General features: G+C 36.5%; 2 protein-coding genes across 5 annotated transcripts; both read right to left on the reverse strand.

The window, feature by feature from the left end:
• Positions 1-3,162: 3,162 nt before the first annotated feature.
• On the reverse strand, positions 3,163-90,028 carry LOC121426308 (pericentrin-like). 4 transcript variants are annotated; one of them, XM_041622549.1, is made up of 48 exons: positions 89,508-90,028; positions 88,649-88,804; positions 86,852-87,052; positions 75,764-75,913; positions 74,644-74,787; positions 73,784-74,006; positions 60,427-60,506; positions 59,524-59,746; positions 56,514-58,252; positions 55,712-55,993; positions 54,924-55,299; positions 54,235-54,417; positions 53,054-53,133; positions 44,221-44,360; positions 43,463-43,683; positions 42,813-42,959; positions 37,195-37,443; positions 36,294-36,506; positions 35,340-35,593; positions 33,364-33,483; positions 29,882-30,007; positions 29,034-29,357; positions 28,505-28,678; positions 27,772-28,026; positions 26,337-26,507; positions 25,006-25,170; positions 23,641-23,901; positions 22,688-22,846; positions 22,226-22,364; positions 21,778-21,962; positions 21,063-21,275; positions 20,202-20,363; positions 18,744-18,939; positions 17,956-18,178; positions 16,040-16,060; positions 12,668-12,818; positions 11,755-11,976; positions 11,044-11,328; positions 10,314-10,523; positions 9,360-9,518; positions 8,843-9,006; positions 8,506-8,632; positions 8,070-8,252; positions 7,340-7,549; positions 6,022-6,263; positions 5,204-5,566; positions 4,406-4,569; positions 3,163-3,864 (listed from the first exon to the last, which is right to left on the reverse strand). In XM_041622549.1, the coding sequence occupies exons 1-48, from the start codon at positions 89,703-89,705 to the stop codon at positions 3,815-3,817; spliced, it is 10,683 nt and encodes a 3,560-aa protein (XP_041478483.1). In that variant the 5' UTR covers positions 89,706-90,028; the 3' UTR covers positions 3,163-3,814. The 4 variants fall into 4 exon arrangements, with proteins under 4 accessions (XP_041478483.1, XP_041478484.1, XP_041478486.1 ...); XM_041622550.1 differs by lacking the exon at positions 16,040-16,060; XM_041622552.1 differs by lacking the exons at positions 73,784-74,006; positions 74,644-74,787; positions 75,764-75,913; ... (1 more) ...; positions 88,649-88,804; positions 89,508-90,028 and adding an exon at positions 71,369-71,784.
• Positions 89,797-106,994, reverse strand: LOC121425998 (putative leucine-rich repeat-containing protein DDB_G0290503). Its single transcript, XM_041622126.1, has 8 exons — positions 106,947-106,994; positions 104,524-104,736; positions 102,049-102,084; positions 97,884-98,201; positions 96,407-96,472; positions 93,961-94,128; positions 89,883-93,607; positions 89,797-89,830 (listed from the first exon to the last, which is right to left on the reverse strand). Exons 1-8 carry the CDS (start codon positions 106,992-106,994, stop codon positions 89,797-89,799), a joined length of 4,608 nt encoding a protein of 1,535 aa, XP_041478060.1.
• Positions 106,995-117,718: the final 10,724 nt, after the last annotated feature.

Here is a 117,718-nt window from a genome sequence, read left to right on the forward strand (position 1 = left end):
ACCCAAATTCAAATGTAGGCATTTTAAACAGTACAGAACAAATTGCATTTTCACTTCTAAAAATATATTGATAATTTGATGTAAATAAATAAGTCTATTTTACAATGCTACACACAAGTCAAAAGTCTCTAATATTGATAAAGTATTGATATATCTAAGGAAAGCTATTCCTCATGCACATTTTTCTTTTCTTTTCATGTATAATAGGATACAGCAGTTAAGAGAATGTTTCTTTTAAATTCCCTCTGATATTGCATGAAAAGTTTTTGTTCAAACTGAAAATTTAAAAAAATGAGCAAAATTGTGCAGGAACATGCACTCATGCATGTGTTTGCAGTTAAAAGACAAGACCAATAAAAATGAATTGAATTAAAATCAAGAGTAAAATTAAAAACAAATTACCTGTCGGATATAGATAAAAAATCTTAAGTGTGAAATATACAAAAAAACAATCTTCCTATAATGTGCATAAGGAATTCTTTTCAAATTCATATCAAGTAGGGAATTCCATGCAGTTTAAGTAGAATTAGACCTTCTTTAAAACAGTTTTGGAGCAGAGAGTTAAAATATTTGCAATGTAAATATGAAAAGTAACATTTTGACATCTATTATAGCTCACTTCCTGCCATTGCTATCTTACAAAATGATGGGACAGTGCTTCATTATTTCTTATCTGATGTTGATAAATCTGTAGATATTAGTATTTTTACTATAGTCTACTGATTTAAACTTCATTCATTTTGTAGGGTGGACTTGGTCTGTAAACAAATTCAAGCCAAAGAATGGTACCCTGGTTAAAACAGCATCGATATCAAAATGACAAAATAGTCTGTGTTTGCCGGACTCCATGCCTAAGATTGCCCAATGCAAACAGCCTGTGACTTGGGCTAGAGCATTATCTCCAATACACAGAAAGATATGATGCAGTATTTGGTACCCCGGGGTACCAAATAATAATCCGCCATTTTGTTGAATATTTATTTTATTTTTTGCGCTGTACCCTGGGTTACCAAAAAATGTGTACAAGTATGTTTTAATGTTTTGTACAGATTTTTTCTTTTCTTTTTAGTGATCTTATGTAACAATTAATGCATGCAAATGATAACTTTATTCTAATTTTCATGTTCTGTTCTAATCTTCACTTAAGTATAACATAATTTATTTACTATTATTGGCATTAGATTGTATCAAAGAAAGGAAATAGGCGTTGTGATCATTGTCCCCATTCACTGTCATGATTGTCGCACCGATCGTACGACCGTGATCACCATGACAACAATGTAACTGTACACTATTACAACACGAGATGGCGCTGCACAACGCCGTACCCCGGGGTACGGCGTGGTGCATCATATGTAGAGAATACTTGATTGTATGGGGGTATGCTTTTAAGACATTTATTACTGCACATGCAGGTATCACGGTGCATGATCGACCATTAATTACGTAAAGCCTAGGCGATTCCTGTCTAATCTGAATATTAAACTTACGATTACAAAAATACCCAGAAGTGCAATATTTATTTTGAATCCGGGAAAAAATACAAACTGCTTTTAAAGTAAACGGTAAATATCCAATTTCAAGCAATCAATACCTGTATCATGAGAAGACAATACCCTCTTCCTTTTATGTCCAAGTAATCGAAACAGAACTTCAATGCAGTTTGGATTCAGTCTGAATTACATAAAGTTCAATCTGAATTTTGGCCTGTGCTTGAGAAAATGCCCACTACGGCGACTACAACCCAGTTCAGGATTTAAAAACAAATGAAGGAATGTTTCAAATTTATTCAATGCACATTTGCTCTTGCAACAATTGCTCTGATTCCTATTGGAAGTCAACATATTAGGCCACATATAAAACCTAATAACCTAAAATCAAATCCTAATCCTCATAATATTCTGATCCAAAGCCCTATCACAACCCTAACCCAATCATCAAAGAAAGTATAATAGGAGCAATGGTCGCAATATTGGGTTCTGTTACATAAAGACTTGTTATAACAAATGCACAAATTCTATAACAAATTTACCATCAGCCAATCAGAATGAAGGATTTCAGTAGCTTATAACGGCTATTCCGACTCTGTTATTATAACAAGTTGTATGAAACAGGCCCGGATGTTGGTTCATACTTTTGGGGAATGCCCCCATTTTATCTATCTACTTTAATAACGCGTCCCACTGGGAATGAACATTACGGTTATACTCACAATACATACTCTCATAAATTTCTCCCTGTGATGACCACATAAAATAATAATAAATCATTCTTGCTTACTTTCTTACTCCACCACAACATCAAGTTGATTTGAATAAAAATTTAAAAATGACACAGACATGACACCAACCAAATTCTTTACAAGAAAATCAGATGTGAAGTAGAAAAGTTGTGACACCAATTTTTTTTTTACAAGAAAATGAGATGTGAAATAGAAAAGTTGTGACATTCTAGATTTTTCTTTATTTCACATAACAGATAAATACATGTATGTACAGGACAGGTCATATACAAATGAGCTAGCCGATGACAGCAGAAACCCTAAAATTTCTTCTTTTTTATTGAATATGAATTATCAATAATCTTCCTACAATTAAAAATAAGGCTTGACTGATCCAAGAAGATATGAAATTGCCATTTTAGAAACTAATTATGATTCAATCAATTGTTTCATTTCCATCAAATATGCTAAAGCTAAAATATATTAATCTAATAAAATCCAAAAGAAATGACTCCTGTGACTCTCTCATTTGAATATCACCTGTCTTGTCCATAAATAACAAATAGTGTTTTGTTTTGTTTTTATCAAGTGAAACATTGATTTATATATAAAACTTCACATCTGATTTTCATGAAATTTGTCAGTGTACTATTATGCGGATTCAATTTTACTTTATTAATTCAGACTAACTTGATGCTCGGTGGAGTTTGGCCTACATATACAATAAATGAAATCTAAATGATAAAAACACAACACAAAGGGAACAATATTTTCTAACATAGGATATATGTTGATTACAAGCATGTAAGTTTTGATTGTCCTTGATTGTACTTGATTTTATTAAATCTACACTGTACACTTCATGTTGTTGTACACTTATTGTCACTTATTAACCTCTCATTCTTTTTGCAAGTAACTCGCAAGCCAAATGTTGATATTGATTCCCTTTTGAGTGGCATTACTATCAAAGGCATATTACAATCAATTGTAATTTTATGCAAACAGGCCTTGGAGTGACATTAATATCCAGGGGAGTGTTTCACAAACAGGTCAGTTTGATTTGGAATGGTGCTTTAGCGCCAACACACCAAAGAGACTGAAGTGTAACATTACCGACGACTAAACAGTGCCATGTCTCCATTGAGCAATATCCGACCAATGTGGTGATGCGAAATACACCTGACGCAACTAGGAATTCAAGGGCGCCTATAAACAACACTCAAATCTTTGTGAATCCCCAACTAGACTGGGAAGGCATGTTGTACTGGCTCAAGAAGAAGAAGCGACAACGTAAATAGGTGATCTAAGATTTGTAAACCCTATAAAGGTATGAACTGTGACATCACTGCGGATACCATCTATGATTGCCTGATGGGTCAATGATCATGTGACTTTCTCTGGTTATGATTGGATGAGTATAATGTCCTATAACACCAAAAGAATTCAATTTCATTGGAATCTCACATTTCCTTCCTTCTCACTTTTTTCTTCCTTCAACAAGATGAGGCAAAGTCCTGTTTCTAATTTCACAAAGTTTCTGTGAGTTTTTCCTGTGGATAGGCGAGCTGGAGAAGCCAAGCAGAAGATTTAATGTTACCTCTTGACGTAACTGTATCTTGATGTGGAAGAACTCTCCTCCCGCCCTGTAAAGTGAAAGAAGATAATGAGAATGAGATTGAGACAGGTATTGAGAACAAAAGTGAAATTGAGATTGAGAATGTTACCAAGGTCAATATTGAGAATGAAATTGAAATTGAAACATTGAAACACAGACTAAGATAGAGAATGTAATTGTCGAGGAGACAGATGAAGAAAGCGGACAAAACTGAGAGTGGAGCAAAGGCTGATATTGAAATTGAGACTGTGAACCAAGGCAGATTGAGAGTGAGACCGAGATTAAGAATGAAATTTAGATCAAGACTTAAAATGAGATTGATAGCAAATTTAAGATTGAAATTGAAACTGAGGCTGAGACCGAGATAAAACTTGAGAATGAAATTGAAAACGACATTGAGATGTCTCAACATGAGATGAAAAATTTACAGATCATCTCACTCAGATCATTTTAAAGAATATTGAGTACATTATTTTTTTTACCATCAAATAATAATGACATATTCACAACCAAGATCTGTAGCACAAGACAGATGGATTGTATACGTACACAGTGCAACTGATGCTTACCTATTGTTGTTTTCCTTAACCTCTCTTGCAATGCCTCGATCTTTCTGATATAGAACGACCCGTCCGACTCATTGAGATCCGAGGCATACGTGGCTCCTACTCCTAGTCTACCTGTACTTTGAGTGCCACCAGGAGTGGCGCCAAGATGTGATCCGCTACCAAGTCTGGTCAAATGAAAGAAAAATAAGTTCCATGACTACATGATGATCACATAATTTGTAATGAAATATATATGTGAAAATCTTTAGTCAGAGATGCCAACTTTTCAAAATCAAAATTTTGGAGGATTCCAAAATGATATCAAATTGAGCAAATGTAGAGCTCAAACCTTATAGGCTGGATTCAAGGTTGTTACATTTAGTATTTTTATTATAAGCAAGCAATTTTCATATTAAAGATCAGAATGTTTAAGTTAAAGGTTGATAGTAATAAATTATTCATACATTTTCAACATCTATGCAATAGAAAAACAATAGTGAGTGCATGACATCATCCATTCCCTCATTTGCATATTACCTGGGACTTTTTTGTCATGTAACTATATTGTGACAATAAGTGAAACTTTAAAATGCTATAACTCTCTACTTTACATCAATTGAAATTTCAGAGCTTGTTAAATTTGTTCTCTATTAATCTTAATTAACTTGTTGTCAGGGTGGACTTGGTCTTTGATAGAAATAGTTGACAAATATGAAAAGGGACTGTTTAAAAGTGCGTAAATTGTGTGCGAGCAATCAAAGAATACGTCGATAAGGGTAATAATATATCTAAGCACTAAAAACCAACTGAATACATTACCTGTGTGAGAGGGGCGAGGTGCTGGTTCTCGTCCTCCCTGGTTGATATCCCCCTGCAGCGCCCCCATGGGCCATGCCGTTAATCATACCATACGCCCCCCTGTCCCTGACTGGTGGGGAATCCCCCAAATATTCCCCTATCCTTGGGGAAGCCCTGAGAGGGGAGGTATAGCGCCCCTGATGAGCCCCAGTAGAGTGCGACTGTGATGGGTTGGTGGTGCTGGTCGTGGGCGAGGCAGTTGAAAGAGGTGCTGCACCGGTCCTGTGGGGTTGGGAAGCACTGGACGGGGCGTTTGCCGACCCCATGAGCTCTCGGGACCCTGACCGGGTTGCACGTCTCCATTTTCTCACCAGGAATTTTAACCTGAAAAAGGGTAGATTGATAGTGTAAAAGTATATCATTTAAAAATGAAAGCTTTAAATCAGGCAAAATGTCAATTTTTCAAATGGTTCTCAACTTAATTACGGAGATGTGATGAGGTGATAATACCAAGAAATTCCTCATTGTGTCCCTGAATGTGGCTATCATTATGAAATATGTAAACATCTAAGCTGTGTGTTGTGTCATGTAAGAGGGGGGAAGTCGCTCCTTCTACTCAATCCTTTCTTCTTTCCCCCTCCCCATTTCCCTCGCTCTTTTTCACTCTCTCTGACTCCATCATACTAATTTGCAGACTTTATATTTCCTCATTTAATCTGCATTCATGCATGTCATATATTTTCCAAGAAAGCTGAACTATTTTTCTTCATAAAAAGTATCTAGAAGGACCGCAAAACGGTTATAGTTACACTATATTGTATAGGATTAAAGAACTGTACCTTGACACTGCTATAACGACCCTAGCTGCACTCCTGAACCTGGTGAAACCCTTGCCATGCTTTGAAGGCTGGTCTCTGAGATCTTCAGGTGAAGGGTAAGCCCCCATCTTGGCGATCAGTGAGAGGGTTGCCTGTTCACAGTCCTGGAAGCCGCCCAGTAACAGGAGAAGGTACTTCTTCTGGTAGACCAGCGCCTTGCGAAAACTCTCCGCCCTGAGGTACTTTCCGTAGAGACGCTGGATCTGATGATTAAAAAAAAATTATTAAAATGTGTAATATACTTGAGGCAACCACCCCAGGGTCCTGTAACATCAAGGTTATGCGATGAAATCCAATTATGAAATAACCACTCTGATTGGTTCCTAGTCGGTGTTTTGAACAAAGTGCACATGCAACAATGATCTTGATTGGCCATTGGAATTTAGCGATTGCTTGCAAACGTTTGTGTTACTGAACCCTAGAACAAAATATCCAAGACTTGATGTGTAAGTCCCCATGCCAATTTTGAGAACCTTCGTGATATTATTTTTCTCTATTTACTAGTTCATGTTAAGTTATAATGCCCTCGTACTATCATGGCTTGCCCAGGGTCCCGTTGCGTAAAAGTTACCATTATGCCTTTATGGCAAGTTTGCCATTGAATGGTAACTTGCATGGAATCCTCGATTTTGATTTGATGATAATCACCATGGTAGTTACCATTGGATGGTCTGGCGTCCTTTGACAAGGTGTTAATCCACACTTTGCCACTCTCGACCCAGGTGCTAAATGGGTACCCAGTAGGATGTTAAAGTCATTGTAGCTTGTCCAGTACTGTGTGCGCCTCACCGGCGACTGACTGGAATACTCCCCAGGGAGTGGAGGATGTGCACACATTGTGTGCGGGAATGACTGTTTGAATCCGATGACTGGGATAATAATATAACTGTAAAACGCTTAGACACGTTGTTCCGATGTATTAAGCGCTATATAAAAGCGGATTATTATTATTATAATTTTTATGCTACGGGGCTCTGTTCATGAAGTACATGTAACAATCAAGAAAAATGGGTCAGATGATCCAAAAGTTTTATTCTTAATGCCCAATTATATTACCATCACCCTTCTCCATTTCTATTTAGTTAAGATGTCACTGACTGACAGTTTCTATTTGCCAAGCATTCAAAATGCATCATTGTATTGAAAAAAATTGAAAAATAACAGATCAGATATCTTAAACAGGGAAACCAACAAAAGTTTCTTAGCCTAATTCTAGTGGGGTCCATTTTCAAGATCCCCTCCTCACAATCCATAGACATCACTCAAATGTTTCCCTCACCTTCTGCTGTTGCTGCTGCTCCGAGGTTTCCCCATTGACGTGTTCCCTCCTCAGGTTACCCCTCTCAAGGTCAAGCTTGAGCTGGATGATCTGTCTCTCGGCTTCCTGTAGCGAGGTCTGGGTGGCCAAGCACTCCTGGGCCCATGTGGCCCTCTCTTTGGCCAGGAGAGCTTCCGTTTCCTTGTCAGTGGATGCTCCTCCCCTTGGAGACTGCATAAGGTTATAGTGACGAGAAGACATATTGATGAGGTACAGCCAGACAATTCAACAAAGGTCACCAAAGGGGAACAGAAAAAGTGGCCCCTGAAGACACGTGGTCTTTATAAACAGGTTCAAATGGGAGATGATTTTGGTGGCCACTATAGAAAGGTTTTCACTACTAATAGACAAGTGGCTGCTAAGACAGGCTTGACTATACTTAATTTGCTCAGCCAAGGGTTTCTTCTATCCTCTGCTTCTTATAGTATTTTTCAAAAGTTCCCTGGTGATCTAGCAGGTGTTTAGAATATATCTAGAGAGGAAAAATTTACCCAACCTATTCAAAACAAATCTAAAGCAAGAAGCAATCCACAAGTACTAACCAAACCAAATACTAGGCAATGCCTTTCTCTCCATAAAGATGATAAGCATACCTTACACGGCCCACTTAAACCCTTTTGGAGGAGTTGCACAGTATCCTTTCAGTAAGTAAGAAACTTTGAAAGAAAGACTAGGAGAGAGAGCAACCTACCTGCAGTCTCTGGGCCTCCCTCTGCCGGAACTGCCAAATCTCCTCTTCCAGCTTAGACAGCGCCCCCCTGAGTTCTGATTTCTCTGTGCTGAGCTGTGACACGTAGCTGCTCATCTCTGCATTCTGCTCCAGAAGTCGCTCGTTGATCCTGGATGCCGTTGATGTCACAAGTGGTGGCTGGGACTAGACAAATGAAAATCACAAAATCATTTTTGTTTTCTTAAAAAGAGGGAGGGGGGCTGAATACATAGTTTTTTTTACAGTATGTTTACATGAACTCCAATGATGTCTGAAGGTTCTAAGTTGGTTGATGAAGCACAATTAATTGCAACATAGATACCTTACAAGAGAGGGTTTTTATTTCACTGTATGATTAATTCTTAGAAAAAGTGTACAATATCAACTGAAAATGGGAAATAATCTAAATCAAACTTACCTCGGAGAGCAGAGCGAGGGCAGCATGTATTTGACGTAATTCGGTGATAAGTTCAACAAGAGCGCCATCAACTGATCTTAGCTCCTGAACTGTGGAAGATGGTACTCTATCAGCTGAAAGTGTGGCTCTGTGGAATGAATGAATAATATATTCCAATAACAATGTACTCTTTCAAATCATTGAAATTGCAATTACTGTTCTTTCCATTATTTCTTTTCAGTATTTTAGGAAGATTCAAACCACAAAGGATTGTGATCTATGGTCAAAACACTTGTCCACCAGATATCGTTTGTGACTGAGGTAAAGGATAAATACCTTTGACCCCCTAACCTCTTACCTTTCGATCTTGGAGAGTTCTTCTTGTTGCTTGACCGCCATGAGTTGTAACCTCTGTCTGACGGACTCCAGCTGACCTTTGTACAGGTCAAGACTAGCCCGTTCTGTCTTGGTGGCCCCACCTTCTTTCCTACGATAAGGGCTCCCTGAGTCATTATGTAGCTCCTGCACAGAATGAAATCATTGTCAAGTCTTGGTTATTTACTCTCAATACTTTTTCAGTTTGTTCTTGAAATGTATTCCTGGTGGCAGTTGTGACTTTATTTTCATTTCAGCCCACTGCAACTTCTTTATGAAAAAACTCAATCTCCACTTATCTTAGTACAGAAGACTCTGCAAGTTGAATTATAATGCACCTCTTACTGCAACAAGTATATTTTGTATGATATCTAGGCACTGCATCGAACATCAGACCACACCAGAAAAAGTGGTCACTTTCTCCGAAATGGGTGTACTTATTTATGTTTTATATTCATCATTTCTCGCACTTAAAACTATATAGTGCCCAATTACCCTACCTTCTCTATAGCTCTATGTAGATCATCATTGGCCTGCGTTTCCTGGATTCTCATGTTCTCTCTCTCCATTCTCTTGATAGTTCGTTGAGTCTCTATCAGCTTATCTTCCAGGGCGTCCATCTTCTGCTTGTCAAGCTGTCTCTCCAGCTCTCGATCTCTCTGCATTATCAATAGATAAGATTGTGATTAAGTCCCCAGTTCTCCATGACAGTGACAGGATATTTATGACCTGCACTGTTTATTCCACACATTGCTTCATGTGGTAAAGTCACTACCACACTTTCCATGTGGCCTTCATGTGTAAGACCCAAAACGAGGTTCGAAGAATACCTATGATTGCCATACTTTTTATTACAAGTTTTTACAGCATCCTTTCACATTTCTGTGGTCAACACTACTCATGTATACTGAAGATAATATGCCCATATTACCCATGGGAAGATGTTATTCTATAAAATATGTCTGTCAAACCCTTATATGGTGGAACGTCTTAAAATGATCAAAAACAGGTCATATGCAGTTTCAATGATCTTGAATTATCACATAGCTTGAACAATTTATGAGTGAAGTAAGGAAGAAGGAAAATGGGTTTTCGCCACACAAAAAGGGTTGATTTCATGATTTCATGATTTTTTCATGGAAGTGGAATATTTAGAGACATTTAGAGATATTATTCATAATTGTGATATGCGCTATACAAGAACTGTTTATTATCATTATTACTAACTTCATCATCATCATCATCACCATCATCGTCATCATCCTCATCCTCAACATCATCATCATCATCATCACCATCATCATCATCACCATCATCATCATTGTCATCATCATCATCATCATGATAATTATTATTATTATTATCATTATTATTATCACTATCACTGTTGTTGTCGTTTTTGTTGTGGTTGTTGTTGTTATTATTATTATTATTATTTTGAACAATATGCTTACCTGTCTCTGCTTCTCAGTCTCCCTTTCTTTCTCCCTCTCCTTCTGCCTCTGTTTCTCCGCCTCCCTCTCTGTCTCCCTGCTGGTCTCCTGGTCCAGCTGGAGCTCCTTCTGGCTGGTCAGCGTTGCCTGGAGCCGATCCCGGTCCGCCTGGGCTTTCGATGCCGTCTCCTGAGACATGGCCAGCTTGGCATTCAAATCTCTGCATTGAGCCTGAGAGAACAATTGTGTAATTAAACAAAAAGTCCGGTTCTGGTAAGAGTTCTAAAGTGATTTATTCCAAAACTTTGCTTTGAGCAACATGTTGTCAATAGACACACAGGCTAGATTGAAGATGTTTATCAATAATATACAAATAATATGCAAAAACATATAAGTAGCGTCTATACTGTTCCCTGCAAACTTCACCACACATGTAACCGATGATTGACATGTTAAACCAATAAAAAATCTCTTTGCCTATTAATAGCTACAAATTTTTATGGGACCCAACACAGAGAAAAGCAAGGGTCAATTACAATTTGTCTTATTTTCTATTGCTTACACATTGCAGGTCTACTCCAATTAAATTCTGTTACTTTTTATGTTTGATACCTCATGTAAGTGAAATTCTTCAAGGTCAATGTATTTGCCCTATTGAGTCAACTTTAATAAGCAGTGTTCATATCTAATACAATAAAAATTCAACTAAAAGAATTTTAAAAACATGTTTCATAAAGTTCTAGAAACTTACATCAAGGTTTTCAAGACTCTCTTTCAGTTTACGACTCACAGCCTTCTCCCTTTCCACCACGTCTGAACCCTGTGACCTCTGCGAGTGCAGCGCCCCCTCTAGTCGACCTATCTGGCTCTCTAGCTGCTGAATGGTGGAATGAAGTTCACTGGCTTTTCGCCGCTCCCCTTCTAGTAGATTCTGAAGGTCCGAGACAGTGGATTTATCCCTGAGAGAGTCATCAGCAAATGACCGCCTTTCTTGTTCTAGGGTTTCGTGGAGTTGGGCATTTAGTGTCCTTTCCCTCTGCAAATGTAAATATGGAGAAAGACAGTGTAGTTCCAAAACCAATAAACTGTCAGACATCTGCCAACACTTATTACATTGAATCACTCCAAAAATTATAACATCAAGGAACCACCACTGAGCATAGAAATTATGTCTCTTCATATGGTGAATCAGTAAGGTAAAGCTGATAATAGATAGAACAACTTCATATTTTCTTGAGGTTCTGCTGTTCATACATGTAGACTGATTAGGGCTGTGTCATATCAGAAAGTTTCTTCCAGGATTCTTCCTATCCTTGTCCAAGGTCACTTCTTTCAACGACTTTCTTTGCAAATACAGATTGATATCATTCTGAAAGATATTCACATCCTAGACCTCATAATCAATCAATGTATTTTACTTGCACTCGTGATATTGTCCAAAATGATGTGAGTACCACCATACCTGAAGCGCAGTGTGAGCTTCCTGGCATCTTGTCTTCTCCACGTCTAGCGCCCTCTTGAGGTCAAACATCTTCATCTGCTCCGAGCTGACCGTGTTGGCGCTCTCGTTTCTCTCCGCTTCCAGCTCCCTGCTCAGGCTCTCTGCACGTTCTCTGGCAGCTTCGAGGGATTTGCTTATCTCGTTGGCTTTCACACGCTCTACATCTAACTCTTTTCTCATTTCCTGTTTATACCATACAGAGAAAAAAAATGATTGAAATTAATGTCTTCAGAGAACAAAATATTATTTTCACAGAACATGGCAATTCCGTAAAGTAGAAATGTCCGTCCTCTACATGTGAGATCTTCTCAAAATGTCTGTTTTTTAGTTCATAAGAAAGTTTATGATGCTCTTTAATTATCATGGCTTGAGCAGTTAATTGGGTAAAGAAAGAATTAAGAAAATTAGGGGTAGATTGCGTAAATGGACCATAATTCAAATTGCCCACTTATATTTCAAGACTCTCATAAAATCATCACTCAATTTTTCATCCCAGTTGGAAAATAGCGATATGGATCCTAACCAAATGACAGGCTGAAATCAAATCATGTGACCAGTCACTTATTTTAGATAACAGGAAAAAATTCAAATGTCTAGAACTGATGATTGCTTCTATTGAGCACAAGTGGTTTTGAGATTAGGACAGTTTATCATATAACAACGATCTACATCACTACCTTATGTAGGACTGTAATTCTATATTTAAAAAAAAAAAAACTTGGTTTAGCTATTAAAGCTGTCATAATTTTTTTGTTTATTGTTGAGGTAATATATGAAGTTTCATATGACAATGGCACATCAGCAAACAGAAACATTACGGCTCTGTTACTGATACAAGACAAGAACTTAGTAAGATGGCAAGAAGTATGCATACCTTCAGTAATTTCTGATCCCTGTCCCTGGTCTGAGCTGACCGGTCACTCTCCTTAGATAAGGTGTCGTAGAGTTTGGACACGTTTCTCTTCTCCGACTCTAGACTCTCAAGCAGCGTCACCGTTCTTGCCTTCTCACCCTCCAAGGCAGCTCTTTAAGAAAAGGAAATCAGTTGATTTATTCAAGCAAGAAGAAGACAAAGGTTTGGAGCAAGAAATAAGACTCAAGTGATAATCAAATTGTATTGTAACACTGGATTATTTCAAGTTTGGTGTTGGTCTTGGTGTTGGAAGCACAATTTAGTATGCATTTCGTAGCTCTAAGACCTAATATAAGTTTACAAACAATTTTCCAAATCATGCTATTGGTAGCTTATCATGAGACTTGTCCCAAGACCAGAGTCCGGTAACACAAAGGTCAGCGATTAATCGTACGCTTGATTTTCACTATTGATTGTGTACTGTAGTCAATGAAATCAATCATAGAAAAGTGTTTCTATGATCATTGCTAAGCTTTGTGTTACGGGCAACAGAGGGTCCCGTAACACAAGGGTAAGGAATCAATCGTACAATTGATTTTTCATGATTAATTGTACACTGTAGTCAATGCTATCAATCGTTAGAAAATGCTTTACGATGTTTGCTAAGCTCTGTGTTATGGGTCCTAGGCATGTGTTACATAAAGCTGTTCATAAAGTTACGAGTGACTAGTGACTTTAAGAATGACTGGGAAATGTTCTCAACTAGTAAGTCATTGCCATAGAGATAAATGTATATCATCTTGCACAAGGGTCACCCTTTGTGCATAAAATCATTCATAACTGACAGCTTTATGAAATGCTAACCTGACTTACTTTTATTTTAGGGTGTGCTAATGTAAAAATCAGACCAAAACCAACACCAACTTCAAATCATTCATTGAAACCTGTCGACAGTGCCACCCTTATGACACTAAGAAAACTATTATAGGTTTACATTATGTGCTTCTGTGCGAATCAGTTTGAGTGATCACTAACAGCCAGTAGATTGGTGGATGCTGCAAAGATGTGATTGCATAGTGGGTGAATCAATCTTTACCGGATAATGGTTTGTGACCTGTTGATGATTTGAAATCTCTTCTAATTGCAGTAAAATTAAGCAAATTTCAATTTTTTCAGAAGAAAAAAATTCAGTCTCTATGTAGTCTCTGTCGGTTGCAGAGACTTTTATCTTTTAACTGCAGCATCATTCCATGAGAAATTCAATTGTTTCTTTTAAAAGAGCAGAAAACTAAAACAGTTGTATGGTACAGTGTGCACATGTATTTGAAATACTTCATTGACAATGTGAGAATATGACATAGTTAAACAAATAGTTTACGTAAAAATTTTAAAAAAAATAAACCTAGACCATGAAATTTTCACTTTCTTTTCTTTCTTTTCTTATTTTTGATGAACTAATACATTTTCTTTTTTATACTCAAAGGAAGTTCTAAATCTAATTTGTATTTAAGTTACACATTTTTTAAAAAAGCAAAAAAGCATCAAAATAGGTTAAAACAAAAATAAATTAAGCACATACAGTGTATGTGTGAATCTTGGGTATCAAAGGCTAACTATTCTATAGATTTTGCCATTCAAAATTTCATTTTATCAATAACAACGTTTAAAATTTGTGTATCATAGGTGTTATGAAAGCTGAAAAAAACACTATGCACTGGACATAGAATGCCATAAAAGATATATTCCAGATACAAACAAAACATGACAAAATCATAAAGATTGGAATAAAGAAACGATACTGCAATAAGTGCCTATGGCCATGACATGCAAAATATTATAAAATAAATATCAATACATGTGTGACGACCAGTTTCAAAAGTATTCAAACAATTCATAAGTGATCTGTATTAGGAGGGTGCAGTCTAACACTGTTTTTTTTAAAAGGAAATGAAAGTTTTCTTGAAATCTATAGTCAGAATAGAAGTATCATCACTTGATAATAGAAGCATTTAAAATAATTTTTTGTGAGCAACTTTTTTTGCATACAAATGTAGATAATTTTATTAAAAAGAATTTTCTGATTAAGGTAAGATGGCTCCCAAACCATTATACATGTTTACAGAATACATGTACATTATCTTTATAGGTCGGCCGAACTTTTGATTTTATATAAAATTTGAATTTTCTTCAAATAAATCAGCATCCTCTGCGAATCCTTTGCATACTGGCGAATACTGGCCTTCACCACCGTGAAGATTTTGCAAATCAAATAAATAATTACCAAATACATACACATTCTTAACATGTCACATACTATAAAATAATAAAAACAGAAGCATACGTTGACCAAATGAAAAAATATCAGAAATACAAATTATACTTTGCAAATAATCAAACTAAGATAGAACAAAATCATAAGAGCATTTAAAACAATAGCAGGCAAGATGGATCATTGAGTGATGTTGAATAAAGAATTCCATATACAAGCAACCTACAAAAAGTGTGGTCTAAGGTAACCTAGGACTAAAGTAATCTGTAGCTCTATGAGTACCACCTATTGTATTAAACTTAGATTAATATTTCTGTTTCAAATGTAATGTATATATCAACAGTGTTCGAATTTCAGCTTAAATATTTTTTTGTGCTCAATCAGAAAAGTGGGTATACAATGCTAGAAATGATTCTATTTTGCAGGAGGCCACTTGCAATGATATTTGTGTACTAGTATCTCCGGGCCCCATCTTACAAAGAGTTGCGATAAATTCAAATATATAAGATCAATCTCATGGGGAATTGCATTCAGTTGCAAATCAAGTCCGAATTCAAATGGAATGGTGAGTTGCAAGAAAGCAGAGTAGCAACTGAACGCAAATCAACAACATATTTGTGTTTATGTAAAGGTCCTTGATTTGCAATTGAACACGATGAGTTTAGATAGAATCTATCACAATTGATTGGAAGATGGGGACCCAGTTGTTCATACGTGACTGTGTGCATAGTCTTGTCTGAGGGTTCTATACAATGATACTGTACACAACTCCAAACATTAAACTGAGTTTACATAAAATCTGAAAAGTTCATTATGATTTCTGGGATTGTATTCCATAGCCCATGTTGAATTTAGGGCCAAATGAGGGCAAGATACGATAATTTGTTTCCAAAATATCTTTTTATGGAGAGGAATAACAGATGAGTACAATACGTTGTTAATGCATGCAATGTCCACTTTCGACATGCAATCACCAGAACAGGCTTACTTGAAGTAGGATAGGGTTAATAATTCTGTTGTTGGTTAGTAGGATTAATTCAGGCTGATGAATGATATACATGTCATTATAAAGGGGAGGAGCTTGGTTACTAGGGGTGTGGTTTATAGGTTGCTAGGTAACTTACAAAGCTTTTTCGGCCACACTCCTGTGTGTAGACGAAATAAAGGATGCCCAGGAGATGAAAGAATCGTAGACAGAGATGGTTAAATGTCAGAGATTAAACAGGATCATATTAATCATTCATTGTTCAGTCTTGTCAATAAATGTAGCCATTATTGTGCATTTCATAATGTGGACTTTGTTTAATATGTCACATAGTAATACGTACAGTAAAAAAGAGGATTCATCTGAATGTCTTCATGTAAATAATTTACTGTGAATCTCAATTTAAAATACAAAGATAAGAATCAGACTGTTAGTTATGCCCTGCCCCCACTTTTTTTTCCTGATTCAATATTCCATTCTTTTATAATGAAATCATAAACAAATTTTCAAGAGACAAAAATTTACTTTTGTGTATTGCAGAAAACAAGACAATAAGAATAGTGACTACAAACTGATAACTTGAATAGACAAAATATTTTTCTTTCACAAAATATGGGGGGGATTAAATTATGAACAAAAAGAAGATTTGAAAAATTATAAATTTCACAGAAATTTTAGTCAGGTGGAGAAAATTTCATAATGGGGGATTATATATGTACACAAGGACTTAAAACTAAATATATATAGGAGTGAAAATCAGAAATGACTAATAGCATTTGTGTGTATGTTTGTCTTATTCAATGATAAACAGAAATTGGAATTGTCTAATGAGTTGAATAATGAGAAGTAACGCTCTCGAGAATGTAGATTTCATTTATGTGCTCATTTGATCCAGTGTACATGTATTAACATTGTTTATGGAAAATATTAAGACTTTATATGTATCTTTCATGATTTTTTTCTGTACTTAAAGGTATTGTTTAACTTTGTGAGCAGCCGATTTAAAAAATTCTCAAACCAAGATGAAACATGTGTACAAGTGCATGTATTAGAACTAATAAACCCTGAAAACAACCATTATTGAGAATGAAAAGCTAAAACTACAAGGCAAACCATGATTTTGTAAATAGGCGTCTTATAGACGCCTAAATAGTACACATAAGTGTATAGAATGAAATTAAGATGGTGTTTCCGGTCACTTTATATTTCAATTTTTGAAGCACTAAATAATTATTTTCGAATGCAATTTTTTCTGGGCTTCATTTTTGTAACATATCACAGACACAGGTGACAAGTGTGACCTTCTAGCTCAGATTTTTTAAAAGTCAAACCAATGTTAACCAATCACTTTAATGTATGTATTGTCTTTTACAGGTGTTTTTCATAAACATATGAACAAATACATGTAAAAATGCATAAAATACATTTTTAAAAAGAATTTGGAGAGAAAAAAGAGAACAAAGCTGGCACACAAAGTACAATTGACATAAAGACAACATTAATGCAACGTACAAATGGGTGATGAATTAATTCAAAGCAAGAAAAGCAGATAGATAACAATAATTTGAGAGAAGAAAAAAATATTCCAGTCTCAAATAGAATATCCATGTTAGATTCATTAATTATACTGACAAAATAGACAGAAATATTTTGCACATCGAGTTCAGAGTTGAGAGATTTCGGAAGCAGGCTAGTGCACAACATACACACTTGTAGGTCTTTTCAATACGACAAGTGACAAAGGAAGTGTTAACATCACAAGTGCAAAGAATAATGAAAGAGAAGATTTCCAAGTTTCTAGGTGCTTGGTAATTTGTTCAACTGGGGTTTCATTTCATTGTTAGTTGAAAGCTTGACTTCCATTCTCCTCATTATGATAGATTTTTTTTTTAACCAATTAAAAGCAAATATACTCTAAAAATGCATATTTTCTTCATCTTAAAAAACATGTAAGCAGCACTCTATCACAGATTGTTGAATGCAGATTTTAAATTTGAACACTAAATGTGACTAATTTTCAGGAAGAAATTGTAAACAAGATGAGAGGCTGCTTACCCGACATCCGTCATGCGACTCTCAAAATCATCTTTCGCAGCATGCAGCCTATCGACGAGAGACTGAAGCTCTGCGATTTCATCCCGCAGGTCCGAGACCAGCTTTTTCTCATTGCCGAGCGAGGCGCCAAGCTGGGAAATCTTCTGCCGCTCAACGGTGAGTGAGGTTCGGAGATCATCAGCAAGGATCCTTTCCTGCCTGAACTTGTGCTCCATGGTCTCCACTGGGTGAAGTGGACATTGATATGAAAACAAAAAGAGATCCTCTAGAATGGTTGTGTTTTGAAAAACAGAAGTGTGACAGCACAGCCAAAGGGAAGATAATACTTTATGAATGTAAAATAACAAACATAATTGTGGGATTTATTACATCAAATAATTGTGCGGGTTATTGTTCATCAGTTTCAACAAGTTATGTATCATTTGAAAGCTCAAGATTTTTTTAAATTAATAACCATTTGAATAGACCAACATACATTTCCTATTAATTCTTCTACATCGATTCACATACTTATGTGGGTTTATGTTGATTAATTTAGACAAGTTATATGTCATTCTAAGGCATATAATCTGCTTTAAAGCCAGGGCTGTCAACTTTCATATGCACCTTTCTAAGAAAATTTACAAGAAAGGAGGGAAATCTTTATCAATGTCACACAATCCAATTAAAGAAATCAATGAATGAATCTGGGAGATGTTGAAAATCAGTCATAATTTCAGGGAGTCTCCGTGGCAATCAGGGACACTTGGCAGTCCTGTTCAAGGTATTATCATAATAGACCAACTTACATTGCCTTTTGAGCTGTTTCTCCCTGTTGGAGCTTTGTTCCTCCAAGGCACTCAGCTGCTGGGTAGATCTCTGTCGTACCTCCTGGAGCTCGATGCGAGAGGCGTTGTGATTGACCCGCAGGTCGTGAACTTCAGAGAGAAGTGAGGCGCGGTCTGCCCCGTAGATCTGCTCCATAGCTGCTTTGTGATGGCTCTCCTATGGAGATTACAGGGGGGAGTTGTAATATAGATAATCATGATTTATATTTACGATTGGTTAAAATTTTTGTACATAGCAATTACTTTCAGAAAGAGATGTTACATTGTAAAGATTATGCAAAATTTCACCTTTAATGAAATATAATCACTCCAAGGAAATGTTATTACATAACAGTAGTTTCTGGGCCCCCATTGTGCAAAAAGCTGTCAATGTCAGAATTCTACACACAAGTCATGTAAGAATGTACCTTTGAAAATGAGATTTATTTGTAAAGATAGCAATGCAGTATACATGAGTACACATCACATTTAGAAAACACCTTAGAGGGGCATTTCATAAAGCTGTTCGTAAGGTATAAATGGCTTGCTTAACCCCAAAAAGACTGGGGGGGCTGATTCAGCCCCCCTCGACATTTTTCGCGATAAATCCGCCGCGCGAAATTTTTTGACCGCGTCGCTCGCTGACTTTTTACTTTCAAGTCTCGCGCAACTTTTGAGACCAAAATTGTGACCCCCGGGTACGCGGTTCCAAAATTACGCAACATTTCGTAAGTGCATGCAGACCCAAAATTACTCAAAAACGTGAATTTGTGTACAAATCCAATGCAAATAGTGTTCTTAGCCAAAATTCATAAATGTATCATTATTTTTCCTTTTACTGCTTAAAATCAATTAATTTTATCTTTTTTATGGTAGAAATAAAGTCCCCGACAATTTCCATTGAAAAAACAATAAAAAACAAAAAGTCGAAAAACAAAGAAATACATAAGAAATTTAGAAAACAATAGAATACATAAGAAAATAAATGTGATTTTGAAATTTTTTTAAAATCAATTCGATCAGATGCCTATCTAGAGTATGTGAAACAAAAATTAGCATTTCAGGGGCATTATTTTATTAATTAGAGCAAACTTATGATTTTACGCATAAATTAGCATAATTAATGAGACATGAGATTTTTTGCAGAATTTGATGTTATAGTTTTGTAGATAATGCCATGGGTAACGCATGTGCCAATTTTCGTCGCGATCGACGGCCGAGATCATAAGGGGGGGCTGAATCAGCCCCCCCCCCCCCCCCCGTCTTCTTAGGCGTCGAAATAGCTCAGTCTATTTAGGGTTAACACATGACTGGAGACCCTTTCTTGTGCTAAATGATATAACCCCAAGCAGCTGACATAGCATCTCAGAACACATTTGAGACATAATTTTACGAACAGCTTACAAGTAGTTGAGCTTGATCGAATCAAGTGTAACTTACCTGTTCTCTTATCCTCCTTTCAAGGAGCTGAACTTGAGAGAGATCTTGGTCTCCGCTGGCTACAACATGTGTCCTGAGCTCAGCCAGCAAGGACTCCCTCTCTTGATCAAAGACACCTTGGATGGCCCTAAGTAGGTCTCCCCTCCAGTCATGTTCATCATTCTGATAGGATACAATCGGATGAATTCAAATCAAACTCAATACAACATAATAGGTTTATTGATAAAAATATGGCATTGCATGCAGCCGAAGCTTGTATTGCCAGTTTTGGCAGATTAACAATCAGCATGATAAAATTACAAACCGCTTTGAAATAAGAAGTCACTAAGAAATTATGAAAAGGGACTGCACATTCTTTGACACGCATATTTCATATCAGAAATATAATTCTATTTTGAACAAGAGGATGTCTTAGTGTCTTTACTTTTGGGGAAGCATTTCATGACATACTTCATCAATTATTTACACTGACAAATTTTTGAGCTAATCAGATGGCATTATTTCAGTACCTTAGAACAATAGCTTGTAACTAGCCATTGATAGCCCATTTCAAATAAACAGGGGAGTGTTTCATGAAAGGATTTGTCAGACGTTTTATCTGACAAGTACCGTTTTATCCGACAGTTACTATTGCAACAGCACCTCTCAGCCAATCACATTCCGGAATCGGAATCATCGGATGAAAATGTTGATGAAACACACCCCAGTGCTCAGGGAGCATCAAATAAAGTATCTCATCCATGTTTTGGACCAACAAATGTGCTCTCAACCAATAACATAATACCATTTCAGTAGCTTATAACATTTTTCTGTGAAAATCACTAGGTAAGATGCTTGTGGAGACAGGGTCCAGACACTCACCCTGAGACCAGCAGTGGTTTGTGTGATTAAATCTTTCAATGCCTGGATGGCATCTAGGAGAGCTTGCTTCTCATTCTGCCAGGCATTCTGCAATGAGGCAATGTCCGTGCCCCTTCGGACAGAGGGGCGAGGTGAGGTAGCTTGGCGTAGGTAGCGAAGGTCGGAGAGGGATAGGACCTGGAGACCCTCGCTGTGAAGTCTGGCTAAGACACTCTGTGGAATAAAAAGTAAAATTGTGCTGTCATTTTTGTGTTTTTTTTTTCAGAAGAGAGTCTCCTTCATCAAAATCCTAGATATGTAATGCATCAATGTCTCTACATACTTCACAGATGCATTAAACCACAATGATCAGTAGCGCATATAATGTGATAAACACCATCATCCACCTCATGATCATCGATTACCATCATTATCACCATCTATCATCAACACCACCATCATCATCATCCCCATTGCCATCTCTATTACTATCATCATCATCATCCTAATCATCATCATTACCATCATCACCATTGCCATCACTATTACCATCATCATTACCATCATCATCACCACCATCATCATTATCCCCATCATCATGATCATCATGATCATCGTCGCCATCATCATCACCATCATCACCACCACCACCACCACCATCATCAACATCATTATCGTCATCATCAATACCACCACCACCACCACCATCATCATCATCACATCAACCCCTCCATACCTGTAACCTTGGTGGTATCTCCCCATTGGTCATATCAAGGTCAGATGTATCCCCGTTTGTCATGGACCCCTCCCCTGGGGGCTGCTCTCTCCCTACTCCGCCCTGACGACGCCTCAGATGACCAAGAAGGTTGGAGTCCAATCTTGCTGTGTTTTCAACCTCCTTGTGTAAAAGGTCTCCAACATCTATATCAAAGAATAACAAAACAAAGACTTAAATATTTATGCATCTGATTAATCATATAAAGTTGCTGCATTCATTGCCGAGAAGAAACAAATTAATATTTTTCTCAATGCCTCCGACAAAATTGGGGCAAAAATCAGTATTTCCAAAACTATCAGCTTAACTAGTGATTGGGGAGATAAATGGTCCAGAATGGACAACACCACAGGATTCATAATTTTCACCACCATTTTCATGAGAAGTCAACATTGGTATACTAGCTTACCTCCGAGTGAGCTGATATTGATGGGCGTGGCTGCAGCAAGCCTATCCATCTGCTTCCTATGCTCCTCCTCAATCCTAGCCTTCTCCTCCCCGTGAGCAACCAGTAGATCTTGATTGGTCTTCAGCACTGCCTCCTGCACCTTTATTGAAGAAACAAAAACCAAATATCATCACGTCAAACCAATAATTATAATCAATGAAAGGGAGATTGAGAGATGATATTGGGGGAAAAAAGTTCTGTCACATTCACAGAAGTTTCAAAAGTCTACATTCAATTCCAATACGGTTCCTGAAATTTGGTACAGGTCTGACAATCAAGTGATGCTACCCTTTACCTTGAACATCATAATGACAGAACTGTGATCTTGAACCCTAAAATAATCTATGTGGCCCTTTTCCAATTAAATTTAACAATTCTGACAATTTGGGGAAAACTGCCCTATGCCCTTGATTTACTACAAACCTGTGATCTTGTGCGCTCCTCAAGGAGCTGTATCTGGTGGGCGTGCTCCTTCTTGATCTGCTCGATACGAAGCTCCGCCTCCTTGTTCATGGTGCGTTGGATGTCAGCCACATGCTCCTGGTGCTGGCTGGTGAGCTCCTCACGGATCTCATTCAGTTTCTGTCAAATTTAAGACATAAAAATATTGAATCAAATTCCAAACAAGTATATTTGTTAGTCAGCTGAAATGTACCTGCATGCTTTGAAACACCAGAATAAAAAACTATTTAAATTTCATTAGTATGAAGATTATTTTATTGAATAGAGAAAAAAATCCAAATTGCTTGTGAAACAAGACAGTTTCACAAAACCGTGACAAACACAATTTACTTTTTCTATTCAATTTTGAGGTTATTACAAAATATGAGTTTTTCCTATAATAATGTAAGCATGGTTTGACAACTCCCTGAAAGTAAAAAAAAATCATCATTATTGTAATTCATTTTGAATAAATGGAGACCTTATGGAGGTACATGGACACTTCAGAAGGGTTCCAGAGCTGAGAACAAATCAATGTAAAGGTTTAAAGTTGCACTAGATGTATCGTGTTTGGCAAGTACAGTCTTCCTGTCTTCAGGATAAAACTATGAAACAAAGAGAAATGTGTAACCTGCCTGGAGACAGCAAGAAATACCTGCCGAAATGTCAATTATGGGTGGTCCTTTTCAGGACATGAATATAACCTGTAGTGATTGTGAGTAGACTTTTAACACTACATATCTTTATGTAATGGGGCCCAGGGTCCTGTAACACAAACAATTAGAAATTAATTGTATGCTTGATTTTCATGATTGTACATTGTATTTAATGCAATCAATCATAGAATAATATTCTACAATCATTGCTAAGCTTTATGTTACGAACCCAAGGATATAGAATCTACACAAATTTGTCAAAGCATTAACAACCCTTACCTGAGCCAGAGTCTTTCCAGGAGAAAGACCCTTGAGACCGGCCAACCGTCTCTGGTAGTCGGCCTCCATCTCGGACGCTCGACTCCTCTCTTGACTGAGCTCCTCCTCTAGATTCTTGACCGCCTCCTCCAGGGCAGAGCTTGCTGGGATGGGTGTGGCCTCCGGAATCCTTGTCTGCTGCTCTTGCTGCTGGGTTTGGAAGGCCGCTTCCTCAAGCCTGTCCATCTCCACCTTGAGGCTCATGATCTCAAGCTCTTTATCCTAGGAGATGATTCACAAAGTGTAGGGTCAATGTTATTCCTAACATCAATTTTAATTATGGTCAGTTCCCCCATGTCTGCGCGGTCTCCCAAGTCTGCGCACCCGCGTATCAGCGCGATTCTAGTAAAAGAAGATACGCAACGAGCACAAACTTTACACATTCAATGCATAGACAGGTATTCATAAAAAATCTGACTCAAAATTGTGGAAAAATAATGAATTCAGGGCATTTCATGTGACGGTCTCAAAATGCAGCCTTTTGTCATCAAAATCCCTGAATCGTGTGCAATGTGAATGAGTGCGCAGACATTGGGTACCATTTTTTTTTTCAATCTGAAAATGACTGCCCGAGGTTTTTTCCAAGAAAATCATATATTTCTTTCAAATTTTTATGAGATATTTGGCACACTAACTCATTATGATGTAAGAAACATTATCAACTGAAAGATTTTGTGAAATAAGAAGAAATTCATGTTAAATCTTAACTCAAATTGTTAGGTGCGCAGACTTGGGGCCCACCATCATACCAAAATACATGATGATTATGCTGCATTATTGTATCACTTCTGATAAAGTAATAGATTAGCGTCACATGCATATAAGCAAGTAGAATTCTTTCTATTTAACCCCTAGGCCTTGCATTTTTCTCATAATGGTTTTAATTTTTACAAATTACTGAAACCATTCCATGTAATCAACTGATATGCGTTTTACCATAAAAAAAACTTTGCTCTTCATAATTAACAGCAGTGTTAGTGTACAATCGATTGTGACAGTAAATTTGATTTCATTGCATTTATAATTGCTTTTACCTATAAATAGTGAACCCCCTCCAGTATTATATCATAGATATATAGGTAGAGTACAATTATATTATTAGAATAATGAAATATTTGAAATAATGCTTAACATAAACAAGGAAAAATGGTAATGAAAGAAATTAAGAAAGAGGGAAGAAAACAAAGGACCCCCTCCCCCTTAAAAAAAAGGAAACAGAAAGGAAGATATGAACAGGAAGGATTTTGTTTCAGGAAAAAAAATCAGTAAATGCAAGAACGGTTGACACAAAATAGTCAACAAAGAGAAAAAGATACTACAGTGCACCTGTATTGTTTTGTGGAGAGCCTCATTGTCCAGTTGTGAAGCATCCTCCCCCTGGGATAAGGCCTGCTCCTGGGTTCTAACGAGCTGTGCCTCTAAGTCTGTTACCTCCCTCTCACGAATACCCATGATCTTTCTCAGCGAGCTTACTTCTTGCTCAAGTTGCTTCTAACAAAGAAAAAAAGAAATATAAATGGAGTGATTACAATAATGGATTAATCCTGTAGATGCAAGTGTGGAAATACAAACAGCACTCTCTCCCTCCCTCAAAATGAAATTGGTCAAGTAAATCCCCTATTTTGAAATTGATCCAGTGTTCCAATAATACTACAAAACTTGCACATAAGCAAAAAATAATACAAAAAGGGGCGGAGGGTGTTTTAGACCCTGAACTGTCATGGAGAGTCCCGCAATTACATCCGAGTTCAATGCAGAAAGTAATCTAGAAAAACAAGTTGGAAAATAGCCCCAGTGCACTAACTTCAGTTTGTGCTGGTTTCCTAAAAACAAATAGACACACAAAATAAAGCATGCTCCCTCCATCATTATAGAACTACAGAGTTTGGACCAAATCCTACCTTTCGCAAACAAATAATTAAATATGGAACGTTTCTTAAGATGGATTGCGATATACCATGATGCAGATTGTAACGCGACACCTATGCATCTTCTTACACAATGTTTATAAACAAGTCTGATGGGTTATAATCAAGGACTGTATATATATATCAAGAGTAACACAGAGAGGGACATGCTCCAACATGTATGGCATGCAGGGACATCAGATGCTCCAGGGTAGATAAAACTGCAGGAAGTGAAGTGGTTCCTAAATTTTCATCAAGGGGGCTGGAAAGTACTACAAATATCAATGCTCCCCTCCCTCCCCCATTTCTGGCTCTAATCTGAACCAAAGATGATCATCACCTTTGACCTTGATAAAGTAAAACTGAGAATGCTACAGATATTTCTATATGTATGTCATTTCGACCCAAATTATCCAAGACCAGTCTATCATTACTTTTTTCATAATCATATCATCAAAATTGCCAATCATCTTTTCTTGACGTAATGTCTATAAGATTTATATATTTCCTTGTGCATTCATAAGTCATTATTTTTTTTATTTATCCTATTCCCTTTTCTATATTTTTCTTTGGGGAGGGGTAGGGGAGGAATAGTTATCAAGAAGTAAAAACCTTCCCACTCTCTTGCTCCCCTACCACCCCTCACCTCCATCTACTTACTTCCTTCCTTCTTCCTGCCCTCCTTCCTCCCTCTTCCCTTCTTTTCATCTCTCTAGTTCTCTCTTCCTCTCTTTAACTACTTTTCCTTACCCTCTGTTGCTCCTCATCCTGTGTGTGTTGTCTCATCCTATCGATGACCTCTTGAACTGCAGGGTTGGACAGCGCGTTGCTCTCGTCTCGATCACTGATTTGCTGCCTAAGCATGGAGATCTCTTGGTCCTTGGCCGCCACCTGGGTCTCCAGCTCCAGGCGGAGCCGATTCTGCATAGAAGGGAGAAGGAAAATTGCTGATAAGTGTGAATGATGATGACAATGATGATGATGGTGGGGAGGGGAGGAGAATGATAAATCAGTGGTGATGATAATGTTGATCATTAGAATGACGTTAAAGATGAAGTTGAATATGAAAAGAATGATAAAGAAAAGTAGAAAAAATGATATTGATGACAATGATGATGATAATGGTGGAGGTGGTTGAAATGATGATGACAAAGATGATGATGGTGATGATGAAGACGACGATGATGACGCTGATGATGATGACGAAAATGAAGATGATGATGATGACTACGATGATGATGACGAAAATGAAGATGATGATGAAGATAATGATGATGATGATGATGATGATGATGATGATGATGATGATGATGATGACAACAATGATGATGAAGACAGGAAGAGTAGCAATTGGGATTGTGTTTAAGCTTATAATTATACTGACAAAGTTATGCCAATGACGTTGAGATAAAAGATCATTCTTAAAACTGGAAATGGAGTCTTTGTCAGGTTGCTGTTCTGTTATTGTTGTTTCGTCTGTTCCCCTCTCTTTAAAATGATATGACATATAAAACAGATAAGGAGAGAATTGTCAGATTGCCAAATTTCTATACATGTGCGTACACGCACTCCGAAACCGGGTTTATTTTCTTTTGGAAATAAGAGGAAATTGTGGTTTCCTGAAACATGGACCTTTACTATGATTACAAATTTCAATATCTCTTTCCCTATCTCTTTCCCTGTCTCTCCCTCACTCTCCAGCTCTCTCTTTATATCTCTCCCTCAGTAAAAAATATACATATATGCATTTTGTTTTAATCTCTCCAAAGCTCTCGTGTTTTTTTTCACATGAACTTAACACTTGAGACCCACGGAAAGATTATGTATACAGAAAACTAAATGCAGCTTATAAATTTGTTCTACCATGACATTTTCTCTACTATAACACTATTCTTCTCCCTTAGTTGCCTTGCTTGTTAAATAGTCCCCACCAAGACTTGTTTTCACAACACAATACTTAAAAAAGAATTATTTTTCCCCCTTTAAATGTTTTCATTCTATTTACTCACTTCCTGCCAAAGGGTGTATGGCCGTTTCAGTAAGGCCGTTTCAGTAAAGCTGATTTTCAAAGAGGTCCACATACACAATACTACATTTACAAACAAAGCAAGTGTAACATAAAATGAAGCAAGACTTTTAACACATAGTAAAATTTCTCTGTGCTTAACAACAAACATTCACATACCAGTTCTTCTGCTTTGGCATCCCCTACCGGAGAACCTTCCGCTGACTGCCTCTCCACCCGGATCACCTCCTCCACCACCAGCTCCTTCTCCTGGTATCGACCCAGGCTCCTGGTCTCCTGGACCAGTCTGGACTGGAGCTGCTGGATCTGCTGCTCCAGCTGGTCTATCTCCAGGTTCTTCTCCTCCAAGAGCTCCTGGGCCAGCCTGGGTAAGGAGGCCTCCTCCTGGTCCAGAGGAGGAGCCTGGAGCTCATCCTGGGTAGGAATGGAAGAAATGGATTTGAAATGAAGATTGATTAGGAGGATTCAAGGGAAACTGGGAAAGTACAGTTTGATATCTATTTTCAGTTATAAGGGGAGGGTAAAGAAAGAAACCTATGAACTGCACTAAGGAATTAATGCCTGATGATGATGATTAACTTGAAGATGATGGTGGTGGTGATGGTGGTGAGAATGATGATGACAACAACAATGATTATATTGATGATAATGGTGATAATGAAGATAATGGTGATGTTGATATTGTCGATTGTGATGCTAATCATGATGATGATAATAATGGGATTAGCATGTTAATAAATTTCAAATGCCACTGATATAGAATTTGGGGTGTTCATCGGAAATGTTGGCAACTGCGACCACATTACACTCAACAAACTTTTGCAATACAATCTTAGCTTGGTCATTATTCCTTATATACCCCACATATCCAGTCAATAAAGTTCATATTCACCTTCAATCTCTCATTCTCTGCTTTGACCTGGTTGATCTCCTCCTCCATGTCTTCTCTCCCAGATCCTTGCTCCCTGGAGGCAACCTCAAGCTGGAGCTGAAGCTGGGCAATTTCCTCATCCTTGTTGGTGAGGTCTTCTCTAAATTGCTCTAGTTGCTCCACTAAGTCAGCAATCTATTAACAAAATGAGATAGAAAGAAGAATATACTACATCTCGATATCATTGTTACAGATTAGAGTAGCGATCCAAGTACGCTCATGACATCTTTCAACTAGGCAGTCATGGGTACAAATCCCGGCCAAAGCAACTTTTCCTTCAGCAAGAATGTTACCTTCTTTGTGCTGCACTTGACCCAGGTTAGATGAATGGGTCCCAAGAAGGATCGATCCCTTGAAAGCACTGAGCACTGAAAACAGCAGCTTGAGCTGAAGCTGGGGTAATAGTAATTATAATGGTATGCCTTGGAATAGATCATACCTACATGAAATGCACTATACAACAGTGTGAGGAAATGGAAAGTTTTCTTACTTCTTTGTCTTTCCTGTCCAAAGCTTCCTTGTCCTGTTCCCACTGCTGAGCCAGGGACATTGGACCTTCGTTGGTATCATCCAAAGACTTTGTAGAACTAGATGAGGGTGCTACGCGACTGTCCAGGCCGTGTTTGTGGGCATCCAGTTTGGACTGGAGCGCCGAGATCTGGAGGAGTTGGTCGTAGCATTGTTTCTGGAGAGCATCTTTCTCATGTCTCATCTCTTCTTGGAGATGGAGGGCGCCCCGTAGCTCAGCCTCAAGTTCTGAGACCTTGGCCGGTAGTTTCTTCTGGTCGTCAACCTGCCGTTCTAGCTCCTTGATCTGGAAAAGGGGCAGAAAAGTGATTTGGGGTAACTGCTTATGGAATGATTGCACAAGATGTTACTTGAAGAGCAATGGGTAGGGGTAGAAAAGGTAGTGAGTGGAACCACTTTAGCCTTACAGCATCACCAAACAGACAGCTTTTACTTGTGGGGAGATTAGAACATGCATTGATGACCAAAGTCCTTGAAGGAACATTTACAATCACAAAAGGACATGTGATGAACTCATCCCCAATAGGGGCAAGGATTGGACCTAAACCAATGCAACAAGAATTTGTCAAAATCTTCAGTGGCTTGACTGGTGTTTCATAAATCTGTTTGTAGGTTACAAACAACTTTACTAATGACTGGTGACCATCTCTTTGTAGATTGAAATTCTCATCTTTACAAAGTATCTGAATGACAAATTCAATGTAAAGTATCTGAATGACAAATTCAATATCTTAGACCACTTAGACCACAAAACATAGAGTTCTGCATAACTAACAAACAGCTTTATGAAATGTTCCTCAAGATTCCTACCTGTCTAGCAAGTTCTGTCACTGTATCCTGCTTCCATGAGACCTCTTTCTCTAGCTGTTGTATACGGGAGACTGAATCGGTTGCAGCACTCTGGGATAGACTGATCTCATCCTTCAGGTCTTGGTTCTGAAAGAAAAAAAATATTAACAGGTTCAATAATAAAACCATCCCAGGTTTATGGTGCTTATTAAGTTAACTTTGCCATCCACAAAAGAAACTCACAGGTAATCTTTAATTTTGACTGGATGTTGAGCAACTTTACCGTGGTAGTTACCAAAATGTATATGGCAAAGGTGCTATTATAGTAACTTTGATGCAACAGGACATGTATAGAAAAACAACCAGTTTATTCCACAGTACAAGTGGTTGACTGATTTTCCTAACTGAAACGTGTGTTGTAGTATCCTGTCCATAACAACCTCCTTTTTATAAAGATTGTTTGTCTCCCGTGGGTGATCTTTATATTCAGGTACACTGTTGGTACTTGAACAAGGACAAGGGATTCCTCCCTACTGGTAACCATTTACACCTGGTGGGTGTTTCATAAAGCTGTTCTTGTGGTAAATGGTATATACATTGGCGATGGTTTAGCCCGTAAGAAAGGATCACCAGTCATTCTTAAAGTCCCTCTTAACTTACAAACAGCTTTATGAAACAGCCCCCTGGTTGGAGAGCAGCAAATGTGGATTAGTGTCTAATATGTACCAAAGGGGGGTAGTGGAATAGTTTTTTCAATGCCAATTGATCATGGTGGTTTGTTAGGGAGTGTAAGCAATCATGGAAAACTACTTGGTAAAGTAGGTCATCACAGAGGGACCTGATCATAAGGATTATACATACGGTACATCACTCCAGATATATTAATATTTTTAATTTCTCCTATATTTTGCACATTTACAGATACATGTACCAAATATTACAATGGCAGACTAGAGACTTACCTATATTTACAGACACAATGTACTGTATGCTACACTATCCCAGACTTTTTATATCTAATTTTAAACGGAATGTCAGAATCTGTAATCAGTCCAAGTCCTAGATTTTGCACCAGTAAACAATGTTTGAGAATCCTTCTCAAAATATGCACATACACGTTTTGAATGAGCTCAATCACAAAATGAACCACATTGCCATATTCAGGTTAATGTTTCTTAAAATGGGAATGACAGAACCAGTAATCAGTCCAAGTCCTGGATTTCACACCCATAAACAACAATGTTTTAGAATCCTGCTAATAAGATGCATGAACACGTTTTGAATGAGCTCAATCACAAAATCAACTACATGTAGAACTGTACATTACATGTATACCCTGCACATAAGTGTTTACAAATTGTGTTCAAAAGATTTAAGCATGGTTCCAAGTAAGCTAGCAAGATCATCAATCATTCCAGACACCCAGATTTCACTGATAATATTCCTTAAAACCATGGCCAATGAATACAAGGGTCAATGTTGTCAAGAATCAGTCACAGAATCAGCAATCACTGTATGTTCCAGAGTGAACAACAATCACAAACAATTTTTGAAAATCCTGTTCAAATAATGCAAATGGCAAGTTCACAGTTAGCTGAGTGGAAGAATACACAACCTTTGCATGCTTGAGTGTGCAATGTAAACATTGGGGTACAAGGTTCAAGGTACATGGATACACACACGTAAAGATAACTGTTCAAAGATAAACAATAAAGTGAACTGATGTCTTTGATCAACTTCTTGGTTTTAACTATTCAAAGATAAACAAAGGGGTGAACAGTTGTCTTTCAATCAATGTCTTGGTTTTGTTTACTCTAGACAAGGTACAGCTCCATTGATCTGATTGGAAGGTACATGTATGAAGAGAGAACTTTATGAATGGGTTGAAGATTTGACACTCTATTGTGTGACTTCAGACAGGAACTGGGAATCATTAGAAAGCACTACATGGATATGGGGGAGTGGGACTGTAGTTCTTCACATGTAAACAATGTAGTATCCTGTTATCGTTGATAAGCTCCATGTACCCAGATTTGTAATCCTTACTGAGAACAATGTACTTGTTAATTGCTTTACTCAAAGAACAGGTTATCCATGGTGGGTGGGAAGAGGGGGATTTATGAATGGGTAAGACTTGACAGTCTATTGTGTTTTGGTCTATTGAATGCTGGGGGGGGCAGTCAAATATATTGGTGTACACACGTGTGACCTAAAAAACATGTTTATAGTGGGGTTTTTTTCAGTTTTGGACGCAGTCCGCACATGGACTCGTTAAGGGTATCAAAAAAAGCAAATTTTCAAGAAAAAGGGTGGTTTTGAAATACTGGTCAATGGTCAATCATGGGGTCAAACATATTTAGGTTATGTTTTTTCCCCCAAAAGCTTTTTTTTTTAAGACTAGCCAAACGTGTTTAGGGTATGTTTTTCCCCCAAGCTTTTTCCCCTGAGGTCATATTTTGGCGACAACTTGTTTAGGGGCCAAAATGTGTAAAGCCCAAGAAACACTTGTTTAGGGGGTTATTTTGCGCACCGAGAAAAACTTGTTTAAACTCAAACCCCCCCCCCCTCCCCGGATTGAGTGACACCAGTAAGAGGGACACATGATTTCAAGATTGAATTAACTAAATATTAGTGGTGAAACCCACCAGAACATGAACATACCCCGGTATTTAAAGTGTTCAAGTGTTGCCATGCTTTAGATATTTAATTGTGAAATAAGGGGATAAAATATTACATTTCTCTGGGCTCGGCGAACATTATAGTGTTGTTGTCTACATTCAACCCTCAGCATGAAGGAGTGCATTTTGTGGTGAGACTAACTAACTTTCGAGCACAACTGTGCAAGAATTGGATGATGGACTCGATATCAAAATAAATCTATTTCATGGTTTTGCACTCAAACTTTACATTTTATCAGTTGCTTTGGGAGTGAAATGAACATATAAACTACCTGTCAAGTTAAGACTGACAATGAATGAAGGGGTTGAAACAGATGCAGATCATATACGAGCATTGAAAATGACTTTTGTTAATATTTTTACATGAAATAGCATTGGAAACCAAGGAAGAACAAATACATTAGAACACAATTTTTTTATGCAAGATCCATACAAATGGGTTCATCATGTACATGTATGTTAAACATCCCCTTAAAGAAAAAAAACATGTTCACATGCATGCAACAAATGAAAAAAAAACTTCCATTCATTTGAGTGTCCACAGGTCATTTTTCTAGTCTTTTGTTTATGACATAAATTTAAATTTTGTAGTATAAGAAAGCTTTAACAAGTATGTGCACGATGGTAGCCAGGGACCCTGTGATGACCTTTCATGATAATATACACAAAAAAAATGAGCAGCTCCACAAATTGTTTTGTCACGAGAGTTTACATCATGAAGCAAAGATGTGCATACAAGCATTCCTTTAGGTAGCTCTAATGCTAGTATGTAATGTAGTATAGAGCTAATATGAATGAAGAAAGAATTGATGAAAAACGACCTACTTCTTTCTTTAGCTGCTCCAAATCCTGCCCAGGTTTCTCTTTCTGTTTCAACTCTTCCTCCAGCCGTGCAATCTCCCTCTGGAACTCTTCCCTCTCCTGTTCCCTGTCTGCAGATTGTTGCTGTTCATGTGAGGGAGGGAATATTCTAAATTAGACAGCTCCATTTAAAATTGAACTAAATCCCTGTGTCATAAAATCTTGCTATCAATAACAAATGATAAATGTCCATGGCAAATGTGCTATCAATCGATAACATGCCACAATTTAAAAAGTACATAACAGTATTAAACAGCAACTTTTTTGGTGAAACAGGTTTTTCATTTATATGGTGCTCTACATTTACTTGTAGCCTTTATATGATAAAAGTGTTCCATTTTTTTTCAATCTCATCTTCATTATTAAACATGATCACTCAAGCAATTATTAAATTGAAAAGCAGAATAATATCAAGTTCCTACATGTACATGTAAATCATAAAGGATTAATTGTATATATTGAATTGAATCACTTGTATCTGGACAAATTATTAATTTGTTAGTCTATGAATCTGTAATTGATGTATTTCAAGTAATATTAATAAAATCTACAGATCATTACCACTCTGGACAGTGGCATAATCTGAGTTAAGGGGAAAAATGCAGATTTATTTTACTATATTTGAAAGCAAGGCAAAAGCAAGGCAAAAAAAAAAGAAAAAAAAATCTCAGGACATGCTTTGTTAGAAAATCTTCTTAAATCAGAATATTTCTTCAAATTCCTCCCAGTGAATTCTTGTAAAATTATTACCTACTATGCATTACAAGATGATCTAAATTATATAAATGAAATTTGAAAAAAAAAACTGCACTAAAATTCTAACATGCACCAAAAACATTGTGACATTAAATGGTTAAAACATTTGAGGACATTAAATGAGTAGCTTGCAAGGTTATAAACAATATTGAGGACAACATTTGGCAAAGCATCAAATCTACCCTCATGACTCACAAGTCATGTTTGGCAAGTTTAAGAGAGCCGAGACCGGGGAAGCATTTCAAGAAACAAGCAGTCAGTCAGTGATTTTCACTCAAGTTGTTATAAGCTACGGAAATGTTTGCATCTGATTGGATGAGAGTAAATTTTTCAGAGAGAGCCACTGACGAGATGGTTTAGGAAACACTCCCCAGAAGTAAGGCAGTTTCAATAAAATTTATTTTTTAAATGCATGAAGTTGTAAACAAGCTTTTCATGAAATGGCTGACTTGGGTCCGGGGGCCGTTTCATGAAGCTGTTCGTAAGTTAAGAGCGACTTTAAGAACGACTGGTGATTCTTTCTTAAGCGCTAAAAAATGGTGTATACCATTTACCAAAAGAAAGGACCACCAGTCGTTCTTATCTAACGAACAGCTTTATGAAACACCCACCCGGTAACACAAAGGACAGCAATTGATCATACGCATGATTTTCAAGATTGATTGTACATTGTTGGCAACGGAATCAATCATAGAAATATAATTATTCTACGATGATTGTTACGCTTGGTGTTACCTTACAGGAAAATTCTAATCCGTTGATAGTATCGCCAGAAATTTGCAGATTGAATGGAGCTACAGAATGCATGCATGAATCATGACTTGTTTACCATTATGGACACAAGATTTTGAATGAATGTAGCCTTAGCATTAAAGGTACATGATGCATATTGAAGTGATTTATTTTTCCATATGAAATTTCCCATAAGCATATTAGTTTACTTTCATGGACAATGCAGCTAAAAAAATATGTGATACAAGTATATTATGAAAACTATTTCATCATTTTTTCACATTGAATTGCCCATGAACATATTTGTTTACTTTTATGGGCACAAGACTTGAAACAAATGCAGCCTATGCCTATTCAAGTGATTTTTTTTTTTCAAGTTAACTGCCCATGAGCATTTGATTTTTCACCCAAAGCATGCATTTTGACAGACAGCCAGACACCGACTAACACACCTCTAGGAACTGCTTGTGGGAGCTTTGAAGCTTCTTGGCAGCATCCACCTGTCTCTGAAGATCCTCCGCCCGAAGGCGAGCCGCCTCCTCCTGCTTCTTGGCTCCAGCGATCTGTTCCTCGGTGGTGGTCTCCAGCGCCTGGATCTGCTGCTCCAGGTAGGTCTTGGTCTTGGCTGCCTGTCGTTCCATGTCCTGGTGCTCGAGGGTGAGGGCCTGGACCTGGTGGCGCAACTGGGTGTTCTCCTCTATCAAGCCTATGAGGATCAGAGAATAGCATTGAAAAAAGCATTAGGTCTGTAAGTTATACAGCAAATATCTTAGCAAATATTTCATGGTTTGAAGAGGTAGCACCTGGATATGGTGGGGGGAACTGAGCATTCTCCTCCAAACCTATGATAAGAGAACAACATTGATACATTTGGGGTCAAGAACTTAAGTAGGCAAAATTTGGACAGAGATTTGACTTGAAGCATGGTTAAAATAGGCCCTATAATATGAAAGAATACTGTCAATTGTAATAGTTAATCACAGATCGAAGTCTATGGCAAAACATGTAGAAAAAGTTATTGTAAGCAACAATCGCACATCTATTTGTTATAAAACCTTTAGGTCACAACTGGTTGTTTACCTCTATCAAAAACTAGAAGGATTGAAGAAAAGTATCGATGAACAATTTAGTTTTCAATGATTTGGCCTCAAAGTCCCTATCATTTAACCAACCCGATTTGGCCTTTCGATGCTGTAATATTGGAATAAAGGAATTGCCTTTCCCATAAAATTCATTTCAATATCTGTGCCCATCACATTTAAGCTACTTTATGATAACTCTTCCATCCAATGATAACTTCCAATGGAATGCTTGATAATGATTGTGTGTTGAGCATTGTTACAACATTATAGTATCCATTGGATGGCAAAATTAGCATAATAGCAACATCGCAGATCTGGTCTTACCAAGATCCTCTAGACCAAGACGTTCTGCGAGCACCGCCCTCTGTTGTTCAAACTGATCCTGCGCATCCTGTAGAGCTTGGTTAGCATTGGTCATCTCTGTAAGACGCTCTGATAGAGCCTCCATCTGGACGACCATGTCGTGGTGGCGCTGCTGGGCTCGCTGCAAGGCTTCTTCAACTTCTGACTTCTCAGCGGTGATGCCGTCAAGGAGACCTAGAAGATGAATACCCGAGTAAAAGTAGAAGATTGACATTTTTTAATCTGGTTTTGTCCCCAAGAAAAGAGATGGCTGAATACCCCCCTTTTCCACTTTGACATATTCAACTTCCATCAAACCCTCCTACTCTAATCCTCCACCTAAGTCTTCAAACATCAATAACAGAGTCCTTAATATGATGTCACAAAAGGTTTTATATCTGCTTGATAGTTAGCCTGCAATTTTACTCAAAAGATTGGTCATACAATTGATTCTTAATACGATTGTGTGAATACATTTTTAATTTCAAGGAATTCTGAAAATCAGGTTTATTTATTAATTGCTAAACTTTGCTGTTACAGGGACCTAAGCCCTGTCTTTAAAGAATATTAAACTCAAATTGTGATTGATCTCAAACCTTAGATCAATCACAATTTCAGTTTGATTTGAATTGTCAATTACTGCTCAATGTCTTTAATTCATCATTGCATATGTATACTTCCTTTTCTTTCTCTTCATTCTGCAGAGTGGATTTGGCACATTATAAATGCCATCTACTATTATTATTTTGTAAGAAGAGGCCCAAGTGTATCTGGGAGGTGGGAGTTGCTTGGCATCACAACTGTAAAACCATGTGCTACCTAATTTCTAACCTACTTTGGTACCCTATTTTTTAAACCCAAGTAAGAGAAACCATCTTCATACCATCTGATTTATGGAGCTCCACCGCGAGCCTCTCTTTCTCCCTGATCTCCGCCTGGAGCCTCCTCAGTAGATCATCCCTGTCTCCACCTCCTAGTCCAGTGCTCCTGGACAGGGAGTCCTCCTCCCTGCTGGAGGCAGAGCTGGCATAGCCCTCGGCCTGGACAGGACGCCGTTGGTCTGACTGGGTGCTGGAGTCAGAGAACTGGTCCAGGAGCCGTTCCACTGCTGAGTGGAGCCTGGTGGTGGCACCTGCAGAAAATCAACAGTAGGATATTGATTGAATATATTGTAAGACTTTCTATTTTCATCTTCACTGTAAAAATCGATGTTGTGTGTTGTTTTTAATTCTTGATTGAATTACATGACTCCTACACGTATATATGAAATATGCTGTGCTCAATCCAGTTGTATTTGACACTCATATGTTACTGTTGGAATCAGTAATGATTGTTTTAAGCATTCTTGATTAGGGCCAAGTCAAAATGATTAGCCACCGTTTGAGCAATAGCTTTAATAAAGCATTTAACTATTTTGTCGTTTTGCAAACGTTTGACAGTACTGAAAAAAAATGAATAATTGTTTGAAGCATTCTTGATTAGGGCCGAGTTAAAATGATTAGCCACCGTTTGAACAATACATATAGCTTAATGCATTTAACCATTTTCTCATTTCAAACGTTTGACAGTATTGAAAAAAAAAAATGCCTGAAGTTGCTGCTCATTCAAATTTCACATATTTACATCTATATTTCAATTATCAAGAAAATGAAAAAATTCTTCTTTAAGACAATTTTTTTTTTTGGGGGGGGGATTTCAGTTGATTATAGACTAATTCTGTACAAGGTCAAAATCACAAACTATTTTTAGTATGTGGGTAATATACTATTCATACATTATGTCATAATATGATAACATTATCTGCTTCAAAGATCACTCTACAGGTTAAGATCAAGCTAAAGATTCTTTACATAATTCCTTCCCTTATATGCCTAACCTAAAATTAAAATCACATGTATAAAATGATTTTTTAGAATTACCTGTATTTCTCTGTTTTTTATTTATATTCACTCATGCCTCAAGCTTAGTTATTACTTTTGCTCTCGATTGACCAGAAACTAAGAATAGGTGATTTCAAACCACCTCAATCACAAGAATCCCCGTTAAATTACGAGAACTTTTTTAGACTAAAAAATACCCATTAATTGTTCCTGCATTCACACCGCCCCAAAACATACCCTTCGGGATAAGTTCCTGAAGTTACGAGCATGCGCTGTATGGTCTGATAAGCAGGCAAAGATTCAAAATCATTAGCTCAGCAGCCACCCACAGCGCCGCGCCCAACTACAAATGCTTTCATATTGCCAAAATACCTGCAACCTTGGAAAAATTCCCGCGAAAGTTCTCGTAATTTTGACAAGTACCTACTATTTAGTGGGTATTTTCTTTCGGGGAGAATACACATAATTTGCTTTCACATTGCTAGTATTACCTGGTATTTTCTGATCGGGGTAAATTTCCCAATAAGAAAATACCTGGAACTGACAAACTTTGAGGCGGTCTGAAACCACCTAATAGGCCTGTATTCTTCTTGAGATTGTTGTGCAAAATCCCCATGGGTTGTTTGATAGTTTGTACAAATTTCAGAGGAAGAGATAAATAAGAGCGATTTTTAATCCAATGTGGGTCATAAACTGTACACATGTGTAAGAAAATGAATTTCTGATGACTCATTGCATTAATGTACATCAAGCTGATGTTATTGCTTTTTCTTTTAATGAATACAGATTCTAAATTAACACGTTTACAAGCCTCTACAAAAGATGGACATGTTATTTCAAACTCTGTCAGTGACAAACTAATAAACCTCGAAGACACAAAGAGAGACTCTAATAATGAGTGTGAGCAGAAGAATGAGAAGGTGAGAGAAAGAACAAGAAATGAAGAGACACGGAGAAATAAATCAAATGAGAAGCAGAGAATGTATACATTACATGTATAAACAAAAACAGCATAAAAAGGAATATGAAAGAATATTTCAGGAGTATGTACACGTAGTGCAACACCCTTTTCAAGGACCCGCACACATGATTATCCCCAGGCTGGCTAGTCCCTCTCCAGGAAGCCTACGTTCTCCAGGACCTCAACAGGAAGCTACGCTACCCTAGATCGCCCCCTTAGGTCGCCCCCTCACCGATCACATGACTCATCGCTTGCGCTCTCCATGGACCCCTCTCAGTAATGGCGAGTAATACTATGGATATTTTTCATAAGTTTGGAGACCCGAGTGCAAGGATGGATGGACAGTTCACCTAGAAGACAGGTCAGGTCAAAACAGGAGACAAGCAAACTTCCGGTTTCTGGTTTGACTGGAGAGTGCTTCTCAAAGGCATCAATGAAACTGAAAGTCACATTTCAATTACCTGTTGCCTATGGGACACAACACATCACCATGTACTCAAGGGGACAAACACTAATGGGTAGTCAATCCCATTGGCACCTTAACCAATATCAAATAATGAGCATTTGTCCAAATAAAATTCCAAGCTTCTTGATCAAGATCAATGAAGTATTTTTCAATATTTTTTCCATGAAAAATATTGGCCACAGACGCATTGCTGAGAAATGATATGAAAGTTCTAGGTTTCTGAGCCTAAAAAAATATTGATCTGTCAAAAATGTCATTGATCTGTCTGTATTATATTGAACATGTATTGTTACTTTGATTATATTTTGGAAATTTTAGTGAACGGAAATAAATAAATCAAAATCTAAATATTTATTCCCTTAAACACGTATTTCCGCAGTATGGATTACAATACATGTACGTCCATGATTCTATGTGTGCCTGATCTCTTCATTACATCAACACAAGTTTCAAGGTCAGAAGCACTTGATGTCAATTGCATTCATATTCACACTCACCTGCTTCAAAAATAATTCAAGAAGTTCATTTGCATTGATATAGTATTATGATTCACGCAAGAGAGATTACAAATGGGCACTGATGAACATGCTAGCTAAACAAGTGTCTAGACGTGTAATTGACTGGATTTCTAAAGAAAAATTTTTTCTAAATCCCATATCCAAAAGTTCAAATCCAACCCGATGATTTCCTGACATCATTATGACTGCTGATTGATCGGGGACGAGAAATCTCACGCTCGTTATCGTGCCCTGACAGTCGGGCTTGACGGGGCTTAGGAAATCACAAATCCCAACTTTGACACAATCCATTAACGATCGATCTGCCCAAGCTCTAAAGATCTATTTAATAGCTGTTGATGGCTACGTGGGTGAGAGCAGAATGGATATTTCATCTGTTTTGTTAAGTTAACGTCGTACGTGCCATAACTGAATTTAATTTCTTCTTTTCATAATACATCCGGTCATCCCTCATCTCATGCATATTAAAAGGATGGAGTATTTTCCAGGTGTTTAATCATTGAAACTTCATAAAACCATGAATGAATCCTTAATAATACCACTACGCCTATATTGCATTCAAAGTGTGGGACTGATTCAAAACACTAAACCTCAGATTGAACACAAATCTAAACAAACAACTTGTCCCAGATGCAAGGTGTGTATAAATGAGTAAGCTATGATCAACTTGGAAACATGAAACACACTGATCTTAAAAATACATGCAGATGACATGAATAATTATCCGCTATTTATCATTCATTAAAATTGCACACTTACACTGTATTTCATGGTAAATTAACATTTTGATCTGTTAACGCTGTCTACACAGCCTCAGTAAAGCAACCGAATCTGGAATCTAACACTTTGGGGAAATCATTCACAGAAATCAACTAGATAATCTAACAAGAAATGTCCTGTTCAAACTTCAGCTCTCGGACTATATCTGACGATTAAAAAGTTCCAATTGTGGTAACATTCGTTGAATGCTTTCAAACAAAATTTGACAAAAGGACCATTCATGTGTTATCAAAAATTGATGTGCGAATTTACTGTAGTATGATATGAGCAATTGCTGAGTAATTAGCGATACAGGCTTGGCATTCTGTTTAGTGGGTTGTCCAAGCAAGAATACACGTGCCTACAAGCGCTCTTCTGTGTCGGCCCTTTTCAGCAAACTTGGTTTAAATCTATACTCAATCATTTTACAGCAATCAGTTAAAGTAACCTATTTCATAAGTTTATCTATACTTTATGTATATCCTAACAATAAACCATATGATTTAAAACCTAATCTAAATTATTGCTTATTAAATGCCAAATAATTGAAGTTCACCTAAGTTAGAATCACTACATAATTTCAAAGGGAATGCCAATATCATACCACACAATTATACTTCCCTGAACATTCACTTATTATTTTAGACACAAGATTTATATCTCGCTCACATTTGTGACAAAACAAATGTAGGACAAAGTTGAAAGAAACTTGAGAGCATTTATTCAAACAGGCTCTGTTTGAATAAATGCTCAAGCATTCTACTCCTCAGACTTGAGTGCTTAAATTAGGATCGTCTTACATGACACCCCTGGATGTGTAACTTCACTTGAAACAAGTGTTTTTCAATGAACAACCTCACGACCTGCTTTATCAGGTCTAATGCAATATGGCTCCCTCGTGAGGCCAACAAGCTTAAGGTTTCACAAGCAATAATACTGACGTTTCAAGCAAATTACTGCTCATGGATTAAACAAGACACTAATGACAGCCTTTATACTTGTAATAGGAGAAGACATTATATCAAAATAGGATACTTGCAGATGTTTAGGAGTGTTTAAGGCTTGTCAAAAATATATACAGTACATAAACACATGTAAATAATTTCATATCTTTAATACTTTGTTTTTGTATTTGTTTATAAGAGAATGAATTAAATATGTAAAAATTAATTAATTTGACCTGTCCTCTTTTTGTTGTTTGGAAAATTTCATGTACTTAAATGTTTTTTTTTGTGTGTTGATAATAAATTTAGGCAGTCCACCCCATCCTTCCTGTGTTTAACTATTACTCATCTTATTTTCTACTTTGCCTTCTTATTGTTTGTACTTTTTCAACAGAAAAGATAGTTCATAAATGTTTTGTCTTAATATATAGACTGAGTGGGTTTAGACCAAGTGGATATTACGACGTGCGGTCGCGTTGTGGTCTAGTGGTTCTGACTCTTGCCTCTCAAACAGAGGGTCGTGGGTTCGATCCTAGCCACGGCATGTTTTCCTTCAGCAAGAAATTTATCCACAATGTGCTGCCTCGACCCAGGTGAGGTGAATGGGTACCTGGCAGGATTAATTCCTTGAATGCTTGAGCGGCTATAGGCAGCCCGGCTAAAGCCAGGGTAATAATAGCAGGGACACTGGGAGAACAGTTTTCGGAACTGAAGTGGCTACCCTGGGTAAATATACCATTATTATTATCATTATTATTAGACAATCTAGTTCTAACCTAACAAGAGAGGGCTCAATAGGCTTAATAACACTTAAACCTAAATCAGAAGACATATAGATTTCCACCAATTAGGCTATATGAGATGAGATCAAACAGACATTACAAAAAGTGTTCGTTCTTTTGAGCATTTAAAAGACGAAGTCACCCAGAGCCCCTGTGTAAGTTTTGTTGTCCCTGCAGAAGAAGTGACATACCTGTGACCATTTCCTCGCCTTCTGAATCAAGGTCCGGTCCCACAAATATACTCTCATTGATGTGCTGTGAGAGTTCCAAACCTTCGTCACTGAACAGAGAAGCGACACTGGTATCATGAAGGATGTCACCATCGGAGCTTGAGTCGCCTACAGGAAGGAAAAATGCAGCATAGAATTAAGGATTACAGTTGACCGTTTTATGAAAGGACTTGTCAGACATTTTATCTGATAAGTCCCAATTTATCTGACAGTTACCATAGTCATAGTTCTTCTTATCCAATCCAAGTAAAGCTGCCGGGTCCCATTGCCAAAAAGTAACCATTATGGTAACTTTGCCATGTAATGGTATCTTGCACGTAATCCTTGATTTTGATTGGCTGTTAATCAGTGTTACTATGGTAGTTACCATTGGATGGCAAAGTTACCATAATAGTAACTTTTATGCAACAGGGCCCAGATCTGACAACTTATTTGGAAAAAAATGTTGATGAAATGCTCCCCTGCGAGTTCAAAAATACCTAGAGCAATTTATACCAATCCTCGCCTGTGTCTGTTATGATCAGCTTTCCGACCCCATACCCTCTCCAATAAAGTAACACCTAGATCATCTCAACAAGATCAAACATTAAAAGTTTGAAAACAATATAGACCTGGCCTATCATGGTGTCCTCCAACGGCACCCCTAAGAAGATCGATCCTTGGGGAGGAGGGTCGCCCATCGCCCCTCCTGTCCATCTCCTGCTGGCGGGAGGGGGTCGGTCTCGACCCCCCTCCTAAGCGACGGTTGATGGCATTCTCCGTTGCCATGGTAGTGTGAACAACCTGGGTCAGAACGCGGAGCAGGTGGTTGTTGGTCTGATGTAAGCCGTCCCTATTCCAAAAGAAAAAAAAAATCATTTTGCAATTTCAACATATGTTAATAATGCCAAATAAAAATTAAATTCAATTGTTCCATTTTTTTTAATTTTCATTTTCTTTTTTTGGGGATTTCTTTAATTCAAAGTTTACTTATCTAGTCATTTATTACTCATCTATTTCATTATCTCAAATTTCTATTTCTATCAAGCTATGTTTTCATCGACGTATGTACTCTTTAATTCAATTGTTCATTTATTTGTGTGAGTCATTGTCCCTTTTTTTATTCACAACTTTTTCTTTCTTTATTTAATCAGTGAAGTCTATTTAATATTCATCCATTTGTTCATTTTTTTATTTATTGATTTATTCATTGAAATCAATCTAGCATTTCATTCATCAATATAACTTGATTTTGGAGGTTTCTTTATTTTCACTAAATTATGAAAACATAGATTCCCTTATTCATGTTTATTGGAGGGAGAGTTAATCATATTTATAGTATAGGCTATTATAAACAGGTTGATAGAAAAGGCTGCAATGTCAGGCTTACCTCTCAGTTCCCAGGCGATCTAAGTCTGATCGGAGCATGGCCAATAGAGTGCTTCCTTCTTCATTCTCACGTTCTGATTGACCAATCACAGACTCTCGTTTAGCTATCGTCTCAAGTAGCTCTGAATTCTTCTCCTTCAGCTGATTGTAAATGCAGAAATAAAATCATCATTCACTTCAAATCATCTTTTGTAAGATTCTTTCATTATAATAGTTGTCTAAATACCAAAACATCTGTTTTACTTTGCATACACAATGTGGTTATGAACCTTAAAAAAAATTACGGGAATATTGAAGAACTTCTATGATGGAAACCAAAATGCAAAACATTTTTAATGGAAAAAAGTTCAATATAAGCTTCAAATTTTCAACGTACAATGAAAACTATATGTATCAGTTAACTACTTTAATGTGATTTGCTTATCTTTACAAACAAACAAAAATTTCAAGTATTGAAAGAAAAGACAACTGAATAAATGGGCAGGGGAACTGAAAATCATACTTGTGAGGGGAAATTGGCCCAATTTACTATTTATCTAGGTAAAGGAACTCATTGAGTAACAGCTAGGATGATTCAGACTGCCCCAAAAACAACTGGAAGGACATTCATACTTGATGAAATCTTTAAGCAAGAATACATCACACATCATTTCAAATATTACGCGCTGGCTACACAAACCAACTGCTCACAGGGTTGTATTAATGGAATAAAAGAAAACTGGGACTTCAGGCATCATCGGGTTGTAGTATTTATGGGGTTTATTTCCACGCTCATTCAAATTGCACAACTTTATATTCCACAAACTATTTGCAATCTATCAGATATATCAACTGAAAATTTACAAGTTTGATTAATCACGTGATTGGTGAATACCTGATTGCTAAGAAAGCATGAATGCTTGTAAGCAAACAACCAGAGCACCGACGGCTTAAGGTCCTCTCCAAGCGACCTGGTAATGAGGATTAATGCCTATACCAAAGGGCACTAGCGCACCAAGAGGGAACTGAACCCGGGTCACCGAAATCCGAACCCCCCACTCTATCGACTGAGCTATCGCACCTCTCCAACAATTACAATAATGTTACATGCAATAATCAATTGATCTCTTGCAAATTTGTAGTTACAGTAAAATTGCTTTTAGAACGTCAAATAGACAATCGATTGTGATTTTTCTTTCAATGCTCTGTAAGATTCTGAATGATATCCTTTATTCCAAACTACTCATAAATCTTTCTTTCAAAATTCAGTACATCATCAACCTTACTCACCGGAAAACTATTATCTCATTGATTGAAGTAAACAATAACAATTTAGCTACATGTACATGTATACGCCTTCTTAATAATGGATGTGTCATGTTTAATAGTAATATTTGGGAATAGCATTAATTGCAAATTACGGATAATGTATCATGCCTTGAGCTGACCTCTGGGGGATGTCTCATCGCTGACACCCGAATTTTATTGTCAAGCTATAAAGAGATGATTAATTTTATAATGCTTTTATGTGTTCATAAACAGTGAGTCACAAGTACCACAATTTGTAAAACAATAATTCTGTAAAATGAAGGTGTAATGGTGAGAAGGAAACTTGCAAATGAACTTTGAGTTCAATCATTTCAAAATATATCTTTTAATCATTTAAAATATCAAGGCATTCTTCTCGCACTTTTGCATCTTGTACCCCTTCTACTTTCTCATTCTCTCACTGTCTCTCCCTCTCCTTCCTAACCCTTCTTTTTCATTCTCAAATATTAATTTGATATGGCTGGAGGTTATTATTAAAATGGAATGAATGAAGCAGCTGGTCTCTTTAATTCCATCCAATCAATTTGTCCGTTTGTCGAAATCTGGGTACACAAGAAGAGTCAATAAGAAGAGTTTCTGTACCCAAAAGGGCAATTACAGCTGTACTCTGTCAAACAAAGAAATGGTAACTTGTAGTTCTATGTAGATGTATTTGAAAATGTTAATCAGTATATATGCATTTAAGCATACAATTGTTTAAAGATCTGATGCACTCATTTTTCAGCCTGTACATGTGAACAGAGCTAAATATATTGTAGGTATTTATTAATACATGTACGATAATAGACATGTTGGATCTTCATAACAAATATTAATAAATCTATAAGCGCTTTATATGCAGATCTACAATTTACTGCACATCTTGAATGCATCATAATATAATAACCAGATTACGGTATTATCACTATCATTAAACTATTCAAAATAATGTGAATACATGTAGTTGAATACTCATACTAGCATGTACTGTAGTAAACTTTGGAGGGACATTAACTTTTATTTATACATGTACATGCCTTTCCTTCCTCAAAATACATTAATAACAAAGACACAACAATCTGCTTTGCACCCTTCATGTAAATGCTTTATGGATTATGGTAGCTTCAAAAATTCCTAACAGATACTGACATAGCAATGTAATTAACTCATGGCACATTTTTTTTTATCTAATTCATTCCAGTCTGGGATAGTGGTTTTAGTGGCTTGTTTAGAAGCAACTGTAATAGCATGCATGAAATGGGTTGTTTTGAAACTGAAAAAAGTGTACTGCAATTATGGTTTACCATATATGGAGGAAAGAATTCCTCCATGGTTATCATGAATATCATCTATCCTGTATGAACGTAATTTTGTTTATCCTTTTTTAATCATTATGTTTACTACTTCTCTCATTTTTTTCCTCTTGTACATGTATGTGCAAATTATACAACCGTCATTGTGGTTGGTTTAGCAAGTTTGCGCCTAACAGGCTGCTTGAAATGCTATGAATCCAGTGACTGGGTAATATTGTTTATCCTTTTTTAATCATTATGTTTACTACTTCTCTCATTTTTTTCCTCTTGTACATGTATGTGCAAATTATACAACCGTCATTGTGGTTGGTTTAGCAAGTTTGCGCCTAACAGGCTGCTTGAAATGCTATGAATCCAGTGACCGGGTAATAATAATGTTGAAGCGCTTTGAACAGTCGTAGATTGATAAAGTGCTATATAAATGCCAATTATTATTATTATACTATCATGATGCCCCCCCCAAAAAAAAAAAAATCATATAAGGCATGATGTATATAATCTTACCAAAGATATTGAAAACAGAATCCCTAATATAATCCAATTAATCCTTTATGAACAGGGTTCTGAAGCTGCAGCATACACAAGAAAAAATAAAAGTGTAAAGATCTTCAAATGGATGCAGTAAGTATGTTCATTTCAAAACATGGATGCCTCCTAAGTCATCCAAGAGTTACTGTCTCACGGGCCATGGCAAGCTTCCAAGCATTTTTAAATTCCAAGTAAATAATCCGTTTTGGCTATGTGACCATACAGTGTTTTGATGTTATCCAAAATCCAAGTGCCGTAGAGGAGTGAGCAGTACGTGGCTTCTTAATTTGCAATCAAGCACATGCAGACAATGTTTATCAATCAAATAAGAGCCTTCCGTTGCACAGATGACTTCAAGATGGCCAGCATCAAATGAAAGTTGTGAGGCCACTCACTGATAGTCATGATTAATTCAAATCATCCACACTCCGCTGAAGAAGTCGGTTAACGCATCAGAAAGAGAAGCAATAGCCCGATGTCTCCCCCTTTCGGCAAATAGAGAATTACTTTCACACACGTGCCATGATTACAATAACACACGCACATGAACTTGGGGTGTGCAACCTATCCTTCCACACTGCAGCACACATTAGTGGTGTGTGGGGGGTGAATGAAGGGATGGAGTGAGTATTCTACACGCTGTAGATCCTTGACAGCCAAATTCCCCATTTCCTGCCGCACACACTGGGTGCACTATGTATCCCTTGGCCTCCGTCGGAGGCACGCTTAATAACAGGAAACGAGACACACTAGGACACTAGTTAGATGGACGATGCATCGCCACGCTATCGTGAGTGGCGTTACACAGTCAACGAGCTGACGGTAAACTGTTTATGGCAGGATAAGGAGTAAGCCTGAATTACAGTGTTTTGACTTCACCTGACGGTGTGCAACTCGTTCCCGTAGAGATGCTTGCTTGCTTCACTGTGCATAAAGTACTAAAACTGACCACTATACAGAAATACAAGGCATAGTGCCTTGATGTGCAAGCACAGCACAGAGCAATTTCTGGTGCAGCAAACCGATTTGGAGAATGATTTAATCTTTTGACCTTCAAATACACTATGCAAAAGCACTCAATGTCAGAATTAAATGACCCAAAAGATCACAAAGAGTTCAATTTCAAGAAATGCTGCAATTTGAGATCCAAGCCAACCATCTTGTTTCTAGGCCTACAAGATATTTGCAGCTGCACAGTTTGTTTATAAACTCATTTCATATCCTCTTTAATCTCCTATTATCTTCCTCTTTTGAATTCCATTGAAAAACATCCCTATTACAGTTCCTCCCTTGAGCACAGAATCTGTTGATTAGACACTTTTTTTCATCCTAGAAACATGGAATTGTGATTTAGCCTAAGAAATTTAACTTAACACACCTCATATTATCTTCTCCCTCACTCTACACGTATCTCCCTCTCTCTCATCTCCTTCTCTCTTCCTCCTTCTCTCTTCCTTTCTCTTCCTTTCTTCATACCTCTCTTCCTTTCTTCATACCTCTCTTCCTTTCTCCATACCTCTATTCCTTTCTCTCCCCCCCCCCCCCCCCTCTCTCACTTTGTTTTACACTCTCCAATTCTCTTTCTTTATCTCACTCTGAGAATCTTTACATTTCTTAGCTTTAAAATGCACAGCAAAAAAAATATATTATGTGATCCTCACCCTGTAAAATGTTCAAGTGCTGAACAGAAAAATACACGTAGATGATAGACAATATATTCAAATACGATCAAAATGAAAAACGAACAAAGCATATGATTGATACAGAAATAAAATGAAATGGAAAACTTAAGTGTTCATTTTCCTCAGAAATTTTGGAACCTACTTATGAGAATTTCATTTTCATAAAAGGCAGAACATGAAGATAGATATTAGTGCACAGTAAACCTATGTCACATTCTATCATAACAGAGACATAATGTGACACCCTTGTTTGCCTGGCATTCATGTCCAAATATTCAGAATATTTCACAATGAATGGAGAAAGCAATTCTACCATTGAATGGCCTGGCAGTGAGATATCACCAAAGCTAGCTATAGTCTGCAGGCAACATCCCACATTATTTTTGCAAGGTGCATACTGCCAAGTCTGAAGTAGTAGACTAGATACAATCATGTTGTGAAGTGCATACTGCAGAGTCTGAATTTGTAGACTAGATTCTCATAATATTAATACAATGGCTGCTTTTATTTGACACAGAGGGTTTGGTCTAGTCTCCACCATAGACATGGTATAATGAATTAAAAGGTCAAATCTGAGTCTATGCTTGTAGACTAGCTTGCTTGCTTGTTAATAAACCATTGATCACTGAAACCAGCTGGTCCATTCATTCATTCATCCTCCCTTACTCACATCACAGCCAGGAAACGGTCTCCCATAGAGACACAAGAATGACAACACAATGGATCAAATTTAGAAATGAATGGCATGCCCTAGGAATGCTTCCGACTGTGCATCCACCACTATACATCAATTCAATTTTGGTTTATGCTTTTTTTTCTGATAAATTCCAACAGGGAGACTTGCAACAATAACTTATGCACACTGACATAGCAACACACCCAACCAATTCGGTGGATTCACAATGCAGTGCGCCATCTATTGGGTGGCATAGGACAGGCCAATTTCTAACTGTTGGGTCAACAACAGGGGCAGGCTAGGCGCAGCCAGCGTATAGTGCTGGTGTAAAGATGCTTTATGAAAACCATATGAAGCGGAGGAAGAATTTACAGAAAACATTAAAATTCCCCAAAGAAATCTGCAGCAAATTTCTCTCCCACCTCCTAGACCCTGATATACCGCATAATTTCGTGCAAACTGGCTGAGCCGCGTCGGTCAGCGCATAATTGCATGCATATGCACTAGCCGCGCTCGGCAGAAAATGTCGACTTTTTCCCATGAGGCATTGCGAATGTTGGCCTGTGGCTGTCTGCTGCAACCGATAGGTGGCGCACCGTATTGTGAATTCACCGAATTGCATTATCAATTGAAAGAGTTGGTTCTTCTTTGAAACCCCAGAACCGGCCATCATAAAGACAATGCTCTGAAGTCAGATTTACATATATCTATAACGCCAAATTTGCTTCTGCAGTTTTTATACAATGCACCTTCACCCGAACCCCCCCCCCAAAAAAAAATGAAATACTCAAATGTATTCTGTCAGTCACTATTCTTTATATTAACATCCACAGTACAACTTTGAGCAAGTTTCTTGTTAATTTATACACATTTACATACAAGAGTGAAAAGGCCATTGCATCCAATTTTTATGAGTTTGTCATTATTTATGACAATTCAAAATATTTTTATCTTGCTCCAAATATTATTGTGAGAGTTTAATTGCCCCTGAAAAGGTGTACCTGTACAGTACTGACAAATTAATACTGCATAGTATACTGACAAATTAATAAAATCCATGTGGAGTGGCAAAAATAACATCCAGTTCATACAGTGTACGCACACTTTTTCTACAAAGTGCCAGGTCCCGAAAGCAATAAGTTTGAAACGGTAATCAATGCTGTAAGTACTAATGAGCACATGACTAAACAACGCTTGCCTAATTAGCATCTCCCGTCACAACAAACAACAAGCACAGAGCATAGCGTGGGGTGACGAGTAAAGCGGACACTTCCTCTGTCAGGCCGGGTTGACCCCCAGGTCACTGACAGGAAGTAATCATTCATGTAATACACCTGTGTAAGTACTATGAACTTACATCCATCCAAACATCAATCTATCCACCCATCCATCCAACCATCAATCCATCCATTCATTCATTCCATCCAAACATCAATCTATCAATCAGCCCTTGCATCCATCCAACCATTAATCAATCCATCCATCTATCTATCTATCCATCCATCCATCCATTAATCCATCCATTCACACACCCATCCATCCATCTATCCATCCATCCATCTATTCATCCATCCATCCACCCATCCATCCATCCATCCATTCATTCTCATCTATCCACCCATCCATCCATTTATCCATCCATTCATCCACCCATCCATCTATTTATCCATCCATCTATTCATCCATCCATCCACCCATCCATCCATCCATTCATCCATCCATCCACCCACCCACCCATCCATCCATCCATCTATCCATCCATTCATCCATTCATTCATTCCATCCAAACATCAATCTATCAATCAGTCCTTGCATCCATCCAACTATTAATCCATCCACCATCCATCCATCCATCCATCTATCTATCTATATATATCTATCCATCCATCCATCCATTAATCCATCCATTCATCCACCCATCCAATTATCCATCCATCCATCTATTCATCCATCCATCCACCCATCCATCCATCCATCCATTCATCCATCCACCCACCCACCCACCCATCCATCCATCAATCTATCCATCCATTCATCCATATATCCATCTATGTACATGTATCTGTCTATCTGTCTGTCTGTCTTGTCTTCCATCAATCCATCCATCCTTTCTGTATGTGTTTGTTTATGTATATGAATGCGCACGAACTTATATGTGTACATGATATATGCAGAGATGCCAACTTTTGGAAATCAGAATTAGGGAGGATTTGCAACCGCCACCAAATTATGTGCGCATAGCGCACATCTCGAGCGCGGAGTGCTCGACCCTTGCGGCCGGGGTCCAGGGCCCACCTTAGGGCCCTGGAAGCTCTGGGTTTCTAGATGCTCTCTGGTGCAATCTGACCCTTATTTTGGGGCATTTCACATGTTTTGAAATAAACATTGTTCCCACTTTTTTAACATTAAAAATATCAAATATGCATTTTCACATGTAAATAAAAAAATGAGGGGACAAAAGAAGTACCTGTTCAACAACAATAATAAGGATGAATTATCACTATCGGCTATAGGCAGGTTATGTTCCACTATAAATCCAGTAAAGAAAAGCTCAGCGCTGGTCCCTTGCTTGGTGAAATAAAGACAACAGGGTACTAGTGGAGCTCGAAGATCTTGTCATCGCAATGTCCGTAGGCCTATGCCGTTTGCTCCCGAACGTTAAGTGCTTCTGAATTATCATCACGACCTCCCTGCTAAACTGAAATGTCCACGCTGCAAATTGCGCAAAATGCATGGTAAATTCCTCTTTCCAACTTCCGAACACACAGGTACTGGAGACTGTATTCAGTCTTATACTTCTGAGACCATTTCTTGGTCTTCTTTTGTTGATTTTCCGCCATTTCGTGTCAATATCAACCCATCAATACGCCAAAATCACACACCGATATTCCACCGCACAACAAAACAAATCCAGTGGCCGCGAGCGCACACGCCTCGCGAAGCTAGCCGGGCCTACCGGCCTGGTGCACAGTGGATTCCCGTTGGGCATATCACATGCACCAGCTTTTCGCTGCTCCTTATTTGTCTACTTTTCACACAGAATTTAGTAGCAGCGAACGTAATGGAGTTACTACATGCTAAAGTTAGCAGACGATACATGTCCTTCCAATCCAATTTGATCAATGCAAAAAAATCGTAATTTCGGGAGGATAAGGATGGTAATCGTAAAGGCGGGAGTTGGGATGAATTTTCGGGAGCCTCCCGATGAAATTGGGAGGGTTGGCATCTCTGTATATGTTTATCCTTCCATCTAAATCCAGACTCACCCATTGATCTTTGCATCTCTGTATTATTTTTTGTCAAGCTCAAAACATCTCTCCAAAATTCACAATTCAAATATAAACTAACCTGTTCATTCTCTTCCATGAGTGTATCCTTTTCCTCTTTCCATTTATCTTCCAGCTCCTTAATCAGCTGATCCCTCTCTCCTGAAAACAAAAACATTACAAAATGAGTAACATACATGTACATCTACAAAAAAGATTTCTTTTTCACTTCATGAAAGAGAATGATCAAACTTCAAGTTTTTTTATATATATATCACTTGCCCCTGTCGCACTTTTTTACACTTCATAGCCCAATTACTGTATTAAAAAAAACTTTTATCAGGCAATTTTTTTGTCCAATAAAAAGTGTATGCTGAGCAAATCAAACGAGCCCTTACAAACTTACACTGTAGAAATGTTATATGTAGGTGGCGCTCTTCGACTTTGGATACACTCAACTGTAGTTTATTTTCATCTCCTGTCACTCTCTGCTCTGACTAATCTAACAGCTGATTCATGCGTTTGACTCTCTAGTACCTAGTCATTTCTACAGTGCGCTCTCCATACTCTATGCATATATTTCTTTTTTCACATGCATCTTGTTACTGGTGATATCTTTTAGTAATTTAGGTCTGGGGCATCATAGTTGTTGCAGTAATACCAATGGAATCGCAATTAGATGGCCAATGGGCTTGGATGTAGTCAATGTTTACAATTCAGACACAGATACATGCGCCATTTTGTCTCATCCTACATGGGCTAAGAGGTATCAACCATTCTTCTATTAAACAAGTTCTACTTTCAGCTGATGTAATTGTAATGGCTATTAGTTCTGATACCTATTCAATTTGAAGGAGTGAAATATGATACTTTCTTATTTAAAGATGCACATTGAGCCACAATCGTAAGAATTTACAATTATGGTAATTTTACCATTATGGCAACTAGCCATGGCGTGTTTTTCTTAAGCAAGAAATTGATCTACACTGTGCTGCACTCGACCCAGGTGAGGTAAATGGGTACCGGCAGGAAGTAATTCCTCAAAAAGCTGTGCACACCAGAATCGGTAGACTAGCTGAGCCGGGGTAATATAAGAGCGCCTTGAGCACCTAGCAGTGCTATACAGATCCTGTATCATATTATTTTATGGTAACAGGGCTCAGCAGCCAATCATAAGAAAGGTTTCCATGGTATTAACCATAATGCAAAAATTACAACAATCAAAGTCTTTATGAAACAAGGCCCTGATCATCATCTACCCACCTTTCTCTTGTTCAGCATTCCTATTCATTTCATCTTTCAGTTTATCCAAAGCTTCTTCCTTCTCTCTTTCCATCTCCTTCACCTTCTCTTCCTTCTCCGCTTCTATCTGACTCAGCATCTCTCGATGGTTGTCCGTCAGTATCTTCTTAGCTTCCTCAAACGCCATCTGGAGATCTTCAATGTCTAAATAGAGAGAGAAAATCACCGAGAACATTTAACACATTATCCCAGTTCAAACAGACCACTTATTATTGAGTAACAGTAGCCTACACATTTACCAAGAGCAAATAACTTCAATCCTGCAATAACAGAATTTCAAAAGCTTTGTTTTTAAGAGTAAAATTTGAAATAATTATTAGAAAATTAAAATTTGAAATTATTATGATTGACAAGTCTTTGTGACATTTCCTAATGTATATTATTCAAATATTTCTTTAGTCAGGCATAAAAGGTCAATTGGAGGTCCCAAAATCAATCATAAATCTTGCGATTGATTACTCATTTGTTTTCATTTGATATGACTAAACCTGACCTATCACTTGCAGATTTGATAAAGATATTTTCGATATTGATTGAAAGTTTAAAACTTACTTTATCTTAACCTCCTCTTCCTGAAATGAGCCCCTTAATAAACAGCTACTGTGGTATGAAATGCCTACATACGTTTATTGCAATCCTTCTTCACTCACCTTTCTGTTTTTGAGCTTCCAGTTTGTTCTGGAGGTCGATGATCTCCTTCCGGTGCACCTCCTCCAGGTCGCCCTTCGCCGTCTCCACATCGGCATCTTGGGAAGCGCCCAAGGCAGCCAGCTGGTCAGCATGCTCCTCTTCCATCTTGGCGATCTTCATCTCCAGAGACTGCTTCAGGCTGTTCATCTCCTCTTCATGCTGCTGGACCGATTCCTGGAGTTGTAGGCCGGAGTCCTGCAGCTGTTGCTGGGATTCCTGGAGCTGGTTCTGGACAGCTTGGAGCCGCTCCTGGAAGTCCGTCTCGAGTTCTGTTTGCAGTGTCGTGTTAGAGGCTTCCATTTCCTGTTTATGACTTTCCTCCAATTCAGCCGTAACCTGAAGTAGGCGAGTAGAAAATAAAAGTTATGACAGGAGAGTGTATTCTGGAACATAGGAAACTCCTCTCCAGGTGTATTTTTAGTAAAGAAATGATACATATTACCACCAACAAAACTAATACAGTGTGATAAGGCCATTTTAGTAGTTGTCTCAAAAAGCGATGGGTAGTTTGAATAAGCCTAAATTAAATTTCAATATTGTGTAGCACACAACTTGACATATAGGGAGATCTGGTATGAATTTATTCCATGAAAAGCAGAAACCTAACAGCTTCTCTGCTAAAGCCAGTGTAATTATGCAGCATAAAGAATGGACAGAGACTTTTGATAACGCAAGAGTATCAAGACATCATAGGCATTTCGATTTGAAAAAGTTTTATATAAAAACTCTTCATGAAACAAGAACCTACCTCTCTAAACTTCTGCATGTGGGCGGCAACCATCTCTTCCTTGATCTCCTCTTTCTCTCGTTCGTGCTTCTCTTTCATCTCTTTCATCTTATTTTCTATCTCTTCAACACCTCTTCTTTCTTCCATCATCTTTTCCTCCAGCTTCTCCCTCTCTTCATCTGTAAGCTTCATCAGGTCCAGGCGGAGCTCCTCCAGCTCTTGGCTGTGGCTCCTCCTCAGGGCCTCCATCTCCTCCTCTTTGGCTTTGGTGAATGATTCCTGAAGATCTTCAAGCTCTTTACGCTAAAATAGCACAATAACAAATGATTTTGATAACAACATCCTTTCATTCACAAATTGCAGCCAAGTCAGTCATGAAACTGTTTTACCTGCATTTAAAAGAGGTTCTCTGTCTCAAATTTAAATGCTGAGCACCTAGGTAGAAACTAGAGATTCCCATTTTCATAACTCTTTAATATGATCAAGCAGGCACTGTACCACTGAATATTCAGGAAGTTTCAATGAAAATCAAGCCTGATCTGTTTATTATGTCCTGAAAATAGAATATACCTTTTTCATATCACCCTCTTCATTTTTTTTCATAATGTTAATCATTTGAAATACTATAACTGTAACATGGCTGGCCTAAACAATATCTAGTCCACATTGACATACATGGTTATGGTAATTCCCCATTCTAAATTTAGTCATTCCTATTTGTTCAAAATATTATTGTAGAATGAGGACAGATTTTAGTTTCAATTACAAAAGTTAAAAGGAATCTATTTCATATTTATTATGGTCAATTTCATCCGATAATTACGTGTTGTTCAGTAAGCTGGGTTTGAAGCTCTTCCTTAGTTCTGGACAATTCTTCTTCATGAACCACCTTGAGCTCTCCAAGTGCCTTCTCCTGATCCTCCACAAACCTGTCCATCAAAGCCTGATGCTGAACAGCAAAGTCTTCCTGCATCTTCTCGACATCAGCTCTGGCTTGATCCTGGGTCGTCCTCACCAACTGATCCATCTCTTCATTCATTGTGGATGTTATCAACTCTAACCGATTGTCGTAGTCCCGCATCAAGGTTTCCTTCAGCTCCTGAATCTCTGGAGCCTCTCCATTCTTGATGTTCTCCTGCAGTTGATGAAGTCGCTCTTCGCTGTCTTGGAGCTTCTGTCTTAGCTGCTCCATCTCTTCAATGGCCCCCTGCAGGGATTCAGCTTCGGAGTTCTTAAGTTTGTCCAATTGCTCAAGACAGATACCTATCATGTTGTTTTGGGTATCTACCTCAACCTGCAAAAGGGCTCGCTCTATCGTTGCATCAGATACTATCTTCGCAACTTCATCAACGATTTCATTTTTGCTCGCTTTTACAAGAAGTTCTCTTTCTTGTTGCCATTCACCTTTCAATCTTTGGACCTCCTCAGCTTGTCTATTTGCTTCTTCTTTTGAAGAGTCAGTTTGCAATCTACTCTCATATTGCTGGCACAGGTTCTCCAATTCCTCCATATGTTCTTTTTGGAGTGTTTCACGAAGTCCTTCCATTTCTTCAGCAACAGCAGAAGCCAACTCAGAGGACATCTGCTGTCGTATCTCCTGATTCTCTTCTTCAAGTTCTCTCCTTAAGCCCTGCATTGCTTCAAGATGTTCAGTTGTCAACCTAGCAACTTCCTCTTCCACTGCCCTTGCTGACTCACTAGCAGCTTGCAACTGCAATCTGGCTATTTCTTTGGTGTGGTCTCCTTGAAGCTGGTTCCGTAGCTCCTCAAACTGGTTTAGGTAATCCAGCTCAAGATCGTTGGAATCCTGGGTGTGTTTGGCATTCAACCTATCCTCAAGCTGCAGCATGTCCTCCTCCCTCTGTAGATCATACTCCATCTTTATCCTTGCCTTTTCTGCTTTATGTTCACTCTCAAGCTCTAGTCTGAGATTCCTTAGATCTTTCTGGTACTCATGTTCCAGTTGCCCCCGCAGCTCTTGCTTCAGTTCTGCCTCAACTTCCAAGAACTTGGGTGGTGATCTTGGGGGTGAGCTGTCGGAGTCTGAGAGATGCGTCAAGGTCATCATGGCATGGGAATAGTCCTTCCTCTTGGCATCTTTCTCATCTATATCCTTACCAGCATTGCCTTCAGGAGACTCATAGAGTTTCTTCAGCTGGGCCATCTCTGCCTTCCATCTCTCATCTGTCTCCTCCACCTGCTTCTCAAAGTACACTCTCAGCTGATTCAGCTCCTCGCTGTGTTCCTCTTGCAGTTTGGCGCGAAGTTTGGTAAGGGCGGCCTGGAGCTCCTTGTTCTCTTCGGAGAGCTGATCTGGATCGGTGACTCCTGCTTGCTCCAGTTGGACCTTCAAGGATGCTACCTCAGCACGGTACTGCTGCTGAAGATCTTGGTGGGCGATCCTGAGAAGGGACAAATCCTCGATGAGGGATGCTTCAGACTGGGAGCGGGCAATCTCTAGCTCTTCCTTTGCTCTGACATACTGATCGTACTCGGCCTTGAGGCTGGCTCTCAGGTCTGCTAGCTCTTTGTGATGTACCCTGTCAAGGTTCTGTCTCATTTCTGCAAAGGAAAATTAGATCCAAATATAAAAACGACAGCTTGATGCCTGAAAATGTGGGATGGATAAGTATGTAAATGAAGTAAATAGAAGTGAAATGCTACAGATATTAGTTACAAAACATGTTGAGAGATGTAACAGAACAAACATGGCCGAAGCGGTTAGTACAGCGAGTTGTATTATCACAAATATCTCTTAAGAGTCCAACTAAATCTTAAATTCACCTGCACAACCAGATAAACCATTTGATCAATCACAATTGTTTATTGGCCATTTTCCAACTCAGTATGGTTGGATATTCCATTACCTTATCTGTTCTTTTCCACCATGGCCTATAGAGTTGGCCAATGTGGTAGATGTCTTTATACACCCAAACCAATGGCGTACCTAAGGGGGGAGCAGACCGCCCCCCCTGACGAGTCACAACTTTTTTTTTTTTGCTTATCAAATTTTTTCGCGGACAAATTATCCTCCAAAAAATCTGCCCCCCTTTTAGAAAATCCTGGGTATCATTTCCCAATACAGTATAATAAGATCTTTCATGTATATTTCAGCCCGAGGTCAAGGACTTTCTAATTCAACGAAGAGCCAGATACAGTGTAGCATTTTACATCAAATTGGATCTAATTCACTATTGTTTTGTCTATGAAAAATTGGAAGATTGTAAGGGAAAGAGTGTTGAGCAAGATCACTGCTAAAAGGTACTGCTACAGTGTAAGACTGTTGTCAAAATACCTACAGCCATAGGTTTCTTCCTTCCAGCTACACACAAGAGCTGTGACTCCTGTGAGAGTCCATTTTCAGGGCTTCATAACATAAGTTTGTGATGGATTTCAAATATGACAGAACACTCGTGATTGATTCCTGGTCAGCGAATGGAATAAAATGCCCATGCAATAATGACCCTGGGCCCTGTCTTACAAAGAGTTACATTTGATCCAATCAATCATAACTCTATGGAAATCCATCAGTGTCATAATTTTTTCACAGGAAATTTGAAAATGTCCTTTGTAAACAAAGGAAAACACAAAAAAATCAAGAAATCAATTACTTTATGGATATACATTCATATCTAGAAATTTTTTTGAACAAACATGCATTTTATATTTTGACATTGCTGGCCGTCCATAGTTGCAATTGATCCAATCAAATGCAACTCTTTGTAAGACAGGCCCCTGATTGACCGGTGCCATTTAACTTTTGATAGCAAACATTCATGTTAATCAGTCCGGGTGAATTAGAATACTAAAAGTCAAGGAGATGGAATTCCTACCTTCCGCATGCTCCACCAACATCTCCCGCTCCTTGAGGAGGAGCTCCACCTCAGACTTGTACTCCTCCTCCACATGTCCCTTGGTTCGCTCTATGTCCTCTTCTCTCCTCTGCTCCGACTCCTTCTTCTCCTCTTCCAGCTCCTGGGTGTATTTGGCCTCCATCTCAGCTCGGACTGTCTCCAGGCGCTCCACGGCCTCCTGGTCCCACTGTTCGGCAAGAGTCTGAAAAAAAAAAATACATAACAACAAAACTTATACTTTCCTGTATATGGCCCACCTATCATAATTCTGTTCAGATTCAAATTACATGTCATATCTAAACCCAATAGATATTTGAGGGGCTCTTGAGAAAATACAATGATTTTCATTCCAATTATGATTACTGAAAATGGAATTCTAATAAAAGTAACCCTAAAAAGCTTACAATTTTTTTTTAGATATAAACCAATTAAATTGCAGGAGCATGGGTGACCTAAAAATTTTAAATGTAATGTGAGTGGGGATACATTGTATCAAAGTGCAATTAAAATGGGGTGCATTATTTGTTTAATAAAATAGTGATATGGATTTTCATGATGAATCGTCCTCATCTCAAAACTACATCAGGTCATAACACTTTATTATGACCAATTATTACTGATCAAAAATAACATTTTATGTTGGGCTGGTGTCTACAGAAAATGTGTAACTACTAGAAAATAATCAGCCAATTTCAAACAGGTTACAAAGTTCTACTTCATCACCTCAGAATGTTTCCTAAAAAAGAGCAAGGGCCCATTGCACCAACAGTTGCGATGAATGAAATTCAAGAAATCAAATGCAATGCACAAATATGTGCTTCGGACTGGTTAAAAATCAAGTTGCGATTGATTTTTGGAATGTGTTTGCTTGTTGAAACTTACCTGGACGACTTGCTTGTGTTCAAGACTCAGTCGTCTCTGTAGCTGTGATATCAGCTCCTGGGTGTTCTGTTCCGCTTCATCTGAAACAAAGAAACCAAAATATAAGAAGACTGAAATTACACTACATCTTGTAAGAAGTACTTTGGATCAGTGGAGAATTCCCTAGACTTTGAGCCACACAGTCCTGGGCCAGGTAATAAGAAGCTTGGTGATTGATTATTTTGCTGATTTAATCTAGGATTGATAATGCACTAAATACCAGAAGTCAGTCCCATGATCAAATCAATTCACTGCATGCTATGGGGTCCAGGACCTACATGTAGAACCTTCTGCAGCACTAGCAACCTTTGGCAAGTTGCTAATATTTATGTAGTATTCTTTATCCTGGATATTAATGAATATAATATGTGTTAGTCTGACATGAGTTGTACGTGTAGGCATCTCACATGACAGGCTGAAAGACTCCCCAGGGAGTGGGGAGTGTAGAAGCTTCTTAATAAAACAAATGTACAGTATCACTTTCTGCAGACAAATGAGACAATGCTTCGTATCACATTAGTTTGGCTTCTTCAAACTGCATCAAATTAAAAACAATATTGAAGAAAAATGTTGTTCATCCTCTTGAATGAAAAAAGGGCCGTGCGGGTTAAAGTTATCCAGTGATAACATAGGATTCACTAAATACAGAGATAATAATGTACAGTCTAATGACACCAAAGAAACCTGGACAGGAAATGAAACATTTAAAAAAAAACATCCAAATACAAAACATGGCTACTTAAACTTACTATTTTATAAATATCCAGGATCAAAAATGAATATCTTCAGTTTCCTCTGATAACAAAATATAAAATTGACTAGATCTTGAACATTCTATATCCAACCTACATATAGCAAGTTTCGCAGAGATGAAAAAGAGTCATACGCGACGTCTTATATTGTTGTGAATCAAATGTAAGATACATGTACAACCCTGAATCCTTGTTATGCAAACGGCTTAATAGACCATGTAAAAGACAAACAATTCTCTGATGCTGAAATCATACAAGATGAAACCACTCCAAGGGGGAAAAACACATTGTAGGTATTCAATTGTTACCAAAGAGTTCATTGCATAAAAAAATAGGTTATGAAATATCACTCTTCTTGTTTTGATCAGATGCCCAATCCATGTATTTTTTTTACATAAAACTCCTCAAAAATGAAATAGGCTGAAAATGTCAGGATATGATCTCCAATTCCTAAATGTAAATCAAAAACTACATGTACACTGTGCATGTACTTAAAGGGCCCTTTTCAAACAAAAAGATGTATACAGAGAGGGCATTAATCCATAAAAACATTCGTAATTCCGAAGGTTCGGATATTCCGAAGGTTCATATTTCCTACACTGTAAGGTTCATAATTCTGAAGGTTCATTAGTCCGAAAACGAAATGAGGTTCGTAATTCCGAAGGCTCGTTAGTCCAAAAACGAAATGAGGTTCGTAATTCCGAAGGTTTCTTAATCCGAAAACGAAATGAGGTTCATAATTCCGAAGGTTCGTTAGTCCGAAAACGAAATGATTAATGAACCTTATTTTGTTTTCGGATCAACGAACCTTCGGAACAACGAACCCTATTTCATTTTCGGATTAACGAACCTTCGGAACATTGAACCCTTTTACGTTTTCAAACCTTCGGAATAACGCCACAAATGTTCGGATTAACGAACCCTTTTACATTTTCGGATTAACAAACATCAAGGTATAGGCAATTCACGTGTTTCGGAATTACGAACCTTCGGAATTACGAAGAGTAACCAAAAATACACTCCCGGCTACTACACTGTTGAGTTAAAGCTCAAAGATTGGAATGTACATGTAAGAAACAAAATGTTAAATGATTGACATTTCACAAAGCTAAAATGGGCTTTTGAAATGTAATAATGTAGAAAATGTATGCACTGTAAAATTTATGTTTATCTTTCCAAAATAATTGCATTTTCCAAACCATATGACCACACTATATCTACTTGTCTATCGCCAAATTTTGTTTTTCTCAACGGTAGCTGAAACCACACATCATTTTTACAGACCAGTAGAAATCAATTATCAAGTGAAATGCAAATGTTGTAATCATGCTAGGGCATACACATAGGCCTTACATTTTTAATGGTTCTCCGACAGTGCACGTATACCCAGATGCGTTCAACGCACTATCAACAATATCAGTATCCCGTAATCTTTCTTCACGAATACAAAATTATATTTTAAAGTGTAATTCAGTCAAGCACCCCACAAACATCAATCGATAGTGGTATGATTATAAAAATTAAAATGTGACTTTTCTACTCTGCTCTTCAAGTGCATTCACTCACAAACACATACCTGAAACCATAAAACAATATTAAAGCATTTCTGTCAAAGTGCACTGCAAGCCTACTCACTGCTATACTGTAGTGCTATGGTCATGGTATAAAGTCAAGTGTCTACCTGGATATCAACAAACCTACAGTATACAAGGTTAAATCAGAATCAATAACCACAGAGCATTGTTATTGATTCAAAGCTTTGAGTTTTCACATGGCATTTGTTTGAACTTTAGGTCCTTTGTTTCTCTGCATCCAGAGAGCATTTGTGCATGCCTAAATGATTTCTGGAACAATACAATAATTGACTTACATTTTAGGCACCATGGGATTGTCATTGTGATCTCATGTTCCCCCCCCCCCTTCCATCTCTCTCTCTTCTTTTTTCCTTCTAACTTTCTTTCTCCACAGAGTTCCTCATTTATTTCTCTTAAATATCGTAGCAAGCAAGAAAATTAGTGTAAGGTATAAGATCTGTCTTTTTTTCAATTAAATTGCAACAACCCTGAGAAAATAGATCTAGGGTTGTCAAAATGCATATGTTTTTTTTTACATATATATGGTAATCTAAGGTTGTGTTCAATGTTGACTTTTCAAATTCAAACAGCAACCGAATCATGATTGAAAACTCAATTACAAAACACAGAACACAAACATGATCAGCGGTGCCCTATTCAGTGTTGACAATACATGTGTATGAAGCTGATTATTTGTCGAGTCTTTAAATTTCCCACTTTCGTTGGCGCAGCATTAGTGCGCAGTTGACCCATCACAAGGAAGGTCAATTCTGCCACCTGCCAGTGCAGGCTTCCACTGCGAGAGCAACTTTAAAGAAGTTTCAATACTCAATTGTGTTCAATGTCATATTGGCGATGCTGACGGTCCTCAAATCTAAGCTGAACGCATTTAAAAACGGATCTTTATCATGTAAATTTTCCTCCGAACCATGATTTGAAAGATGTTTACTTAAGTTACAACTGGGAATGGAGGACATTGAACACCCCCTTTGTTTCTCATTAAATCTATGTTCTGTATTCATGTTTTCAATCATGATTCATGTTTCTGTTTAAATATTGAAATCAACATTGAACACACCCTAAATCCTCAAATGAGAGGTTTCCCTGGGGGGACCAGTCAGATATATTTCTGCACACAAGCGTGACCCCAAAAACGCATTTAAAGGGGCGTTTTTCAGTTTTGGATGTAGGCCATGCATGCAATTGTAAAGGTTATCTACAACACAGATTTTCAAAAGAGGGGTACATTGTAGTTTTGAAAGACTGGTCAATGGTCAATCGCAGGGTCAAACGTTTTTAGGGTATTTTCTTTTCCCAAGCTTTTTCCCCGGTGTCATATTCTGGCAACAACTTGTTTAGGGGCCAAAATATGTACCCGGTGTTAAGGCCTGCGAAAAACTGTTTAGGGGCTATTCCACGGTTACTCACGTTACATTTGGAGACACCTTGACTCATACTTGGAGCTGTAACTCCATTATTAGTGATAGGAACTAAACATCTCCTTATCACAACAAAGTACACAGTCTGACTGTCCTTCGTATAAAAACAAAACTTGGGAAATTCTATTATGCTCCTGGCAAATCTTTGGAATGTGTCGGTTACTCACGTTACATGATTTGGACATGCATAAAATGAAAAGTCAACATAAGTGAAAAGTCTCCTCATACAAGGCTTTTATGAAAGTTGATTATATCCATTTCAAAGAAGTATATTAGGGACACAAACTTTGTATATAATTAAAAAAATAAAGAACACATGGTTTCTACTTGGGGTGCAGATAATATGGTTACTCACGTTACGGTTACTCACGTTACATTTTGTCCATGTATGGTTAACAACACACGTGTCATTAAAAATTCAATAATTTGTGTAAAATTCATTGCTAGGAACATCTAAAAGAGATTTTATACCAAAAATTGGAACAATTGGAGCTTTATTAGGGAGTAGGAGGGAAAAGTATGATTTCGCTTACTAATTATGCATAAATTAGCATAACGCTTAATACCAATTTGCATGAAATAAATTGCTGTATAGTATTGTAGATTATGTCCAAGACAACCTGCATGCAAATTTTCGGCGTGATCGTGCGGCCAATGGCCGAGATCTCAAGGGGGGCCTGGGAGCCCCCCCCCCCCCCACCCCCCGGGCCATATCAACTCCCAAAATACCCCGGCCTAGATAGGGTTACAGGTAGGGTTACAGGTAAGGGCATTCAATGTGTTGTTCAAACACTCTTTAAAGTTTGGTTAATCAAAACCAAGTCTTAGTAATGCACTCTCGCATTGTGAATACTTCTACTAATATTCAATTTTTTTGTGTGATTGTATGACCACTGATATTTTGATGAACGAAGAATCGCATCAAAGAGATGTACCCTCATTTTGCTTTTAAATAATCAAAAATAACTTCACAACTAACCATGAGACTTAAAACTTGACATCCCACAGAAAATGTTACCGAACTGAATAATTTTTACTGGTTACTCACATTACAAGATGGTTACTCACGTTACAAAGTTACTCACGTTACAGTTTTTCTTCATCAATTTTATAAAAAAATTGTACTTTTTAATGATTTTGATAGTCATCAGTGTGTCAAAGATTGTTTGAAGGAAGAGAATTTAAAATCCCACCAATTAACTGTGAAGAATTTTTCTCTCAGAAAACAAAGTCAGTTTTTTCGGTTACTCACGTTACATCACCTGAACAAGTTGCAATATTTATTTTTGAATGAGTACTACAAATTTACTTGAAAAACGGTTGTGTATTTTAAGTAATTTGACTCTTCTAAACTTCAGAAATATATAAAGTGGTATGTTGTTGCAACAACAAAATGGTAATAAGGCATATTTCATTTTTCACTATTTTTCTTGTATTTTGGTACACAATGGAAGCACAACTTTTGACCATTTTTTTCCAAAGTATACATATGAAAATAAACTTTTTATTTCTTGTTCCTGAAACTATCATGTATGAAGGACTTAAAGTATTAAAAAATTCAAGAAAATATTGAATTTGAATTTTTAAGCTCATGTCCACCAACCTGTGGAATTGCCCTTAGGGTTTTTTTTTGCAAACAGAGAAAAACTTGTTTAGGGGATACGTTTGGAAATTTGGCCACGCAGTACAGCAATAGGCTACATGTACATTCGACAGCCCCCCCCCCCCTTTCATAAGATATGCTTGGCTTCTTTTGTTGACCTTCATATTTTTATCTCTTATTACTGTGTAAGAGTTGTGTCCTGCCTCATTCTACTTCTCTCCACACACACACACACACACGAGACATAGATTCTAGGGCTTCCTCAACGATAGCAGCAGACAATGACTGTCAATATAACATCTGCCAATGTACATATAAAATATGCATGGCATCATCTTCTAATTCTCTACCACTCCCACCTCAATACATTTTATTTGTTTCCATCTTCCATCTTTCCAATGGCTTCCATCACTCATTCTCTCTCCAAATTTGTCTCCATATTTTCCTCTTTACTTTCATCTCTCATCCAATATCTTCCGTTCTTTCTATTATTACAAGCCATTGAGCTCTTTTCTCCCTCATACCCAACCCCTGTCTCTGCATGCATCTCTCTCCTCCTCTTTGCCTCTGCCTCTTCTCTTACACGCATTAATTTTCTCTCTTTTTTTCATATTTTTCACATTTTCATCCTAGGTTTCTCTCTTTTTATACTCTTTCCCTCTATCTCTCTCTCTCTCATCTTAAATCATTTTCAATCTACCCCTTCCCCTTCCCCAATCTCTCTCTTTCACACCCAAATCAGAAAATCCCCTCCATTCTCTTCTCCCATAAACCAAACGATAAAGGCCAACCCATGGATGACAAACAGAGCGCATCCCACCAAGCACGTCCAAGTGTACACGGTCAAAAGGAGCAGCGTGGCTCTCGCGACTCAAGGAGGAGGAAGACACGCATGAGGGTTGCCTGGTAACAGTTGCCAGGGCAACCTGTAATTCATGCTGTAAGAGATGCGAGGTGAGGTACGAGTGTTTACATGAGTGGGCTGCCAGTGAATTCATCTCACCAATATCGAGAAGGGGGGAGTTTGTTATGATAAGAAGAGTTTGGGTAAACATGGTTATCGTTTCTTTAATTTCATGCAACTGCCCTGGGAATAAATGAAATCAGATTCGTGATGATCTCCATAAAACTATCAATAATGTCTGTATTTGGCCTGGATGTTATATAGTACCTTATTCACAAACTTGCAAGCCTTCTCTCTATGATGCTTTTCATAACAGAAAATTTAAGGGAATTCTAATTGTAAATTTTGAACATTTCCTTTTAAATTCAAGTCAAGACAACATGAAAATATGGATATGGGTAGCCTCATAAATCATACATCTATTATTTAAACCCCTGAAACAGACAGTGAAATTGAATGGAATATATTCAAGGTAACTATTTTGAAATTGAATTAACAGTACTTGTTTTCTCCCCAGGAGAAAATTCCATTAACAAATTATGTTTCATGTATCGTTTCCAGACATTTGCTATTAAACATTTTCACCAAGATAGCAAATATTTCCATTAATAACTTTATTTTGGTGTCTCAAATCTATAATTCAGATGAATAAAGTAAACCTAAGTTTTGAAAAACAACCCAATCTAGCAAGAAAATTGAAATGGCCATTACAAGAATCTGAAGTTCATAAGAAAATTGAAATCATTTCCCAATATTCAGCTCAGATTTTCACTATTCAAAAACATGCATATTTCCCATGAAAAATACATCAAGAGTTTACATTTCCCATAGAATCAAATCTTACAATGGCAATTTGAAAAAATCATTAAAAAAAGGATGAAATTCGAGGTTAAGGATATATATCTGACATTCAATACCTGACTAGAAAAGGGTATATCTCGACCAGCTCAATTCAATTATTCTGCCAGTCAAAATAGTTCCAAAGTCATTGATATTTCTTCTCAATTAGGGAAAGGAAGTTCAATAGTTACCCTCCCTGAAATCAGTGTTAGATGGCCAATCATATTCATACACTTTTGTCATAAGCTATATCAAATTAAAAATTTGGGGAATGGGTTTGCTCCAATGAATATCTTTTGTCTTCCTGCTGTAAATAGGCTCGTGCAACCTCTAGAGACTGTCAGAATTCAGATCATATTCAAACTTACTCTACTTTGCATGTACAGCTGCTATGTAAATAAATATACTACTTGTTGCACAAAAATAAGCCTTTGAAAAGGAACAGCCAAAAAAAATCAGCTATTGCCCAAATGAAGAAAAAAAATCAACATTACATGTATTTCAGACTACATGTACCTTGAAACCAAGAGATGTCAAACACCGCTAATTTAAAACACTGTGAATGTACAGCAGGCCTGAATCCCATTTCACTATAAAGACTTGTTATGGTACATGTATGGTACAACAAGTTTACAATCAGCCAATCAAATGAAATGATTCCAGTAGATTTAAGCCGTTATTTTACAAATTTGTTATGTAAAGTTGTATGAATCCTGCCCCTGATCTGTGAATGTGAGAGCATTTTGCTCCATGTACTTTTGATCATGCACATGAACATCTATAGACAGAACAAGGAAATAGTATTAATTCAAACAAGCAATTAGCACTGTGGATGCGTGTATACACTTATTAATTCTTTTAAAAATAATAAAATATTCATCCGTTTGATGAAAAGAGCAGACAATATGTGATTGTGGTTGAACTACACACTTGCAATTGTGGTTGAACGATGGCCTGTGCCTACATGTACATGATAAACCTACAGTGTAGATGGCCTTTTGGTGTATATCGGAATGAACGCTTTACAAATTAGAATATTGAAGTGGTTTCTGTTCAAGTTTGCATCCTTTCTAGAGCATGTTCAAGTGCTTCAAAGAAGCGCTTCCTACAGTACATTCTACATGGAGAGGAATAATTTACACAGTGTATTTCGATGCAGAAATTACTAGGCATGCAAATCCAATACCAATATACAATGTACAGACAGTACAGTATTCACTGAAATAGAAACATGGTGATCAGGGCCTGTAACACAAAGCTTAGCAACCATCATAAAGTATCTTTACGATTGATTGCATTGACTACAATGTACAATCAATCATGAAAATCAAGCATATGATCATTAACCTTGGTGTTTAATAAGGGACCCAGATCTGTTGAATAATGGATATTTACTACTGTCTGCCTTCCAATGGTGATTTTGTGTACCGTAATTACCATATTAACAATGCTAAAAGTTACTCAAAATCACAGATATCTTAAAGTTACCATTCAATGGTACCTGTATTTGTAAAGTTACAATACTTGTATTGCAAGAGGGACCAGTGATCTATTGCATCAGATATGAGTGGATAGGATACTGATCATGTATGTGGCATCATTGTTGTACATGTACATACCAGAATGGCAAAGTTGCCATTTTAATATGCAATGAAACCAAGTAAAAAAATTATTTTTATAATTTTGACTTGAAATGTTTTCTTGAAATTTTACATCATTGATTGCAAAGTTACTTTTCCTTCAATGGTAGGCCTACTGTATGTACTGTTGTTTTTGTTTGAGCCAAAATGGTGTTTCCATCAGAAAAAAGACTTTCGCCCAGAATGAATTACACTGTAGGCCTACATGAAATCAACACTATTAAACGTTGCACTTTCTTAATATGATTCAAACAAGTATACAGGCTACTGTATGTATATTAAACAGTTTGAAGTTTTTAGATTATCCGTTTCATTATTTCATGTTCATTCCAAAATACAATTTACACAATTCAATTCATTTTGAAACACACTGCTTGAAAAATGCTAATTAAATCATTTTCCTATTCAGTAGGAGAAATAGCACTTAACAACTCCCAGTAAATATAAAGAAAGTGCAGTATGAAGTACATGTACATACAGAGCATGCAAGCTTTGAATAATGCAAAACTTTGGGAACCGTTATATTTTCAACGCTATCGCGGTCAACCAATAATTATTATTTCTCTCACTTTCCATATAGATGTGGTTTGTATTATAAAGGCCATGTCAGTATACATGTATAATCCTATTCTAGTTTAAATGATAATTTTTATTGCTATTTGACTTTCTCTTTTTCAATCTCATTTTACCTCCTTTCATTTTCTCTAGGTGGTTTCAACCAACTCGTAGTTCGTCAGTTCCATGTATTTTCTGATTGGGAAATTTACCCCGATCAGAAAATACATGTACCAGGTAATATTGGCAATGTGAAAGCAAATTACCGGTAATCTCCCCCAAAAAATACCCACTACATCTATAGTAGGTACTTTATCAAGATGTCAGTTTGCAGAAGAGGACAGGGTCACGGAAAGGGTGGTGCCAAGGGTCATCGCAAGGTTTTACGAGACAACATCCAAGGTATCACGAGGCTTACTGTCAGAACCATCTGAGGCAGAGCTAACAATCAGGCATTCTACGCGTCCTTATATATACGTACGATTGAACTGCGCAGCAACAGTATACGTCATAATGTTAATCAAGATGGGCAATGCTGGATACATTTCAATTACATCACAATAGGTAAAAATCAAGGCCCAGTCCACTCAACATGACAAAACAGATTCCCATTTTTTACAAGATAAAATATCTCAAGTCTTATGATTTTTGCTCTAGATGTCTGATATGGATAACAATAAAAACACTGACTGGCTTCAAGAACATATTAAAAGAACCATATTGCTCTCGTCTAAAGACTCCGACCAATATGATTCTATTATTGCGGGCAATATATTTGATGTTCCCTTCAAGGCCAGTAAATGATATATAATTTTTCTACATACTGTACCATTGAGAATATACAGGTATAGTGCCCTATCTTTACAATGTTATTTTTTAATTTAATGGCATTTTCAAATTTTTAATGATAAATCAGTATTATGGTTAAAATTCTTAATATATTCAATGCTCCTTAAAGTGATTTATGAAATGTAAAAAATACACCTGTAATAATTTCAGACATATCAGATCCTGACTAAAATAAAGATTTCTTTCTATAATAATTTTCTAAAAATTCCACTATTGTATTTAAAGTAGACCTGTCTCTTTTCTTTCATTTGATCCAATATACCTGTGACTACTCGTACAAATGTACATTCAGATAAAAAAATCAGAATTAGACAACTCTGAGAATTGGAACACATTTCTATTGGGTTCCTATAATTCCCAAAAGGTAGAAATTTCCACATCATAGACTACTGTAAGATAATATTTCCTTGTTCCTAGTCCATGTACTTGAATACTTTTCTGTGCATTGTTATTAAAATAGTCGAGAAGAATGTAGCACTGGTGATTATTCATTGATCGTTCATGAAATTGGTACCGGTATGGAAAATAATCTCTTGTAATTGTAAAGAAATTTCTCTTTAAAATATGTTTGCAATGAATAAACGACAACAATATTTCAAAACCTGTAACTAAAGTAGGCATCCAATTAATCTGTGGTTCATACATGTACCTGAACGCATATAAGGTACAAGCGGAAATGCTGAAATATATTTGAAAGGACATCATATGCATGCACTCATGTCAGAAATTCGAGGGATTAATACTCACTGTGAAAGCCTTTTATGACTGGCTACATCATGCATGCAGCTATGAAATTCCAGATTATTTTGAAATCAATAATATCCAGCTTGGATGGCAGATGTCCAGGCAAACTTTACGATTTACTGACTTAAATCATGATCCTCACATCTACGTTGCCAAGATCAAGATATAAAAACGATCAGGCCCCCAGAAGTCGAAAGGCAACCATTCTTATATCCCTTGGCAAAAATATCACGTCTTAACAGCTCTGATAGCAATTAAAAATCTAACGTGATATTTGGTAAGTGGGACTGAGCCCGGGAAGATATAGCGGATGAAATGAGAGTGGTTTTGGCATGTTGATTGATAGGGGTTCAAAGTCCATTGTTGATGGTAGCATGTGTGTATACACATACTCTTAACTTTACACACACACACACTCCCATAACGTAACCTGTTACATACAGAGAGCGAACAAGAGACACACACACCCAGAGCAGCTGCCATTCATTCTCATAGAATTAGCCAATAGAGAATGGCGCCACGCGCCAACTGCCATCCAGGATTACTCCACCGTGAAAAAAAAATAGCTCACTCTACTGTCCCTCCAACCACACTCAATGCTGTTGCATCCCCACCTGAGTGGAACAATAGAATAGCCCTTTTTATACTAATGAGCATTGGTGGGAAGGATGACTCAAGGTCTTATTGATTGGTGGTCAGTTATGTTTGGGTCGTTCTATTCAATATGAGGGGCTTAGAATCCCTCTATTGTCAGTATATTTTAACCTCAGAGTATATTTACAGGTCCCTGGTTTATGCCACTGAAGAGGCAAAATAAGATAAAAGTTTCAGTTGAAAACTTGAAACTTTCCTTCTCAGTCAATTGGTAATGAAGTTGAAGGTTAAAGAAGTTTATTTTGGCAATTGATTTTAAAATTGCAAAATATTCATTCGGTTTCTAGAGAGTGGAGACAGAGATTATAACCAAATTCTACACTCTAAAATTTAGATTCTACATTTAAAATTTACATTCTACAATTAAAATTGTAGCTCATAAATAATTGCAGAAAACTTTCCTCGGTTGGAGATGATCAAATAAAAAAAGATGCTTTTAAAAATTTCTATCAACTTGAATGATAATTATGGCAAGCTTTCCGACTGCAATTTGCAACTTAGCTTCTGGAACACCCCATTATTATTAGAGTGCAAGGCTGTAAACTTAAAATTTGTTTGCCAGTGTTAAAGATCTGTGTCTGTATCAATCAATACACTCCTAGAACATTTCTTATCCCACCGCTGCCACCTAATGTTACAGTCATACAAACCGAATCAACTCCAAAGAAAATACAAGAAGCATTGGTTGGTTTGGATTTGGTTTCACCAGTGCGACTATGACAATAAATCAAATTGACTTTTATAGCTCTTGGTAAAATATACATGTATAAACAATAAGGGGGCCCATTTCCCAGAAAACTCATACCGGCAATCACGGTAACACAGCAGCCAATCTTTATGAGACATAACCCAGGAATGCAGTTTATATTGCTGTGCATTACTTGATTTTATCACAAAGATCTGGGAATCCTATTTGGACAGGATTCTTATATTGTGTTTTTATTTCCTAAATCTCATTAACACATAAATGTGGTGAAAAAAATAATAATTTAGTGAACTTATTTTAATATTCACATATGAGGAAATAGGCATACTGGTTGTTTTTCAGCACACTGAAAAGCTTTATGATTTGGCATGTTTCACTTTTCATTTGGCTTTGAAATAGAAACTTTACACCATTCGATAATCTCGAAACAAGCAAATTGACACATCCATGCATGAAATTAATCATCAAACACAAAAGCGAACCACAGGTATAGAAAATTTAGTTCAAATTGAAGGTAAAAGGTTAGAGAAACCAATCTATCAAGAAATTCAACATACGAACATAGACATCCCCCCCCAAAAAAAAAACACAAATATCATATAATATCTAATCAAATCGACTTTAAAACAAAAATAAACATTTCAAAGCAGGAATAAAAATGCATGATGATGAAATTGCAAAAAAATAGAATTCTTCTGTATATCAAAGATGAGCAGTTACTGACAAGCTTTTAACAAGGATGCTATGAAAATGGAAGCTGTAGCTAAATCAAATCGTGGAATAATAATAAACAGTGCACACTTTAATGTTCTTGATGGAGCCATAATCCATTATTTTTTTAGTATTATTATTAACCTCATTATTATACTTAATATCAGTAAAAAAAAATTATGATCAAATGTCATCATCATCACCATAGGTTTCATCATCAACATCATTATCATCCATATCATCATCATCATCTGTATAATCTTCACCATCATCATCGGCAGCAGCAGCATCATCACCATCAGACAGCACTGATTTCAAAATGAATCAATATAATCATAATCTCTTACCAGTTCTTTGGGCTAGGTCTTTCCGCTCCTCCTCCAGTTTGGCAACCCAGCTTTCCTCTGTCCTTCTCAATGCTTCCTCATTAGCCAACATGAGGGCTTGGCGAAGGTCATTCATGGCCTGGGCCTTCTCGTGGGTCATCTCGGCTCTCAAGGTCTCCATCTGGCTCATGTACACTTGTTCCAAACTGGACTTGATGGCTTCCACTTCTGTTTGAGATTTGGTCTAAGAAAGATATAGATATTGTTAATATAAATACTTCACTATAAAAGAGTCTAGTTTCCTGTCTTGTTAAATCTTCCTTAAGTTCTCAACCAAACATATTGTATTTGGATATCATTAAAAATCCATCATTTACTATGTTGTTATTGTGATGTCTTTTTTCTAAACTTGTTGAATTATTATTTGTTTGTTTACCTTCCTATTGTTTATGCTCTCCTATCTGACATACCCTGCCAATGGCATTAGCTGTGTTAGTTATAATATATACTACAATCTGTATAATACAGACCTGGGTTTTGTGCATGCTTCTTTGTTCAGTGTTCATTGCATTGATTTAAATAAAGATTACATATATAATTTTTGTCAATTTTTCTGTTTTGGTGATTATATTTCAGGTTTTCAAAAATGAGAGTGTGCCTAAATAGCCTGAAAACTTGTGCGTGGGACTATTAAAAATCTTGTGAATTCTTACGTTGCATTGCTGATTTCATCTGTTACTAATAATCATTCTTGATCTTGGCTTTCATTTTCACAAATACAATTCTTCCTATCAAAATCAATTCATCTTTGCTGGCTTCTATAACAAGTGAGACGCACAACAAAAATCGTGGTGCATGGGACTACAATCTTGCTTACTTACCTCACAGTGTTGTCTGATCTTTTCAATCTCTTTCTGGTGATTTTCTTCAATCTTTGCTTTCATTTCCTCAAATATCTCTCTCTGTTTCAGATCTAATTCACCTTTCAGAGCCTCCATCTCCCATTCATGTTGGTCCTTCAATTCCTAAAAGAGTAACAAGGAAGAATAAATGAAAGGAATGAAAATAAGAATAGATGTTTTCATTGAGGAATCGATTTGACTCTTATATTCTTACGTCTTGAAGGGTCTATGAGGTAGATTCTTCTCCCTTTCATTATCCTCCCTCTCTCTTCCTTTTCTCCCTATCCCCTTCTCTTCTTCCTCTTTTTGTTCTTCCTGTCTTCTCATCTGTCTTGTACTTCCTCCATCCTCGTGCCCTCCACTCCTCCTTTATTCCCCCATTCCAAATATTCTTCTTAATCTTTCTATTTCTATTCCACATAACATCAATACCCTCAGTCACTTCTTGCTCTATTCTTTTCCTCTTATTACTCCCTTCTCGTCCTCAAGTGCTCATAATACATTTTCAGAATTGAAAAATATATACCATAAATCAAAAACAAAAATGAAATAATAATCTGCCTTTATGTAGCACTAAAACAGACCAAGGTCCCGTAACAAGAAGGTTAGCGATTGATCGCTACTTTCAAAGAGCAACAGTGATTGGGTCATAGTCAGTCTACTTAGCAAAATGCGCATGCAACGAGAATCTTGATTGGTCATTTCATTTAGCGATTAATCGCTAACTTTTGTGTTACGGCGCCCAGGGCCCTGGAAAATTGACTGTGGAACAAGTATGATTAATTGCACACAACAGCCATTGCAATTAGTCATAAAATGGGTCCGAAGATCAATTGTTGAGTTCTAAGTTACAGGGCCCGGGAAGATGTGTCCAAGCACTTTGCAGATATACCTGGGCCCCTTAACACAAAGATTAGCAATTAAATGCTTATTTGAAAGACCAATTCTGATTGGTTCCTTGTCAGTCAACTGAGCAAAATGTTCATGCAACAATTATCTTGATAGGCAAGTTCAGTTAGCGATTTAAAATTTGTTGACCTTTGTGTTACAGGGCCCCAAGTCGGTAGAATTTGCCTTGCCAATACTTTCCCCTTCTCACCTGTAAAGTCTGTACATGTTCTGCTTGATCCTGTTCCATCACTCTCTCATGAATGGATTTGACCGTTCCCAACTGCTTCTTCCTCTCCTCCTCAAGCTCCTCCTTCATGCCTTGGATACGGGATTCAAACTCACCCTTCATCTCCTCCAGCTGTGGGATTTTAAGGGATATTAATGGTTGCATAAAGAAACATCATTCGACTTTCCCATGTGGACAGAAAATATCCCTGAAAAAATCTGATTTTTACCCTGAAATGGTCCATAAAGTAAACACCATTCTATCTGCTCATGGGGATAAAACCAATCCTTTAGAATGAAATTTTACTCTGTCTGAATCCCTCTCCTTTGTGCAAGGGCATTTCTCCATGAGAAAATTTATCTCACTTTATCATCATAACCACACCCCCCCCCCCCTTTTTTGTTTTTTGGGGGAGTTTGCTCCTACTTTTGTCTCAAAAGTAGCAGTATTGATTCAGGGGGGTGAATTAACATCATGGGTAACAAAATGCACCTCATTTAAGTTCAGAGTTGAAAGAATCTCCCAAATCATTGCTAATGCTTACATTCACCAGACAAAACAAAGAGGAATACAGAAAAGTCACTGCTACAGAAGCAAGGCGCCTTTATATTTACATGTAGATTCAAAAGTGCATCGCATCTCTCAGAAATTCAGAGTGACATCCCAATCGTCTTGTCCTTCATGAATTGAGGATTAACGAAACAATGCTTCTGGATTTCTAGCCCAAAAATCTGTCTTTTGGTAAAGTAGTATCCAGAGGGAGTGCGTGTCCCCTGCACATGATTTGACCAATGCAATGATGAATTATATACCGCCCACCACTGAAATTTAAGTTCAACTGTAAGTCACAAGTAAATCTTTGTGAAACATCCCCCCCCCCCGATATCATATTCATACACTGAGTTACTTTTGATATGGCTCAATTTTCCTTTATTCATACCCTTTTTACACAGGATTTTCTTAGCCCCGGACTATCGCTAACCCCGTACTATCCTTAACCCCGTACTATTTTTTTTCCTTTTCACACATGCCAAATTGTTATTGCTAAACCCGGATAAGGAATGCTTGCTTTTCACACACGAAACTCGCTAACCCCGGACTAGTGGTTTTTGTTGATCATTCGTAGTACAAGTACTTCACTCGTACACTTTTTACACATGCTAAAATTTCCTTAACCCCGTACTATAGGTGGGGCTAAATTGCCATTTAGCCCCACCTATAGTACGGGGTTAAGCTTAGCCCACTTTCGTTTTACACTAGCGATCTTAACCCCGTACTATCGCTCTTAGCACCGCAATTGCTGGGATAACCCTGCTTTTTTGCAGGGCCAAATAATCCCGTACTAAAGGTGGGGTTAGCCCACTTTGCAAAAATGCTGTGTAAAAAGAAAGTGGACTAAGCTTAACCCCGTACTATAGGTGGAGCTAAATGGCAATTTAGCCCCACCTATAGTACGGGGTTAAGGAAATTTTAGCCTGTGTAAAAAGGGTATTAGACACAGTATCATGCAATGAATTATGTAGTAAAAATGCCCCTTCCCTTTCTCTCTACCGTCTCTCTCTCGCTCCTTCCTTTTTTCTCTCCCTTCTCTCTTTTTTATCTCAGGAAAATGAAACCTTTGGAACAAGTAGGCTTGTGTCGAAACAGAAAAATCAAAGAATAAGAACAAAGAAAGTTTGAGAAAATTCGGACAAACAATTAGAAAGTTATAAGCATTTGATTATTGCAATCACTAATGCTATAGAGATCCTCCCATTGGCAATGCGACAAGGATGTGTGATGTCACATGTGAACAACTTTCCCTTTGATGGACTATAAAATACCCTCAAAATGTCTCTTTTTGCTTTTTCTTATGATGATACAAAGTCTTTATAAAAATCCATGATGTATTCTTTAGAAATCTGTATTACATGCCCTGCTATAGAAAGAAAACATGATCTACTGATAGATGTGATAAATAAGGCAATTTAATTGAAATATGTACTTAAGTAATGGGGAGAGTTGTTCACAAGTGACCTCACACATCTTTGTCGCATTGCCAATTTGAGGATCTCCATAGCATTAGTGATCGCAATATTCGAATGCTCATAACTTTCTCATTATTGATCCGATTTTTCTCAAACTTCCGTTGATCTGTTTCTTCGATTTTTCTGTTTTCACACAAGCTATCTTGTTCCAAAGGTTTAATTCTCCTTTAACTTTTTTATTCTTCTTGTCTTGTTTTCTGACTCTACTTTCTCTTGTGTACTCTTCATCCGTGCTCTACCTTCCATCCCCCCCCCCCTCCCCCTTAACATATAAAATGAAATTCCTTTCTGAAAAATGCAAGAATCTTTCACAAGAAATCATAAGAAATCAATAATACAGTATGAAAAATACACATGCATTGACTTTGTCTTTGAACCTAGTGTGCAAGTATCAATTAATCATTTCAATTAAATAATGGGGCAGAGTTCTGAAAACATTCACATACATCTATTACCATTGATCTATCTACTTTAAATGCAAAGTATTAAAAATTGTATTTACTTTTACTAGCAATCTTTTTCTAGTTTTAATATCTTTTATATTTCAAAGTACCAAAAATTTCAGAACAGTGGTCAATACCCATAATATTTATTTTCCTATACCTAGTTCTAAATGTAAGTTACTTTTCATTTATTATTATATGATAATTTTAAAAGGGATATCATTGCACACTCAAGGGAGAACAGGAGTTAAGTTTGACTCATCTTTTTTTTGCAATGTTATACATACATGTGTATTGTATAATCAGACAGAATTGTAGTAATGATAAATTCAATGACTATAAAGTTTTTTGGGGGTTTTATAAAAGTAATACTAAAAAAAAATATTGTTCAAACTTCAAAGTCTGGGTCCATTCAGAACAGAAATGAAAAGAATGGACAATGGTGTTCAGAACAAAACTACAACAAAAATGGAACTTGCATGGATGAAAGAAAAGTGCAAAAAATGAAATCAAGAAAATGTGTTGATAGAGTAACTTTCATGCAAGAATATGCAGAATCCAAATAAACCAAATAGAAAAAGAAAATAAATGGATTGTGAATGAATAAAGAATGATAAGACTAACAATCTTAAAATGAGTTAAACCTTAAAAAAAATGAAAATAAACGATCAATTTAATGTGATCTAGTCAGCATGCTTTAGAAATTAAGAACACAAAATGATTGAATAATAAAACAACTTTACTCAAATTTATTTGGTTTATTCTGGAAGTTATTTTTATTATAAAAATAACATGCACACTTCAAAAGAAAACATCATAGAAATGCATTCACATGACAAATTTGTTGTACAACAAAGTATACATTAAGTCTGGGTCAAAAGCAGATCCTAATTTGCTTCTCAAGACTCGATTTTATTTTCTCTCACAGTTCCTGTAATTTTGCCAAGTTTCAAGATTCTTGCTTTGGTTTACTATTTACTTGAGGGTTTGATATTTTGAAGAAAAAAAAGGATATAGAACATGAGAGGGCAAACTAAAATACAAATGTCTCACAAGTTCCACAAAATCACAGTAATTCCATATGGATGTTTTCAAGTAATGAAAATTAAAGAATTCATGGCATGGCTCATTGTTGGGCAAAGTTGAAAGACCCTTTAATATTATTTGTATTAATACTTTTGACAGTGTGCATGTTTCATAAAGATTATTAAAAGCGAATTTCAAACATAATACAGCCTAAGTTTTGATTTTTACTTATACATTAATTTGTTTAATAATACTAGAGATTTTAATTCCATAGGAAAATCTAAATTTAATTTTATAATAGTGTAAAGTGTGTATTCCACATATTTGGTTGAAATATTATTTGAATTAAAAAAAAATCTACAGAGCAATTTTTTAAATATGAATGCAAATATGCATATAAATAAACAGTTTAATACTGACATATTTTGGGTAGAATATTTGAAAAGCAAGGTATAAAGGTAGCAAACTATATAGGTATATGAGCTCACAAATTTTTAACACAGAAAATAATTTTCTTTTTTAATATACACCTGCTGTTTATGCATTGTATGGAAAGATATTAGGGGTTGTAGTGTTTAAATATTTTGGGGTTGAAAGACAATAGGGAAGCAAGCTCAGCTGAAAGGAAATCTGGGGATTTAGGGGAAGAGAATAAATGATAAAAAATATAGTGGAAAATTAGCAAATTGAAAATGTGGGAAAGAAACAACATATTTGAAAGACATAAGGAATAGACAAGCTGCTTTAAAAATGATAAAATAAAATAATTAGAAAGGAATGATGAAGAAACAGAATTAAAAACAAATAATTAATATGGAATGGGAGACATGCAACACACAAAACTGTTACAAACACAGAAATATGAACTTAAAATTGATAAAATGAGAAGAAAAAGATTAATAGGTGAGAAAATTCTGCTTCGGTTCTGATTTTGACCCAGACTTTTACAAACAATTCAACAAATTATTCAAAAATATTTAGAACTGTGTTTCTCTGAAAATATATTATTCCATTTGAAATATAACATAATTACGGACATGCAAAAACGTGTAAGTGTGAGGAAATGTCTGAATCTCTTTGCCATTTATATTCCACAAGGAAATCAATAATACAAGTTGTTATATGTCACACATAATGAATTTGAATGTAATGAGTATTTAAATCAAGTTCCTACATGTGTTAAAATAATTTTTTTCACCAATTTTTTCATCATTTGGGATGAAAGTAGTGGAAAAAGAAGATCTTCATTCTGAAACCACAACTATAGCACCATTTAAACATACATGTAGATTCATGATTAACCATTTTAAAGTTTGTTTTTTAATCAGAACAATAATTTACCTTTAATAATTTGGATGCTTCCCTCAAAGATATAATTACCCTTGCAGCCATTTATCCTACTCACTATTATTCAGACTTGCTCGCACACTATAACTTTATGCACATTCTCTACTTCTTAGGGAAGATTCCAGTCATACATCATTTTTAGATCCCCACAATATTACTATCACTCTATTCCTAAAATTATACATGGTATTGTTACCGAGGGTACTACATGTATGATAGGATAAATTACTGAGAGAAAGAAGAAAACTCCCAATTTAACGTCTAGACTCCATGTGCTGTAACTTTTCTAACTAATAGATTTTCAATGAAACAAAAATATTTCATATCTAAAAATATAGTTAGTAAAATAATTTGTGTATGACGTCAACTATTTTCCATGTATGATATATACATGTAGTATGCATGTACATATTCACGTATCATTGTCATGCAATACAGTAAAACATGATAAAGGTTAACAACATTTTTTTTTAAATATACCTGATATCACATGTTTGAATTCATCATGAAATATTATTTGGGCAGGATTTCTTTCCAGATACATACACCTGGCAAAATGATCATTTTAAGTACAAGCATGCAGGCATAATTGGCGCAAAGCTATCATACAGGGGAGCGTTTCATCAATATTTTTGTCCGACAAGTTGTCAGATCTGACATCTTTCCCTGATGTTGATTAGCTGATAAGCACTTTTCCTATGGTAACTGTCGGATAAAATGGGACTTGTCGGATAAAACGTCCGACAAGTCCTTTCATGAAACGCTCCCGTGATCATCAAAGTCACTTGTTTTGTATCATTAAAAGAAAACACATTCACGATAACTATGATTGTATGACTGGTTCATATGGACTTTGATATCAAAACTATGAAACATTGCATAGATATTCATGGTCTGGCCATATGATATTTGACACAGGCACACAGCTTCCTGTCTGGCAAATGAATTATAGTGCAACATAAACATACTGTACATGTAGGAACTCCAATGAGCAAACATGTATGGCCATACATGTTTATGTTTGAATACATGTAGTAGGCTTGGCATTTGTCTGCCAAAGTCAAATACTGTTCCAAAAGGCAGGTTCACTGATACAAGTCTTACCATTGTAATTAAAGTATGTGTATAATTAATATCATAATGGATTTCAAGCAATTTGCAGTGACAAATTACATTGCAAACAAAGTACAATGTATTTTGAAGATCAAATGAGTATGTATGGGAGAAAGAAAATTTCTGAATGTTTCAGCAAAACCAAAGTCTTAATTGTTTGCAATTTTATGAACATTACATCCTTTTTAAACTTTCATTTTGATATGGGGGAGGATATTCAATTACTTGAGTACGTGTATGTACATATCTAAAGTATTAAAGGTGATTACTGAAAGTGTATGTATCTTAAAATATACTGGTCTAATTCAAAGAATATATCTATGAAAAGGTATATACATTAAAATATAATTCAAATTGTTGAAGTTAACCCTCAAATTTATTTATGTCAAATATTTGATTGATATTTGAAATTTTGCAAGCAAAACAATTTGTTAACCTTGATTACTTTTTTAAATCCCCAGGGAAATTCTACAATGCATAAATTAAATCTATCATAATTCTCTTACCATTTTTATGTGATTTCAATCATAAATAGGTAATTCTCATTCTTCTCTTTTTTTTAAATACAATTTCAAATACATTAATTTGGTTTGGCAATGATTTAAGAGAATTAAATACCAAAAGAATTCATCAAATGTGTCAGTCTTTCTCATTCAACAAAATATGATGTACAGGTAATATGGTGCATAAAGGGGAATTTAATATGTAAATGTACATAAAATGTATTGTTTTATGTTGAATATAAACAATGTGGGCTTTTCATGCTTACCATGCGGTATGGACACTTAAGTTTGTTAACCACTTATGGAAGACAACTTCAACATATACATTTATATTAAAAGAAGTGATAATTTCATATTGTAATATCGGGTTTAGGTACATGTAGAATTTGAATAATATATTCAAACTAAATGGATCAGATATTTTAAATATTTCATGGATCTTTTCCTCAAACTTATAAACCTCACTATCAAATTGATTTGGTCTTTGACTAACAAGTGTCACCAAAATCAGCGAAAAACTTTTCTAATGAAATGCCAGAATAGCATCTAATTTCATATTAATGCTAACAATTTTTCATCTCACAGTATATACAAATATCATATATATTTCTAGACTATAATATTGCAGATTATGCCCAAAGTTTTCTCCAAAATATTGCTATTGGAAAATTATCAAGCATTTTCTTCTTTTGATCAACTCTTAAAATCCCTCCACTAGTGCTAACAAATTTGGCATGACAATCTCGCATGATTTCAAGCTCATTTTACTATTCCCTGAATAACAAGAAAATCATGAAAGACTAACAAATTTGACTATAGAAAGCTACAATGGAATGTGTCTTGATTATTTGGTGTACCTTGGACTAAAGAAAAGAATGTTTGAGATTCTTCCATAGGTATGGCATTTTGTGAGTTATCTACCATGTTCATACTATTTTTTTCCAGACTTTTTAAAAAATAATATTCTGCATTTATATAGTGCTTAACACATCGAAACGACGTCTCGAAGTGCTTTCCAGATATATTATTACCCCGGTCATCGGATCCTTGCATGCCAACATACAATGGACATGTATGCATTCCAACAAGAGTTCCAAGACCCAATTGCTAGGCATACTACATAGTGTATCGCATCCTACCGGGTACCCATTTAGCACCTGGGTGGAGAGTGGCTAATTGTGGATTGACGCCTTGCCAAAGGACGCTAGGCTATAGTGGGATTCGAACACACGACCCTATGATTACAAGGCGAGAGTCAGAACCGCTACACCATGGCACTTCCTTATCTTAATCTTTTAGTGGCCAGAGTGGCATCAGAAGAAAGAACAAAAAATATGTAGAGATCTAACTTTGTATCATTATTGGAAATTAATAAATGCAAATTCAATGTTTGAATTTGAAATTCAAAGTGTATGTTGGTGAGATTAGTGTATATTATTGCATCAAATGCAGCTATAATAAATCCTATATATTTCTAACTCTTCCCTGACAAGTTTGTCCAACATGGCTATTGCACTTGTAATAAAGAACACACTGGATGGGAACCAGAAAGGGATTTAATATTAGAAAGCACTTTCAGGGTTATTACAAAAAGGCCTGTTTGGAGTTAGGGATTGATCTGCTTCTGTGTTCAGGTTTAAATTCCCTGTTCATCTTCAAAAATAATCAAATTTATACGACACCTAGATAGATCTTTGTGATTTGATTGGCTGTTTGATATCGTTCATCCAGCCCATTTTGCAATGACGTCATCAACCGCGCAATTTTGGATCCATTCATCGTGAAATTTTGGATCCATACGATTTTGTCCAATTGCTCGCGCGCACCAAGACTGCAGCTCAGCTGCAGGTACAGGCAGTGCACATGCTATAATGACATATCAATCGACAGACCAAACTCACACTGCATGAGCATGTTTTTCGTAGAAATTCATAAATTTCATATGAAAAAAAAAAATCAATATTTAGGTGTCATATAAACCAAATAATGAATGTTTTTTCATTTGTGCAATGGACAGAATACTTCATTCAATGAAAGATGAAATAATGATCCATTCAACTTGGCTACGCCTCGTTGAATGGATCATTTCATCTTTCACCTCATGAAGTATTCTGTCCATTGCACTCATAAACATTCATTATTTGTATACTCACTGATATTGATGTACTAGCTCCTTATGTTGGTATATAAACGAATAGGTATGTTTTTTTTTCTTTCTTAGAATTTTTCACCTATGCATTGAGATTACTTGAGACAAAAGAAATCATTTCCTAGGTACTGAAGATCGCTCTGCACTTCTGAATAGAGTGATATTATTGCACAAGAGAAATGCAGTATTTTGGGGAGAATAACTTATTTTACAAAATTTTGAAATAATAAAGGGAAAATAGCATCAATGAAACAATTCCATGGCAGAATTCATCAGTATGTTTTTTAAGCTGTAATAGCTTATCCAGTTCCCATCCAGCAACTAATTCAGTCTAACATAAATTTCTGCAATATAAAATCATAATATATGAAGTTCTTTGACACAAATCCATGAAATTGTGGCATGAATTGTGTCATTTCCGCATAACTCAATACTGATTGTACTATGTATTTATTGTTTGTAGGCTTTACATTTGTATTAAAGGCATTCATTTAACTGGAAATTTGGGGCCATTTAGACTAATTTTCTATGAAGTTATTGAGCAAAACATAGAATGATGCTGTTACAGGTACAAGGTGTTCGTGTAGCATTGGGAAATTTTCATTTGGTCCTAAAATTCAAATTATGGCAATTAGGTTGACCAACACTTGATACACTATGCACATTTACTTGTTGAGTCAGGTAGCTAAATACCTCAGATTTCCTTTGCATATAGTTCTATTTTCAAAAGAAATTTTCAAAACTGTCACTATACTACTCGTTGTCCACCAAAGTGACGCCACATGGACAAGTGACAATTTTTTTAATTTTCTTTTGAAAATACAATATATGCATAGGAAATCTGAGGCATTTAGCTGACTTAAGAAATGTAGACTCTCTGTATTGTTTCAAGCTTTAGTAAGTATAATTGCATTAAATGAACTTTTAGGACCAAATCTAATATCTTGATGCTACACGGACACTGTGTCCTCTAAACCGCATTATACACTGTTTTGCTTTATAATAATTTCATGGAAAATTAGTCTAAATGGCCCCAAATTTCAAGTAAAATGTATTGTCTCAATACAAATATAAAGCCTACAAACATATATAGTACAATTAGTATTGAGTTATCCTTGAAATGTCACAATTTGTGCCCCAACTTCTTGAAAAAACCCATTATATACACAAACATGTATATTACGTGTTAAATTATCTGGAGAAAAACAAATCGCAATATAGAATATTTTAAACTTGCTACATGTATCATATGGTTTATCAACTGATCTTATCAGATGTAGTGGTTTAAGTTTTTTTATTCCAGTTGTTATAAAGAACACTAAAATGCATTTTGATTATGCAAGCATGATTAAGATGATTGTTCATTTCTACATTTCCTTCCTCAATTTTTTTTTCTTTCATTTTTGTTTTGGCAAGATAATGGTAATATATACAGGAAATTGCTAGGAAGAGTTGATTTTGGTGAGTATTTACATCAAGTATTTCAATTTTTCATATTAACTACATGTACAATTATATTTCTTTTATCAAAGTAAGAAGAGGTTCAATGAGATCTCAGAATTCATAAAACATCAAGAAAATCATGGATTCAAGTGATGTTTTAAATCCCACGAGATTGATCACTGGATAAGTGAATGGCAGATATTTTGGGGGAACTGTTTCTGCTCATGTGGCCCCCCCCAAAAAAAAATTCCTTTCCTCTCTCCCCCCTCTTTGTATTCATCTCTCTCATGTGCACAAGAAAAGGCAATTATATATTCCATTTCTCTCCTTTACAGCTTCAGCTTAAAATTTTAGTGCCGTTTACACTAGCAAAAATGCAATCTTTCAATTGTTACAGCCCTCTCAAATACAATTTCAACTACATAGAGAAAGATGAAAGTATATGAATATTCATGAAGAGGAATTCAATTCATTTCCTGGTAGGGGAGGGACAAACATGTTTTGAAAGAAATACTAGTACATTCCCTACTTTGAAGAGACAGATACCAGTAGTTCATGGTGAAAGTGAGTCTTCCAAGTGCCCTTGACTACAGAGTACCCCCCCCCCTCTCTACCACACCACCCCCCCCCCCCCCTTCAATTCAAAACCTTTGTGCACATTAATATTCTTTGAAAGTGCTTTGTCATAAAGATCTAAATTTGAACTCAATATTCTGTTGTTAATGAAATAAAAATAAAACACCAACAAAACCGATGACAGCTGGAGCTGTACTTACACATGCCCCACACTGATCAGGTTTCAATCAGTTAGCATGTGTCCTGGATGGAATATGTTAGCACTATCTAAAAATGAAAGGCCCTCTTTGGCTTCAAAGGGCACTTGCAACATTGCAAAAGTTTTTAATCCAAACTTGTTAATGAAAAATATAATGTTAAATATTCAGTAGCAAATTAGAGTGTGAAAAACCACACAACCCTTTTTAGCTCACTCTTCAATAAGAACACCAACTAGTATGCACCTGTGATTGATGGCGGGACTTCAAGAGGGAGATATCCGAGAGGTGCTTCTCCGCCTGGAGCCCCTCCCTGGAGCTGAACTCCTGCTCCAGGTCCCTTCGGAGCCGGGACACTGCCTCCGCGTGCTGGCGCTCCAGGATGAGTCGCATGCCCTCCAGTCGGGCCACCATCTCCTTGTCCGAGTCTGTCCTGAGAGAGTCCATCTGTTAGGGAAAATAAAGCAGAGGGAGAATTAACTGTGAATACTGGGGAATCTTTTAATCCATTGCACACATGTAATGGAGGCTACCAAGACAGACCTGCCAACCTCTGCGAATGAAAAACCGTATTCTGTGATAAAAAAACTGTAATTATCCCAAAAAAAGTGAATTTCATAATAAAATGTGTGGCGAACTCGCTCATTGCGGCACTCAAGCTGCATGCAAGCTAAAATGCGCACTGCTCTTGCAGATGAAAAGAAAAAAACATTTAAACATGTGTATATCTCACACTGGTTTTAATAAAATCATTGAAAAAAAAACAAGCTACCTGAAATTACATTGATCTTATGATTTTTCATTTTTCTCAATAAATTATGATTTTGTAAAAAAAAAAAAAAAACCTTCTGCCGCATTTGATTGCAAAAACGTATTAAATACGCCAAGAATGTACTGGTCGGCTGGTCTGCCAAGGCATGAACCTGTGAGACATTGAAAATAAGTAGGTTCCCCACAAAATCATTTTGATAATTACTCTCCCTGATAAGCACAGAGACTGGTACCCAGTATACCTTCAGGGCCCTGTTGCATAAAACTTTGTACCTGAGAAAACTCTCGTAAAAACTGAAATCTAAGGTTAGTCTGATTTCTGTCTTTGACTTTAACATGGCAAAAACTCCGGTAAAAACAACCCGAGTTTCCTCAGGTAAAAAGTATTATGCAACGGGTCCAAGGGGTGCGTTTCATGAAAGGACAGGTCAGATGTTTTATCAGACAAACTGGGCCATTGCAAGGAATTTATATTCAATTCCAAATTAAATCCAAAGTTGTAGTATTTGTAATAATATCTCGGACAAATAAAATATTGTACATAACACACACTTAATCCCAAGTAAAATATTCAAGCCCAAGTCCATTGATCAGATCTAATTCTTAGTTGATTTGTGCTCACTTGCAACTCAAATTACTTCCAACACTCATTATGCTTGATATTGGGACTTTTGCTTGATTTGCTCTCAAACATTAGTTTCTTTTAATACCCAAAAGTTTGTTTTATCTGAAATTTACCAGAGTTATCGTCAGGCATCTGGGCCCGGTCTTACAAAGAGTTGCGATTGGTCCGATCAATCGCGACTATGGACGACCAGCAACATCAACATGTATTATGCATGTTTGTTCAAAATATTTTCTAACTATGATTTACATGTATAATCATGCATTCATTGTTTTATTCAAAATTCACTGTGCTTCTCTTTGTTTACAAAAGACATTGTGCTAATTTCCTATGGAAAAAATTATATCACTGATGGATTTCCATAGAGTTACGATTGATCGGATCAATCATAATTTTTTGTAAGACAGGGCCCTGAGCTTCTCTGCCAATTAAAATCAAGGAAAGTTGTCAGATCAATGTTGATGAAAACACTCTATGGAGTGCCTTGTTTGTCAGAGTACAATTGGTTCATATGGGAGTGGCTCTGACCAACCTATTTCAAATATTCGGATAGTTATTTAGACCAAAAAAGGACTTTTCTGTAAACATTTTGAATATGATCGACATATAACATCATCAAGACATTATTTCCTTGTATCTGCTCTGACCTGATTATCATATTTCCTCCTGACAAAAGCTTCCCTGTTCCTGTACTCTAGTTGTTGCTCTCTGAAGCTGGCTTCCCACTTCCTCAGTTCAAAGTCTTTCTGTTGAAGCTCTGACTCAAGATTGGATTTCTCATTCTGAAGCTTCCTGGCTTGGTCCTGAATACAAGGGGAAAAACAAATTTTGTTTTACTACATTTTAACTGTTTCTCAAAATGAAGAAAATGTTTCCAAAGAAACAAGCTTGACAATATGAAAAAATAGGACTCATTAAAGAATTGATAATAGTGAAGGTTTTAAAATATTAATAATAATATGGTCTATTTATATAGCGCAGCTACTATTATTGCAGATTCTCTACTGCACTTGATACTTGGTATCATATTATTACCCCGGTTGTAGCTGAGCCGCCTTATAGGCGCTCAAGCATTCAAGGAATAAATCCTGATGGGTACTAATTCCCCTCACCTGGGTCAAGTGCAGCATAATGTGAGTAAAATGGATCTATTACAGACTAGTGCAATGACCAAGGGTACCCATGTATAATGCTGCACTCATAATTGAATCATCTGGGCTTCATCTTTAACCCTGTATGGTTGACTAGAATGTAGGGTCTAGCATCTCACATTTTATGTTTCCAAATCACCTACTGGTAGTTGCCCTCAAGAAAAAGTGCAAAGTACTTTACAATATAACAATGCAATAGAGCAATTATATGAACATTCGTGAACAAAGTGACTTTTGGAAAAATCAGCCCAATACTAAAGAAGTTATCTAAAAAGTGTAATATTTATATATTTGGCTCATTCATGCAACATATTCTTTGCTACGAGAAAACAAGGTATTTCCAAATATATATTACCTGTAACTTTTGCTCCAGTTCTTTAACTTCAGCCTGTAGGGACCTCTTCTGCCTGGCGAGTTCCTGCTCTAATCTGTCTTTTTCATGCAGTAGTTCCTCAAGGCTCTGTTGATTGTTTAACTGTGTCTGCAACTCCATTTTCTCATCCATCATCTGTTGCTCCACTGCCTCCTTCTCCTCCAGTTTCTGGAGCAACATGTCTTTGGCACATCGAAGAGCCTCCTCCGGAGAGCCTGTTCATCAAGCGTCTGTCCTTTCTCGCCATCCTTTTGTTTTGCCAGCTCCTCCTTCAGAGCCGTTTGTTCAGATTGAAGCTCCAGGAACTGTCTTCCAAAGGTGTCTTGGACCTCTTGGGATATTGCTTCAGATGCTTGCATTCGCTTCTCAAGGTCATTGATCTTTGTGCTCATGTCATTCTTCTCCTCTTCTAGCTTGGCATTTGTCTCCTGCAGGAGACCTATCTGAAGGTTCTTCTCTGTGAGAATTTCATGCTCTGTCTGGTCCTTGTGAGCAAGGCGCTGCTTCAGGTCAATAATTTCTTGCAAGAGAGAGTCTCTCGATGTGGGTGACTCCCCTTCATTAAGTAACCTTGAAGTTGTGTCTCTCTCCTCTTGCAAAGCCTCCTTGAGAAGTGCATTTTCTCTCTCATACAGCTCATGATTTTCCTCCAGCTCTTTCTTCAACTTGGACACCTCCTCTTCCAGACCATTAACAACTGCTGCCTGATCATCTAGCACCTCTGGCTGACGATCTATAACATCCTTCAACTCCTGGTTTTCTCTTTCGAGCTCTTCATCAACCCGTTTCAACTCTTTGATCTGTACTTTCTCTTCTTCAATGAGATCTTCAAGAGCTTCTTTTTCTTCCTCTCCTTCCTGAAGAAGTACTTTCAGAGCTGCCAATTCTTGCTTGAGCTGATGCTCCCTATGCACCAAGAATTCTATCTCCTCGTTGGCTTCTCCAAGCTTAGATTTTAAATCATTATTCTCATCTTTGAATGCTTCAACTGTTGTCTCAAGCTCACCTGGTAAATTAGCAAAGTCTCTCCCATCAGCTGAATCTTCACCTTCACCTGTTAATGGTACAGCTGCAGCCACAGGGGCAATGGAACCAGCAACTATCAATTCTTCCTCAATAGGGGTTGGAAGATGAGACGGCTCATTTGATGTATTTTGCCTTTCAAGCTCCAACCTGATTTCTTCTTTCTCAGCTTTCAACTCACCAATCACCCTGTCATAATTAGCTACAGCCTCCTCAAAGGTCTCCCTCTGTGCCATGATTTCAACATCTCGTACAATCTGCATTGACTGTTGCCTTGTCAGTTGTTCTTCTAAATTCGCCACATGCAACTCCAATTCTTTATTCTTGGCATCTATGGCTTGGTATTGACCTGTGAGAGAATCTAAGGATCCTAAGGCACTGTCTCTCTCTTGTCTTGCCATTTCAGAACCAGCATTTCCCTCATCACAAAGGGAAGTTATCCTGGATTCCAATTCCCCTACTTGGCTCTCCCGTTCTTTCTCTTCAGTTTCAAGCCGGTGCTGCAACTCTTCTTTCTCTGTGAGCAGTTGATCTCGCTCTTTCTCCAGAATACACATTTTATCATCCAGGTCATTTCTCTCAGCAGCTTGTCTACAAACCTCCCCCTCAAGATCATGTATTTTCTCTTCTGACTGATCAACCTCTTCTCTCAGACGGTCCAATTCTAATCCAGCCTTTTCCAAAAGTTCATCCACTCTTCTTTTCTCCTCTTCCACTTCCTTTAATCTTTCTTCAAGCTCTGTTGTAGCATCATCATTGGTATCTACATTGGTATCTTCACTTTTCATTTTTTCAATTTCATCATTCGCCTCTGCTAACTCAGCCTCCAATCTAGTCTTCTCTTCGCTGAGCTTTTGCATCTCCATCTTTTGTGATTCCCGTAAAGATGTCATAGCCTCTTGAAGGCCTTCCATTTCATGACCACTAAATGCTAACTGTCTCTCAAGATCTTTGACCTGCTCTTCAAACATCTTGTTCTTAAATTCAAGATCAGTGGCTCTTTGACTGTGTTCCTCAATAAAATTCTTTGCATCAGTCAACTCACTCTGCATTCTTTCAATCTCCGACACAAGATTTGCATTTCTTTCTCCAAGTCCTTGCAAGTCTTCCGAAGGGCGATCTACCGTCTCTTTCAGTAAAGATTCTAGTTCTTGGACCTTGTTATCTAATTCACCTTTTTCCTGATCATGAGCCAGAGTGGCCTTTGCCATTTCTTGCTTCAAAGCTTCAATCTTGGCAATGTAACCTGATACCTCTATCTCATGATCCTGCTCCTGAGATTGCAATTTACTGTTCATTACCTGTAGCTTATCATTAAGATCATCTCGTTCATTGTCATAGAAAGGCGAATCAATAGATGTGTCAGCCTGGAAGTGTATACTCTGTAATTCATCCTTCAGCTGTTCTACCTCAGCATTCAAATTGGTTTTCTCAAAAGTTGCAGCGGCTAACTCCTCTCTCAATGTTTCTTGATCACGCGTGGCTACTTCCAGTTGTTCAAGAAGATCATCCCTGACTTCAGACAGATCTTGCACTTCAGTTTGCAGCTTGGACATCAAATCAGTCTTTAAAGTAAGAACCCCACTTCCTTGAGTAGCATCCTCAGTTACTACTTCGGCGGCCACATGCACTTCTGCAGGTGATTTGGACCTCTCTTTTTCCAATTCCTCACGCAACTTTTCGTCATACTGATCTTGAAGCTCAGCCCTCACTTTCTGGAGTTCGAGCACAAACTCTCGCTCTTTTTCAGTTTGAACCATCTTGACCTTCTGCTCAAATTGATCTTCAACTGCTTTAGTAGCGTCTCTCAAGTCATCTTTATACTCGACATCAAGCTGAACTTTGAGTCTCTTCAACTGGCCTTCATGATCATACTTCATGTCTTCAATCAGATCATCATAATCCATCTTGACCTCTGCTGCCACTTCTTCCCGGATTTCCTGTAGTTTTTCCATGGAAGGTCCACTTGCCTTGCTTAATTCAAGTTCTCTTTCCAACTGCTGCACTTGTGCTTCATACTGGGCTAGACGTTCATCTTTGTTCTTATCAGTATCCAGTTCCGCATCGAAGTTGGGTTTGTTTTCCAATTCGGAACTCAATCTTGCAATCTGCCCCTCATAGGCTTCCCTGATTTGTGTGAGTTCTTTGTTATCCTCATTAATCCTGTTTAACTGCTCCTTCAGTTCTTCCATTTCTTCAGCATATTTTTTTCTTTCTTCCTCAACAAGAGCATTTGCATCAGCAGCCGTCTCATTGGCCTGTTGCGTTTCTTCGAATTGTTTCACAAGGCGGGATATCTGCCCCTCATAAGTGTCACGGATTTCAGTTAGTTCTTTGTTGTCATTTAAAGCTTGGTTGAGTTTCTCTGTAAGGGCAGATACTGCTCCTGCCTGGTTCTCTCGCTCTACCTCCTTCTCACTCTCCATCTCGTCCATCTTAACTTTGAATTCTGCTTCCAGTTCTCTTTTGAGTATATCAATATCAGCAGCATGCTTCTGCTCAATCTCTTCATTCTGCCTGGAAAATTCAGTCACAAGTTTCTGAAGTTGCTCCTTGAATGCTTCCGCTTCTTCTGCTTTCGCCGCCAGCTGATTCTTCAGCGCACCAACTTCTGCATCGGCAGCTCCTGCATTAGTTCTGGCAAGAACCTGCAGCTCATTGCAGCGCTGCTGCAGCAATTCTGTCTCCTGGTGATGGTTCTCCATAAGCTGCTGCTTCATCAACATCATCTGGTTTCCATAGCTTTCATCCAGCTCTGCCCGGAGCATCTCGATCGTCTCTTCCTTCGGAAGGGCACTACTGTCTCCCCTAAGCTCATCGACCTGATGCTTCAGGGTTGCCACCTCACCAGCATGCTCCCGCACAAGAGCCTCCTTCTCCTCTTTCAAGTCAAATAGTTCCTCAGATTTTTGTGAGTATCTATTGGCAAGTTCATGCATCAAAGCATCTTTATCAGCTACTGTTTGGCGGAGATTGACGACCTGATGGTGAGCTTGGGTCAGTTCCTCTGCCAATTCAGCAACCTGAGTTTTCCCTTGGCTCTGTAACGTCTCTCCTGCCTGCAATGGTAAAAATAATGAAAAAGGCTTATAGCTTCATTGTCTTTTTTAATTATATTAGGACACCAAGAGTGATTTATTCATGAATTATACAGTTTACAATGCAGCATGAATAAAACTGCTCTCAATTTTAACTACAAAACAAAATTTCAATCGACAAAATATTCTATTCCCACTATATTTTATGCTTTATTAGCTAACTATTGAAAAAGGGAAAAACATAAACCACAACCATTTGAATGCAACTCAATTCATGAGCACTTTTAGAAATTAGGAAAGCAATTTCGTGTGCAAGATTTACACAATGTACGTGTTCATACATCCCACTGGACAAAAAAAGTGCCATTACTCACCGTTCTGAGTTGTGACTGTAGTGATTGTATCTGCTGCGAAAGGTTCTCGGCCTGATTAGTGGCCTCCCGTTGTACCTCATCTCGACTCTGGAGAGCACCCTGCATGTTATCTGACAGCTGCTTGATAATTTCGTCTCTTTGGGCTAATGCAGTTTGGAATTCAATTATCTGTAACACAAGGGCATATTACATAATTAAGGACACTAGCAAATATACATGTAAACAGGCAAGAAAATATTAAAGGAATCATAAACTATGATTTGCAAAACATTGATATATAAGCTGCATGTATATTGTAACTACGTGTAGCACTTTTCCAGTTGTCATTCAAAAAATAGATTTAGGTAACCGATCCTAACAATGTTAATTCAATTTTAGGAAGAAAAAAAATTTACTACAAACACAGAAAGACTAGCAAAAGTCCTGAAGATAAGAAGATAACAACCAAGGTGATAGACACACCCACGTATCAACAAAAACCATGAAATAATCAATACTACTGATGTACTGCTATAACATCTACCTTACCTTAATATCATCATATGCTATGTCATATCAATAGTTTTCCCATTATGACATATTGCTGATCCTCATGCATTTAAATTGTAGATATTCCTACCCAGTTACAACCCAGCAACACTCATGACGCTTTTACTACACAGTGAATTAGAGTTTGTTTGAATGTGAAATAAGCGTCATGGATGGTGAACAATAATTCTATTCCCTGGGTTCAAAGTGTAACAGAATTATTGACAGAGTCAAGGTCCAACAACATCTTTTTGACAATGATAGATGCTACAATTAAAAATCAATCTTCTCTCATTTGAAAAATAACAAACGTAGATTTGAGTTCAGATAACATGTAATTCTCGAAATAATTTTTTTTCACATAGAAATTAAATCTAAATATAAATTTTCAGGATAAAGTAACAAAATTTTCGTTTTTCATAATAAAAATAAATACAGACTTACTTTGTTATCAAAGTAGTCCTCAGTAAACAATATTTCAATGATGCAAACAAGTAATTCTTCAAGAAAATAATTCATTTCCATCTCAACTTTACAAAAAAGGATTGTATAGGACTTTAACCCTATCTAGGCCGGGGGGGGGCCTCGGAGGCCAACGAAACAAGTCGCGTGATACTTTCGCCGCGCAAAACTTTTTGACCACGCTGCTCACTGAATTTTTTACTTTCAAGTCTTGCGCAAAGTTTGAGACCAATTTTGCGTCACCCAGTTACGCGATTCCAAAATTACGCAACGTTATGTAAGTGCATGTCAGACCAAAAATTGCTAAAAAACGTGATTTCCTGTACAAAGTCAATGTAAATTATGTTTTCAACCAAAAATCATATTAAAATGTATGATTATTTTTAGTTTTGCTGGTCTAAATGTATGTATTTTATGCTGTCTATGATCTTAGAAGAGTCCCCAACGAATTTAATTGAAAAAACAATGAAAAACAAAGGTTCCAAAAAACAAAGAAATACATAAGAAATTGCAAAAAACAATATAATACATAAGAAATTGATCTGATATCACAATTTTTTTCATGTAAACTTGCTACGAATACCACAAAGAGTTTCTATGCCAAAAATTAGAACATTTGGAGCTTTATTTATGAAGTTAGAGGAAAAAGTATGATTTCGCATACTAATTATGCATAAATTAGCATAATTTCTTAAAATCAATTCGCGTGAAATAAATTACTATACAATTTTGTAGATTATATCCAAGACAACCTGCATGCCAATTTTCGCGCGGTCAAGATCTCAAGGGGGGGCCTGGGAGGCTCCCCCGGCACTATGAACTCCTAAAATGCCCCGGCCTGTATACGGTTAATTATTATTAATTCAATGAGTTTTCTTTCTAAATATGCACCAATTCCTTAAAATTCAGAAATAAAGATGCAAAAATACTTCGCTTCCTCTTTTACAAAATTATGCATCTCCCCACCCCCAAGGAAAAATTCTGTGCAAGACCCTAATTGTCAGCATCACCGAAAATTTGTGAGAGCCTCTGCCTCTCCCACCCCCCTCCCCCCAAAAATCCAGAATCACTTCCCACACGCATGCAGTAGTACATGTACTGATAAGTCTAATAGCCCTGTAACATTGTTCCGTGCAAGCCTTAAATGTAACTTGCAGGTAACTATTTTTGCTACCCGCAGGTCGCCCGCATTGACAGAACTTGTATGTCAAATGCATATCACACACAGTTTGTCTGATTTGCATGCAAAAAAGTTTTGAACATGCTCAAAACTTTGTTGTGGGTGAGTGGCGGGCAAATACCGGCAAGGCTTACTCGGAATTATGTAAAGGGCCGTAAGAAAAAAAAGTAGTAGAGGTAGTATTAGAAGTAGTAGTAAAAGAAAAATACAATGTAAGTGGGAAATATACTACATTTCAAGTCGCACTTGCATTTGTGAGAGCATTAATAAGCATACCTTGAGGTTATATTGTTCTATTGCTGCTTTGTATTCTGCCTCTCTATCTTGCATTAAAGCTTCAGGCTACAGAAAGAAAAAAACAATTAGAGTTATTTTGACATACTGTATTATATACTTTCAATAAAAGTTCACATTGGACTATAAAAAGTACATGGACAATTAAATTAACCTGCCTCAGCACCTTCTCTCTGGAATAATTTGCCATTAAATTTAAGAATTATACAATCACTGGAGACCTTCAAATCCAAACTGAAATCTTATCTTTTCTAACAGTATTAGTTATTGGCACTTTGACACTCATCCAAACTTTCTCATTCTTTCTTTTCTTGTGCGCCTCGGAATAGAATATCTCTAGATAGATGGCACTATATAAATGCCTATTATTATTATTATTAAAGAAGGCCAAAGAGAGGTCATCATAGAAAGGAATTCTCAATACATTCTTTGTTACATGTGATGTGGATTAACAATCTACATGTACCTTCAATAATAATTCCTGAATCAGTATGGTATCTTTCAATCAACAACTGTAATACATGAAGTAATGGAGCACTTTCACACTCTCCACATCAGGAAGAAAACCCATAAATTGCAAAAAAATTGGCCAGAATTCCAAACACTCTACCTATAAACACAATTACACCTTGCAGAATTAAATGAAATTCTTGTAGTTTATATCTCATAATTTTGAAAAGTATCTCATGATTTGTAAAGTACTTTCTCAGGTGAATGTTTAATTTATAGAATATTGCTCTTCTATTGGCAAATAGCCAAGTCCTTCGCTGGTCAATCAGGTGTGAGTACAACTATGAGCACTACTACATGTATGACTGGTACAACTAGACAGTAGCTTCCTGTTTGGGTATGTGAGTATGCAGTTCGTACATGACCAAGTAACCTCTGGCATTTATGTAATGTACCATGTGTATCAGTGATTCAGGTAATGAATCACTCACTATTAACATATTGACAGACAAAAAATATGCATGAATTATAATAAATATCATTAATTTTACCAGTTGTACTGAAAGAGCATATATAAACACATTCCAAAAGTATGTCCCTCTGGCCACTGGCTATAGATGCAAAAATATCGCTTACATTTTCACTTTAATGATGAGCAGAGGTTTCTATTTTGGAGAAGCACATTTTAAGGATAAATCTAAAACTACATACATGTATGTGTAAAAAGTACATACATGTACAGGGCTTACATGTATGTTAACCAAAAGCAATGGAGGCAAATGCCTCGTATGCCCACCTCAAATAGTCAACTACACTGTTGCCCCCTAAATTCCTCTTTCACTGACAGAAATTTTTCAAAAAAATATGCCTACACTTCTACTATGTAAGTGCTAACTGCTAGGACTGAACCGTGAAGTATAGTTTCATGTACCTCAGAGACCTTTTTTTAGAGGGCTAACAGTAAAAGCAGGGCGACATTTCAATCATTTTTTGCATTTACGGAACTCACCTGGATGGAAGCACTCTGCCAATGACGGCTATCGCCAGCTTGTTGGTGGGCATCAAGGTTGTTCGAGGGTGGGGAATCCCCAGTCCCGACCCCACCACCACCACGGGGAGACCCTCCCGCTGCATGCTGCTCGGCCTCGGCCTGGATGGACTGGGCGTGGTCCTTAGCTTCTACCAATGCCTTGTTGGCATCGTCAAGCTCCTGCTGCATCATCCTCAGAGCGAGCTCCTTGCCTTCCAAGGTCTCCTCCAGCTCCAGGATGCGGTCCGAGGAAGCATTGTGGACGGGGGATGCAACATCAAGGTGACTATCAGAATCCTGCAAGAAAGAAGATTTTGGTGCATGTTGATAATGATTCTGTCAATGTAAATCCAACTGGTTGCATTCTCATATGTAGAATTTATCAGGCGATTGCTACATCTAGGTCGACTTAAAACTGCCTTTCCAAGAAGTAAAAATATAATGAAGTAATGAATACAAATTTGAAACCTGGGGTAATAATTTGTCCCAAAAATTAATTTGTTAGAAAATCAGCAAAAGTGATAATATTAGTCCTTTCAAAATAAATTTCAAATTTTCAATTTAATCAGTTGGCCTATTATTGTGTTCATGAATGCTGAATCTAAATTTTAGAATTCTATAGAAGTATAGACTAAAATTTTGTTAAGTCTTTCTACTCAAAAGTTTAACCAAGATGTTATGAGAATAATGCAGTTTACAAAGGCTATTATGATTTTAAAACTAGTATTTAAATAAGTTTATCTATATCTGATTACGCACTACTCATTAACCTCTTGTAAGGTACAAGAACAAATCACAAGAAATTATGGAAAACATAATAAAACCAGTTTGATGAAACATCCATGGCACTTATGTGTAAAAAGTAAAAATATGCCAAGCATGACAATTATTGAATATGATGCACTGACATGAACGATTTTCATGGATTTTGGTCTTTTATTCAGATAGCAAATCAACCTAATTTGTTGATAAGATGGAATTTCATTTCTTTCTTTCTGATCTATTGTAATGTAAATGAAATGAATCAATCAGACTATTCATTCAGCAGACCAGGCTACGGTTTACAGATGACCGATGGTGTGGAAAGAAAGGAAAAGGAATTGAATACAAAAGCATATTTTTCAATGACAGAAATTTAATTTCAACTGTGTTTATACTCCTAGCTCTATGTGTACATCGGTCTATGATTTGTACATACTATGCAGCCGCAAGTCTAAATTTGATGGCTTTTTTTCAAACAGTGTCATTCATGTGAATGAAACATAAAAAGACAGAACAAATTTTCTAATAACATAATTGTTTGGAAATGGACCCTTCTTGCACCCTATACATGTAGGTCCCACAAATTTAGATATTTGCTCTGGTGTGTAAAGTGAAACTATAGAACAAAAATTTAAATTTGAAGGAAAATGCACCCTTTTGGTTGCTTGCTCTGAGTAAAGACTGGAAGGTACAATCCCACCATTTGTCAAAAAAAAATGATCCATTTAAAGCCAAGAGATGTAAAAGGGACTGGGAATGAAAATTGTACATGTTGCATTCAAAGATATACATTCTGTGCTAGATTTGTCTCAAGAGTCAAACTCACAATGAAGTTTGAAACTTTCAGTCAGGGTCTGTTGCGCATTGAGTTTTTAATACAGATATCCATGATGGTCTGTGTTTAATAGCCAACTTTGACTTTTAAACAGTTCCAGATATTAAGTTATGAATGAATTATAACCAGATTGCAAATTTCATGATTACTGTATTATCTTAGTAAAACTGACTGAACTTGCTCTACAGGAATCCGAGATTTAAAGAAAGCATGCTTTTATGAGTATCCAAACTTCTTGAGTGTCACATATGCATACATTTACATGTATAAAACAGGCTGCATACCCACTAAATGACACACAAATTTCCCAGAAGCACAAGCAAAAACAAAAACACATACACACATGGTGTTTTTTTTTTTGTTAGTAGCTTGCTTGTGTTTGACAGGAAAAAATGTGCTTTATCAGGACGACCCAAAGTTCCTGCAGCTGAGTGCAAAACCTAATTACCACATTTCACTACTTGTTGGCAAGTTGAAGAATCAAAACAAATTACATGTGTACAGCTGTATGTAGTGTAGGGCAGTGCATTCTATCAGTCATTACCCATAATCAGTGCTTGCCTGGATTTTACAGGAATAATTTCCTATCAAAAGTAAAATTGCAAAAGAGTGCCCCGCAAATGATAGGGATTATCAACTCAATTTGATTTTTACATTTTCATATTTTATCTAGTGTTGTTTTCTTTTTTAGACTACATGTAGATTAACTCATAAACACTGAACGTGACACAAGTGTATATTAGGCAAGGCACTTTGATATTGTGTTATGTCAAAATGACAGAACAATTTGCTCTTCAACAGGAAATATCACTTTTGTCATGAGTGACATTTATTCACTATTTCCTGACTACCATACACGTACAAATAATGTAAAGTACACAAACATGTACCTGTAGAGACTACACAGTGTACATGTACCTTTTTGGCAAGCAAAAATGTATATCCCAAAGTACGGTATGTGTATCTTTGTACATGTAGTAAGTTTGAGGCACATTCAACATTCTTGATTTATGAAAACAGTACATACATGTACATGTAGGAAGCAAGGTAGCTGAGCTAGCCGGGTTTTTTCCTTCCTTTTATTAACAGGAAGAAAGACGCTTTGGTGTCAGGAAGCCAGAGTTTCCTGACCGAGACTGAGCCAGCGTGGGGACGCTACTATTATCACTAAAACAATGCATCACTTGTATTTCCTTCTCTCAATTGTACTTCAGCTATAAAAACAATACTGTATAACTCTGTTTTTAAGGGGTGGTATTCTTCCTCTGTATATTTTATGCATTACATGTAGCTTGGTGGGTGTGAACAATTTATTTCTGGTAAACTGTACCCTTAATGAAAATGGAATAGTCCAAAGAAAAGTTTGGAACCCAACTTCACTCATTATGAACACCACAAATTTTCATGGATGGTACTTTAAATTCTTCAATAGAGCTTTAAATCTTATAATTTCAGACTTTGGTGGGAGCATTAGATATTTTCTTATTATGATTTGTCACACATGAAGTGTAAAAACAAAACAGAAATGGTTTTTGAGATTACTGGCATTCAGATGAATGGGGCCTTAGGGTCCATGGAACCCAAAAATTTTCTAGACTAATAAAAGGGAGAAAGAAATTTTAAGAACAATTAGTGAAATATGATTTTCTGAATATCATTTCAAAATCTATCACAAAATCAGATCTTAGTTGGTACTGTACCTGTTTTCATTGGAAAGTGACTGAGGTGTGAACAGGGTCTAATTAATTATATAGTGTAGGAGCTACATGCACAATGTGGTATGTTTTATGAAAAGAACTAGACATCACATGTATCCGTGCAAACTGCACATCCCAATAAACATGATGGATTAGAGGCAATGTAATGTTTTGCCTATTTGTCTAGCATTCATGATTAAAAGATTTAAATCATGAGCCAATGTGACATTGGAAATATTAACTTGGATAATTTTATGGATTCTAATCTCCCCATCCCCCCCCCCTCCCCCTTTCCCCGTTGCAAAACATCCTGTTTAACTATGAGTGCATTCACAAACTGCGCAAGTATCATCAGTTCTGATCATATACTGAACATGTTAGAAGAATTCAAGTCAAACAGTTGCTGACAGTTCTAGGCTTTATAACTATCTCAGATAAGATCAGCAGATTGCAGAGATCATTCATTATTATGCTATTGTCTCTATCAATACATTGACACAAGAACCATGAACCAACATACAAATTTATGTTTCAATTATCAAAGTAATTCACTTGTTGGGTACCTACAGTGTATTTCTTTATTACTACATCATGCTAAATGTGTAAATTCTTCAGTTATGGTGTACATGTAGATGAAATTAAAAAAAAACATGAGTTGATGCATTGTCAAAGATTAAGAAAAATCAGTTCATCATGATTGTATAGAGAACCATTTCTCATGCATGGCAATTTGTTTTATAGCATGCTTTCATGGATCAGTTTAAATGCAGGATTGTAAAATCCCACATCTCTATATCAGGGATCTATTCTCAGAGAAGGCAACAGAAAACACTATATTTCACAAGCTTACCTCACCAATGGACTCTCCATCAAAGGACTGTTCAGCCTGGTGAAAATAAATGAGGGATCATGCCAAAAAAAAGAATATTGGGTGAATTCATGCAAGCAAAATAAATGCAAATGATATTAAATAGTATATTGAGCAATAAAAAATTATCTAAACAGTAGGCAAAAATTCAATATGTACTGAGGGTGAAATAACATGCAACTTAATTCTCATTTTCCTTGATGAAACTGAAAGACTGAATATACACATGTAAGGCAGACTTTTAGTAAATGTACCTTCACTGATCAATTAAAACAATTGACTTATTTTCATACTTGAAGATGTCATGTCAGCTTTGAGATAGAGTTAACGTAATTTGATCAATAGGCCAGGCAAAAATGAATTAGAGTTTGGTTTAGAAATATTGCAAGGTAAAATCTATGATCTATAAATGTCCATGGACTTTCAGAGGAAAGTTATTACATGTAGCTGAAACCTGATAGTACTGCAATCTCTCTTGAACTGCATGGTGATGACAGTTGCTCAGGCTTCATAAATCCCTTCATTCCCAACATGCATGGTCATCTTAAAGCTTATATGCAACTACATGTAATGTGCACGTACACATCAATGCTGTACACTATGAACAAGGCCTCAAATGAATTGAAGCAGACTTAAGTCTGTGCTTCACTTAAGTTCACTTAATATGTTCTTGCATGATCTTGGGAGAGTATGTCCACCCAAACACAAATCTCCAGATTCACATCTGAAGGGCACCTATAAATCTGGCATCAGTAACTATAGGCTGGACATTAAATTAGAATATCACTAAATGTTATCCAATACAGAGCTTCACAAACTTACATACAGTGTATAGAAATTTATTTATGTGGGAAATAATCCATCTAAAAGTAATATTTGTAAAGATACATACATGTACATGTACATGTACACAGCCTATGCGCCATGGAGGTAGAAATAAATACATCCATGGATATACACAGTGAGTACCAGTATAGATGTAGAGTATAAACAAGGCTATCATTTCATGCATTATTATTATTATACATGAAACTGTCGGTGGAGTGTCACATGGCAATTATTCGATGAAATATTAATTATTTCACTTTACTTTTTACAATGTACAATAAAAAAAAATAATTCATTGTCAACAGTTGTGTCACTTCTGATCTCAACAGAGGAATAGGCCAAAATGATATAAAAATACTATTTATGTTCCAACACTTCCCTCGCCAGCCAGGCATGAAAAAATCTGCAACAGGCCTGTGTGTTAAATCATGACCTTGAGCAAATTTACACACCTCAAAGATCAATATTCAGAGGTGTTCCATTCAGAATGAAAGCAAAGAATCTGTGAATCTGTGCATGTACATTGCACATGTATGCTTTCTGCCCCCCCCCCCCCCCCCCCATCACTGCCACAAAAACAGCTTTGACAATGTAACACAAGCACTTCATGAATGTGATACAATTAAAACCGGAAAGTTTAATTTCAAGGAAAGTTATTTCAGTCACAACAAGAGAAGAAACAAATCTACACTGTACTGTAAATTCCTACACGAGCCACTATCCAAGATAACAGATTTTCTTTGAAATTGATATTCATTATCAGAAATTTAATGCATCATTCTTGTCTATCATTATCCCTTTGAGATAAAGATGGTACATTCATTCAACAATTTATCAATTTTTGTACAGCCCTATCATTAAAGTAAAATTTAAATGAATCACTATAGTTATAAACCCTATCTACAAAGGACTCTGATAAACTTTAATGATTTAATCTGACATAATGTTCAAGCACTGTTAAAATAGGAAACAAAGATGAGATCAACACAAACATCAAATAATTTGAATCAATCAATTACCTATATGTATACGAGACAGGGAACTGACTTAAAGCTTATTGCTGCATGTACATGTAGGCTATATTATGATTATTTGATTATCAATGTTTTTTTACTTTGTGAATTGTGCAAAGATGAACATAGACATGTGCAAACAATTATTTTTTTTCTGGACATAATGAAATTAGATAATTTGGTTTCATTGGGAACTGTTATCTTGTACATGTATACATTGTTGTAAATGTACATTGAAAACAAGTCCATGCATAAAGTTCTTGTTCCATGATGCAGTTCATACTATTTTTGAACAGGAAAATAGAGCCTTAAGCAAAGCTATAATTAATAGAAAAGGTCATTCAAATTTTCTTTATCTGAGAATTGAAGTACTTGTACTTAGATAATTACCAGCAAATTTCTAGTGAGTTTAAAACCTGTACTTATATTGAGTCATTATCATTTTTACTTGTATCACATTTGAATTTTGACAGATGCAAATAATGTTTTCAAAAAGAAATGTGAAGACTTTATATTCTATTGGCTATTTGCCTGTTCATATTAGACCATTACATGGCAATATAATGTTGGCCTCTATACAATCAAGATGCAATGATTATTCAGGTTGAACACTTACCTCGGAATGCAATGGGGATGAGAAATCACTGGCAAAGCTAGAGTCCACTTGATCATAAGAAGAGTCATCACTTAATGGTCCTGGAGTGCTTAGGTCACTGTCTCCATTAGCCCCACCAAGACCATCATCTACCTGCTCTGCTGGGGACTTCTTCTTCTTTTTCTTTTTCACTTTCTTGTCGGGAGAGGTCTTCTGTTTCTGAAACTTTGCCAGCTGCAAATATGAGCAAACGAATAGTATCTGATTTTTTACACATTCCTAATTGAATTACATGTAATTATTTTGCAATAAGTAGTTTTAGCAGAATTGATATTGATAAATTCAAACAAAAACAGTGAAATTTCTTTAAATCTTACTGAAAGCAATTTTTGAGTTGGTTTTGATATCTTTAAAATATTCAAACTCACATTTTTCTTCATTATGAGAGGTGATTTTTATTTTGTAACTTCTTTCAATGTCTTCACTTGGAAAATTCATGCATTATTCTTCATCTTCAAATATTTATTGAAATATGTGTGATCTCTTAGTTACATATATGAATAATTGTAAAAGAATTTTAAAAGCAATTACATTTATCTATTAGTTATTTCCCTTTAAGGATAGCCAAGAATTGTAAAGAACATTCCAGGATGTCTTTTTATTATGCAGGCCTTGCCTATTTAAAGGCCAAGGAGTTTTATTGTTGAATAAGGAAAAGCCAAACAATAGAATTGTATTGGTAGTGGAAATGAATAGGCTTAGGTATTTTGTTTACACTGTTGATTTCAATGAGGTCATTCAAGAGTGTTCTGGATTTTGACTGCTCCTGAAAGGAGAAAGTTTTTTTAAAGAAAATGCTAGAACCTTCCTTAATAGTGAGTTCTAGAAGAATAGCTGCAAACTATATAAAGCTGGTGGATTTTTCAAGATGATCATCACATCATATTAGATCACACCATCACATCATATGAGAGCAGGAGATCACATCACATCATATGAGATCACTTCACCAGATCAGATCAGAGCAGTTTATGCATCAATGAACTGTTTGCAGTTATTTTGAGAGAGAAATTATCAGTTCTCATCAACATCATCAACCTGTTCAATGAACATGCTTCAACCCATGGATTGCTGAAATTAACTGTTAATCATCATCAACATCGTCTTCACGGACATTTCAACTCGTTGCAGTGACTCTTATTATTCATCGGACTTCAACATCAGTTTCATCATCGCCATCATTGTGAATTTTCGCCAGTCAACTGGGATTTTATCATTTGGATTATTACTTGGATATAGTATCATCACTTCGGGATTTTACATCGGACACTTCAAGAGATTTATGTAAGATCATTATTTGTTTTATTTATGTATAATTATTTCCTGTAATAAAAAAAAGAGGAAATTAAAAATCAAATTACTTGTTATTTGTTGCAGTATCGTAACATCTCTCTCTCCTGTATTCTTCCTCCGCTAAGGTCGGAGATCATAATTCATTAGCTTGTCAACCTGCTTTGTACATTTTTTTTTCTTTTTGGATTTGGGCTAGACAAAAAAACTATGATTACCAACTTTTGATTGAAGATTTGACTGCTTAAAAGTTTCTGCAATACTGCCAATAGGGTTTTTTCAACCCAGCTTTAAAAATTATTTTGTAAAGTATATTTGCTTAGATCTAGATTTCATTATTCTTAAAATACATGTATCTCGTAAAGTATTATTTCATTCCCCTGATCTAATATCATAGTTTCAACAATCACGTTTAAAAAAGACCAAAAGTCAATGCATCTATAAACGTTAGGGAGGCATCTGGAGCAATGAACACGAATCCACAATTGTCATTGCTCCGGCAATTCACAGTCACACGCACCAGACAGATCTAGACCAATCATTATCTTCATGGGAGAATTGATGAATCAAGAAAGCATGCAATTAAATTTTGATCAGACAATAATGGATTCATCATACAAATTCAATGCTACGATTTATTCCAAGATTATTTTCAATTTTTTGGTGTGTTGTAGTGACAGAAATGTGCTTTCTTGCGCACCAACACCACTACCCACCCGGTCAAATTAAAAAAAAATTATTTTAGACTTCAGTCAGCACTCGGCCCGGGTTCTTGCAATTTAAATCTGGCAAAAAAAAAATTGGGTTAAAATTAGCCTGCTAAAAATGAACATTGGACTGGATATGAATGTCGTTTATGATAAACAGCCACACCGATAGATACCTAGGCCTACACACAAAAAATGTCATATAACGCACAGTTCAATTCCCATCCCACTTTCACAGCTCAATCCGAGACCGAGGCGTCTGGCCAGTGAGTCATCCGCCGACGCTTCCCGCGAGAACACTGACACGACACCGTACAACAAAATTTGATGCGACTTAATCCTAAGTTCAAATAAATCGTAACAACAAAAGTTAAAGTGAATCCTTACCCTCTCCCTGCCAGCAAGTAACTTCTTCTTCCTATCGTCGTCATCCATTTTACACCAACATGATAAAAAATGAAAATAATTGTCATAACATTTCGTAGGTTCGGTCTGCTTCGCGGCACTCACTACGTGGAAGTTAAAACATGGCGCGGACGCCGATACTCCTGCGATCGCGATATCGTATTATCGGCAAAGTTTTTTTCTACAAAAAAAAGAGAATTGAACTTTATTGTCCCATACCAACACTGGTGTACGGATGGGGGCGGGATAATTAATTAAACAAAAATAATAATGATAATAACGATGAAGAAGAAGAATCACGACTATTAAGAAAAAAGATAAAAGGAAAGAAACGGAAATTAAGGGATTGGGTTAAATCATAGGCCCTATATATCATTTTCTCAATATCATATCCAATTTTGGATTATTGTAATAAAAGTCAAAATTTTATGCAAAATGCAAGAGAGAGCCCCCTCAAAATGTTGGCTCATTATGCCACTGCATACCAAGGAGGCAACCCCTTGCCCATACGGGAAATCTGCCTTTGTGGCATAATAAATGCAAATATTTACAAGAATATGAAGTTGACAAAACTGGCATTATCAACATGTCAGCAGAAATAGTCAACATACGGAGATACTAGGCTAAACCATGTGCCTACTAAAACACAAAATTAATTATGGCTGATATAGAAGTCTAGAATCTGGACATCATTTAAAAAATAAAGGCTTGTACAAAGTATAGATCTGGCTATATCTTGGAAAATTGGGGGGGGGGTTAAATCTCTAGGTATGTGTCTTTGACCCCCTATGTGGTAATCCAGGGGGCGTTTCATGAACATTTTTGTCTGACAAGTTGTCAGATCTGACATCTGTCCTCGATTCTGATTGGCTGAGAGGCACTGTTACTATAGTAACTGTCGGATAAAATGGGATTTGTCGGATAAAACGTCCGACAAGTTCTTTCATGAAATGCTCCCGAGGCATACGTGAATTTTTTTATTATTATATGATTTGCACTCTTTGATTCAACGAGCTGTCCTGACAATTATCCGGGCTCACGTGCCCTGGGAAGCCGGGTGCTGAAGCACCTTTAAGATTAATAAGGGGTGTTGTGTGTGTTATTCTCCATAGGCAGCACCCTCAGAAAATCTGGTAGGTAAGCCTATGTAAAATAGCATAAATTTAACCAAAATCACCTTCCTTTTATGTAGTGCAACCCTTTATTTTTTTGGGCTTGTCAAATTTTTCCTGACAAAAATCGTCTACATTATTAATTGTATCGAGCCCCCCCCCCCCTTCTTTTCTTGTCAAATTTTAAACAGCACCCCTGTAAAAAAAATAGAAATAATTGTTCCAGGGCCCTGCACGGGATATACACGTTTATATGAATAAATTGATTAATGAAATGTTTGGGGTAAATAAACTGTATAAGTAACAACTGACAATCGGGCTAGGCATACATGAAATAGATATTTATATTTTGCACTCCTTCAACTACTGACTCCTGGGCAATAATCCGGGCATACAATATTTCATTATTCAATATTGTTCATGTCATAAATGATATTAAAATAATAATGTCATGAAGAATATTGATAAGGAGCTATTATAATATAAATCTTAAACAACTGACCACTGGATAGTAATCCAGGGGAGCGTTTCATGAAAGGACTTGTCGGACGTTTTATCCGACAAGTCCCATTTTATCCGACAGTTACCATAGTAACAGTGCCTCACAGCCAATCAGAGTCAGAGAAAGATGTCAGATCTCAGTGACAACTTGTCGGACAAAAATGTTAATGAAAACACTCCCCAGGCCACTATTATTTTGGACTCTTTCAGCTCCTGACCCCTACTACAGCAATCCAGGCATACACGGAGAATATTGAATAATGACTTTTTATTGGGGGGGAGTAACATATATATCAACTACTGACCCTTGAATAGTAATCCATGCATACTTTAAATTAAAAAAATGAATAATAAAATATTGACGAGGGGGGGGGATTAAATCTAGGTAAAGATCTATATTTCTTTTTAACCAATTTTTTTACTATTGTAAATACATTGCTCACGATGGCGGTCTCCTGCATTCGTTTAAACTGTTATTTTCTTTTCATTGAATATTGCTACTTTTTAATATTAATTTTTCATTGCTTTGTTATGACTATTTCTTAAATTGTCTTGTAAAACTTAATTGTATCACCAAGATGTTATGTTGAATATTTATGCTGAGTGCAGAAATAAATTCAAATCAAATCAAAATCAAACATTTCTGGGTTTGATTATTTTTGTCTTCTTGTACGAAAATCATTTGTAGATCTATTACACTGGCGTAAAATTCCCACTGACCTGTAATTTTGTATTAATATACAGATCAGTGAAAATTCCAGAGGATATGGTTGCTGCCATGCCCAATCGGAGCGGGGAGCATGACAGGGGGTGGGGGCATGTCATGTCACTGGCGAACAGGAGGGTCACCTCCTAAACACTGCACACACCCACTCACCAATAGTTTTATGACCAGGAGAAAAAAAACATGCTCATTATGCTATTGTGACATGTACAAGCACCCCTCCCCCCCAAAAAATAAAAACCAATGCTATTTTTTTAAATCAATTTTCGTGTGAATTCATCTATATAGCGCTTCACTCCTTCGTCAGTGGACTAACAACAGGCGCAGGATGCTGTCTGAAAGGGGATGAGATGAAGGTTTCTTAGTAAGAAATTAAAGAGAGGGAAAAGGAGTAAAATAGCGGGACGAAAAGGGAGAGAAGAAGAAATAAATGTAAAAAAAGAGGAAAAGGGAAAAAAGAAAGAAAAGATGAATGACAAAAAAGGGTAAGCCCCCCCTCCCTCTTTACCCAAGAAAAAATGTCCCCTTTTTTCTTAGAAAGAGCCTTACCGAATGCCATTTTTTCATGCCCGATCAGCGTCCGTTTCCATATTTAGCATACAACGTTCTGTTTCCTTGCCTTATTTATTGAACAATCTTTGGTTTTTCATCGCATCCGGCCTCAGTATGCTAATTTTCTGCACCTTTGATTAACCCTTTTTTTCTGATTAATCCCCCTTTTTTAGTTATTATTTATTTATTACCCCCTCCTCAAAAAAATGGTAATGATAATGAAAATAAATAAATTCCATAGGAAACAAATTCTCATTTTTTTATGAAATACGTTTGGAAGGTAACACTTATTTTAATACACGCATTTTCATCTCTGAGGGTTTGTCTCTCCTTTATCTATTATGAATTTCATATTGTGACATGTTTCATTCTTTTTTAATTGAGTTTCTGTTTCGCCCCTGAAGGGACATGTATGTAGTACGGAGAATGTCATTCATTGAAATGTATTCAACAAACATATTAGGCTTAAATATGCTAAAAGTGCATTAGGCCTCTCACCTTATACAGTGAGGCACATTGGCGGCGGGGACAACCCAAAAAATTTTGACAAGCCAAAAAAAAAAAAAAAAAGGTCTCAACCAAAAAATTTTAGGGGGGACGTAGGAAAATAAATTGACAAGCAAAAAAAAAAAAAAGGTCATCAAAATCACCCCCCCCCCCCGCTTCCGCCGCCTATAATGAGGCAACAAATAAAAATATACCGGGCCATTCTATTTTTTCTGTGATAATTGCATGGTCCTGTTTTATTTTCTCTTCAAGCTAAAAGTCTGTCGTCAGGTCATTTTCAGAGAGTATGTTTCTCTTTAACCAAAAAAAAAACACATTTCATTTCAAGGGGGAGACTTTTCTATCCCTTCTAACACGCTACATATAATAATCAAAGCTGTATAAGTTTCAGAATAGACCAAAAGGCAAGTTTTACGACTCGAGACTTAATTTTTTTAGTCCAAATAACAGCTCATTCGATTTATTATTCAGTAATCATGCAAATATCCCCTTTAACTTCTTCTGAAACACACAGCTACTTCAGGCAAAAAACGTAATCTCACCTCGAAAAAGATCTGTTTGAACCCAAATTCCCTTTGACATAATTTTGCCCTCCCCCCGAAAATTTTCAAGAGGAAGTGCCATTTTTCCTGTTAACCCCCCCCCCCCCTCTTTAAAATTCGCTCCACCGCCTCTATTTTCATTATATATATTTTTTCAATATGCAAATCATTGACAGATATATAAATCAAAATTAAGTATGAGGTATAGAGGGGGCCATGAAAAGTGTAATGATGAAAAAAATGTAATGATGAAAATAAATGTTATGAGATCTATGTTATATAATATTAAAATAAAATGAATTTTATGGTCACATGCGAAATCGAAAAAGTAATTTGATTTTAATCATAACAATGCTTTACAGATTTCATTAGGACTACCCCACCCCCCTTCCAAAAAGAGATGGTTGCAAATGAGATTGTGCAATGTTATCAGTTGATGAGGGAAGGCTCTGTATGTCCCCTCTCCAACCTACCACATTTCTCTCACTGTCCCCACCCCCTCGGACTCTCTTCATCATGGCAACATAGTTTACACTATTTCTCATTTCATCTCTCCTGTCATACCCTTCTCGCTCTTTTGATATATCTCATTCTCACCCTCTACACCCTGAATACACACACACAAAATGATCCTTTATAAATATTTGTGAAAAAGAGTTAGCGGGGAGATAAGTAAGTTGAAAAAGAGTACATAAAGATTAAGAAAAGGGTGAAGAGGATAAAAAGGAGAATTATGGGGAGGAAGAAGAAGACAAAGAAGAAGGAGAAAACAACGACAACGAAGAAGAAAAAAAGAGGAGGAAGGGGAGGAGGAAGAAGAAGAATGCAGAGAAGAAGAAGAATACAAAGAAGTAGTAGAAGAAGAAGAATGCAAAGAAGAAAAAAGAAGAAGAGGAAGAAGAAAAAGTAAAAGAAAAAAAAACGTTTGAGCATTGTCATTAAGATGGCATTAAATTCAGAAAATTTAGAATGCTACCAATTTCTTGCAATGAAGAATATCAGTAAAATACATGACAGAAATTTCATAAAACTCAGTAGATTCTTTTATACAAAATTTATTCCACCTTACTAAAAACATCTTTGTGACAGCTTAGCTTAGCATAATAAGCAATCAATCTATAATTTATATAACCATACACCCAAATTTCTTTCAAAGACATTACACCTGTCAAATTTGTCCAAAGACAACAGTGTTCATAGTGAATTAAGTTTACATTTATTGTGAAAAACAAAATTAAGTGCTCTAAAACATACAAAAGATAAGTTAATTTTAAAAAAAGAAAATGACATGAAAATTAAATATTCCATAAATGTACAGTCAATACAAAAACAGACTTGACACCTATGATTCGATTTTTGACAAGTCAGTGACATTTTTTCACCACACACATGGTATTTAATTATTTCATACATTGAGTAGCCTAAGTAGATGCAGCTACATTAGCTGAAATTATGAGAGAGCATAAAGAAAGATGAACTCTCTAAGAAAGAGATGATTAAGAAGAAAATGAGGAAAAAGGGAAAAACCAACCTCAAGATAAATCTTACACAGTGAAATCTGCATAATTATATTTTGTAGCAGTTTTGCCTCTAGGAACCGCAGAAACCCACTCAAACAAAGAAAAATATCAATAGGTAAATTACACGTTTTGTACAATCTGCCCCCAAAACGTCCTTGATTTTGGTCATTATCTGACTCATGAAAATGTTAACGTATGGACAGTTACACTATTAATATAATCGAAAGCATTACACCACCAATAGATCCTTAAGTAAATGTTTGAAAGAAAATAAAATAAGAGATAAGAATAGCTTGCTGGCACCAGAAATGGGAAAAAAATCATAATTAGCATACTTCTCTTCTGAATTAAGGAGCAGAAATCATAATATTGGAAATATATGTACAATGGGCAAATTATCAACCAAAATAACATATTCCTGGAGAACAGATTTTACTCTAAATATATTGGTTGAAATAAAAAAGGATTTTTCTTCACGGAAACCCAAGTTTTCTTCTAAATCTTTGATAAACTGGAAACTTTGGTAGCTAATTAATCACAAAATGGTCCATCTATCTGCTGGATATGACAAGTACTTTTTAACATAGAAATCATTTTATAGCATTCATTAATTTATATATTACAATAAACAAAATACACATAAGAGCAAAGATTATAGGCTAATTGTTACAATGATAATGCATACTAAATAGTCATCATAATAATACATTTTTTTGCAACACACAATTTACATATATAACGAGCACAATATACATCCAAAATGACTGAAAAAGATCAGATAATAAGCCATCAGTTCATAACCAATGTACAAAACAGAATACACACACACACAATTGCTCTTCTCCAACATATATTGCGTATAACAAGCCAAATTGTGGAGCAGATCTACGATTAAATATATTATACAATAATCAACTATTTTTCTCTTTATTCAGAATCACACGTCTCTTATTCTTATATATGCCAATATTTGGGCGCACAGATATTTTAATAATTTTTCAACATAGTTTGTGTTTCATGAGTTGTAATATTCAGAATGTTGATAGTGTTTTTATGTGGAGTAATGTATGTAGAAGTGTACATGTTTGCACTGGTGCACTTTTCAAAAATTACAAAAATGAAAAAGCTTTAAGTATAAATTGCCAACTGGGCTTGTTGTACACAAAGAATGTGGGAGCATTAATTGTTAACCTGCAGGCATACTATCTAAAATGTCAATACACAACTCAACATTTGTTTTGTAGCATAACAAAAACTCTATTGTTCAACTCTTTTGTGATGTCACAAAGGGCAATTAATATTCATATTCATTATTAATATTCATCAATTGCTAAGACTGAAGAAAACAAAGTAACCTCACAGACTAAATCCAATCACGAATTATCAACATCTTTACTCTGTAAAACAAAACTGCTTTATTTTCTTGATTGATCCTTACGAATTTCTAATCAACCTTACAAAACTTTGTATAACACTAATATAGCATATATTCAAATTCAAGAGTGAAATAGCATCTATTCAAAGTGACATACACATATATGTGTATATTTGTATTCATATGATCTATAAACCCTTTTGGACTTAGAAAGGTTTGAAATGTATGGAGAAACATTGGAATATCAATAAGCAAGAACAGTCCTATATACCTACAGATATAATATATATGCATAAGTCCATCCACAAAGACCACCAAACGATACTTTCTATTGTTGACATGCTAGCAGTAACCTCTTGAGATTGTGCCTCATTTCCTTAAAAAAAGATTAATATTTTGGCAATTTGTGATTCTAGTGCAATTTATAAAGAATACTTAGAAAAGAAACAGTTTTAAACAGAAAAAGAGCATAAGTATATAATTGAAAGCGACTTTTACAAACTGATTCATCAGGCACAACTTTTCTACTTTAATATAAAAAAAAACTTCCATGAATCTTTGAAGAAAGAAAGTGAGTCTGAGTAAAATGACAAAATGAAAAGAAAAAGAAAATGAAAGCTTTGCTGAATCAATTTAAAATCATATACAAAACACACTGTGATTATTGTACAATCATGGTTAAAAAGTAAAATAACAAATACTATATTATTTGTATAATGAGGACCTCATAAGAAACCTAACATGGATACATATAAGAAATATAAAATGCAACCCGGACACCTCTACATATAATTCTGTAAGCAGTTTTCTTGTATTAAAGGTTTCAATTAAATCTTGGTAGCACAATTAATGCTGCACTAGAGTAAATCATTTTCGAAATATGAAAGAAAAATAGAATAAAATAACAAAGGTGGGGATCAAGACGTACAAAAACAACATATCAAAATCAGGCACTTCATCGGTTCAATTCAAATCAATGATTTCTTCCAAAAAATCAGAAGTAAAAAATGTCATAAGCTTAGAGAATGGAGGAACTTATCATAGCCCTAGTTTCACAAGGGAGAATTAAATCATTGATACCGATAGACCACAGAAAAACAATCATAAAATATGCAAAAATGCAAATCCATTTTATTTCAAAGAGCATCCATCAAATCAGATAATTTTTGATGAATTCTGTACAAAAACACATGTACAGTTCAAACAGGCATTGGAAAGTCAGATTTCTTTTGAGAACTTCGGGCCATGATTAAAGGGGCCATGCACTTATTCAATATGGTCATTGGTTTAACCTATTTGAAAGTTATGCACATTTCTATCTGAAACATTTTTGTGCAACTAGGTTCTCTAGAAAAATAATGAATACATCTTAAAGGGGAATGAAACCTTTGGAACAAATAGGCTTGTGTAGAAACAGAAAAATCAAAGAATAAGAATAAAGGAAGTTTGAGAAAAATCAGACAAATAGTGAGAAAGTTATGAGCATTTGAATATTGCAATCACTAATACTATGGAGATCCTCACATTGGCAATGCGACAAGGATGTGTGATGTCACTGATGAACAACTTTCCCTTTGGTGGACTACAAAATACCCTCAAAATGTCTCTTTTTGCTTTTTCTTATGATGATACAAACTCTTTATCCATGATGTATTCTTAAAAAATATGTATTACATGCCCTCATGTAAAAAGAACACATGATTTATGGATAGATGTGATAAAAGAGGCAATTCAAGTGAAATATATACTAAAGTAATGGGGAGAGTTGTTCACAAGTGACATCACACATATTTGTCGCATTGCCAATTTGCTATCTCCATAGCATTAGTGATCGCAATATTCAAATGCTCATAACTTTCTCATTATTTGTCCGATTTTTCTCAAACTTTCGTTGATCTGTTTCTTTGATTTTTCTGTTTTCACACAAGCTGTCTTGTTTCATTTGTTTCATTCTCCTTTAAGGGCTTCTTCAGGAAAACAAAAAATAATATTATACATAGGAAATGAAATTGAAAGCATGGAAATTGTATTAAAAGAAATGTTTGATCATGTAAGACAAATACATAACAGGGGGCTGTTTCATAAAGCTGTTCGTAAGTTAAGAACGACTGGTGATCCTTTTATTGTGGTAAATGAAAATGTTCATTGATGATCATTAGCGCATAAGAAAGGATCACCAGTCGTTCTTAAAGTCGCTCTTAACTTACGAACAGCTTTATGAAACACCCACCGGGACACACTGTTAACTTCACGCAAGCATACATGTAGGAGACAGTTTAGGGCCAACTGCAGAAAGATTTTAATGAAACCTATGATTAGTCCTAAACATAAACTTCTTTTACAAAGATTTATGCTAAGTGTCAATGCACACATGATAATAAATGCACAATTTCATTGATTAATCTGTAATAGTGCGCATCCTCTAAGCATGGTTTGACCAATGCAGTGATCCATTGTATACTACCGTGGTGTAGCGGTTCTGACTCTCGCCTTGTAATCAATTGTGTGTTGGAATATCACCATGGCCTGGTGTCCTTTGGCAAGACGTCAATCCACAATTAGCCACTCTCCACCCAGGTGTTAAATGGGTACCTGGTAGGATGCAAAAGCCTTTATGTAGTATGCCTAGCAAATGAGTCTTGGAACTCCCAAGGGAGTGGATAAGGTGCATAAATTGTATGTGGGAATGCAAGGATCTGATGACTGATGATCTGTAGAGCGCTTCAAGACGTCGTTCCGATGTATGGAGCGCTATATAAATGCGGAATATTATTATTATCATTATACCGCATGCAACTGAAATTGAAGTCCTACTCTGAGTCACACTTATCTCTGCGTGAAACACCGGACAGATTACTTAAAAATCTGATTGGATTGCATCTCTTTTCGCAATGGGCCCTAAATGTCTCTATTAAATCAATCAGTTAAAAAATGATTTATAATGATTCTGCTGCAAAAAGGAAACCATTCTTAGAGCAAGGAAGTTATGGTAGAGGGGTTAGACTGTAAAAATGAACAGAAAAAACAGATTTCATGGGAAAATTCGATCCAAATGAAAGAATCAGATCAATATGACGCTAACAAATTGCAGCACATATCGAGAAGGGAGTTGTTTTGAATTACACTAAGATAAATAGTACATTTCAGTTCAGAACCAATTCATATGTAAACACTTTGACTTACATACTAAATTTGAAAATCATGTCAACATCTTGAACTTACAAATATTCACAAAGGATCCATTTTGCTCCTTATCTCCAGGTTTGCTAATTATATTCATAAGATTTTTAAAAAATGCCATTGTGATGCTTTAAAACTCCAATATAACATCGCTAGGAAAGCAATTTACCTCTAATTTAAACATAATACAATCTCAACATTGAAGAAACAACACTCCTCAACCATTAGGGTATAAAAAAAATGCTGTGCTCTATATTTATCATCATCACACAGATACATCTATATATATACTCATTTCATTTCATATTAATGTAATACATAGCATGATTATTATCAGGTTCAAACCCCTGCAATGTTGCATTTTGTCTTATTTTTGAAAACATATATGTACAGATAAACATATTGAATAAATATCACTCACAAAGACATATGAAAGATACCACATCATGGCCATTGGATCTATAGAGTACCGAAATGTGATTTCATCAACTTTCCTTTTGCACAATTCAACATTTTCATGACCCATATTCCTGAATGACCAAGTTATGTTATCAAAGACGCTGAAAATGTTGTATGGTCATCGCTTCGATACTCTATGCTAAATAATTTGTTTCTTCAAATCTCACAAGTGACTCACACATTTTTTATGATTCTGAGTAAAATTGGCATATCTAGGACAACATTGCGTGCTCAATATTTAGAATCAGACCTATACAAGCTGTATTTTACTTTAAACCAAGG

The sequence above is a fragment of the Lytechinus variegatus genome, chromosome 13 (assembly GCF_018143015.1).
Source record: "Lytechinus variegatus isolate NC3 chromosome 13, Lvar_3.0, whole genome shotgun sequence".
NCBI lineage: Eukaryota > Metazoa > Echinodermata > Echinoidea > Temnopleuroida > Toxopneustidae > Lytechinus > Lytechinus variegatus.

What these genes read in the sequence shown, in the direction of transcription:
- LOC121425998 (XM_041622126.1), bottom strand. Translation starts at nt 106,994, where the DNA reads ATGGATGACGACGATAGGAAGAAGAAGTTACTTGCTGGCAGGGAGAGG. An exon ending in ATGGAGAGTCCATTGGTGAG is followed by an intron (nt 98,202 to 102,048) that starts GTAAGCTTGTGA and finishes TCTTTCTTGCAG; the next exon opens with GATTCTGATAGTCACCTTGA. An exon ending in GGCAGAGTGCTTCCATCCAG is followed by an intron (nt 96,473 to 97,883) that starts GTGAGTTCCGTA and finishes TTCTTTCTGTAG; the next exon opens with CCTGAAGCTTTAATGCAAGA.
- LOC121426308 (XM_041622549.1), bottom strand. Translation starts at nt 89,705, where the DNA reads ATGTTGCTCCAGAAACTGGAGGAGAAGGAGGCAGTGGAGCAACAGATG. An exon ending in CTCTCCACAAAACAATACAG is followed by an intron (nt 23,902 to 25,005) that starts GTGCACTGTAGT and finishes ATCATCTCCTAG; the next exon opens with GATAAAGAGCTTGAGATCAT. An exon ending in GAAACAGCTCAAAAGGCAAT is followed by an intron (nt 18,179 to 18,743) that starts GTAAGTTGGTCT and finishes CACTTCACCCAG; the next exon opens with TGGAGACCATGGAGCACAAG.